The sequence below is a fragment of the Lissotriton vulgaris genome, chromosome 4_1, assembly GCF_964263255.1.
Source record: "Lissotriton vulgaris chromosome 4_1, aLisVul1.2, whole genome shotgun sequence".
Taxonomy (NCBI): Eukaryota; Metazoa; Chordata; class Amphibia; order Caudata; family Salamandridae; genus Lissotriton; species Lissotriton vulgaris.
Window position 1 is genome coordinate 793118625 of NC_141691.1, and position 144179 is coordinate 793262803.

The window sequence follows — 144179 nt, forward strand, 5'->3', positions numbered from 1 at the left end:
CTTTCACCACTGAGGTTCAGGAAGGGATAGACAATACTTTATTAACAGAGTACAATATATATAGTCAATGCATATAATGGTGATGGATACAGAAGGCGTAACAGCTGAGAGAAACGAGATAAGAACACATGTGCGTAACAGAAGGCGTGCACGAGGCCGTACACAGAGGTGTGTGCTAGAAACGTCACATGAAAGTGTCACAAGTGGGTGGATACATAGAGGAATCTTGCAGTGTCAGCAGAAATCTGTAGCAAGGATGCGCGCGCAGCAGCATGACGTGTGACTGACGTGAGGTTGGAGGGTGCAGGGGATTTGACATTTAGCACTAGAGGAAGAGACAGAAGTCTGGCATGTCAGATCGACTCGTTCCTAAATCATATCTGATATCTTGTGTTTGGGGAACTATATTATCTAGAAGGAAAGGTCTCTTGGGCAGAGGCTACTCTATACTGACTATTAATGCGTGCATATGTGACTACGTGTCTGCGTGTAATGCGAGGGGCCATGGGCCTACCATGGTAACGGGAGCAATGAATTTACTTGCATGGAGACAGAAAGGCCGGGCCCTTTGCTCTGCAGCCGGGGATTGTTTATCTACTCTGCTAGACTGGAATGTGTTTTCGAGGAGCTGAGCTCGGCTATACTGATAACTTGAAGGCAAAATACTGTCTTTGGCAGGCAAGCAGGCCGAGCCAGGCACCGCTCGCCACGCAGGGAGTAGGACAGAGGTCAGGGATGTATCCCACGTTGCAGCTTTTCAGGAGCCAGAGAGCAGAAAGGGCTCGATGGCAGAAATCAGGGCCTAGCTCTGCAGGGCTAGGAAAACGTGAAAGTGCACCATGAAAAGACGTTGGCAAGGCATACTTAGGAACTGAATTATTAATCCATTCATGGTGGATCTGAAAGAGGACATGTTAACGTTGGACGCAAATGTATTTGCGTCTTCATAGCTGGTCGAGGAGGGAAGTTACATGCACTTTAAGCTCGTACATGGAGACGGTGGGGTACACGTTAGGGGACATTTCTTGACCATAAAAATTCAAATTACCTCACAGGCGTATTAGGCACAGCTAAGCGCGTAATGAGTTGTATGTTGACATCTCCGAGAAGAAGGATGGCTGCATCGTGACAGTGAGTGCGGAGTGACAGTGAGTGCAGAGGGACAGTGAGTGCAGAGTGACAGTGAGTGCAGACTGAGTGCAGAGTGACAGTGAGTGCAGAGTGACAGTGAGTGCAGAGTGACAGTGAGTGCAGAGTGAGTGCAGAGTGACAGTGAGTGCAGAGTGAGTGCAGAGTGAGTGCAAAGTGACAGTGAGTGCAGAGTGAAAGGGAGTGCAGAGTGACAGTGAGTGCAGAGTGACAGGGAGTGCAGAGTGAGTGCAGAGTGACAGTGAGTGCAGAGTGAGTGCAGAGTGAGTGCAAAGTGACAGTGAGTGCAGAGTGACAGGGAGTGCAGAGTGACAGTGAGTGCAGAGTGACAGGGAGTGCAGAGTGACAGTGAGTGCAGAGTGACAGTGAGGGCAGAGTGACAGGGAGTGCAGAGTGACAGGGAGTGCAGAGTGACAGCGAGTGACAGTGAGCGTATAGTGACAGTGAGTGCAGAGTCACAGTGAGTGCAGAGTGACAGTGAGTGCAGAGTGACAGCAAGTGACAGTGAGTGCAGAGTGACAGTGGGCCCGATTCACAGAATGAACTTAAGACTCAATCCTAAACTTACTACTGTTTTGGTATTCACAGATTGCACTTACTACTTGTGGTATTCACAGAATGAACATACTACTTTTGGCATTCACAGAATGCACTTACTACTTTTGGTATTCACAGAATGAACGCACTCATTTCGGTATTCACAGAAGTTAGGACTCCTAACTTTAGGATTCCTAAATGCCTTCTGTGAATACCGAAAGTCTTAAAATTAGGATTTTTCTAAATTTAGTAGTAGTAACGTTAGGACTCCTAATTTTAGGGAACAGTGAAGGCAATGTAGAGATACCCATCCAGCACACATCTATGTAAACACCCCAAAATCCCTGTATTTTTGCTATTGATATCTGTGGTCTCTTCATATATGGATTTATGGAACTGTTTTTGTACTGTATGGTCTCTCGAGCACTTGTTTTTAAAAATATTTTTTTTTTAAAAAAAAGAAAAGTTCCGCCTTGTCACTATTAAAGTAACCTTATTCAAATCAAAAATCATATTGTTTCTTAGCAATAATGCATTTGTTGCTCAAACATTTTTAGCAGTTTCTTGCCCCAATAAGTTAAGCTTTAAGCTAGTTTTCAAGTTACTTCAACTGATTACCACTTTGTGCAGTGCGAAGCTTTTGTTATTTCAATGTTTTCAGGATTCCCAGAGTCAGGCATGACTAGGTCATCTAGTCCAGATTTTTTCTTTGTATTCTAGCACTTGGATTCATAATATAATGTAATATTAACCATGGATTGGATAGGTTGGGTAGGTTGGATGGGAAACTAGAGATGGCATGCAGGCCAGGTTTGCATTTTCACATTGTGTTTCTGATGGCTTTTTGATATTTAGCTTCAGCACTCATGGCAATCATGCATGTGTACTGAATGCCCACTATGACATGAATTGCAACACAGAACTCAGCTGAAGTGGCATATCAAGTGCACACCTCCTTTACTGAGTGACTACTATCAGCTCACCAGACTGTAAGGAACAGCTAGTGGTGACAACAACAGTGACACTACAGTCCTTTTTACCAGTCACCTGCCAGCAAAGTTTCCTTATTGGCCTCTCCTGTTTTAAATTAGTGTGTCATTTCCTACACAGTCTTTTTGCCACATCCCTGTGGGACCTGGATGGCTCATGTAGGGTTACCATGAATATGTGAAGTGGGATGTGCATGGTGTATGTGTTTGGCAGCACAGGAATCCATTTTAATTTCGTGTATATGTCTAGTACCTAAAATGGACGTTGGAGACAGCCTGCAAGACAGCAATGTGAATTGCAAGACCCTGAAAAGCATTCTTCAAGTCCTTTGTAGAGGCGAAAATTAGAAAGAGTGGAGGGTAGGAGATCAAGACTCTCTTTGTTGTACAAGACAGCCCTTGCCCACTTTCTGATCCATTCTGTCCCAATGAATGAATGGGAGGAATAAATGAATGAATGAACAAATGAAAATTTGAAAAGTGCTACAGTCTCCGCCAAGAAGGCATCTCATCACTTTTGTTATGTGGAGGTTGAAATTGTTTACATAAATTGTAACTTTGTAATATTATTGAAATGTGCTTTAACATTAACAAAGAAAATATTTGTCAAAATAGTGGTTATGGAAAATGTGGCTTTTAAACATGCCAAAAGAAAATGTTGATTATTTCTGCAGAAATCTCCCATTTCTATTGTTAGTTCACTGCTAGGCCTCAAAATATTCGTACTCCTTACCACCCCTTTAATAAAATAAATGCTTTTTTCGTAAATGCTAACTTATCATTATAATTGAACTGCAAAACTTGACATCTTTGTGAAATGTGCTGTTTGCTGCAAAACATATTTCTTTCACTTCAAACCATTTGATTTCATTATTTTTAGATAGTTTTCTAATGCTTATAATGAACAAGTAAAGAAAATGCTTGCTATTGTTTGAATTCCATGATCTAACCATGACATGCAAGATATTAATGCTTCATTTCATTGAGCAGACCATTGTTACACAATAGGGCACTGAACAGGTAACAGGGAAAGTTTGCAAGAGTTTCTCACTAGAATACTTTCTAGATGTTAATTTTTATAATAGGTGGTAGCTGCATTCGATAAACAGCATGTCAACATGGACGTTTACAGTGGAAATTGAGCGAAAAGAGGACGGACCATCTGAAGATCCTTCCTTATTGACTATAGATGACCTAACCACCTGTTTTTGCAACATCTTTTTTGCTTTCTATATAGGACTTGTTCCTAGCTAAAAAGTTAATGAATTCTATGCACTCCTTCCCTGCCATGCCCTTTAGCAATTGACTGTGCTATTACTTGCCCAAATTACTGTAAGCTACTGCTGATAGTAATAATTCATGTTTTCCTTACATTTGCGAGGAGACTTTCTATCTTTATGCTGATGTTAGCTCCTGCTGTGATTATTTCCTTCTATTGCATTGACAGTTGCTACTGCAGCTGTTAGTGAACTCAGCTGAGTTACCAGAACTGCTCTTTATGGGGAATTCAACCTTTTCATAGCTATTAGGTTACTGCTCCAAGCATCTCTTGCTCTTTTCCAAAATACCTCTTTATATGTCCTTGCTAGGATAGGTTAGTTATTTAGGTTTAGATTAAGATAGAAACAAATTCCTTTATGGAACATGCTGTTATTTTGTGTGCTGTCTCTAACCACAATTGTTTCGATATTTCTGTAAACAGACTTATCCTACTAATTTAAATAAAAGAAGAAAAACAATACAAACTGAGGGGCATATTATCAAGGGGGTTTATCTCCGCTTTTTTGGCTTTAAAAGCCAAGAAAGCGGAGATAAAATTATCTCCCTATTACCTAGCTGTCGCTAACACCAGTTAGCGACAGCTAGTAGGAGATAGCGACCATCTTGGGCCCCACTTTGCATGTCAGTGATATTTATCACTAATGAAATGCAAAGTGGGCGTGCCAAGATGTTAGCGACTGGAAACAGTCGCTAACATCGCTATCTCCTATTACCAACTTTTGGAGATATTCGCGCTAAGCGCGAATATCTCCAAAAGCTAACACCTGCCATGAGCAGTTCTTAGCCATGTTATCCAATGGGAGGTGGATAACATGGCTAAGAGCATTAGCTCGGTAATGCATGAATATCGCTGACTTTTCAGCGATATTCATGCATTGCGGACGATTTTTATCGCATTTGCGATAAACCTTGGTAATACCAAGGTTTATCTGCGATAAAAATTGCCGCAGCGCAGCGTTACATTTTTGTCTCTAACCAAGCAATAGCGATAATTATCGCTATTGCTTGGTAATATGCCCCTCATTTCTTAATAAGAAATACAACTTTTAAAACTTCTTCAAACCTCTCATCATTGACTGAACATTAAATCTTTTAAGTTGACTATGATGTCTAGAAATGTTTTCATGTTGTACTCTATTCTAACACGGTGGCAAAGATTCGTCGACTTGGAGAAGAACTTGGTGTAGAAAATGGAGTCTCACTTAATCGGTTTTAAGATGGAGCTGGTTATAAAAGTTTTATGAGATTTCCGTGCTCACAATTAAATACAGGCATAGCAATAGAAATAATTTCTAGATGGTGAGTTTTAACAATTTTTTAAAAGGCTTTCAGTGGGGATTTTCCTGAGTGACAGTGGAAGGGTATTCCAGCGCCAAGCTGCTAGGACCGAAAAAGAAAGTCCACCTTCTCTCACTTTGCACACTTTTACAATGTGCTATAGGAGAAGATTGGTCAAACAGAGTGTTCTATTGAGGTGATATTGAGGCATCCTCTCCCATACAACTTACCTTACTGATAGAAAGCATCATGGGAAATAGCCAAGGCCTTGAAATATATCGATTTTTACAGGAAGCCAGTGTAAGCCCTTCAGATGTGGAGAGATTGCATCTCTGAAAGGACTCTTAAAATCAGTCTGGCACAGCCTTCTCTGGACCTGCCTTGGCTGTGTACAATTGCTTAGCATTGGATTTTTCAACCTTCCTGTGGTATCCATCAGCCATCTGACCACACAATATCATGCCAAAGGGTAAATATTCTAGAGACAGCTCAGTGGTCTCCTTGTGGTCCAATTTTTTTTCGATTGAACATGTCCACCAAAAAAGACCCTTCCTCACAAACTGCTGAAGCCTCTGCGGTTGCACTGATCACTCAGGACTGTTTGGCCCAATTCCTAAATGATTAAGCAAGAAGTTGTCTCTTTAAAGACAGACTTCAAAAGCTGTATGCAAGGCCTTCGTGGGTATATCAAGGAGGTGGGCACTTGTGTTGATGATCTAGGGAGCATTATGGAATCTTGCACGGGAAAATACCAAGATATGCTAATGCACCATGTCATTGTCCAAGAAGACCAACAGATTAAATTCCAAGCTAAACAAGAAGACTTAAAAGTGCAGCCGCAGAAATTATATTCGCATTAGGGGTGTCCCAAGGGGCCTTTACGAGGGACCTGCTCCATACTGTCCAAGGCGGTGCAGGGGACCGGCCACTGATTCTAGGACAAGCTCATCGCGTCTCTCCCACGACAGACAGACCTGATGCCACCCCGGACATCTTAACAAGTGCACTTTTTCTGAGACAAAGATGCAATCTTGATAGCTGACCGGAGGAAGCCTGACTTGATCTTCCAATTGCCATAATCAACAGATCTTTCAAGACCTCTTGCCAATAACGCTTAAAAAAGAAGAGACTTCAGGCCGGAAACACAGAAACTCATGGAGATGAGAATCAAATACCAGTGGACCCACCCTTTTGGTCTGCTTTTCCAGTTGAATGGTAGACAACATCATGTACATTAATTAACTGAAGGCAAGCGCCATAGGGCCTACCGTAGGGATCTTCAGATCAGGGATCCCAAATTGCTCTCTCAGAGGACGGAGACTGATGGCGCCTTACTTGGAACATGGTGGACATAAAAGGTAGGGATTGTCTAGGTATGGTGAAGGCCCTACAAGAGGCAAAGGATTACATAATCTCCCACCTACAGAATATGAAACAGGAATCTTCTCAACATTCTAGCCCAGACAGTCAACTGTTGCCTAAGTGGGCTGTATCAGACCTGTACTTGCTAACCAGAGCCCATGTTGTTGTTTTTTTTTTTTTACTTCTTTCCGTAGCAGGGCCTTTCCTGTTCTACTTTTTGTAGTATTTTGGACTATGAAGTCGAAATATTTTAGTAGAACTATATTGTGATTTCAATTGCTCTTGTTCTCCTGCCTGGTCTTCCCCACCCCTTATTGGAGCATTTCTCCTCCTGAGGTGACCCCTCTGTGAATCTCGAGGAAACCCTCCTCAGTCCGAGGGTCAAGAGCGATACAAGGTTGGGCTCAGTTGGCCCATTTGTTCTCCCTTGGTTATTAATCTACTTTTCTCGCTGTGTCCCTAGGGTACCTGGGCGAAAGAACTCTACTTGGAGGGTGCTGCTCCCACTGATATTACTGTGAGACAACTACTGACCTGATGCGAATGCAACCCCACATCCTGACTGACTGCCCATGAGTACTGTGACTAGGACAAAGCTCTGCTCCTTAAATGTGAAGGGGCTTAACTCCCCCAATAAGCACAAAAAGGTGTGGTGCTATCTCCCCTGGTAAGACTGAGACATAATCTTCTTATAGCTTCCTAGCTCAGAGATGACTGTCACTGCATGTCTCACCCCAAATACCCATCGCAATATCAGACTAAAACATTGGGGATGGGCACCCTGTTCAGGCGGGGTTTTATAACTACACTGACAAGAGTAGTCAGAGATCCAGGGGACAACCCTGTCCTTCCTTAACTTGTATGCCCGAACCAAACCAAAGACTCTTTCCTTCATAAGATTCTTAAACACCAACTTAGTCTGACCCGGGGTGAGGTAGTACTGGGAAGCGATTTAAATTTGGTATGGGACCCTGTGCTTGATAGTAGCTCTGCCAATTTTCAACGTATGGGGGCCATGTCTGCTCAACTCAAGAGGGAAATCAAAGACTCAGGTTTACTAGATGCTTGGCACCTCCAACCTCATATACTGCATGATCTAGTAGATAGAGCCACTATCAATGACACGATGAAAGAATATGTCAAACTCAGTGCTTTACCTGCCACCCCTACTCATATGTTGTGGGACGGACTTAAAGCAACAAATATGGGTGTCATTACCTTCAAAGCAATACCACCTAGAGGGTACAGATAAGCTGACACCCTCACAGTGTACTAAGCAACAACTTGCACTGTTATGAGGACAACTACAGACACACAGTCAATAAGGAGGAACATTTGCATTTTGGCTGCCAAACAACGGTATTATGATGGGGATAAGGTTGGTACCCTACTTTCCCGGCGCTTTCGACATCAACATTCTCACTCACATTGCTAAGCTTCACACGGTGTGCTCGGGCTACACAGTAAGAGAAACTAACAAGCAGAAGGCCTTTCAAGACTATTATCGTGCCCTCTGCACCAATGGGGGGGGGAGATCCAGTGGCTATTGAGGCTTATCTACTGAAGTGCTCATGATAATCCTTGGACTCCCTGCTCACTCAAGACTTGGAAACGCCCTTCACAGCGTCTGACCTTAAAAAAGCTGTTGGGGGAAGTTCAGTAGGGAAGATGGCCTGCTGGTCTCCTTTTTCAAGATCATCTTCCCATCTTTGAAAGAACAGACACCTGCTATCACTTTTTAATTCTGTCATACACACTACGATGTCGGAAATATCTCTCATCCTAAAGCCTGGCAAGGACCCCGCTCAATGCTCCTCCTACAGGCCTTTGCCCTATTGAACACTGACACTAAGATGTATACCAAAATAGTGGCCAATTGCTTGCAATCCCTTCTGTCAGGTTTGATTTGCCCTGATCAGTTGGGCTTTATACAACACAGGCAAGACCCTGATAACACTAGGTGCCTTGCCCATCTGATAGAAAAGGCTGATATGCATAAAATTCCTATCCTTAGACACACAGAAGGCGTTTGACATGGTCAGCTGGAACTTCTTATGCGCTGTCCTCACAAAAATTGGGTTGGGACCTGTCATAATTAGCTAAATGATTGCCTCATACATCACCCTGACTGGTAGCATATGAGTGAATGGTCACTCTACTGCCTCTATCCTGATACAGCGAGGTACTCACAGTGTTGTCCCTTGTACCCTCTTCTTTTTGCCCCAGTTGCGGAACCCCTGGCAATTCACCTTCACCAGACTCCGGACATCACGGGAATTCCACTTGGCGTGCGGGACCATAAAGTTCTGCTCTATGCAAATGCTGACTCTGACTAAATCTATGCCCACCCTCTCTGCCGAATCCTCAAGCTGCAAGAGTTTGAGCTCAACTCTGTATATAAAATCCACATGTCCATTTCAGAGGACTTGTGCAGACAGAAACTGTTACACATCTCTTGGTTGGAATGGGTCAATATGGTCAATATGATAATTCTCCCTCGCATACTAAATCTGTTTCATGGCCATCCTGACCTCTATCCTAGCAGAAGACATCTGCTGGATACAGAAGGATGTTTGTGCCTTTACATTGAATGGAATGGGAAGCAGACCCGCATTTCCAATAACTTACTTATGCTACCTAGAAACTGGCCCAACTTTCTTGATTACAAGAAAGCAGTGCATTTAAGGTTTATCTCCGAATGGGTGATTGTAGAGAGAGAAAAACATTAGATACATATGGATCATGCAGTGGTATGCAGGCCACTCTGGGATATGGCTTGGCTACCAAAATCGCCCTCAAGGGCTTACATTGCGAACCATACTAGAATAGTACTGGAGATATGGGATAGAATTGGGAACACCTCATTTCTCTCTCTGAATACTCCCATTTCACGCCACCCGGAGTTCAAGCCAGGATACCCCCGGAATCCCTCCCTGCTTGGGAGAATGCCCAATGTACAACACTTCAAGATTTATTCGAGGGCCCCCAAACTAAATCATTTGAACAATGCAAATCGGAATTCAGTGTACTTGACAGACTTATATATCAATATTTCCAAATCCACCACTGGACGCTTCAAGCCCTAACGTGGAGGGAGTGACGAGTCCACTCACACCCTTTGAGAAACTGGCCCACCACCTTAAGTGCTCTAGGGGTCTAATTTCTAGGACCTAGAATGTCAACAATCTCGCCTCCTGCCAAGAAAACCCGTGCCAGATGAAGTGGGAATTGGAGGGCGACACAGATATCCCACAGAAACAGTGGGAGCTTTTATGGCAGGAGATCTCCAAGATGCATTGCAGCATCCTACACCAGGAATCTGCTTATAAGCAAATGTTCCGGTGGTATTATACCGTGGTCCGTCTGCACTCTATGTTACCCACGACTCCTACTACTAGCTGGAGATGTGGGGCACAGGATGGTACCTTTAAACACATTTGGTGGGTGTGCACACAACTCACTCTTTTCAATCTGTGCAACATAAATGCTGGCAAGACCATGTACAGGGCATCCCAAGATTGTTACCCATCAGGTTAAGTGGCCATTAAGCGAGGAAGCCTCTCTGTCTTAAGTACCTTTGTTTTGGATCTTCCTAGGCAGGGAGTTTCTAGCTGACCCATATTCCTGTTGATACCAGTGTACAAAGAATGTGGCTTGGCCAGTTTTAGGCGAATACAGAAAGGACAGGAACTACTTGAAACCAGCCCCAGAGCAGGGCTAGTGAAATACACAAATTCAGTTTGCAAACTTAGTGTAAGTATGGGGCAGACACCACCAATCTATGTGCCAAAATTTCACAGTAACCAGCAACAGAAGTCCCACATCAATAGCGAACCCTTTTGTATTCCAGGATTGGGGTTGTTAACTGCCAACTCCCCTCTGCCAGGATCAGAACCCAGAACCTGGAAGTTCTGCATCTTGCCATGAACAGCTGCTTTAGACCGGCTCAAGGAAAGGAGTCTGCTGACTGCTGGGAAGAGGTGCTAGTGGTACCTTTGTACGAGGGGAAACTTACTACGTTGCCTATAGGAAGTGGATTGCAAGGAGCTCCACCTGGGTTATTTTGTATCCTGTACTGTGTACCTGTGTGGAATCGGGGTCACTGATGGTGGAAGTGCTCCCGGAAGATAGACTTTTTACTAACAGTGCCCTGAGGGCTAAGTGCTGTGGAAACCCGACATCACAATCAGCAATTTCTCAAGCAGTCCCTGGGAAGGCTTAGTGTTACAGAATATCAATACTGTGATTGGCAGGACTTGAAAGCAGCGCCTGTGATAGCTTGCCACTGTAACAAATCAAAACCACTTTTGGTGGTTGGGCTCTTTATTTGTTTGGGTGGTAGGCCTGAACATTTTTGCCCAAAGATCATTCTACAGTGACTTCCCTCTTGCTCAACTGACAAGAGTGAGTGTGTTCCCTTGTTACCTGGTCCTGCACTGTCTCACTGTCTCTGACCTCGAGGTGGGCATTTATATACACCTGCACAGCTGAGGAGCAGCTCACAAGACTGTTAGGTCGGGCCAAAGCTCCACCCAGGAAAGTGTGTGAGCGCACATGATCATGAGCAGTGCCCTAGGTCCTTTACCAATAATATATTACAAGAATTGGCCAGACAATGATCCCATCAAGGAACTGTGCACAACCAAGCCAATTGAGCATTACTGTACCTGCTCCCTTCATCCCAGGCTACCTGAGTGACTCCAAGGGTCAGTTGGCTGACCTCCTGTTCTGAGCTACAGGGACATAACCAGCTCCAGAGGCCTCGCTGCATCTGTCCAGCTGACCTGCTGCAACTGAATCTGCCTGGACCTGCAACTGGACCTGAGTGAGCCCTGCTGTCCTCTGCTAGACTGTGTCTCTGATCTCAAGAGGTGCCTCCCCAGGTCCTGGACTCTTGCCTGCCATCAAAGTGCACTCCTCTACATGAAACAGTTAAATTCTGAAGTTCTGGACTCTTTGCATTGGTCTTTGAGAAGGTGACTGTTGGGCTAGGCCCTCTCTGCAGAGTCACCGACAAACTTTTCAATATCCCCCCTCCTGATTTCTACACTTATTTTCATTGATGTTGAGGACTTTGTGCACTTTACCACTACTAACCATCATGAAAGTGCTTGTGCTCTCTCCCTTAAATATGGTACAATTGGCGTACACCCAATTATCACCTTTAATTTACTTTTAAGTACCTAGTAAAGTGGTACTACATGTACTCAGGGCCTGTACACTAAATGCTTCTAGTGGAACTGCAGCATGTATTTTGCTACCCACTTAAGCAGCCTTTTAAAACATATCTCAGGCCTGCCATTAAAGCTTAGGCGCTGTTCTAAATTGTCATTTCGATTTGGCAAAATAAATATTTTGCCAGGCGTAAACCTTCCTTTTTAATACATATTGTTCCTCTAGGGTAGCCCTAAACAGCCAATAGGGCACAGTGCATTGTATTTAAAAATTTGGACATGTACATTCATGTGATACATGTCCTGGTAGTAAAAAACTCTTTCATTTGTTTTCCACTACTGCAAGGCCTGACTATCCCATAGGATAACACTGAGTGACTTTATTACGTTTACATTTGTTTGGTAAAAGGTAGAATTTTCATGTTTGATCTTAAAAGAATTGTAAATATATAACCCTCCTTATGGTAAAGCTAGATTTTATATCACAATTCTGAAAATGCCATTTTTAGAAAGTTGGCATTTTCTTGACCTAACCATTTGGTGCCTGAAGCCTGTGTTCGGTCACATGACCAAATTTAGTTTGCAGTTGGCATTTTTGTATTCTTCCCAGACATTATCACAAAGGGAGACTGAATGTTGACAGGATTGGCCACCCTGACCTGATTGGAGGGGGGGGGGGCTGTCACCTACCACACTTGCACATCAAAGAAGCTGCTTCAGGACACACACAAAGAACTTTATACTAGCCTTTGTGACTCCAGACATTCTATGACCAGGGCAGGGTAGAAGGAAATTCCGGAACCAAGTTTGCGGGGAGTCTAAAAGTTACTCCCACTTTAAAGCTGGCACCAGTTATAAATATTTGACCCACAGACCAAATCCTTAGTGCACTGCTGGACCTGTGAATGCTACGGAAGAAGGACTGTACTGCTGCCCGACGCCTGCCCTGCTAACTGATAAAGAAGACTGGACCTGCTCCACTCATCCTGGGCTACCTGAAATGACTCCAATGGTCTGCTGACTGACTACCTGTTCAGAGATACAGGTCATAAAAAGCTCCAGAGGCCTCCCTGAGACTGCCCAGCTGATCTGCTGCAGTTGAATCTGCCTGTTGCAACTGGACCTGCCTGATCACTTCTAGCCTCTGCTAAAGTGAGTCACTGATCTGCAAGAGGCGCCTCCCCAGGTGCTGTCCTTAGTTGACTCCTCTGAATAAAAGGGATAACTCCTAAAGTTTTGTGCCACTTGCAACCACGAATGGGCCCTTTCTCACCAATATCTTGCTGAACATGACAAGTGCCAACGCAAAGCTCCTGTGAACCCGACTCCTCGTGCTACAGTGACCACCAGTTTCAACCCGCATCACAAGATCAGCACTTCCGCGCTGGAGCATCGACAGCCTACGGTGACCGGCAACTCGAAGCTCTAGAAGTCAATGTCCATAATGCCCAACCAGTCTTTGCGCTACAGCGATGACCATCCACAACACCCAGCCTACTCTTCCTGGTACAGCAACGACTATCCGACACACTCTCTCAGCTGCTTGCAGCCTCCCCCACTAGCAACTAAACTTTTCATGCTGGACTTTGAGATGGTAACTTTTTTCAGCTGCATCGCAGTTGGCCTGAACCTGTGACTTTTCCCTGATTCGGCATGGCCAGATGACCGGGAGTGGCCCTTGGTGCTTTTAGGTGCTATATCTTATAACATCTTCAAAACTGCATATCTCTGGTTCTACTGATTCAATTTTGTCATTTTGGTGTCAAATAGTTTATCAAATTAAGCTCTGTTTTTTTTTAATTGGTGTGGGATTTTTCCTGTGTTTTGTTTTCACTTTATTACTGCTTGTCTGCTACATAAACACATTGCCTCTAAGTCAAGCCTATCTGCTTTTGTGTTAAGCCACAACAGGGTGAAGAACAGGTTAATTTAGCAATTTGTGTAGTTCATCCTCACAAAAATTATGGCTGTTGCTTGAGAAAGGCTCACACCCCCTCAACCAACAACCCAATTTACCACAGCAAATTTTTCAGGGGACTTACCTGGTCCCTGTATCCGGCCCATGCTTCATCGCAGTCAGCCTGAACTTGTGACTTTTTTAAACTGGCTTGGGATTTTTCTTATGTTGTGTTTTCACTTTATTACTGTTTGTGTACTGCATACATACTTTAACAGTACCTCCAAGTAAAGCCTGACTGCTTTTGTGCCAAGCTACCGCAGGGTTAAGCACAGATCAATTTAGTGACTCTTGTGGTTCTCTAGGACAAGAATTATTGTTGCTGCTTGAATAGGGTTTTCACCCCCCTCAACCAATAACCTGATCTCTTGCAGGGTGTATTTGGGGTGTCCCTTCCAAATTGTGATTCGAAATGTTGAGACTACAAGTTCGGGTGCATCCTACTGCTAGGTTACCGGCTCCTCAAATGAGGTGGTAACCCATTCTCAAAGGAGACCAAGTCCCCTTGGTACTCCTTTATCTTAATGAAATCACAAAATCAGAATCAATTCACAAAAAGTCAGTGATCAATATGTGCCCACTTTTTTCAAATCGATTCTATGTACATCTGATCCTTATTTAGCTGTCAAATGCATGCAAATATGTGTTTAGCTAGATAAATTGTAATGGTGGTTGGCGGTATTTGTCCCAGGTGGTACTTACTTCCAGCATTAATTTCACTTATCGCTAGTGATAATTTATTGCCCATTGCATGAGCAGGCCCAAGATGTTACATTTCATAAGCTAGAAATCGACATCTACGTGACAAGGCAGGTGGCCTGTGCACTCATTGGCGTTCTGAAGGTGACTAAACTATTACAAATGGAAAGGAAACTAGAACATCCTATCAGGAAACATAGCATGTTCTTTCCCCGAGTTCCACTGCGCAACACATTAAGAAGACATTCTTAAATGTCCAGGAGTTTCTCTTGAATCGCTAGAAATTGTTAATTACTGATAATTGAAGCCCATTTGTCTTCCGCACAGTGATTGCCCTTAGGTGTGTTTGATCTGCTGATTAAGAGAGCGATTTTGAAAACAATTACTCTCCTTCCTGTTACAGCCTCAGAAGTGTAGAGATAAGGTGCAAATGGAAGCCTCTTTCATGGAGGTATCTGAGTTGAAAATTAAACTTTTCAAAAGAGAATGGCTAAAAACTTTCCCAGATAGCGTCTGGATGACAATGAGACAGCAGATCGCCACGATCTGCTGTCTCATTGTCATTCAGACGCCATGACAACATCTCAAGAAACGTGCCTCAACTGCCAAGTTACATTTGGGAGGGAGGGGCAGGGGGAGCGGATCACAAACCATGATTGTGTATAAAAGGCCGCTTTATTGAAACAGGTTCACATAACATTATAATTCCTCTGCCAACACCTTACAAAACTAAACCTCACTAATCAAACCACTTACCTGACCCCTGACCCCTCGCCCCTAAAATGTTCTTAAACCCGCCCCACCCGTATATTGCAACTTTACAAACAATACAAAGCAATGCATCAAAGTATAACCCCCATAAATTCAACCAATCCGTTAAAACAACCTCCCCTGCCTGCCTCTTTACAACTGTCAATCACCCAACATGTGTAACCAAACTAAAAATTAACCTGCCTAGCCTTTCCCTGTCGATAACCCAACTTCAACCCTGACCAAAAAACCTCTGCCAACCCTGGCAAACTTCCAATAACCCCAGCACAGCACCTGTTCCAAGCGACAATACATAGCCAACACACATGCTCACCTGTCCCATCAATAACCGCCTAAAATCCGGGAAAAGGAAAAAAACAAAACCCAAACTTACATAAAAAAGAGGGAGGGAGGGAGGACAAAAAACTACACTACGTTAAAGCTCCCAGCCACCAGACCTAAAATGGTGGCTGGGAGCAGGAACCCAAAGAATGTATATTTGGGCTCCAATTGGGCTATAAATAAAAATAGCCCAAAACAAAATGGCTGGCTTGAAGCCTGCCCCCCGCCCATCCCAAACTACTGAACTAAAAATTAACCTGCCTACCTTTCCCCTGTCGATAAACCAACTTCAACCATGACCAAAAAACCTCTGCCAACCCTGGCAAACTTCCAGTAACCCCCGCCACCCAGAAAGAAGGGAGGGAGGAAACTACTCTCCTTTTCTGCCCACCCAAGAAGGCTAAATGTTGTCCGTCTAAGTGGAATGTGCCTGGACGTTCAAACATCTCGACAATGAGAAAAATTATAATGTGACTCACAAAAAGGAAGATGAAGCATGCTCCTCCTCTGCATTCCATCTTACATAGCGTTGAAAACAGTCTGAAGACCAGTGCCCCAGTGGCATTATGTCCCCCGTGTCCTGACCCTGTTGTGTGCCTCTGTTGCTGCCCCAATCCTGAAAGAATGCTTCCCATAACTAGCCCCATGCATCCCAATGCTGTGCAAAGCCTTCCGCAACACCATGCACAGCTGGTAATCTGTCACCCTCCTCTCATTGTAATGCTTGAAAACCACCTCTTCCCTCGAACCTCCTGACAAAGCTTACCAGCGGCGGGCACAATGAAGCAGGCATGTAGAAGTTGGTACAGCTGCTTCCAATCTAACCCCTTTTGGAACTGGCCAGCCAAATATGCATCCCCCTTCCTCGATGGACACATCTTTCCGAAGAACATACCTTTTTTACCTTGCTGCTCGGAAACTCTAAATGCACCAAAAAACATCCATACCATAAGGGTTGAGAACAAACAAGCCTCAAAACCATCCCTGCAGACTGCTGGTAAATCCTCCAATAACCAGGCCAGTGTCTGCCATGAAAGGGGGCTATGTGCCATACTCAACCCCCTCTCCCTAGCCCAACCTACTAACACCCTCCTCCCCACTTCCCCCGCTGACGGGGTGTAACCCCACAGAAGTTTCCCCATGAAAGCAATGCCCGCCACATTCCCGGCGATGGTAACTTTAGAAAGGCTCCTCTCAATGTAGTTCATAATGAACTGAATCACATCCTCAGACCACCACCAGACCTCAGATCGCTTACAGGCGCCAAATGCCAAGAAATCCCTCCCGGCCAGTATATATGCTGCCCATGTAGACGCTGACAAAGAACCTACCACCAGTTGTAGCACCCTATGTTGCCTACATACCAAATATGATCCGGCATTGGTGTCGGCGTTCTGCCCGCCTCCTTGGCCAGCCCACAGAATTTCCCCCACTGTGAACGAGACAAAGCATCAGGTATGTCATTGGCCACACCTGGTATATGCAAAGCCCTGAAAGCAATGTCATGTCTGAGGCGACCTAGCACAAAAACTCGCAGCAACTTCAGAATTTGCTCATCTCCTGCTGACTGCCTATTGATGACCTCCACCACAGCCAAGTTGTCAACTCGAAACAAAACTTTCTTGTTTGCCAACTATTCACCCCACAGTTTTAGTGCCACCAGTAATAGGAAAAGCTCTAGGAAAGCTATGCTGCTCCCACCGTCCTTCCACTGTTGTAGCCACTACTCAGTACACCACCTGCTATAGGCCAAAGCCGTCGCTGCCCGTTGCAACAGAAAGAATCTGCACATCCCACTGGACATCCTCCTCCCTGACCCAGGCACTCCATTAAAAGATTGTAGAAAAACTGACCACAAGTGCAAATCCTCCTTCACCCTTGCCAACAGGTGAACATGGTGGTGAGGTAAATGATGTCCTGCCAGTGCCAGCCCCAGCTGCCTACAAAAGGTCCTCCCTGCCCTGACCACCCTGAATGCAAAGTTGAGATGACCGAGGAGCACCTGTATGTCGATTACTGTCACTTTCTGCTTTGACAGCATTCTGTCCAACAGTTCCAACATTTTAACTTTTTTGTCTGTAGGCAAGCGAGCCCGCATTGCCACAGAATCAATTTCAATCCCCAAAAAAGACAGGGTCCCATTGTCTTCTCCAGTGCCAACGGCACCCCAAGTTCATCTATGAGCATATGAAAAGTGTCCAGAGCTGTCTGGCATTCTGTGGAGCCCGGTGAACCCACAAAGAAGAAATCATCCAAGTAGTGATCACCAATGTGTGACCTGTGTGCTGCGTGAAGTACCACTGTAAGAAGGTGCTAAAACATTCAAATAAAGCACACAACATAGAGCAACCCATCGGTAAAGCTTTGTCCATGTACCATTTACCTTCTAAACGGATACCCAGAAAATCCCAATCATCTGGATGGACTGGAAGCAACCGAAGTGCCGACTTTATGTCACATTTAGCCATTGCTGCAGTTGCGCCCGCGGTCATTACTAGTGACATGGCCTCGTCAACTGAGGAATATGAAACTGAGGCTGCCTCCTCATCAATAAAATCATTAACTGAAGACCACTCTGGCCATGAGAGATGCTGAATCAATCTGTATTGACCCTCCTCTTTTTTGGGCACAACTCCGATTGGCGAAATAATCAAATTCTCCGTTGGCCAATCATCAAAGAGGCCTACCATTCTTCCTTCATGCACCTCTTTGTTCAGTTTGTCCTGCACCACCTGTATGTGGGAAGTGTGGCTCAATGGTTAGAGCGGCAGACCCTTATGCAGGAGTCTGGCTGGGACCAGGGTTCAATATCCGCCTCGGCGTGTCTCAGGCTCAATTTCCTCGGACCTGATCATTCTCGCCTCTGTGCCTATTCTGATCATGAGCCCCACTCTGCACCTTTGGGCAATAGCTTGCTTAATCTCTAAAACGGCCCCAACAACGCTGAGGATGCCTGACTTCACCTTGGGGGTACACAGGAGTGGGCTCCTCACAGGGAAAGGCCAGGAAGGGTTCCTCCGCGGTATTTGTATAAGCGCCGAGATGCCTACGGGTAGTCGTGCGCTATATAAGTGCGTAATTATCCTTTTATTATTATTGTAACTATCCTGTGTTCTGAAGCCGATTTTGGGTTATCCACTCACTGCCTCTGACGTGGCCCTTGGTAACCCAGATGAAACCACTCTGTGAACCTCTCCGGAAGCACCCGCTTTGCCATCAGATCCCCATACCCCCGCAGTCCCTCTCCTAGCTTTGCTAACCTAACTGGGATAGGAGCCTTTGGGCCCAGCACCCTGAGGTCCTTTGCCCCCTTATTATTCTGGTATTACTGAGATTGCTGGACTCCTGTGCCTTGCAGCCCCAACAGTTAACCAGGGGATGGCGACCGCTTCATTTTGAGCACTCATGCTTAATCCTGCAGTACTCTCTCGTGCACAGGCCCCTATTAAAGTCCCAGCATGCGCCTCCTGCCCCAGTTTGTGTCGCTGCTGTGCCTCCCACCCCTCCCCGGGTGGGCTTCCCCTGAAAGGGCTGGTACACCAAAGGCAAACCGCTAGCCGTAAAGATGGTCTGACCGCATTTCGCAGCCCCCATCGTGTGCTCCCACAAATCTGTGTCCAGTTCCTCCGACTTCGCTTCTGGGTCCCAAGCCATATGGCCTGGATCTCCTCATCATATTGTGCCCAAGTGCAGTCACCCCCCGTGATCTGTGCCTTTCGAATTACATGTACTTAAAAATTGCTATGCAGCACTCGGGAAACTTCTCGCAGTAAACGTTGGCGTAAATCAAAAATGCTACCGTCTAATTCTCTGTGGTCAACGGCACCTTAGGCCTCTAAGCCAACTCATATTCCTTCTCTTTAGAGCCCTACTTAGACCTTACTTCACTGTGTAGAAGCTTCAGCATTTCGACGTATTCCCCTTCCCAAATACGCTCCTTGGTTGCCAGCATTAAGTAAGCACCCAAAGGCTTTGTCACTCCCATATATGGCACTTTCTTAATTTTCAACTCTTGCACTACTCCCCCGTCCCCTGTTCCTATCCCCGTATCCTTAGCATATTTCCCTTTGTGTAATCTCCCTTCAATCTCTTCCCCACCCACCTCCTCCCCCATCCCCACAGACACCATCTTAGGTTTGGCCTCTGGTCTACTGGTCTCACCTGGCTCTAAGGAGGGTGCCCGGACAGATGCCTACCGTCTTGCCCGAGGAGCCCTCATCGAGGGGCCATGCTCTCTCATTAATTCCGATGCCGGTGCCCTTCTGTGCAGTGCCATTGCCTGCCAAATACTAGGAAAAACATGAGAGGGCCCCCCTTCTCATTTTCCCACAATTTCCCTTCTTCAGGGCTGTCCTCCTCATAGTCCGACACAATAGACTCCTCCCCATAGAGCTCATCATTAGCAAAATCAACACCACAGGCCCTACTGGTCCCAGCATGCTCTACACTGGCCATACTGGACCCGGCATGGACTCCTTGCGGGGGAGCTGACTGTACAAGCCGATACTCCCCCATGCGTTGACCTCTCTATAATTCAGTCTTCGCTGGCGTAATAGACCACCTTGACCTGCTTGTTGTTGGGGCTAGCGAGGTCGTCCTGGACCTTTGTGCGCTGGCTGCAATGGGATCCCCCGCCCGTACAGAGTGTGCCACGCGAGGCTCCACCCCCTTTACCTTAGTGTAATTGGGCCACTCCCCGCCTTACTACGTCTGTTGCATTGCGATGCTCTGAGCCCTGTAAAGAAAAAGTTTGGGCTGATGTGCTGGGTCCCTTGACCTGCCTGCCCTGACCTACCAGTTCATACCAAAGGGGGAAATCCCCCCTTCCTTCTCCCCGCTCCACTCCAACATACCCCCTTCCTTCTCCCCGCTCCACTCCAACATAGCCTCAACCACTGCTGACGCGGGGCCCAACCTCCGGCCCCTCCATCCTTGGCCCTTTCATCCCCAAGCCCACCCTCGAAGGGCCTACCTGTGAACTTCCCCAGCCTGAACCCCCGCTGACCTGCGCACATCCAACGGCCCCCCCGGGGATAACTGAAACTCTAACTTCTCCCCGCTCCGCAGCTCCGCATTCCCTTAGACCATGACAGAAAAATGTCCAAACCTCCCAAGGTGGGCCCTCCCCTGCCAGGAGCAACCAGCATACCAAACTCTGACCCACATCCACTGCCCCCGGCCCCAGCCCCCCAAGCCATGTCCCAAGACCGAAGGCTGTGGGCCCCTGCCCCAGCCCACCTACGAGGATGAGCTATATTACCATATTCTGTTCCAAAACTAGAAGAAACTCTCTGCTGCCCCTTCTGCCCTCCCACCTGCACCCACTGCCATCCCCACTAGAGCTCCCCGTACTGAAAACGTCTCCCCCTCCCAGAGCCTTCCAATGTCCAACGCGAAGGCGATGACAAGATCTCCCCAGCACCCAAATCCGCCCCCCCAAAGAGAAACCTTCACCCCCGGTGCCTCTCTCAAGAAAAACAAAATCCCCTCCCTCCATACCGCCAGTGACAGGTCCGGCCAAAACGGGGCTCTCCCCGCCCCCACCCAGCTGCTCTGCCCTTCCAAACCCAACTCCAAAGCAGGGGCATGAAAAGGCTCCCAGCCCTCCTCCCAACTGCTCCGCCCTTCCTTCCCAGGAGAGCAGAGCACAAATGGGCTCCCTGGCTGCCCCTCTCCATCTTTCGTCACAGCAACAGGCGCAGCAGAAAGAGAGGCTGAGCGCTGCTTACTGCCCTGCCCCTGCCACGCTTCACACTTGCTGCGGGCAAGGAGCCCACTCGTTCCTTGCGCCCAGAGCCCAACAACGGCTCCCGGGGGTCCGCTTCAAGCACCCCTCACTGTCCTACGTGCTCCCCTGCCACACACCCCGTACCGCCAAACGTTCCCAGAGCCACGTGGGCGGCCCGTTCACTCACCGGAGTAAGGCGACGGCGTTTCGGAGACGTACATGCGGCCACACCCGCTGAGGCGCAGGCCACGCTGGCCCCGTCGCCTCACCCACGACCAAGTCCATCCTGTCTGCCCCGCTCAGCAGACGGAGGGCTTCAAGTAGTCCGTAATCCTCCATAAATCCGGTGAGGTGAACTATTAATAACAAAGCACAAGAAACGACTACCTATAACCTGACTAACATTGTTAACTAACTCCACAAAACCTCGCAAAAACTTCACTACACTAAAGCTCTCAGCCACCAGGTCACCAAACCTAAAATGGTGGCTGGGAGCAGGAGCCCAAAGAATTTATATTTGGGCTCCAATTGGGCTATAAATGAAAATAGCCCAAAACAAAATGGCTGGCTTAAAGCCTGCCCCCCGCCCCTCCCAAACTGCCCTGGGGGGGACCTCCCTGCGGTCAGCTACCTGCCCAAAACCCCCTTGCAGGAAAGGTTAGCACAACTTATTTTGGAAGCTGTGAGACCTTTGAATTGTTAATGATGAAAACTTTACGGCCTCATTACTTCATACCTGCCAACTTACAAATGAATGCCACCCTGTGAGGAGGGGGCTGGGGTCTCATGCAGAGTTCTATGTACGAGGCTCCATCATCCAGCCCCCGCACCTCCCAGAAAAATAAAAGCAAAGGTTCATTGAAGCTGACATTGATATCCTTTGAGTGGACACACCTTTGAATGGACAATGTCTGCTTACAACCTCCGGAAACGAGCTGAAAATCCATTGTTTACAGTGGTTTTCAGCTCGTTTTTCCTTCCACCGTGTTATTTTGGCTCATCACCGGGTGACCATGTGAACGGAGATGAGATTGTGTGACACACTGTGGCACCGTATGGGTTGCCAGGCATCTTACTTGTTAGCCTGTGCAGGTTGTCCTATTTTCACACCCCTGGAGTCACAGATACAATTTCAATTTAATTCCGGGGATGCAGCATTTACTAGCAGTGCAGGTTGAGCCATGGAATTCTGTGAGTAATGAGTAATAACCAGAGTAAAAGATAATTATGGCTCTGATTCCCTGGTCATTCCTCATTGTTCTCTTTATTTCTCCCCAGAAAAATGACAGGTCTGTGGTGTTTCCGCAGATCTTGTTGTTGTTTCCTGTGGGACTAGTATTTCTGTTATTGGCCCTATTATGCATTCCATTGTATTAGTAATGAGATCCATATTGTTTTTAGTAGGCCTTTGGCACAGTTTAGCTATTAGAAGCCTAAAAACGTAGGTTGCCCCAATGTGGGTATATGTTTTACAACCTTCAGTCTACCCCTGTTTCTATCCGCTCCCCCCACAGCAGGTCCCCCAGACCATAGTCACTGCTTCGGCCTGTGTCTTTCTGTTTTCCCTGTGCTTGTTAGTTTTGGCTTTTTGGTTCCACAGCACCGTGCAGTTAGGTGCCTCTCACTTATTTGTCACCTGCTCCTTCCTGCCTTTGGCTCTGTTGCCTCTCGCCACCCTGTGCCACGCACCCCCCTCACCCCAGGACCTACTAATGGAGGCTACAGCACAGGTGCACCAAAGACAAGCTGGCCTGAGCCCGTCTGCGCCCAGCATCAGGAACCCTGGTTTTTACACCCGAAGCAGCCATACTGCTGCAGACCTCCGAGACCTGGGTCATCGACAACAACAACTGCTGCAGCACATCCCTACACACCACCAAAGGACCATTCTCCTGCTAGTACTGCCACTTCACTTGCAACATCGGAGCAATCATCAACACTGGAGACACCACAAACTTGCCTGCGTCCACCATGCTGACTGAGACCGCCATGGCACAACCAGTGCTTAGTTTGTGCCCATGGCTTTCGGTGCTCAGAACCGGCACTTATTTCACAGGGCTAGGTCTATATGATTTTTCTCCCCTAGGCAGTAGACCCAGTAATTGTTAACAATAAATTTACCTGTCCTCATTTGGTGTCTGCCTGGTATGTCTTCACAGGTTGGCCCACCCTGGTCTAGACATGTTGAATGTGCATCATCATGTTCGGGATGTCAGCAGTGCACGCCTGTCCTTTAGGTGTAATTTCCATTAGATAATCATGGCTGAGGTTGGGCTCATGGCAAAGCTGGATTGATGTAGTCTGGGGAAGTTCAGACCAACTTTTCAAGATGTAGAGCAGATTAAAAATGTGTAGTATGCTCTCTTCAACCAGCTTGCACTGAACTGCAATCCTGCATTTGATGTGCCCGTGGTTGGGGCCCACTACCAATTGCATTCATTGTCGGACGTAGGTATGCATGTGTTGTTCTGCACATTTTAAAAAGGGCCAACACTATAATTGCTGTGCTGCATGAGTGTGGCAGCATTACAAGGAGCAGCTGGACAGCAGGCACTGCAGGTCATTCTGAACTGCAGACTCCTGCTTGGTCTACCAAAGTTAGTTGTAGCACCAATCAGATCAGCCAAACAGGACCCACTGTGATCAGCAATCAGCCCTTACAGATCGGGTAAGTGGAGCAAATCATTATTGGCGCTGGGTGGATGGTGGGTTGGGGTGGATGTGTGTGTTTTTGCTTTGGCTTTGAAAAAGAGGACTGTGTGCATTTTTTTAGTGTTTTCTTTTCTTCACACCTGTTACCAATTCACACTGTCTGCTGACCTCGGGGGGGGGGGGGGGTGAAACAGGATTGCAAGGGTACAAGACCATATTTATTAGAAACAATTGCCAAAAGCAATAGCAGGTATCTATATGAGAAGGCTGTTTCTAATGTTCCAGTTGCTTTTTACGTTATTGAAGTGAAAAGATGGGCTGATGGGGTGTTGAGAACCAAAAGCAAAGAAAAGGTTTTTAAAACGGCTACCACCATCTGGAATACATGGATTTTGATTTAAAATGGAACAATGAGTTTAGCTAATGGCAGGAAGGTATTTCTGCATATGAATTCCACATAGTTGCTGCATTGTCTCTGCAGATTCCATTTTTGTTTAAAATGGCAAAGGGGTCTGAGTACTTTTTCTGCTTAAATTGTGCATGGTTGTTTTTTTCCATTTATTCAAATCTCACTGCCCACCATGAAATATAAGTAATCCAGTTTGAATCCTTGATCTTAGCACACTGTGAATATGAGAGATGTCCATTTGCAAGAAAATAATAAAATGTAGTCTCAAGTGTGGAGAAGTGCTTGCCTGTCCTCAAACCAGGATCACACCATGTTAAACTGCCAGAAATAAAATGCGGACTCTGCTTGTCCACTCTGCTCTACTCTAATCTGATTTGAACTGAGGAAAAAGTATTAAGACTTAGGGGTTGTTTGGATGGCGGGCGGATCGCCCCACCGGCTGACTTTTTACCTCCCGCCACATTAGCATGGCCGGGGTACAGCGGCGGACGGAAACACCGTCTAATGCTTTTCCTCCGGTAGGCAATTATCCTGATTGCCTACTGGGCGGAAAAGGCCCATAACATGGTGGCGCCATATTATGATGTGGCATTTGCAATGCCTTTCTATGGCGGAGACTCCGCCATGGAAATGCATGTAGAGTTTTCTTTGGGGGCCCGTTGCGGGCTCCCAAGGCGGGTGAGGGGGTTGGTGGCAGCACTTGGGGGTACCCATGGTACCCCCCAACATTGGCATGCACAAGATTGCAGGCACCGCGCGTTGCCTGTCACATTGTGCATGCCAATGCACAACATACATATTTTGCATTGTGGCGGGTGCTGCTTACAGCACCGCCCGCCACATTGTAATATATACGGGAGGCGACCGCCACCATGGCGGTGGTATCCTAATTGGTGGTGCGGGACCGCCGCACCACTGGTGGGCGGTCCTACTCCAGTCCACCCGCCAACCCAATAGACCCCTTGATGTCAAAACGGCATACTCATCTAATCATTTGGCTTAATCACATAGTGTGACACTAGAGAATCTAAGGTCAAAGACAGCTACCCGGCTTGCCCAAATTATATGATCATAGACAAGTGATTTATTTCACCAAATAATTTTTTTTCCCAAATTGTGCTCTAAATGTACTGTTTGCTTTTTTTTTTTTTTTTTACAAAATGTAATCAGGGTGAGAACCTCTTATCAAAACACTACTTTACGAATGCTAGTTCACAACAATCCAGACCTGGTGTTCAGCCATACTAGTGGTGAATGTGGATGGATCCACTGGAGAAAATGGGTGGAACCAGGGGGAGTGTGTGGCCTCTTAAAAAAAATTGTGAGCACCTGCACCTATTATTTTATAAATTAAGCACTGTGCACAACTTCAATGCATTCTACTCAAAGCACAATCACTCTGTAAACATGCCATGGAGTTCTGGAACATGATCTCATCCCTCAGTCTAGATTTAATCTTCCTCACAGAGAGCTGCCTGAACCCTGCCTCTGCGCCAGACAGCGCCATCACCACTCATGAAGGCTACAAGATAACACACCAGGACAAAACCAACAAACATGGAGGTGAAATTGCCATAATCTATAAGAACATCATCTGCTTCACTACCTCCTCAGATGACTCAACCCCGATAATGTAGTATCTCAATTTACAACTCCACACAGATGGAAAAAGCACCATCAAAGGCACCCTCGCCTATAGACCACCAGGACCATGCCCTAACTTCAACAACCATATCGTTGAACTCATAGCCCCGATTGCCATCGACCCTGAGCACTACATATTCCTAGGGGAATTTAACTTACACTTTGACTAACCCAGTCACACCAACACAACTAACCGCCTGGAAAGCATGAGCAGCATGGGCTTCAAGCAACTTTTCACTGACCCTGCCCACATCGCAGGACACACGGTCGACCCCATTTTCACATCCACCGACAAAGTCAATAGCAACCACGTCTCACAGCTCACTTGGACTGACCACTACAGCGTCCACTTCACCATCTCAAGACTTACCAACACTAGCACCATGCCCCCCGGCTAAATGTGCAAAATCTGGGAAAAGATATCAGAAGACCAGTGAAGCAACACACTCAACTCCCACCTCGCAGACACAACGTCCAACCCGGAACATGCTGCAAAGAACTTCTATTAGTGGATCACAGAATGCGTTGACTCAATCACCCATGCCAAGCCAGCTAAATCCAAAGCACCTGCCAGATAAGGCAGCTGGTTCACCGTGGAACTAAAATCCACCAAATGCAACTGCAAAGAACTTCTCCCAGTGGATCACAGAATGCGCTGACTCAATCACCCACGACAAGCCAGCCAAATTCAAAGCACCTGCCAAATGAGCCAGCTGGGTCATCGTGGAACTAAAATCCACCAAATGCAACTGCCGGCAACTAGAAATAAAGTGGCTCACCAGCAAAGAGACAGGCGACTATACCACTCTCAAGACTGAACTTAACCAGTACCACCGCCTCTTGAAAGAAACAAAGAAGCCAGCACAAAATTAAGTAAGGAGCTCTTCGCCGTAGTGAAGGAATTCTCTAACCCCACAGCCACCAAGAACAACATCACCCACTCCCAAGAACTGTGTAACACCCTGGTTCACTTCTTTCACAACTTCAAACCCCAACTCCCTGCCTCCAAGAGCATCAGCCTGTTCACATCCATAAACACAAACCCTGAGTACCTTCTCACCCATTGGGACCCTCTCACAACTCAGTCCACAATCTCCAGCATGAACTCTGTGTACTCTGGAGCACCCACGGACCTCTGTCCGCACCCCATCTTCAATCTCAGGAGCAAGACTATTGGTGACAAGCTTAAGGAAGTCCTAAACACCTCCCTCAACTCGGCCTCCTTCCCAGAAGACTGGAAATATGCTGAAGTGAGGCCTCTTCTGAAGAAACCCTCTTTAACACTCACAGGACCCCCATGGTCAACAACGTCCAACCGCGTGGACTCAACATCATCCCCTATGCCAACAACACCCAGCTCATCCTCTCACTATCAGAAGACCCCTCCACCAACAGAGACAATGTCCACAGATGTATGATGAACATTGCCGACTGAATGAAGGACAACTGTCTCAAACTCAACACGGACATGACAGAAGTCCTTATCTTTGCTAACAACACCTTGCCATGGAATGATGCATGGTGGCCTGCAGAACTCTGCCCATCCCGTGCACCAAAAAACCACACCCATTACCTCAGCATTATCTTGGACAACAAGCTATCTATGAGGAAACCGGTAAACGCAGACTCAACCGCCTGCTTCCACACCAAACACATGCTATGCAGGATCTTCAGGTGGCTCCCAGTCAACACCAGAAGGACTATCACACACATCCTCATCACCAGCAGGCTGAACTACAGGAACACATTCTACTTAGGAGTCACCACATGCCTCCTGAAGATACTACAGACAGTACAAAACTTAGCAGCAAGACTCACACTCAACCTCCCAAGACAGACCTAAATCATACCTCACCTCAACAAGCTAACCTGGCTCCCGATCCAGAAGAGATGTCAGTTCAAGATGCTGAGCCATGCATACAAAGCAGTGCAAAACAAAGTACCAGCACACAATAACACAAACATGTCCTTCCATCAACTGACAGACACCTACGATCCGTCTCCCTCTTCCTTGCATACACCCCTTGGATCCAGTGAACAAAAAAGTGGAGTATGCTCCTTCTCACACCTGGCAATCAAAGACTGGAAAAACCTTCACCTGCACCTCAGGACCGCCCCATCGCTCTGGTAATTCAGGAAAGGACTCAAGAATATCGATTTTAGGTAAGTAATATTGATTTAAAAAATATCAAAGTGTTTAATATTGTTTGCAAAAATATAGTTGTTTTAAAATCGATTTTTTTTATTAATGGTATGTATTTTAGTATATATTTTATATTTGTGTGATGTTTGTTTTTATATAAGAATTGTTTGTATTTTTATTACATATATTAACACTTTAGTAGTTATTAAAAAAAATGATTTGAATTTTGCGTTTTTAGTTCCGTAGCGGGTTGTGGTTTTATTGGGGAATAGGGTGGGAAGTAATTTAATTATATAAAATGTATTGATTATTTTTAGCAGCTATTGATTTTTATTTTTTTTAAATTTGCGTTTTACGTTCTGTAGCGGGTTGTGTGTTTTAGGGGAATAGGGTGGGAAGTAATTTAATTACATAAAATGTATTGAATAGTTTTTATTTATTCATATTTGTTTGATTGTGATATTATAGTGTTAAATGTGTAAATTGATTTAATATTAATTATTTAATAAAGTTGTTAATTAATTTAAATTAATTAATTAGTAATTAATTATGGTAATTGTGTAATTCATTTTGGGTGTGTGTTGTGATGTTTATAGGTGTAAATGGTGGGAAGTAATTTATTTTCAATCGATTAATTATTAATTAATTGTTAATTAATTAACATTAATTAATTAGTGATTAATTATGATAATTGTGTAAATAATTTTAGGTGTGTGTTGTGGTGTTTATAGGTTTAACTGGTGGGAAGGGTGGGAAGTAATTTACTTTTTATTGATGATTTAATTTTAATTAGTTTTAATTAATTAATTAGTAATTGATTTTGGTAATTGCGTAAATAATTTTAGGTGTGTGTTGTGGGTTTACAGGTGTAAATGGTGGGAAGGGTGGGAAGTATTATTTATTTATTGCTGAATTATTAATTAGTTGTTTATTAATTTAAATTAATTAATTAGAAATTAACAATGGTAATCGTGTAATTAATTTTAGGTGTGTGTTGTGGATATTATAGTGGTAAAGAAAGTGTACACAATAAATGTTTATTATCTTTTTTTATTAATCTTCTATTTTAAATTCATTATTAATTATGGTAATTATAGAAAAAAATTAAAATGTTGAAGTCTTTTTTTTATTGGTGTGGTGTTATTGGGTAGGAAATAAAATAATACATTTATGTTTTAAATAATTTGTTTGTTAAAATTTGCTCCTTTTGAATAAATATTGTTTATAAATGTATTTATTTAATTATTTTATATAATATTCGTACCTTTTTGTTATATGTAATTAACATTATAATATGGGTTCTTTCTATATGTTTAATATATTTAATTGTATACTTTTTTCTTTTTTTTTAGATTACTTAATTGTTTTCAATTGTTTAAATGATATTAGTAAAACAATGGTCTCTGCTATCCAATACTTTCCCTACTGTTTCACTCACTGGAGTGGGAATAGTAACTTTTACCCATCCGCTATCCAGCACTTTTCCTACTGTTGTACTCATTGGAGTGGGAATAGTAATTTTTACCCCTCTGCTATCCAGCATTCTCCCTACTGTTGCACTCATTGGAGTGGGAATAGCAATTTTTACCCTTCCACTATGCAGCACTTTCCCTACTGTTGCACTCACTGGAGTGAAAATGATAATGTTTGCCCCTCTGCTACCCAATACTTTCCATACTGTTGCACTCACTGGAGTGGGAACAATAATTTTTACCCCTCAGCTATTCTGAACTTTCCCTACTGTTGCACTCACTGGAGTGGGAATAGTCATTTTTACCCCTCCACTATCCAGAACTTTCCCTACTGTTGCACTCACTGGAGTGGGAATAGTAATTTTTATCTCTCCGCTATCTAGCACTTTCCCAATGTTGCACTCACTGAAGTGGGCATAGTAATTTTACCCCTTCACTATCCAGCACTTTCTCTACTGTTGCATTCACTGGAATGGGAATAGTTAATTATACCCACTCCGGTATCTAACACTCTCTTTACTGCTGCACTCTTTGCAGGGGGAATAGTAATTTTTACCCCTCCGCTATCCAACACTTTCCATACTGTTACACTCACTGGAGTTCGAATAGTAAATTTTATTATTTCGCTATCAAGCATTTTCCCTACTGTTGTATTTATTGCATTGTGAAATGTATGTTTTAATTTATTTTTAATAGTTTAATATTTTAATTAATTATAGCATTTTTATTAAATTATTGATATATGTATATATTTTATTGTTATACAATGTAAAAGTTTAAAAATTAAATAAAGATATTAGTTTATAACTTATTTTAATGTAAATATATGTATATGTATAAAATACTATGTTTGTGTGTTTATATTTTTTAAATTATGTTTGATTTTTATATTTTGTAAAATTGTATATTAAATGTAATTTATTTTGTTACGGTGAGGAAATATAAATTTTTGGTCAAGTTATGTTCCCTATCGTGTACCCCACCGTCTCCATGTACGAGCTTAAAGTGCATGTAACTTCCCTCCTGTGCCAGCTATGAAGACGCAAATACATTTGCGTCCAACGTTAACATGTCCTCTTTCAGACCCACCCGGAATGGGTTGAATAGTACGTTCCTAAGTATGCCATGCCAACGTCTTTTTGTGGTGTACTTTACACGTTTTTCAGCTCTGGCGAAGCAGGCCCTGAAATCTGCCATCGAGCTTTTTTCTGCTTTCTGACTCTGAGAGCCTCAGCCCAGGCTGTCTCTGTACCCGTGACCTCTGCCTTACTCCCTGCGCGGCTCACCGCGTTTAGCTCAGCCTGCTGCCTGCCAAGACTGAATTCAACCTTCGAGTTATCTGTTCCACTCTCTGAAAATGCATTCCTGCCTACTAGCTTAAGTAAACATCCCCCCAGCTGCAGAGCGAAGGACCCGGCCTTACTGTCTCCGTGCAAGTAATTCATAGCCTCTGTTACCATGGTAGGCCCATGCCCCCACGCTCCTCATGCAGACACTTAGACGCTTATACATGCATTCACAGTCAGTATAGAATAGCTTCTGCCCCAGAGACCTTTCCGCCCAGATAGTATGGTTCCCAAACATCAGATATCAGATATGATAGAGGTACGAGTTGATCTGACATGCCAGACTTCTGTCTCTTTCCGTCATTGTAAATGTCAAGTCCCCCGCACCCTCCAGTTTCACGTCAACCACACGTCATGCAGCTGCGCGCGCATCTAGGCCTCAGATTTCTGCTGACATTGCAAGATTCTGCTTTTTGTTGCCACCCACTTATGACACCTACTTATGACGTTTCTAGCACACACCTTTATGTTCACGCCTAGTTCACGCCTTCTAATTACGTATCACTACCACGTGTGTGTTTTATCTTGTTTCTCTCAGCTGTTACGCCTACTGTATTGGTTTCTATAATGTAACTCAAGTATATAAGCTATGTATTGTCAATAAAATATTGCTCTATCCCTTCCTGCACCCCAGTGGTGGCAGGAACAAGATATCCGGTCATGACCATTCCTTTTTAAGGAATAAAACCCCTAAGAACTCTAACACCACGGACTCTGCCTTTTTCTTCCCGATTGAGTTATTATTGATTAAGTACTTACCTGCATAGAAATTACGACGGTAAATCAAATATTTACCACATTATTTTGGCGCCTGAACAGGGACCCCTCCCCCACCTCACGCGCCGGTTGGTGCGTTGCAAGCTCTGTCCCCTGCCATCAGTTAGACGGAAACTACGCGTACTGGCAGGATTTCCTGTATCTCCCTCTGGCCCACGGAGGCGACGAAGACTGCAATCAGCACCCAGACGAGGCGGTGAGGAGCGCGGAGGATCCCGACCAGAGCCTAGTCGAAAGAAGCAAGGTCCGAGGTGTCAAGAGGCCCACCAGTTTTCCGAAGTATCAACGTGTCGAGTCGAGTCGAGTCCGGTCCAGTCCAGTCGAGTTTTCCGAGGCCTTCTGTTTTCCGTGCTTCCCGGTGAGTACCATTGCTGGGACGTATCTAGACGGGTTTGGGTACACAAATTCGGTCTGCACTGTTTTAGACAGTGTATCTGTACTGTTTAGCAGTATAGCAGTTATCCTAGTTCTTGCACTGTTCTTAGCAGTGTATCTGTACTGTTTAGCAGTACATCCAGTATAAAGGGTAGTCATATATGTTTTCAAATGTCTTTTTTGATGTATTTAATGTCGTGGTATGAGTGACTGTTTCTAATGTGCATTATTGTGTTCTTGTGTAACTAGTTGTGTCTAGAATTAAGTAGCAAGGATTGAGCATTCAGTACTAAGTAAACAAGATGCCGTTTTTCAATAAGTTAAAACAGATAGGAACTAGAAAAGGGATACTAGAGGAAGAAATTCCTATCCCCCCTAGGGACACTCCTGGAAACTTCATGTATCAGAAACATGGCATAGACGCCATATTGTATCTAGATTTATGGGCCGATTATACTAAGCATCTAGACGAAAGACACAGATGGCCTGTTACCGGAACATGGGATGCCGAGTGCATCATGAAGGTAGAAGAAGTATTATGGAAAAAGAAAGCCAGACAATCTCAGAAAGATGCCATAGAATTCTGGCGTAAAGAATCACATAAACGTGCTGAAAAAGCACTCTGTAGAGAAGACAGACATAGAGAAGAATCAGATAAAGCCAGAGAAAACGAATTAGTTACTGAAGGGATTCGAGTAAAATCAGAACAAGTAGACCGCGCACGAAACAATCTTGTAAATGGTATGTACTTAGTAGCCGAAGGTACGCCTGAGGCCACTTCAGAAATGCCGAAAAATCTGCCACCACCATTGGTTCCAATTAAAGTAAAGCACAGGACTACTAAAGACGTCTTTCTGAATTCCTATCTAAATGATGTAGCACCCGCTTACACCAATACACGTGCCCTCGTCCCGCCTACTGACGGTGACGGAGACGGCAACACGCCTCCAGACCGCACCCCGCCATTACCGCAACAAGTTCCCCCTGACCGACAGCCAGTCGTTCCTCCACCTCCACCACTTCCCTCACCTAAGGTTAAGATACCGAATCCGCTTGCGCAAGATCATCCTAAAAGACAAGTTCAAGTACAGATACAGACTCCACAGAGAGATAATGCTCAAGCCTCCGCCTCAGGAGGTGCGACCAGGGGTTACCAGACCCCGCCAGCAACACACAGATTAAACCTTAGGGATATGCAGAAGCCTTTTACATTCCAATCACCCCGTCTCGATATACTCAAAGAACCGCTCCAAGTTTGCAGATACGATCCAGTACCCGGTAAAGACGATAGGATGTTGATGGCATCGCTACGTTTACGACAAGCTACAGATTACCTAGTGTTATTCTCAGGAATGAAACAGCACCTAGATAGGATATATCATTTTGTCCGAACTGGGGAAAATCCAGAAAGTATTAAGGAAGCCATGGCACATCAGAAAGTCGACACTCAAGCATATATACTACGTTTTTTCATAAATTGCTTAATCAGAGAACGAGACAGGCCTGAGACAGAACAGGATGAAATGGATGCCCTAACAAAGTGGGGTCAAAATATAGCCGAAGGAAAGCATGATAAACAGAATTGCATAGCTAGTATGTACAGGAAAATAAGAAGTGCAGTAATAAAAGTACACGAGAATGAGAAAGAAGAAGCTTCCTCTGAAGAGGAGGAAGGATCCGAAGAACCAGAAAGGACTACAGACACAATAGCGTATGTAGGTAAAGGAACTTATCTTAGGAAAGGCATTCGTCCAGAAAGCAAGAGAGTCTTCCTCTCTGGCATAACAAAACCGAATTCTCCCGAACATCAGTTTCAAGAGACTGATAAAATGCTTCGAGAACGAATGGGGTACCATGTACTAAATTCTATGGATGAACAAGTACTAGCCCGGTCAGCTGTATTATGGGCTGACAATCCGAACATATACAATGATGACACAGTAGCGCAGACATTCCTGAACCTTCCCCCAGACGAGCAGAAATTAACAGGTGTATACATGATTCAGCACCTTCTCACGTTATTCAGATATCAACATTCTGACCCAGGTCCCTTACACGATACATTAGAAGCGCTACTCATGGATAGATGGAGAGGCCTAAGTACCAAGTTAATTCAAATAATTCTAGAACAACGGCACAGATATAACACATTCTTAAGCTCCGAATACGTTCCCGCTCCGCCCCCAGAAAGAAAAACGTATCATATGGAGCGTCTGCATGGCATTGAAAGTCAGAACCCCTTACGAGAAGTACACCCAGTCATGGGTACTGATAACACCCTGAAACGTGTGTATGTACACACACCTCTAACTAAGTTAGAACTATTGGAAATGAAGAAACTAGTACCGTGTCATGATAAAGACCCTGCAGGTTTTCACAGAGAACTTAAAGACATGTTACTAATGGGAGATTACACATATGAAGATATTATGAAAATGTTAAAGGTACTGCTGCCCACGGGCATCTACGAGAAGCTGAAAGAAAGAGAATGGGAGGTGGGAGATAAAAAGATTGTGTGGACAGAAATAGAGGACGAGGAGAAACTTCGCACCCCTGGGCTAGGCCTTGGGGAGAAAACTAAAGCATTACCAGGTTTAATAGTACAGGTTCTGCCCAGATTACTGACAACTAGAAAGGAGGACTGGGACGCAATTTCGGCCTGTAAACAGAAACACGATGAAGATACTAGTGACTTCTATTCAAGATTCGAGAAATGTTTTATTATCAATAGTGGCCTTAAGCCGAGTAGCGAGTCGTACCCGCATCTTTTTGTATCAAAACTAGTCGAGAATTCCCTGCCACTAGTCAAGAACCGCGTGTACAAAGTTGAAAGTACTTGGCAAGCAAATACGCCATCCCAGGTGTTGCAGATGTTACAATACCATCAGAACAGAATTAGAGAAGAACAGGATCAGGAACAGAAACGTATGAAAGACACGAAAATGAAAATGTTAGTGGCCCAGTCGGTTCCAGCCGACGGTCAGAGAAAGGGTACGACCCAGACAGGTCACGCCGCAGCTCCCGTTAAAGGGACATGCAATTATTGCAAGCAGCCAGGTCACTACGTACACGAATGCCCAGTTCTGAAACATAATATATCCACCGGTAAAACTAAAGAAAGACGACATCCACCTAGACAAAATCAGGGTCAGCAACAGACTTCACAGAATACACAGCCTATGCATGTTTCACCACATGCAGCACAGACAGTAGCGGTACCACAGAGACAGTCACAGTCACAGCGACAGCCCATTGCCGCGACTCAGCAAGTCTCGCAGCAGATGTACCAGTATGCCCAATCTGATTACCCCGATTATCCACGTTACACATGAAACAGCCTAGAGAGGGAGGGTGGCTTGCCTCTTATTGAAATTCCTGTAGATCAAGAGGGTCCTTATGTACACAGTCAAGTATTGGGAAAAGACAGAAAGTTTTTAATTGACACAGGGGCAAGTCGCACCACAATCAGCCATGATGAAGTCCCAGGGGCACCCCTCTCAGGCTCACAGAATGTTTCCCTTGGTTTTTCAGGACAGCCTATTGTAAATGAGGTATCGAAACCAGTCCCCCTGGCTGTGGGTCCATTATCACGTGTTACAGACTTGTTACTTACGAAATCTTGTCCAGAAAATCTGTTAGGAATAAAAACATTGAAGGCTCTAGGAGCTGTGATCTGTTGTTCCCCGGAAGGAGTTAGACTTTTCTTGAGAGACTTTAAGGGTCATTATGTATTACGAGAGTTTGATATCAGATTGAGAAACGTACCAGATCACTTATGGGCAAAAGGCCCAACTGACGTAGGCTGTATGCACATTACACCATACCGTGTTACACTCAAACCAGGTGTTGTTCTACCCAGAATCAGACAATACAAGTTACCACCCGATGCTGTAGTGGCTTTACTGGAAATCATTGAAGAGCTCATTGCCCAAGGAGTGGTCGTAGAGACCGACTCCAATATCTGTAATTCCCCTATCATTCCGATTCTTAAACGTACTGATCCCAATGCACCGCCAGTATATCGGCTGGTGATTGATTTAAGAGAACTGAATAAATGTATTGTTCCACAGTACCCTGTGGTTCCCGACATCTCTTCCCTATTGACTGCTATTGATTCAGAAGCAGCGTTCTTTACTGTAATTGACCTCAAGAACGCCTTCTTCAGTGTACCTATTGACCCGGAGAGCCAATATCTCTTCGGATTCAGTTTAAATGGACGAAGTTTCAAATTTTCACGCGCACCTCAAGGATTCACAGAAAGCCCCAGCATCTATAGCCAAGCACTGAAAAGACAGCTTGATTGTATCATAATGCCAGTTAACACTGCCTTACTGCAATACGTCGATGATCTGCTGATCACCGCACGAAGTGAGCCCGAATGTGAACAAGCATCACTGACAGTTTTACATTTTCTGGCCGACAAGGGACACAAGGTGTCTCCTTCGAAGCTACAATTCTGTGTTCAGCAAGTTGTGTACTTGGGTCACTTGCTGTCCAAAGTGGGGAGACAGCTCACTCCCGATCGCAATCAGTTAATTGTAAATATGCCACAACCCCAGACACAAAAGGAAGTGCGGGCCTTTGTAGGCCTCACCTCGTACTGCAGACAATGGATTCCCCAGTATGCATTTCTAGCTAAACCACTGATTCAGTTAACAACACAGGAGGCAGCGACTTCGACTGTCCTCCCTTGGACTCAGGAACATACCCAGGCTTTTCAGGCATTAAAGAAAGCTTTATGCCAAGCACCAGTTCTAGCGACACCATGTTACAGCAAACCGTTTACACTTTTTGTTACAGAACGTGATGGTACAGCACTGTCTGTCCTCACTCAAGACCAAGCAGGTTCACATAAGCCTTGCGCTTATTTTTCAAGTACATTGGATTCAGTAGCCCAGGCACTCCCTGCGTGCTTAAAGTCAGTGGCAGCAACAGCACTAGCAATCAGACAGAGCGACTCAATTGTTTTAGGACATCAATTAACGGTACAAGTTCCACATTCTGTAGAGGTTCTTTTAAACAGAACTCAGACTCAGCACTTGACTATAGCACGACTGACAGGTTATGAATTGACACTATTCCAGCCACACATAGAAATCAGACGCTGCAGCATTCTGAATCCTGCAACATTGTTACCTACAATTATGACAGATCCAGCCCCGCATGATTGTATAGAGATCATTAATGCAGTAACAAAGCCTTGACGAGACTTAACAGATGTCCCACTGACAAATCCAGACCTGACACTTTACGTGGATGGTTCATGCATGAGAACAAGTACAGGAGAATTAGTGGCCGCGTATGCAGTGACCACTGAAACTGAAGTTAAAGAAACACATCGTATTGACACACTGTCTGCTCAAGCGGCGGAGCTCATCGCTCTGACCCGAGCTTGTATACTAGCCAAGAACAGAAATGTTAACATATACACTGATTCCCGTTATGCGTTCGGAGTCGTACACGACTTCGGAATGTTATGGCAAGAACGAGGTTTCTTGACCTCTCATGGTGCCAAGATACAACACGGTCCCCTCATTCAAGCACTATTAGAAGCAATACATCTGCCCTCAGGCATATCCGTCATGAAATGTAAAGCACATACTAAAGTTACGGATTCTGTTTCCCAGGGTAATGACCTGGCAGACCAGACAGCGAAACATACAGCATTGACTCACACCCAGACTACCGATGTGACAAAGACAATAGTACCAACAGAGTGTATGTCAGTCAGGGATCCCACCCTAGATGTAATCGATATCCAGACACATGCTACTTCAGATGAAATAAAGAAATGGACTGAACTAGGAGGGATCCAGACAGATCAAGGATGGGTCACGAAGGGAAAATCTATATGGTTTCTCCCTGACTCAATGGTTCAAATCATGATAAATACAGCACATAGTCCGGCACATCTAGGAGAGAAAGCTATGTTAGACAGTTTACAGAATCTCTGGTACAACAAACACTTACGAGCAGCAGCAAAACAGAAAGTGCGTACTTGCATGATCTGTTGTCAGTTCAACCCCGGTAAAAGCGTTCCTGTAGAGCAAGGTGGATTCCATCCTCCCGATCACCCTTTTGAAGTCCTCCAGATGGATTATATCCAGATGGACCGTTGTCGAGGATTCAAATATGTCCTCGTAGTTGTTTGTGCACTTTCCCGTTGGACCAAAGCATATCCAGTCCCAGATTACACTGCCCCGACCACTGCCAAGCAGCTGGTTCGAGAATTCTTCCCACGATACGGCTTGCCTCGTGTCGTGTACTCAGATAACGGACAGCCGTTCTCATCCGAACTTATGAGGCATGTTTCCCTTCTGTTAGGATATCAGTGGAGATTCCATTGTGTCCGACATCCCGAAGCCGCAGGCCTTGTAGAAAGGCATAATCAGACACTAAAGACCGGCCTTGCCAAAGTTTGTAAAGAGAAAGGGGTCGACTGGATAGTCGCCCTGCCAGTTGCATTATTCTACATGAGAATGGTTGCCCATTCGAGATCAGGACTATCCCCGTACGAAGTGGTCTTTGGCAGACCACCGAATATGTGGGGGACGCCCATGCCTAAGAAAATTACTGATGTCGATTGTAATATGCTGACAGATTACCTTGCCTCCTTGATGTCTGCACTCCAATCATGTCGTTCACAGGTTGCTGCAGCCTTCCCTGACAACACTAATGTAAAGCCACACGATGTCCGACCAGGAGACATTGTCCTGATTAGGAACTTCGACAGGAAAAGTCCGCTGGAGCCCAGCTGGAAAGAGCCGAAGACCGTCCTTCTTACTACGAAGACCGCGATCAAGATGGAAGGCAGAAAGGGGTGGATCCATACGAGTCATATAAAAAAGTGCAACGAACTGAAACCAGACCCAGACTCGTCCACCCCCACCAAAGACTGTATCGAACCTAGTGACTTTAAGGTTCCCGAACGAGAGAAAACTCCCCAAGAGGAGTACAAACTGAAACTTCGATCTAGCAAGTCAGACAGTTTAATTGTTTAAGTCCTCCCCTAGGTGAATCGGTTAAATAGTTTCTGACATGTATCCCCTAGATCGAGATAGAGAGAGAGAGAGACAATTCAAGAAACGTGCATATTGTAAATCACTACGTAGTCACTGCATAGTGACTTTATTGATTATGTTCTTTTTAAGTCTCCTGATTATTGTTGCTAGCATATTGCTTCCCATATACTACCCTATCTTCAAACGTGAACAATCTGCTTTCAATGTTTCTGCTGAACATTCTTTTAGCGAATTACCTCCCCACGAACTTTCCTACAGACTCGCGCTGCGCAACAACACATTCATTAGTATGTTACACCATTCCCATCAGACTAACAATGCTACAAACTGTTGGATATGTGGCCGACTCCCTCCCTACCAGAAATACAAGGGAGTTCTGCCCCTTTTTCCGTACCCGTTCACTCATAATGGTTCCTGTGGTGCATGGTTTAGAATAATTAATTCCTTAGATCCTTATGTTGCTGTTTTTAAAGGGAACTGGGTTTGGGGAAACTTGAACTTAGTTCTGCTTAATGCCTGTTACCCTGACAAGAAGGGACTCCCCACTAGAGTAGGAACTGATCTAGAAAATGAAGTATATGGATAAGTTAATTATACAATTAACCTTATGATTCTCACTGTTGAATCCGAAGCCGCACCAGTTCTCCCTGCTATGTCAGTACTACCAGTCACAGGTGATTTATGTGTCAGAAAGAAGGGTTCAGTACACTTAGGTCATAGTAAATGTACTACCGTGGTCGACTTCAATGATCATGGCAAGTCCTCCTTTAAAGCTACTCGTCATTCCTATTTTGTTTGTGGCCATACCGCATACATACGTTTGCCTCCAGATTGGGATGGTACCTGTTACATTGCCTTCCTTCTGCCACCTGTTTTCCTAGCCCCTCCTGATTATCACAGAAATACAAATCTAGTAAAGAGTAGACTCAGAAGAGATCTCCCGATTGTCGACTATACCGAAACGGCATGGGAGCAATACACAGATTTCAATAAGGGATTCTTTTTCTTCACAGGCCCAGTCCAAAACAGTAAATTAATACGTAGATTAACCAGAACACTCGAAGCAGTAGTAAATGAAACTGCCTCCGCTCTAGGTAACTTAACAGAAGAACAGTCTGCTATACGGATTGTTGTTCTTCAGAATCGTCTTGTTATTGACGTCATCTTGGCAGATAGAGGTGGAGCCTGTAAGGTCATCGGGTCAAGTTGCTGTGTTTTCATTCCAGAAAACGCGCCAACTGTCTACAAAGCTATTACACGTCTTCATAAGATTGCAAGTTCGATACATCAGAATCCAGGCACCTGGACTTGGTCCGGTTGGTTCTGGACAACGTTAACTGCTTGGGGATGGAAGATCCTATCCTTCCTAGGCATTGCCCTTGTCATAGTATTCAGTTGTTGCCTGTGCCTACAGTGTGGGCCAGCGATTTGTGGACTGTGCGCCACATCGTGCATTGAACATTCCAGTTTTCTCTCAAACCGACAACGGAAGAGAGACGAGCAAATGATGTTACAAGAACAGACTGATCGATTCATGAGGATCGAGATATCATGAAGGGTCCGTAGGGAACAAGGAGGGAATGAGGAAATATAAATTTTTGGTCAAGTTATGTTCCCTATCGTGTACCCCACCGTCTCCATGTACGAGCTTAAAGTGCATGTAACTTCCCTCCTGTGCCAGCTATGAAGACGCAAATACATTTGCGTCCAACGTTAACATGTCCTCTTTCAGACCCACCCGGAATGGGTTGAATAGTACGTTCCTAAGTATGCCATGCCAACGTCTTTTTGTGGTGTACTTTACACGTTTTTCAGCTCTGGCGAAGCAGGCCCTGAAATCTGCCATCGAGCTTTTTTCTGCTTTCTGACTCTGAGAGCCTCAGCCCAGGCTGTCTCTGTACCCGTGACCTCTGCCTTACTCCCTGCGCGGCTCACCGCGTTTAGCTCAGCCTGCTGCCTGCCAAGACTGAATTCAACCTTCGAGTTATCTGTTCCACTCTCCGAAAATGCATTCCTGCCTACTAGCTTAAGTAAACATCCCCCCAGCTGCAGAGCGAAGGACCCGGCCTTACTGTCTCCGTGCAAGTAATTCATAGCCTCTGTTACCATGGTAGGCCCATGCCCCCACGCTCCTCATGCAGACACTTAGACGCTTATACATGCATTCACAGTCAGTATAGAATAGCTTCTGCCCCAGAGACCTTTCCGCCCAGATAGTATGGTTCCCAAACATCAGATATCAGATATGATAGAGGTACGAGTTGATCTGACATTCCTGACTTCTGTCTCTTTCCGTCATTGTAAATGTCAAGTCCCCCGCACCCTCCAGTTTCACGTCAACCACACGTCATGCAGCTGCGCGCGCATCTAGGCCTCAGATTTCTGCTGACATTGCAAGATTCTGCTTTTTGTTGCCACCCACTTATGACACCTACTTATGACGTTTCTAGCACACACCTTTATGTTCACGCCTAGTTCACACCTTCTAATTACGTATCACTACCACGTGTGTGTTTTATCTTGTTTCTCTCAGCTGTTACGCCTACTGTATTGGTTTCTATAATGTAACTCAAGTATATAAGCTATGTATTGTCAATAAAATATTGCTCTATCCCTTCCTGCACCCCAGTGGTGGCAGGAACAAGATATCCGGTCATGACCATTCCTTTTTAAGGAATAAAACCCCTAAGAACTCTAACACCACGGACTCTGCCTTTTTCTTTCCGATTGAGTTATTATTGATTAAGTACTTACCTGCATAGAAATTACGACGGTAAATCAAATATTTACCACAACGGATAACATTAATATTTTATATATTTAATATATATTCAATATTTTTGATTCAATATTTTTGTACTTACCTGTTTAGGTATAGAGAGTCGATATTTTTGCATTCTATTTTTGTGTTCCATATTTTTTACATCGATGTTTATAGCATCGATATTCTATCAGTGAACCCAACAACACTACATAACAGTCAGTATTATATCACAATTTTGTAACATTGAAATTACAGAATAGGTATCATATCACTGTCATTGTACAGGGGTAAACCTGCCACTGGGAGTAAGGGGCCATTAAGAAGAGACAGAGGGGTTCATAAAGTGCAAGATTAAACAAGCAGTCACTGGCGATGAATCCAGTGCTTGGGAGCCAGCAGTGAGAAGCACTAGAAATGGGAAGGTACAGGACCAACAGGATTTAGAAGAAGGAAAAGCCAGATCAGGATTGAATTATTTTATAGTTATATCATGTAAGACATGAAGGCAGGTGCCAGACCACAAATACTTTTGCGCCCAAGGTTTAGTCATTGAAATTGGAATTCAAGGCAAAAACTAGTAGGAGCCTTGAGAATGAGGTCAAGTAAGAGGAGATGTGAGAAGAGAAAGGGAGCTTGAAAAGCAGATTGATCCAAGAATTTAAAGTTGGGTGAAGAGGAGGATGGGAACTGCTTGGCATGAGCATGATGAAGAGTGACAGATCCCAGAGAAATTTGCTGATATGCAGACAAATAGGGGGCAAAAATAATGAAAAGATTTCAAGTACCAAGTGACTGAGTGAGGTAAGAAGGTTTAAAAGGTACGAAATTATTAGTTTTTAGTCTAAACCTAGAACTGTGAAAAATCATGAAATACATTTGGTTCACAGGGGAAAGAAAATATCTTAAAGGAAGAGGAAAAGCAGGAACATCAAAATGGAACTGAGAATTATCAGTGTTGTGTGGTAAAGTCATCTGAAAGAGGAAGTGCTTAAGTCAGAGGCCTGGGAAAGTAGCCTATGGAAACCTCATTCTTTGGTGGGAAAAAAGAGAAAATAATTAGATGGGTAAAAAAGTACCTGAGCTGAGGAAGGAGATACACCAAGACAGGGCAGAATCAGAGAGGCCAAAGGCGAACACTGCTAGAGCGGTCAGGAGATCCACTGTGTTGTGTCATTGCTGCACTTAGGCCAAAAAAAATCACATAGGATGCTGATTTGGCCAGAAAGGAAGATGTGACAGGATCTGTGACCCTGCCACAAGGTAGTTTTACTAAGTTTAGCAGAGTTTTAACTTGACTGAGGTTGATGAAGAAGGGTTTGAAAAATATTGAAATTAGAAAGTGAACCATGTTCTCCAATAATTGGAAAATGATTTATGACAGGAGTAAACCACTTTGAACAGGTTTTGCTTCATGCTTTAATTTTGATGCGTTGTCCCCCTAATCCATTTTATGTCAGGTCTTGCTTTTGGCATCAATGCTTTAAACAAAGACTGAGCCACCTGGTGCTTTAGTCTTCAGGCATCATGGTTGTTCATTTGCAGAAACTGACTCTAGAATTGTGTGATTTGTTGTGCTATATCTCTAAAAAAAAACATTTCAGGGAGTTTGCTGGTCCCTTGCTCTGCCTATTGCATCTGTAGACATGATTCCTCTCTTGGATATTTAGAGCGCTATATCCTGTCATGAGAACACTCACAGGGGCATATTCTCAAGCCCCTATCGCCACAGGAACATCACTTTTTCTGATGTTCCTGTGGCGATAGGGTCAGAGCCTTATTCTCAAAGTCCACGTCAGGGGAGGTAGCGTAATGGTGACAAGGTATTGCTCTTGGGAATGAATTAAAGTCCGACGGGAATTCGACTGCAGACGATCAAGGGAACTGGTGTGAATCCGGGCGGGTCAGGGACGAATGAAGCGTTGACGTGGACTTTAAACCTTACTAATCGATCGTCCGCAGCCATTTACTGCTGCCTCCCCCCAGTGGACGCCCCCCTGCGGCGCCCACACTAGTGGCATTCATCCCTTGTACACTCGCCTTCGCCCTCTTGAGTGCCTTCAGAGAACACTTCCAATCGTGTAACTATCGTCCTGATGATGACCTAAAGCTAACAGCGGTCGAAACGCCTTTGACTCGACAACGCTATTCACTGCATCCTAAGGGTCATTCGCTAATAACAAAATCATGTTTGGGATTGTGTATACTTTTGTTTGATCCACTATTTTGTTATTGCCACCTCACCTTTTTCTTCTTATCACTTGTGTCACTGCGCTGTTTTCACTGTAACACTTCCAGTGAACATTTGGTTGTTATGGTTACTGCAATTTAGTTGTCCATTGTTCTCCTATATGCAAAGAACAACCCTTCCACTCTTACCTGGTCTCTCGTGTACCCTTTCTGTGCTTGGTGATTGATACACACATTACTCTGTCCCCTCGTATGATATACCGGTTGAGACATTGTTCTATTGTTACAATATTTGCCCGGTCTCAGCTGGGAATACAGGTTTAATTCTGTTCCTGTTTACTTATTCTCAAGGCAGTGTCAATCCTCTTAATGTGGCTTTAAGCCACATTAAGTGGCTTAACGCTACCTTGAGAATAAGGCCCTTTTCATGCTAAATTTAGCGTGAAAAGGGCATGCACTGGGTGTTGCGGTGGACATTCCACTGCAACACCCATGTTATCGGCGCTGCCACCTATTATAAAGGGTGGCAATAATAGGTGGCAGTGCCAAACTTAAGACCAGAAAAATACTGGCGAAACGAGGAGAAATGCTTTATTTCTCCTTGTTTTTGCTTTTTCCATGTGTGCTGCCTTGTGCAGCACACATGGAAAAAGCAAAATGCCATGGTTTGTTCATGTACAGGAAGGTGTCCCTTCCTGTACATGAACAAACCTTTTAAAAAATGCCATTTTGTGACTTTGCGGTACAAAAGGGGGTGGTATTGTAGTGTTCTATGACGTCCCAGCAATGATCGCACGCCGCACAGGTCTGTTTGTAGCTATTCTTTATTATCAGTTGTTCTTCTCGTCCATGCATGCACGTCCTCACCCTGTCCCGGCTCCCTGTGTTCTGCTTCCCGCTCCCCTGACCGGATGTGGTGTCCGGTGTCCAGTCCCCGGTATCCCTCGACCCCTTGGGTCCTAGTGCCCAGTTGTCTGGTCACTACAGTGATGGACGGAGCATCTGAACCAATCAAATACTCACACCCAGTCAATAGATCTTGGTTTAATCCATCACTGTTCTTTAGCCCACTTTGCCACCCCTGTTTTGTAACTTTGAAGCAGCACACATGAAAGTTACAACATGGTATTTTAGGATTGTTCATGTGCAGGAAGGGGCTCCTTCCTGTACATAAACAACCCTCCCTTGCACACAGACACCCTTGCACTGTGGTGCAAGGATGTCTGCGTTGGTGCTAAGTTGTGAAACTTAGCGCTATCGCAGGGGGGAGAAGCCAGGCTGCACCACATTCTTGAGAATAGTGTGCAGCCTCGAGTTTCCGAAGTGGCGGTGAGAGGCATTAAGCTAAGGAGGCTAACGTCTCTCACAGCCACTTCCTTGAGATTATCCCCCCCAGTCTCTTCAAAGTCTTCCTCTTAGGTTCAGGGAATGCTTTGATGTCTCCATGACTGTGAGCTTTCAGGGTTTGACCAACACTCTGACAATTTGTTGTACTATCTTGCTCTCTGGAAAGTGTGCATAGCCTGACTGCAGATTCAGAACTGGCTGTTGCATCTCAAAGCCTGTAAGTTCTCCAAGTCTGACCCATACCTGCAGGACTTGATACAATATCAATATAGTTGTGTGACCAGGTGGACAGTAAGTCCTACATACCTACACTCAAGATCACATCTTTTTACATAAAAGATCACTGCCAAAGAGCCATCTCACAGGGCCCGTGAGGTTTTGCTGCCCTGACCCCACAAGGAGCAAACGCCCGATGATGAAGCACGACACCCTTACAGGTGTGTGAGGGCACCACTTCCCAAAAAGGAAGATCCTCTCCCTACTACTCACTGTCCACCTGTTCACGCACTCTTTTAGGAACAGTTACCCTATTGTTTTTTACATACTTGTTTTCAGGAGCAAGGGTACTGGACCTCTCTGCGGCTCCCTGTCCTTCTCTTAATGTATATTTGCTATCGAAATAGTTCTCAGGATGTAGATCTCAGACTCGAATGTGCTCACTTCTCACTGGGAACTTTCAAACCTGTCTATACTTATCAACAGGTATGGGAAAATGGTCACCTAAATTAGACTGTGTTATAAGCAAACAAATGTAGAATTACAGGACAGGAATTAAAGGAGAACATGTGTGAGAGAGGTCTACAAACAATCCATTACTGACATGGAGAGACACATACAAGTGCGTAAGTGGCAGTTCTTGATGTATTTAAGGTGTCAGGACTAGGTGGAGATTGCCCGGCACAGGGGAAACTCCAATGGGGTTATATGCTTTTACCGGGTAATGCTTCTCCGGCACAGGTCCGACTTGAGTTTGGTCTACAATTTCAAGAACTACAAATAAAAAACGAGACCATTAAGTTCTGGTACAACATCTGGATGCACAGGGAAACAGAAATCAACTCTGCCACGTGGGAGGCCATGCATAATAGTCCAAATTCTCAGTACACCAAGTTTCTAAAATTTTCTCTCATCACAACCGAACTTGCTTCATTATGGCAAACCAAACTCCTGGTATCTTCATTCAAGCAAGTAGTCAAAAAGGCGGCAAACAGGCACTCGTTGATCAACGACAAGGCAATCCTCAGTCACCGTTCGCATGCCTGGATGATAATTCAATCGTATGACACGTTCAAACCTGCAGCCTATCTCGGATTCCCCTTTTCATCATATCTCAAACTGAAATACCTCAGCTTAAGGATGGGTAACTTGCCAACAAATGCTGATCAACCGGATTGGAGGCGATCGGACTCCAAGGAGTGTGAATTATGCGGGGCCGCAAAACAAGACCTCATCCACTTATTTTGCATCTGTCCTGCACTGGACCAGGAACGTCGGCACTGGTTAAAGGCGAAGTTTAATGAACATGGAATACGCACTTGCCGCTCAGCTATTATACAAGTCCTGTGCACAACAGACCCACAATTAATCTGCAGATCAGTTAAGTTTGTTTTGAAGTTCGAAAACAAAAGAGGTGTCACGGCAAAGAGCCGTTAGAAATCCTGAACACGTGTTACATAAAGAACCCAGAAGAACTCTGTATTTGCAACCAAGCAAGAAGTTCACGTTTAACATAAAGAACTAATAAGAACTCTGTAACCGCAATCATCCAAGAAGCCGTATTGCCATTCTCTCCCTGTCGAAAGTCTCAGATAAACACGCAGTAGATTGAACTAAACTTTCCACAATCTTGAGATAAGTAGAGTTGCATCTGCCGTTTTTCACAAGTTAAGGGATTTACCCAAATTGACACTAAGTTTGTGAAAAAAGGGCATTCTCCGAATAGAACTAACACAATATCGGATAATGTAGTTCAGTATAAATTTCCCTAACCTGTAACATATATTTTATCAATGTTTTTAAATTTGAATCTCGCACGCATATTGACCAATTTTATATGATGTACTTTTTACTTTTGTAATGGTTTTAATTAACTACACAATTCAACTTTTGACCTATTGCTAAAAAAAAAAAATAGCTTAATAGTTACCTTTAGTTTGCATTTTTATATCCACATAGAAGGGCAAACAACATAACATGACAACAAAATTAGTGGCCAACAATTCACGGATTGCACCCAACATATATATCCTGGATATATATCTATGACATGCATGCCAACTGCTCTGAAGCTTACTTTCCTATTTCTAATTTTTCTGCTTATAGACCTGTAGTGATCTCAATTATTTTACACTTACATTTCTCTATGGACCCCTTTTAACACCCACCTTCTCTGCCCCGGTAACCAATATTATTTGTGTTGTTTACTTGTTTCCTTCCTTACCATTTCCTTTTATGTTTTCTAAGAATGTCCTTCCTACATTTGATTCACACAAGTGTGGTAAAACTCATGTCTTCCTTAAACCAATCTGCTTTGTATAAGCTATTGTTGATGAAAGAAGTCAATAAAATTATGATAAAAGTTTATGAATCCTACGATCCTTTGCATCTGTTTAGTTGATGTGGGTACAGGTCACTCACAAGTAGCTTTTGTGTCTAATCTCCATCGAGGTATTAAATGTGTTTTACTTTACCATCATATCATTCTTTTTGTTGTCACAAAGGAATTTAACAAAGAGGGCTCTCCACAACTTTCCCATGTGTGCTATTGAAGATGGCACCACCTGTGGATTTAAGGTAGGAAGTGGGGTATTCTGGATGCATGGGGAGGCTTTGATAGGGCCACTGATGCTTAATCTGCCAACATGAGGGTAGTGTGTTTGTCACACTATGTCCCACCCTCTTCCAATTACGTTACCCTGCATTGTTGTGTAATATTACATGTGAGCATACCTGCCTAAGTAGGGCTGGTTGTCAGTACTGCAGGGCATGGCTATTTACATGATTAAGTGAATACACTTTCAGCAGCGTCTGGACGTTGTCTGCTTTCCATCTGCAACAAGCGATAACGCGCAGGCTGGGACTTGCTTTCTTATTTAAGACTCCTTCTGGGCCCATAAAGGCTGACTTTGAGGGGTCCTTTTGCTCGAGTCTCTTGGCTGGGAGCAGTCAGGAGCCTCACACTTGATGCAAAGGAGGCAGAGGAGAAACAAAGGGTCACACCTTGTTAGCACTTCACACATACTTAACCCTTTAAGTGCGCCCGTCGGCCAACCGCTGTCACGAGCACTACCTCGGTAGTGCTGCGCATGTCCGTTGACCGACGCGGCCCCGCCCACATAATGGAACGCCCCGCACTACAGCAAAATTATCGCCACGGTAAACGGGTTAAGAGATGCAGCTTTTTTGCTTTGTTCAGCCTCTGTTTAGGAGCTATGCAAGCACTGTAAGAATATCAGATGTGTTGGTCTTTCCCAGTATTTACACAAAGCAAATTGCATTTATATAGAGCTTTACTTCCCCTAAGGAGGTGTTGAAATAATTTAAGTACCCCTATTTTTTCTTGTATAGCCTTACTCATTCCAACGCAGTGTGTCAGAGCGCTTTACATCAGCACGTGCATATCACATGTACAATTAATTATGTAAGTTTGTAAATTAATGAACTGAATGTGTTACATAAAACTGGGGGATTGCAAGATGTAGAAGTCATATATCATCTTCCATAGCTCACAGTGCTATTATCCTCACAAAGCGCTCAAATGTACACTTGATAGACCTGCTAAACGTATATGTGAGGGCTTTAGATCTGATGTCACTTCTTGTGATGCCACTTCCTATAAAGTCGTGGCTTGTGATGCCACTTTACATGATGTCAATTCCTATGATGCCATGTGTGACGTCATGCGCCGTGATGTCATGCGCCGTGAGGCTGTGCACTGTGATGCCATGCACCGTGATGTTGTGCTCTGTGATGTCACTTGCATACTGCCTAACTAGGTTAGTCCCCCCACTTCTTTTTTTAGGACTTGTGCCCGGAACATGTTGTTCAAGAGTGATGCAGTCACTCGGGCTCTTAGCCCACCCCGAAAGCGCAATGACCAATCTACACTGAGGCAGTAGAAGTCAGCCAGTTCCTCTCCTCCCTGCATGAGTTTCACCTGTTTAGTATGGTAGGTAGGGGGCCCAGCTGGTCTGGCCTTGGCATGCTCATATTTAATTTTAGAGCCACGTAAAAACAAGGAAGGAGTCCCAAGTTGTGCCATGGCAATCAAGTAACCTATCCAGTTGTATTTTTTTTTTAATTCTTTGATTTTCCACTATAATTGCAATACTACAAATATGGCAACCAACAAAAATTAACACTGGATAATCTAATCATGCCAAAAACATGCTAAACATTGAATAACTTGAAATAAAGCCATCTCTGCATAAATGTGGAGTCGTACTTTTTGAAATAAATGGCAACATAAATTTTCCGACAGCATCACACACACGAAACACTGGAGCATTTGAGTATTGTACAAAGCAATAGGAGAAGAAATGTCACGGAAATGACGTCAGAATAAGTGTCTGGCTGAACAGGTCGGCCCAGAGGTAGCAACCGCCATCCCCATCAGGAGGTGGCAACGGTGCAGGTATCCTAAGAAACGGTTTGGGTTTAGGAATATATATTTTTGCAACTTAAACTCGGCCTTTAGTTAAGTTAAAGAAGACCTCAAAAAATTAAAAAAACGAAAACTTTTGACTTTGCCGCTGATTGTTGTTTCAGCAGCTCACGAAATTAGAACAGCCCGTGCTGACTGCAGATAATTTAATCTCACTATTCCCTGAAAGTGCCACAACATGTTCTAGTATAGCAGATGTCTTCTGTCGATTTCACCGGCAGTTACCCTGAATGCCCCCGCTGATATATAAATACTAGTTCAATATGGGCACTGGAGCAGATCTAGAAGAAATAGCTACCTGGTTGTGACTATAACATTTTGTCTTACTTTAATCCAGGGCGTGGCTACTAGTGGTACAGCAGCTGCAGCAGCACCCGGTCGCAGAGCCCTTAGGTGCCCAGTTAACCCTAATAATTAGTAGGCCCTCATTTATGAAGGCCTTGCGCCACTGGTACGTCACTTTTTCCCATTTTAAAAGTGACGCACCGGCGGCGCAAGACCTTCATAAATAAGGCCAAGTGTATTTTCCTACCGCAACAGCGGTCAAAGGGCAATTTCCTTTACTTGGCCCATGGCATCCTTGCTGCTCTACTGATTTGCATGTAAAAATGGCGGTTCCCTATATGAAAGTTTGCATCACTGGACCGCACTTCGTAATTCAGCCGCTGACGAAATGACACCCACGCCCAATGAAAATATGGCAGAGCCGCACAACAGAAGAAATACTTAAATACATGTTAGCAGAAGGCGGCACATCGTTAGCAGTGTACACACAAATTGCAAATGTGAAATTTCCTTTCCGAGGGGGCTACCGTGTGGACCCCTGAAAAATTAACGCTGTTTCAGTAGAACAAAAAAGAAGACACATTAGAAGCTGAGATGCAAGCAAAGCTGACAGGAGGCGCCCACAATGCCGCCCCGAGCAAAAGCTGATATTTAGGGTGTAAGGTTAACCCAGGGAAAGACAAGCTCAAAACCGAGTCTCGAGTTAGTGCCGAACACCTCGGGCCTATGAAAACCTTTCAGATATGAAACCAAGCTCAGGCGGCGGCAGAGATGTGATCGCACTTGCGCTGTCATCATGAACGTGTTCATTTCCTCCTTAAAAGGAAGATAAACAATTATGGAAAAATGTAGGTCTCTTTCTTTTTTTCAGTTCAAAAAGAGATTTATTAGAATAAAAGAATACAATAGTGTACAAAATATAAGAACAATAAAAAAGAATAAGATTATACATAATGTATCAGTTGGATTGGAAAGCATTCAAGATATAACAAGCATTAGAAATTCAATAGGTCTCGGATTTATTTGAGTTAGAGGTAATGGCATTGTAAATGGCAATGTCTTTTATCCATGTTTTATGGAGTGTATGCATGTGGTGGGTAGTAGGAATATGTGGGTTGGATTGGAATTGTATCAATGGTGGCATGCTGCCCTTTAGATGAATATGTTTAAAAGTGAAGTGCACCATACTGCGATTGCTACAATAGTTTATTGTGGATGCGTTAACAATTGATGTGTGCACTGATGGCTGTTGGTGTGTGTGCCTGTAGAAATTGTTCACTGATGGCTGGTGGTGTGTGTGCTTGGTGGAAGTGTGCACTGCTTGTCTGAGGTGTGTGTGTGCCTGGTGGAAGCGTGCACTGACGGCTGGTGGTGTGTGTGCCTGGTAAAAGCGTGCACTGACGGCTGGTGGTGAGTGTGCCTGGTAAAAGCGTGCACTGACAGCTGGTGGTGAGTGCGCCTGGTAAAAGTGTGCACTGACGGCTGGTGTTTGTTTGCCTGGTGAAAGTGTGCACTGATGGCTGGTGGTGTGTGTGTGATTGGTGAAAGCGTGCGCTGATGGCTGGTGGTGTTTGTGTCTGGTGAAAGCGTGCACTGATGGCTGGTGGTGAGTAGTTGTGTGTGTGGTTGTGTGTGTGGTGGTGAGTGTGTGGTGGTGAGTGTGTTGTGGTGAGTGTGTGGTGGTGAGTGTGTAGTGGTGAGTGTGTGGTGGTGAGTGGTGGTGAGTGTGTGGTGTGTGTGTGTGTGTGTCGTGTGTGTGTGTGTGTGGTGTGTGTGTGTGTGGTGTGTGTGTGGTCTTGTGTGTGTGGGTATTTATGTATGTGTGTGTGGTGGACTTAGTTTGAGTGTTCGTATCCTGCACACTCACACACTGCTCACCCTGCACACTCACACACTGTTCACCCTGAACACTCACCCACTCTTCACCCTGCACACTCACACACTGTTCACCCTGCACACTCAAACACTGTTCACCCTGCACACTCACACACTGTTCACCCTGCACACTCACACACTGTTCACTCTGCAGTCACACTCACTCTGCAGTCACTCTGCAGTCACTGTCACTCTGCAGTCACACTCACTCTGCAGTCACTCTGCAGTCACACTCACTCTGCAGTCACTCTCCAGTCACACTCACTCTGCAGTCACTCTGCAGTCACACTCACTCTGCAGTCACTCTGCAGTCACACTCACTCTGCATTCACTCTGCAGTCACACTCACTCTGCAGTCACTCTGCACTTGCACTCACTCTGCAGTCACTCTGCACTCGCACTCACTCTGCAGTCACTCTGCACTCGCACTCACTCTGCAGTCACTCTGCACTTGCACTCACTCTGCAGTCACTCTGCACTCGCACTCACTCTGCACTCACTCTGCACCTGCACTCACTCTGCACTCACACTCACTCTGCACTCACCCTGCACTCACTCTGCACCTGCACTCGCTCTCTCTGCACTCACTCTGCACTCACTCTGCACCTGCACTCACTCTGCACTCACTATGTACTCTCCACTCACTCTCTCTGCACTCACTCTGCAATCACTCTGCACTCACTCTGTACTCTGCACTCACTCTCTCTGCACTCACTCTGTACTCTGCACTCACTCTCTCTGCACTCACTCTGTACTCTGCACTCACTCTCTCTGCACTCTGCACCTGCACTCACTCTGCACTCACTCACTGTGCACCTGCACTCACTCTGCACTCACTCTGCACTCACTCACTGTGCACCTGCACTCAACAGCACTCTGCACTGTGCCCTCAATAGTACACAGCACTCTGCCCTCAACAGCACACAGCACTCTGCCCTCAACAGCACACATCACTCTGCACTCAACAGCACACAGCACTCTGCACTCAACAGCACTCTGCACGCAACAGCACTCTGCCCTCAACAGCACTCTGCCCTCAATAGCACTCTGCACTCTGCCCTCAACAGCACTCTGCCCTCAACAGCACTCTGCACTCTGCCCTCAACACCACTCTGTCCTCAACAGCACACAGCACTCTGCCCTCAACAGCACACAGCACTCTGCCCTCACCAGCACACAGCACTCTGCACTCAACAGCACACAGCATTCTGCACTCAACAGCACACAGCACTCTGCACTCAACAGCACACAGCACTCTGTCCGCAACAGCACTCTGCACTCTGCCCTCAACAGCACTCTGCACTCTGCCCTCAACAATGCTCTGCCCTCAACAGCACTCTGCCCTCAACAGCACACAGCACTCAACAGCACACAACACTCTGCACTCAACAGCACACAGCACTCTGCACTCAACAGCACACAGCACTCTGCACTCAACAGCACTCTGCCCTCAACAGCACTCTGCCCTCAACAGCACTCTGCCCTCAACAGCACTCTGCACTCAACAGCACACAGCACACAGCACTCTGCACTCAACAGCACACAGCACTCTGCACTCAACAGCACACAGCACTCTGCCCTCAACAGCACTCTGCACTCAACAGCACTCTGCACTCAACAGCACTCTGCCCTCAACAGCACTCTGCCCTCAACAGCACACAGCACTCTGCACTCAACAGCACACAGCACACATCACTCTACACTCAACAGCACACAGCACTCTGCACTCAACAGCACACAGCACTCTGCACTCAACAGCACACAGCACACAGCACTCTACACTCAACAGCACACAGCACACAGCACTCTGCACTCAACAGCACACAGCACTCTGCACTCAACAGCACACAGCACACAGCACTCTGCACTCAACAGCACACAGCACTCTGCACTCAACAGCACACAACACACTGCACTCAACAGCACTCTGCACTCCACAGCACACAGCACCCAACAGCACACAGCACTCAACAGCACACAGCACTCTGCACTCAACATCATACAGCACTCTGCACTCAACAGCACACAGCACTCTGCACTCAACAGCACACAGCATTCTGCACTCAACAGCCCATTGCACTCAACAGCACTCTGCACTCAACAGCACACAGCACTCAACAGTACACAGCACTCAACAGCACACAGCACTCTGCACTCAACATCACACAGCACTCTGCACTCAACATCACACAGCACTCTGCACTCAACAGCACACAGCACACTGCACTCAACAGCACTCTGCACTCCACAGCACACAGCACCCAACAGCACACAGCACTCAACAGCACGCAGCACTCTGCACTCAACATCATACAGCACTCTGCACTCAACAGCACACAGCACTCTGCACTCAACAGCACACAGCATTCTGCACTCAACAGCCCATTGCACTCAACAGCACTCTGCACTCAACAGCACACAGCACTCAACAGTACACAGCACTCAACAGCACACAGCACTCTGCACTCAACATCACACAGCACTCTGCACTCAACATCACACAGCACTCTGCACTCAACAGCACACAGCACTCTGCACTCAACAGCACACAGCACTCTGCACTCAACAGCACACAGCAATCTGCACTCAACAGCACACAGCACTCTGAACTCAACAGCACACAGCACTCTGCACTCAACAGCACTCTGCACTCAACAGCACTCTGCACTCAACAGCACACATCACTCTGCACTCAACAGCACACAGCACTCTGCACTCAACAGCACACATCACTCTGCTCTCAACAGCACTCTGCACTCTGCTCTCAACAGCACTCTGCACTCTCTCTGCATGCACTCTGCACGCACTCACTCACACTCTGCAGTGTAAATCTTCCGGGCTTTTGAGGGTTGGCAAAGTGAGTGCCATAACACTGGATAATAAATACAATAACTGTGGTTAGAAGCAGCATGTGTGTGGAACGAGGCGCTACACCAAAATAAACTATTTATTGCAAGTATATAAACAATAACATTTTGACTGTCCGTGTAAGTCTCTTGCTGGAACTACAGTCCCAACAAAAAATAAACCTTTCGGCGGTTAAAAGTCTCATCTGCGTCTAGCTTGCTTTCTTTGACCAGACACACGTTTTTCAGACACACGTTATTTGGATCTTATTGAGTTTATCCCCTCTGCTCGTGAACATTGTAAATTGTACCCTCTCTTCTCTGGGTGCTACTATGTCCTGTATTTTTCTTCTTCATAAATGTCTTTATTGTTATCACTGTGCTGCTCTCCGCAAATTTATAAAGCGCTCTGATACCCGTCAAGTTTGCGCTATAAAAAAAGATCAAATAAATAAATACTTGCATGAAGCCGTGTTTTAAATCTAGTGTCCGAGATATATTTTGTTAAGTTCATTTCGGAAAAAACATTACGAGTCATTGCCTGTGGGAGTTCTTTTAATCTTGCAGAAGCAAAGCTGCACCACGCCACATCTTGAGAGACGGGAGTGACATGCAGCATACAAACGATATACTGTGGTTTAACTAAGCAAGGGACGGGTGCCGGGGGTGAAACCTGCTGAGAGATTTTTATTATGTCGAAAAGAAAGGACAAGACATTAGGAAACATCTGGACAATTTATCTTGCAAATCTAGGCCGATACACTAATGGTCTGTAACGTTACTCAAGGCTTTAGTACAAACAAGAATGTTCCACTCATAAGCCAGCTTTTCAAAGGCCAACACTTACACATGAAAGGATGCAGACGAACGCGCGCCCACCAAACTCACTGCAGACTGGTGAACGCGCCCCGACCATCTAGATTCTATTACCGCGGCACCCTGACAGGTCGTAATTGAAAATTTATTATACTCCCCTGCGCATAACCGCACAGAATATGCAGGAAGTGCCGAAATCCATATGGCCTATTGCGTGAAGGCTACTACAAACACAGCACCGCGAGGACCAATTACCATGCAGATGGCAAAAAAAACTACTGAAAAACCTCGCGCACTGAGCAATTTTTACTACACTATTCTGAGCCCCATGACAAAACGGCTCGGAGCTCCGCCCCACTTCTGACGAAGTGGTGACGTAGGCCGAGCCCTAAAAAAGCAGTCTAATAGTACCTAAAGAATGAAAACAACTATATCATATACCACAGTAAGATGAAAAAATAAAAAATTGCAAAGTTCATAAAACATTATAACACATATGAAATATAAATAGAGCTATGTAATAGCATAGAGGAAGTCATGGAGGTTTAGCTACTTCTTGCTGCAGAGGTGTTTAAATGGGAAGGCGCCTAGCACTAGTATCAATGAATAGTATAACCGGTTCCCACAAATCTAAACGTTTGGATGCTAAATGCTGCGGATATACAAATGTAGTGTCTAGTCTATGATTATAACAAACAGCATACCACCATGCTTGATTTGAATGTTTGGTGAAATCTTTCCAATTCTTGGTTATTTGTTGGGAAGCTACTGCTAATAATAAATCAGTTATTCTAACATTCATGTGAGCATGTTCCCAAATAGGGTATAAGCTACCCAAAAAGATATGTAAAATAGAGGAGTGATTAGATTGAAAAATCGAATTGAGTTGTGACCACACCCTTTCCCAAAAATCTCGAACAAGTAGGTCTCTTTCTACATGGAAAAAAATTAGCCCAAGAAAGACGGCACAAAATTCTGGAACTTGGTGCTCTGCATAATGTTTTTCTGACGTATAATATGTATTTGTTTAATGGCTTCAGGTATACTTAAATGCATTTCAATCAAACAGACTTCCTCAGTCTGCGTCACTGCTATTTATGCACCAAGACCTTCACCTTCTTCCAACATTCTAGTGTTCTAACCGAGGGAGGTAAAGTTACCTGGCACCGGAACCGCCATTCGGAAAATTACACTGTCCGTATTTTACCCAAAGATTGCTTTAATATTTTCGACTATGATGAAAATTACAGTAGGCTGGTTCCAACCGGTTCTACCTATATTTATTTGTGCATAAGGGTTTTTGAACATTCTACTGTATGGTCGTGATAAAGAGAGGCTCAGCAACTATCGCCCCTTGCGGGAACAGGTGTTGTGCAAGTTGATTGCTGTTTCCAACTAGAAATTGGGTTGTTGGTTGACTGGGGTGTGAGCCCTGGTCACGCCGCAACCATAATCCTTATTAGGATGAAGCACAAGCCAACCCTAAATTAACCTGCACTTAACCATCTGGGCACAGAGAAGTCAGGCTTAAATTAGAGGCAATGTGTAAAGTATTTGTGCATCACTTCAAACTGTAATTACGTGAAAATACTACACAAAAGGGATCCCACACCAAGCTAGAACAAAAGTGATTTATTTAATAAATAGAACGAGACCAAAACGACAAAGATCAAATCAGTAGAACCAGAGATATGCAATTTTAAATATTTCAAGGAAAATAGCGCCAAAAAGCACAAATCGCACACTGCAGATGTCTGGATGCGCCGGTCTGGGACAAAGTCACAAGTTCAGGCTGATCGCGATGAAATGCAGACTGGCTAAAGAAACCCAGTCAGGCCCACTGAAAAACAGTACCTTAAATCCTAGTTTCCGGACAGTTGAGAGGATTTGTGACGAGGATGCATCACATAGTCAAGGCGATGTGAACTGCAGCGAGGCTGCAATGTGGAGTCCGGTGTCATCATCGAGTCTGCCATCAACAACGTATGAGAGGGCCAGTGACGAGGATGCGTCGCACAGCGGCGGTTCCAATGGGCTGCAATGTGATGTGGGTCTTTGTGATGGGTCCACTCACGCAGCATCAACAAGGCTACATCGGTTACACCAACATGATGATATGAATCGTCTATGAAATACTTGTGGCATGTGAATTTGATGACAACCTGAAAATAAAGAAGAACACTGTTTTTGGACTAATACTCCTTATGAACTTATTCTCTGATTAATTGAATTCACTCCTTGCTCGGGAGCGGGTTTTAGTTTTGCAATTTGTTTTCTGTGAACCTTGTCTACGAAGATCACTTGGAAACGTGAGTGGCCATTTCCCTCTTGTTCCCTCGAGCAGTTATTGTACATTACTTATGAGTTTACTACAGTGATGGTAATGCGCAAACTCCAACCCAGCCACATTTCGAAGTTGTATCAACAATGTAATGGTTCTGCTCAGGTTTGCTCTGTGCAGCAGAGGAGATGTGTTGGTTCCACTAGATCCACAGAGGCTGGTAGAGCACCTTAAGCTCACTACCTGGCAGGGTAGACTCACAGATGAGAGAGTCTAGGTTCAGGTGCAAAATTGTTGGAACACACAAAAGGTGATGGAAGAAATGCTAGCAATTTAATAACCACTGGCGATTGCTCAGGGTAGCATTCCAACTAATTGTTCTTTTGCTCACCATACCACCTCAGTTTGGATCCGCACATATGCAAATCAGCCTTGATCCTGCTCCTCATGGCAACAGTCCAGCCTGAATGGTCAAGCCAGCTCCTCCCTAAACCAGAACATATGCAACCCAGAACTGGTTTCGCCCTAGTAATGGGCTCATTAGCCAGGTACAGCTGGTTCCAGTGATACATTGAGCATGAGCACCACTTATGGGCATACCCATGCCACTTAGGGCAGCACATGAAACACACAAATGGTAATGGGAGAAATGCTTGCAATTTGTGTAACCATTTGTGTAACCATTCACAATCACTCGGGTAGCATTCCAACCCATTGTTCTTTTGCTCACCATTCTACCTAAGTATAGACCCAGCCATCTGCAAATCAGCCTTGACCCTGCTTACCATGGGAACAGTCCAGCCTGAACTGTCAAGCCAGGTCCTCCCTGAAGAGGAACACTGGCAACCCAAGACCATTTTTGCCCTAGTTATGGGCTCATCAGCGGGGCACAGCTCGATTTGAGTGACATAGTGAGCATGGGACCCATGCAGCAGCGTAGTGTGGGTTGGCAGTGCCCGGGGAAAGGCAAGTATTACACCCCCTAACCCGTGGACCTTTAATATTAACCACAAGCACATGCTTTCAACCATCCTTCAAAGCAAATACCCAACATCAATCATCCTTTTCCAGCATCAAGTACCTGCTATCAATCCCTTCACTGTCAAACACTCTCCCCAAGAAGCATTCATGTACCAAAACGAAGTAAAAAGCCTTTTTTTGTCCCCTACCTTTGATGCAGGTCAGATGAGAGGAGAGGTGGCATGTTAGGCCAGAGGGTAGTTTGAGCTGCTGCGTTTTTACTTAACCGGAGTGTTTTTCACACATCTAAGCTTCCCCACTGCATGCAGGACCTCCTTTAGTCCTGGTTGCAGAATCTTTACAGGTGGATGGACAACCGGAACTCAGGGGTCGAGACTGGTAACAACTCTGTTGTAAAGCATAGGCAAAATATCCCAGTGTAACTACAGTCATGAATCAATGGACTGTGCTTCTGCTTTCAATAACAGATCTGAAGGTTCAGGGTGGGAGCGGTTCCCAAGTAGGAGAAAACTCAGAGCAACTGTGCAGTAAATAACAAATTAGTTATCTACAAAACCAGGAAGAATCTCAATTATCACGGTCTGGCATGATTAGTAGAGGTGGGCTTCAAGGCGGGACGTTTTCCATTTTGCTTTCCAGACTCAGAAGCCAACACACTTGCCATCAGTCAGGTTACACTCTCAGCACTGGTTCGAAGATGTTGAGTTTATTTCAGGTCCGCTCCACTCCAGTCATGTGTGTGCACTGCGATGCGAGGAAGTTGTCAGTGACCGCACCTCCCTGGCCAAGCCCCATACCCACGACTCCAGTTGTATAAGGTTTGGCTGGGCCAGGGGCTGGAAACGCTAATTCGAACCCTTGAGGGCGGTGGCAACAATCCCTTGTCCGCCTACATTGCAGAACTTGGCCAGGGTTCAAGTGCGCAGGTCGGGCTGGTCAGAACAAGGCACCAGTCAAAACCGACATGCACACTTCAACCCAAGGTGGCCCGGCACCTGGCCATGCTAATAAACATACAAAGAAAGCTACAGTGGTTCTATTGGGGAAGAATAATCACTTTAAATGAGAAGAATAAATCAAAAATTTAACAAATTATACATTATTCAAAATAAAAGAATGATATCAAATTGCTTTTAAACAATAGCATATATGCTGAATGAGTTCACCATAAGTGCGGCCATTGCGAGGCCTGTTCACAGACTGTGGAGGGCACATCATTCACACACCAAAACAGAACATATAATCTTCCCTAGCACATGAATTGCAATAGTGCCAATGTTATATATGCAATCAAATGTCCTTGTGACATGCTACACGTAGACCAAACAACACAAAAGGTCAAGGTTAGGGTCTTACAACACATGAGCAGGGTCAGATGGAGAGTACAAGGGGCTCCCCTAGTTAAACCTTTCAACACCCTGAATCATGCACCTGAAAGCCTGAAAGCCTGAAAGCCTAAGATGGTGGGTGGTGGAAAAAAAGTGTGCAACCATCGCTTAGTTTCAAACATTATACGTGGATTCACTCTCACAACACTGTTGGCAATGGGTTAAACGAACTGGAGAAGACCTTGAAACAAATGGGCCAGCTGTGATAGAACAGGTTTGCCTCCTTGTAACATGCATTACCCTAGTAGGCCTTGTTTCGTTCTGTAACTATTGGTAACAACATCCTCCATTTATGTTTCCAATGTGACCTACTTGTTGACCTGTACACACTGAAGAACAGTACAAATGAGTGTATTTTCCACTGGAGTGTTTATTTTCTTTTTTTTTATGTGCAAACCACATTGATGTACTAATAGATTACTATATGCTCACTCTACTTGTAAAATTCAAATCTATGTATTGTCTTCCAGTGGTGCTAATCAATCGTATGTAATTCGCATGTACCAGAATTTACACGTATGTTGTATACACATGTCAGCACTAAAACTGTCCTGCACATGTAATCATTCTTTGGACTTATTTTTATTTTTATTTGGTGCAACCATTTTATCTGATATGTAACATCATTTTGGTGGACATGATCCCCACTAAATCTAACTCTTTATTGCACGGACTTGTGTGATGTAACTCCCAAATGAATAATCACGGTTAAATCCAGTGATGACTGGCGAATGTAGCCCCGTGCAGCTAGTGAATACAAATAGTTTATTGGCTAACCAACTATGACACTACAGACAGATTCCAGCTGCTGCCACTGGCTACGCACGCCTACTACGTGCACGTTTACCCATATGCGTGTCTTCGTCACGTAGTGAACTGCGAGCTTGACAGTCGATTTCTAGACTGCAGTGATACTTGTGCACCGTGCCAGGTTAGCGCGTGAATGCCATCCACTTTCATATTTGCCTGCTTTTATTCCTTACGAGTCTCAGCGCTAACTCCACTCAAGTTCCTCTCGCATATTTGTGAACTGGCAAATCCTTGGGACTAGATATTTTGCCTCCCACACTGGCCGATAACCAGGGCCGAACTGGAAACTGAAAGCAGCCCTGGCAAATTTTGCCAGACCAGCCCCCTTCCGGCGTGCAGCGAGCGAGCGCAGCGAGCGAGCCCGACCTCCACTAGGGGGGTTTGGGTGGGGGTACCCCCCCCCCCAGGAAAATTATGGAAAATGACAGACCAAAATGGTGAATTTTACAGCACATTTTTGATTACATATTCAAATTGTATCAACTTTAAAAGCACAGAAAATAGCAGATGAATACCTTAAAGAACATCAGATTACCCACCCAGTAACTTCGGACCAGCCAAGAGGTCTGAACACTCATGAAAACAAATAAAGACGTCTGCATAATACATTCATTGACAAAACATATTGTATAGAAACGCTGGGAGCATGAACAAGTACTGACTGCGGGAATAGGTCTGGCTATGTTTTTATGTGGGGAGGAGAGAGAGGGGGAAGGAAGGAGGGGAGAAACAGAGGGAGACAGAGGAAGAGAAAGGGAGAAGTAGAGGAAGAAAAAGAGGAAGAGAATGAGAGAGAAGAAGGAGAGGAATGAGAAAGATGGGGACAGGGATGAAAAGAGAGAGAGGGGCGAGAGAAAGAAAGTGGGAGGGAGGGAGAGAGAAAGAGAGAGAAGAGAATAGAGATAGAGATAGAGACAGGGGAGAAAGGGAGGGGAGAGAGAGGAAGAGAGAGGGGGTGAGAAATACAGGGATAGAAAAGAGAGAGAGGGAGGGATAGAGAGAGAGGGAGAGAGAGAAAAGGATAGAGAGAAAGGGATAGGGAGTGAGAGAGGAACCAAGAGAGATATGGGGATAGAGAGGGAGAGAGGGGGGATAGAGGGAGGGAGAGAGAGGGGGAGAGAGAGAGGGTGAGAAAGGGATAGGTATAGAGAGAGTGAGAGGGATAAATAGAGCGCGTGAGGGAGCGAGAGAGAGGGATAGAGAAATAGAGAGAGAGGGAGGGAGCAAGAAAGGGTCAAGAGAAAGAAAGTGGGAGGGAGAGAGAGAGAGAGGAGAGAATAGAGATAGAGAGGGAAGGGAGGGGAGAGAGAGGTAGAGGAAGAGAGAGGGGGAGAAAATACAGGAATAGAAAAGAGAGAGGGAGAGATAGAGAGCTGAAAGGATAGAGAGAAAGGGATGAAGAGTGAGAGAGGAACTGAGAGAGATATGGGGACAGAGGGAGAGAGGGGAATAGAGGGAGGGAGAGAGAGGGGAGAGAGAGAGAGAGGGGGATAGGTATAGAGGGATTGAGAGAGATAAAAAGAGCGCTTGAGGGAGTGAGAGCGAAGGATAGAGGAATAGAGCGAGATAGAGAGAGAGAGATAAAGAAAGAGAGGCATACAGAGAGATAGGGATAAAGAAAGAGAGGCATACAGAGAGAGAGTGGGAAAGATGAAAAGAGAGAGAGAGAGAGAGAGAGAGAGAGATAGAGAGAGAGCGATAAAGAAAGAGAGGCATACAGAGAGAGAGGGATATAGAAAGAGAGGCATACAGAGAGAGAGGGGGAAAGATGGAAAGAGAGAGAGAGAGAGAGACAGAGAGAGAGAGATCACACTGTTCCCTTTTCTGTCCGCATTTGTCTTTTCTTCTACCTTTCATCTCTACACCCCAGACTGGCTCCGCTTCAGCCACCTATGGGGCAACATGCATGCCAGACAGAGCACGACTGTGCTACCTGTATGTCCCAATATTGACAGCAGGCAACACTTAAACCAAAAGATCCATAGTCATATCGACATTTTAAGGTTATGGACATGAGATAAATGCACAACAACAGGAGGTCCTGAGCATACTTAGGTGACAAAAATTAATAATATAGATCACAATGGAATTCTATACAGTTTAAGATTCCTTGACCAGCCGGCCAGGGAATATTTATTAGTTCAATTGTTTAGGATCTTAGAGATACAGAAATTAACCCAAATAGTGAGGGTTAAATTGGGGCACAGTCCTGTGCCATATAGAGAAGAGCAAGACAGGAGGGTAAAGGTAAGTGAAAGAAAGTTATCAGGCAAAAACAAGTGAGCTAGCAGGTCACTGACATTAAATATACATTAGCAGTGTATCCTGGAGTCATTCATACAAACAGTGGTATCATATAAGTACATGTATGAACTACTCTGAGGTCGACGTTTCGATCCCAAGCTCGAGTATCACGGGATCATCATCAGGACAAGAGATTAATATTGCCTGAAAGTGATTATTTTTAACACCTTGATTCAGATTAATATTCCATCTGAGATTCTAGTGAAGTGGTTCGGCGTAGGTACCACTTAATTCAGATTGCACTTTCATCTGAGGGTCAGCGGGTGCGCAGGTCTGGGTTGAATGGCAGAGCTCAATCTTGTGGGTTGGGATGGGTTAATTATTTACGAAGTCACATTCCTGTGGTGTGTACAATTTATGAAGCGTCTGCACCTCCGCGATTATGTACCTCGTTTGGTGGGGAGTAGCATAGAGATCACTTAGGTCCGGGGCAATTGCTAAAGAGTATTGTCTGCTGAATAGCGGTGAGGCGCGACACGTTGGTCGATCAGATGGCTCCCGGGCGGGAGCGCAGTCCTACCGCGTCTTGCAATGGAGCCGGGTGGAGGATTGCGGCCAGGTAAATAACTCGTCCGCTGTGGGAGACAGCAGTTCTCCTCAGATGCCGGCCACGGAGCTGCTCTCGGTCAGACCCTTTGGGTCACCCTTTGGAGAGCAGCTCCGTGGCCGGCATCTGAGGAGAACTGCTGTCTCCCACAGCGGACCAGTTATTTACCTGGCCGCAATCCTCCACCCGGCTCCATTGCAAGACGCGGTAGGACTGCGCTCCCGCCCGGGAGCCATCTGATCGACCAACGTGTCGCGCCTCACCGCTATTCAGCAGACAATACTCTTTAGCAATTGCCCGGACCTAAGTGATCTCTATGCTACTCCCCACCAAACGAGGTACATAATCGCGGAGGTGCAGACGCTTCATAAATTGTACACACCACAGGAATGTGACTTCGTAAATAATTAACCCATCCCAACCCACAAGATTGAGCTCTGCCATTCAACCCAGACCTGCGCACCCGCTGACCCTCAGATGAAAGTGCAATCTGAATTAAGTGGTACCTACGCCGAACCACTTCACTAGAATCTCAGATGGAATATTAATCTGAATCAAGGTGTTAAAAATAATCACTTTCAGGCAATATTAATCTCTTGTCCTGATGATGATCCCGTGATACTCGAGCTTGGGATCGAAACGTCGACCTCAGAGTAGTTCATACATGTACTTATATGATACCACTGTTTGTATGAATGACTCCAGGATACACTGCTAATGTATATTTAATGTCAGTGACCTGCTAGCTCACTTGTTTTTGCCTGATAACTTTCTTTCACTTACCTTTACCCTCCTGTCTTGCTCTTCTCTATATGGCACAGGACTGTGCCCCAATTTAACCCTCACTATTTGGGTTAATTTCTGTATCTCTAAGATCCTAAACAATTGAACTAATAAATATTCCCTGGCCGGCTGGTCAAGGAATCTTAAACTGTATAGAATTCCATTGTGATCTATATTATTAATTTTTGTCACCTAAGTATGCTCAGGACCTCCTGTTGTTTTGATAAATACTTGCTACCCAAGGTCCCGAGTGATTTAATGGGTTCCCCTTGTCCTCTTCAATGAGATAAATGCACATCCACCGAGTCTGAAAGTGAAATGGAACACATTACACAGTCTGTTCTTATCCCAACACCAGCCAAGGATCCAGCCTTCCTGGACCAAACTTGGACGCCTCTGAGTCAGCATTTCAAAACTTGTTGTAAACTGTAGCAGATCCAAAGGAAGAGAAATTATTTTTGACATTACGTTTGTCAGCCTCACTTTCCTTTGCTCCTCAAAGTACAAACAAATGCGTGATCATACAATTACCTCCAATGTTTAAACACAACCGGATTTGTAGTCAAAAATATGTAGATTTCACTGTTAGGAGTTATCACTAAGGCACGTCATAGGGCAATTTCAATTGACACCATGGGGTTAGGTTTGCAGGATGCACTGCTGTTTACAGTTGTACTACAATGATGGCCTTTCTGGCTCTGCCAGTGATTTACAACAATAAAGTGTGTCTGCATCTCACTGAATAGTTTCTCAAACTAAGAGAAAAAATAGCTTGGTGCAGCCTACAGATTCCATGCCCAATCCCTCAAAGTTACAGCAATAGCTGATCACTAATATTAATCCAACCCATGCCTAGGCCGTGATTAAAATAGGAGAACAAAGCAGCCAGCCAGTCTGCTGCATTAGCTTAGTTCAGTTCTCCTACGTTAATCGCGGCCTGCCGGCCTGGGCGCCCGCACCATGCGCACAGCGCACCAAATCAAAAATTGTAATCATGATGATGATTGATTCATCATAATAATTACACATTTCTGATGTATTGCCTGCACCTGCGACGGTCCTGCCATCAGCATGTACACACAGAGCTGTGCATATACGGAGGGGGCCCGAGCCCCTCAGCCTGAGTTGTGCACTCAGCTCAGACTCTCACAGAGGGCTGGCTTGCAAGACAAGGAGTGCTGTGTGCTACTAAACAGATCACTTTGTAGCAGTTACTGGATGGTCGATCGAAGAACATACCTCTAGCAGAAATAGATAAAGTGCGCAAAAAATGGGAACATTTAGTGCATGTTGGCGCTTTCTCTAGTTAAACATACGGTGTACTTATATGTGGTTGCTCTAGTTTCGCTGCAGATGAGAGAGGGTAAGGAAAACACAAAGGGTAGATATCTACTGGGACGCTAGGCGGTCAGGAAATATGTCTCATTACGTTGTATGTGCGAATGTAGATGCTAGCCTTTTTGGGAATCAATTCTAGATTATACTGTTTTATATGGAAACAAAACTGGTGTAGTTGGGAAATACAAGTTTTGTTCTGGACAAACATGAGGTTGGATTCCACCAAGAGACAGCGCTAAGCCAGGGGTGGTGAGTTCTTCGTAGCAGAATATGGATAAAATAAGCGTGATACACTTATGGAGGGTACAACAACTTGTTAATATTTGTGAATAGATGTCACTCCTAATTACCTGGAATACATCATTATTACGAAGGACTTTCTATTTAAATATGAAGAGTCGGCATATTAGGCCAAATTCCTGCTGTCCCATTCCAGACCAGCGGAATGGTAAAATCGGGCACAAGGCAGAACTAAGATCCCAACATGGAGATTCCCTGTTCGGGCCTTATTGAGAAGGTTGAAGGAGAATGCTAAATAATACAGCGCAAATAAATAGGAGCTATTCAAAGTGATGATCTGAGGAGAGTGCATGGCCAAAAAGTATAGTAACAAACAATAACTGGGGCTGAAGAAATAGAAACAAAAATTGCAGTAAAGAGAAGCAGCATCTACAATACAACCGAAAAATGCTAGACTTGTTATATGTATGGGAAACAGATGGGATACCCTTGACACATTCACTATTGCTACATATAGACAACCCAGCACAGTGACCATAAAAATAGATCATGAACATATGAAATACCACAAAAGACCTGCACATTTGCTCAAAGTTGCGTGAAAAACTTTGAAATCCACAATTGTCTCAACCTTATACAAACATATTTTGACTTGAACTTATGTAGGTTGTCTTTTTACTTCTATATTATTGCGGGACCTCCTTTGATGTGCATGTAAAACGTACCTTTTGCCCCAAAGATTTGTACTGAATTTTGACATTCTGTCCTGAATTTTTGTCCTGAATTTTGACCCTTTGTCCTGAATTTTTACACTCACCGTCCTGAATTTGCACCCATGCCAGTTGGTCACCCTAATCATGCTGGTTACGAGGATCATCATGAAGAAGGCTGCTTAGCGCGGTGAGTGCAGGGGATGGGACAGGTGTAAATACTGATGGCGACGGTTTGGCACAGATGTATTAAGGGGTTGTATTGTGCGAGTGGGCGATATCTGAGGGTTACTGTATTGTGTTTGTCCGTGTTTTGCCTACGTTCAGGGTCCCTTTGAACTGTGATGCTGCTGTGGGATTGATGCTCCAAAGCTGAGGCCCAGAGCCGCAGTTGCAGCATTGTCGCTTGTTTCATACGGTTGGTTGCCCATCCTTGAATCCATCCCTGCCCTGCTGCCAGCCCACACTCCGCCCTTTACGGGGTACAATATCAAGCGGAAGCGCTCATCATAAAAATGTCTTCTTTATCCCTAGTTAAGTTTTTCACAGCAGCACTTTCATAATAATAACAGAATTGGGGCGATGTGTCTTGTGGGCACCCTTGACCCGGTTAATCTTTCCAGAGTGGAGAAGAGAACCATACCACTACATCACCAGGCTAGGTAAGACCAGGGTGGCCAGGCGAAGAAGACAATGGGAGCATTGCCTGATCCAAAGGAAGTGCGCTCGCCGCTAAGCTCAGGAATAGGTAGGGTTAGGGTAAGTAAGCTAATTGAAGCAAGCAAGGCTGAACAAGGCTCTAGCACAAGGCTCTCGCCGACGCCTGCTAGAGCCTTGTGTCCCTAAACATACAGAGCTGTGCTGAGAGAGTGCTGTGCAACGCATATACGGTCAGTCAGTAGTAACGGTCGGGAATGGAATCTCCAGACCACCACCACCACTGTGTTCGCGACGCCAGCCAACTATTAAATTGTGTGAAGACAAATAATAGACAAAGACATCAATCCTCAATCACTAACTGATGGTGCTTGGGGCACAAGAGACTCCTTTCTTCTTCCTACCATCAATAAATTTAGTCTACCTTAGTTACCTTTGAGCCTCTGGTGTGTGCCATTTTTTCTGCTTCCTCTTCCATTACATTATTAAACTTCCCCTCTTATCACACTTCCTTCTAAACCTGATATCACCTTTTGTAACTGAGCTCATCCCTTGTGATTGTTTCTCGTCTGTATCTAGATCTAGTTTTTCTTCAGCAACCACACAAAAATTGCTGGTTCCCGGTTAGCAAACTTCATAGTAATTCTCGAAACGCGTTTCAAATTACCATTTCGCAGGAAGCAAAGTTCAGTTGCCGCTTCCCAACAATCACAATATATGTCATTTCTCGTTCAGCACACATCATTGCCACAACTAAGTTATCTCACAATTGCCACTTTCAATTATGCGCGGTTCCAGGTATCACGCGTCCTTGCCATTTCCCAGTAAGCACATCATCATATGACGTTCCCAGTTAGCAGAATTCTTTATTTCATTTTATATGTACAAATGACAAGCAAATTACGTGACTATGATTTCTCAATATTTCTCACAGGATTAAGGCCCTTGATTAGTTACACTGCTAGCTTCTGTTAAGTCTCATCAGCTGCAGAGGACTCAACCCTGCTCCTAGAAAGGAAAAAGAACTGATGTTTGTGCAAACTCCATAGCTCCTTTTTCAAAAACTTAATCTTGCGAGCATCGGTGGTTTTTACATTGCACTGCACAGTTGTTCATGCTCGTCGATTTGAAACCCGTAGCTGCTGGCCTGCTGCCTTCGCTTGCCCCTGCTTCGCAGAGTACAGAAAATGACTGCAGTGCTAGCTATACTCAAAGCGCTAACGTCCATACATACTCGAAGCGCTAGCATCTATGCGTTTCGGATAGTTTGTAGACAACCACTGGCCCACCCACGTAGACTTAGTTTTTGATTGTTCTCATCTCTGGCTCTAGATTGTGCACAGATGTCTGCAGCAGCTACCTGATAACTTCTCGGGCGGAAATAAAAGCGGACAGGAATCACCGCAGGCCTGCTAACTGATGTTGGTGGCAGACACACAGGGGGGTCGGGCTAGGCGGCGCAAGCCATCAGAATAAAATGATGGCCGCTTCAAGTACCGTGCGCACCTCTGCTCCTCTCGTCACTCCTGTAGGCAGCAGTCACGCGCAGTTAATTGGCCAATGCGCATGCAGGAATTACACCAGCCGCACCCTAGAGAGGCGCGCAGACTCGGCAGAGGAGAAGACAGAGCATAATTCTGCGCGCTACGCACAGGCACCTCCTCCTCCTCCTCCTGAAATGTTTGTTTAGGTTAGGTTGCATCACCGGTCAATCGGGCTTGCTGGCACTAGCACTGGTATAGCATTCGAGGCAGGCCTGCTTCGAACTACTTGGAAGTCTGAGAGTGAGAGTCTCAGACATGATGAGTGACCATCATCATGACGAGTACACATACACAACACCTGGACCTGGTGACTTCTTCTCCCTGGCCTGAACTAATCAACTAATCATACTGCTACGCTTTATTCTATATCTTGACTTTGGTCATTCTGACCACACACCTTGTGACACTTATCTCTTTGATTTTTAATAAGCACTATGCATGGCACAATTGCATGAATCTTTTTGGGTGCCCTTTTCCCCAATTGGCACATTTCGATGATTCTATTTTTTGTTAAGCCATATAGCTTGAATTCGCTTTGTGGTAGCAATGTAACGGTGAGGGTGTACTTGCATCCACAAGAAACTAGCAAACTTGCCATTGGCAGGTAATTTTTAATATGACTAGATCTATTGGTATATCTTCTAGACATTTCTTAAACTAATTTTGTAAGTCACTTGGACGAATGTCATTTTTATGTATATTTAAGCACAAGGCAAACCAAATGCTTACGCATGTCAATATCTTTTTACAGCCCTGATAAAATTCCCTAGGCACTAAAGGGAATGAAACGCGTTGGCTGTGCCGTTGTATTTTAAAAGGAAAATAAAGAATACATTAAAGAAAAGAACTGAAGATTCACATAATCAATGAACTTTTTGTGCTGTTGACTTCATCGAGTGCACCTCTCTATTCTTTTTGTAATAATGATGAGTGACCATCATCATGACGAGTACACATACACAACACCTGGACCTGGTGACTTCTTCTCCCTGGCCTGAACTAAGTGAGTGACACTGGCGCTGTTGTGGCTGGGGGCCGATTTTCAGTCCGACCGTCACAGGTTGTGACGGTGGGACGAAAATCGGCCCCCAGCCACAAAACCGGCCCCCTTTTCGAAAGCCGGCCCCCAGCCCCTCCAGCCTACCGGGGATTGCCCGGTGCCCGGACTCACCAGTCCAGCCCTGCCGATTACTCTCACAACTGCCCGCCAACGACAATTGTCTAGGTAAGCCCTACTTTGCTACTCTCACTATGCCCCCATGTTGGTATGTTTGGCCATCCAGTATCCTTCAAACCCTGGCCACATCCAGGGTTTGAAGGATACTGGATACTAGATCATTAAAGACTACATGACACGAGGAACTCCAATGACTAAGGAATTTCCTGACACTTGCTGGTGAGACGCTCAAACTGTACGCCTCTGTTCACACTTTGCTATTCATAGGGGTGTCTTCTCTAGCTCAAATATCTGATCTGACCTTTGCAGATCCTTTTGCGGCCTTCAACTCATGAGGGACCTTCTGGGGGCACCTTTCTACCCTCACGCTGGGTGAGCAACCTGTTCAGCACCACCAGCGCTCCCTCACATTAGTTGGAACTGTTTAGCATAATCAGCGCTTCCTCAGGTTAGTTGGAACCCATTTTGATTACTTCCTTTAATACTTTCAGGCTGTCACCCACCATCCATGTCCTGAAGATGACCCGCTATGACATTTAAATAGTGCCCTGTAAGGGTCAAAACGTTGCAAAAAACATATACTACTTCGCCCGCCATGTCATGTGAAGCACTGCTGTGGCACAAAAAATGTGAGCAAAAATGTCTTTAATGGGTGTTCATGGCAAGCAAACAGGGGCTATTCTCCGACCTCCCATAAAGAAACTGCAGCTATCCACAGCCAAAGCAAGATCAATAGTTTCTTTTAAAATGTTGTGCCCCTACGAATTCTGCATCAAGGGAGACTGCCTCTATGGCCCTGTCCAAAATTCACCACTGGACTCATAATTGTGCATATACCCATGCCACCCAGGACAGTACACGAAACACAAAAGGTTATTGGAGGCATTCTTGCAATATGTCTATCCACTGGCAATGGCTCAGGATAGCATCCCAACCCAAAGGTTTTTTTCTCACCATGCCACATCTATCTGGCCCCAGTCATATGCAAATCAGACTTCACCATTCTCATCATGGGAACACCCAAACTGTCAAGTCAAGTCCTCCCTGAACTAGAACACAAGCAAACAGGACCAGTTTTGCCCTAGTTATGGGCGTATCAGCTGGTCAGAGTTCCGTCCTGTGACACAGTAAGCATGGGACCCACATCTGGGCATACCTATGCCACGTAGGGCAATACAGGAAACACACAAAATTTGATTGAAGGATTGCTGGTAAGTGCTGAGGGTAGCATTCCAACCCATCATTCTTTCGCACACAATTCCACCTCAATTTTTGACCCAGCCATATGCAAATTAGCATGGACCCTGCTCCTCATGGATCAGTCCAGCCTGAAGTGTCATGCCAGGTCCTTCCCGAACTAGACCACAAGCAACCAAAGACCAGTTTTGCCCTAGTTATGGGCTCATTAACCGGGTACCGGTTGTTTCCAGTGACACAGTGAGCATGGTACCCACGTCTGGGCATACACATCACTTAGGGCAGTAGATTAAACAAAGAAAATGAGATGGTAGGAATTCTTGAAATTTGTCTGACCAGAGGCCATCACTCGGGGTAGCATTCCAACTCATTGTTCTTTTGCACAAAATTCCACCTCAGTTTTGACCCAGCCATATGCAAATCAGCATTGACCCTGCTCTTCATGGGAACAGTCCAGCCTGCAGTGTCAAGTCAGGTCCTCCCTGAACCGGAGCACAAGCAAACCATGACCAGTTTTGCCCTAGGTTTGTGCTCATCAGCCATGTATAGCCTGGTTCCAGTGACACAGTGAGCTGGGGACCCACATCTGGGTATGCCCATCCCACTTAAGGCAGTGCATGAAACATACAAAAATGTTAGGAGGAATGCTTTCAATTTGTCTAACCACTGACAAGCACACAAGGTAGCATCCCAACCCATTGTTCTTTTGTTAACCATTCCACCTCAGTTTGGACCCAGTCATATGTAAATGAGGTTGTGAAAGCCTGTTGTGTCCCTCAGGCTTCAGATCAGGAGGCCAGACAGCTAGCCCTTAGAGTCACTCAGGGGTTCTGGATTCAAGAATTACAGGTCCAGTATTTCTCACCCAGACAAGAGCAGCAGGCGGCAAGTCAGTACAGCTGGGTAGCAGTCTTAAGAGCAGCAGTGTAGTAGAGTGGCAATCCTTTCAGCAGCACAGCAGTTCTTTTTCCTGGTAGAATATCCATGGGTCCAGAAGTGTACTGAAGAGGTGGTGTCTGAGGTCCAGACTTTATAACCAGTTGTACCTTTGAAGGGGGAGAAGCTTCTAGATGCAGACCTTTGAAGTGCACAGGTGCCCTACCTTCCTGGCCCGACTCCAGACTAACTACATGGGGTATGCAGCTCTTCTTTTGGAGGCAGGATACAGCTTATTCACGTGTAAATTTGGCTGGGCCCAGCTCCTCCCTCCCATCCTACCAGTGATGGCCCATCCAGGCACATCTAAGCTCCGTATTATGTGGGGCTGTTTAGGAGCAAACAAAAAGCCCAAGTGCCAACTACACCCTGTCATATGTCCAAGAGACAGGCTGAAGGCACAAATTGGCTAAGGCAGAAAAACGTGTGGTGTGGAATTTTTAAAAATTGTAATATAAATTCCGACTTCACCACAAGTTAGGATTTTTCATTTCAATTCCAAAGACACCTAACATAAATTGTTTCCTATTCCCACGTAGAAATTGCAGGTTATTAAATGTTATAAGGTAACTCCAATATTAGTCTATGGAAGAGGTAGGCCTTGAAGTAGTGAAAATAAAATGTAAGAGTTTCTCACTACCTGGACATATAAATCTTAAAATTACATTCCAATGTTTTACATACACAGCACCCTGCCTTTGGATAGTGTAAGGCCTACTCTAAGGGTGGCTAATATGTATTAAAAAGTAAGGTTTGTGCCTGGCAAATCGTTTATTTTAACTGGGTGAAATGGCAGTTTAAAACTACACACACACACACACAGATTGCAACGGCAGGAGTGAGACATGTGCTACTTAAGTGGGTGGCACAACCAGTGCTGCAGGCTCACTAGCAATCATACGAACAATGGTCCCTTACAGAATAAGTCGGAAACAATAATAAGTACAGAGATGCAATGATATCTATGTTATATAAATCACAATGGGAAGTTGTAATTTTATTTACATAAAAAATAAAGAAACCATATGAAGTGGGAGGGTAATCAAAATAAGAAGAAGGGTGTCTCAAAACTCAGGCATAATGTAGTGTGGCCAACAAACAAACAACAATTCAGGCACAAACATATAAATAGTATCATTGCCCATGGTTACAATCAATGAATACACAAATCAGTGTCAAGGTACTACGGTCTGTGGCATTTTGCTGTAGTAATAGGATCATCATCAGGGCACATCAAATAATACCTGAGATGAATGCCTGCTGGAAAAAGAAAGAACTGAGAAATGAAAAAAAGAAAAGGTAGTTATTTATATATAGAATTGCCTAAAAAATGTATTACGTGAGTTACGAACCATGCAAAGGATCAACATAGTGCAGGCACGCTAAAAGATGCCTATGGTGAACGAAAAACCAAATGAAGAGGGAAAGGGAAGGACTGCTAAACCGGAGGATTAACCAGGTAGTGGTAGACAGTTTAATTACCACATGGCTGCTGGACCAGGGGTATGATCAAGGCTGAACCTAGACTATGATAATATAGGAAAAAGCCTGAACAACAACCAGTAGCGTGATGGATGAATAAGGAATAACATTAAGGCTAGCTCTAGAGTGAAAGTATTGCAATTGGAATGCACAGAAACTAACCTCAGAGAAGGGAGATAGAGACAAGCATACATCAATGGACTATGTGGGGTGATGGGCAGAGAACCTAACAAACAATGTTGACAGACAAAATTTAAGGGGGCCATCATGACATGCCAGTGTTGGAACTGGGGGAAGCATGAAGAATCATATGTGTGAGTTACCTTTTGTCACGTCACAATAGTGATCGCAAATTGAAACGGAGAGTAAGTCCAATGAACGGACCTGAAAATTGACATAAAAATTAGGAAAATCACTGAACCACCAGTTGAAGGCAAAGGGTAAACATACATGTGAGATACCTTGCTATCGGGAAGACGGCTTATATCTAATTGTGCAAATGCAATCTGTAAGTGAGCGGAAAAAATGCTCGATCACCTACGCCGTAAATATAATTAATGACATCCAAAAACTTCTCATTGGGATCTATATAACATAGATATCATTGCATCTCTGTGTTTATTCTTGTTTCTGACTTATGGTGTAAGGGATCATTGTTCCTGTATAATTACTATTTCCCACAGTCTCTTCCAGATTACTTGGGTTCCTTTGTCTTTTGTAAACTTAGTAGGCACACTAGTGGCATTTAATTAACAGGCCCTGGGTACAGGGTGTGCCACTTTAATAGGTATTTATAAGTAAATTAAATATAGCAATTTTGTATAAGCCAAACATAACCATATTTTAAGTAGGCCAGAGGAGAAATATAATTTTGCTTTTGGAGCTGGCGTAATTCGGGAACTCCATGCTACACATGTAACGTGGAGTTCCAGTTAAATTCCACCATTAGGCACATTGTGAATTATTTTTCCCATTGGCGCATGCTAGCCATGTTTTAGCAGTTGTGGTGCTTCACAGCGTTTGTTTATTATCTAGTGTATGTGTGCACAGGACCTTTTGCAACTCTCTTTGTCTGCTGCACATATACCATTGGATTTAATGACTTTGTTTTTGTGATATCACAAGTAAGTTCAAAACATTTGTAGAAGGGTGTTGTTTTGTTGATAGAGGGAATGCATCAGTATTTATTTGTAATTTTATTAGATTTTTACATTTGATTGTGGTAGGCGGCCTGCGGTTTAGTAGGGGGCAAGGTATTTTTTGCATTTACATTTTTATCTTTTGTATGCAAAAAGGTTGCACAGTTGAGTAAATTTTCTCTATGTTTGTTTAAGTTGCAAAATTCATAAATTTGACTATGTGCCCAAGTCTGCCCGCGGGTCATCCAGTAAGTACTAGTACTAGCCCAGTACTAGTTATGGGTACACAAAACAACTGTGTCTGTGGCATATGTTGTTTTAAAACATCATTTAGGACGGTGATGGCATTAATCAAAATGTGCCTTTTTCTTGTATTTCATGTTTTTGCTGAAAAACGTGAATTTGTGGGATATGTGTCTTGCTGTAAAATTTTTATAGCTCACTTAATTTTCTTTTTTGGCATCGCTGGCTTAACAGTTATGTTTTTTCAGTGTTACCATGCCTCCTTGTGCTTGCCAGTGTGTGTGGGACATAGGCGCCCATTTGTCATTGTTCTCCATGGCATTCACTGAAAGTTCACTGAAGACCTCCAGGCCTCCAAGCAAACCTGCCGAAAGCTGGAGAAGATCTGGTTCCGTGAAAGAACACCGGACATCCACGCAGCCCACAATAACTCCACTCGCAGACACCATCGCCTCATCAGATCCGCCAAAAGGGCCTCCTTCAAAGACCGCATAGACAACAACACCTACAACAGCAATGAGCTCTTCAACATCGTGAAGGAACTCTCCAACCCCAGCTCCAACACCAATGACGTCCAACCCTCACAAGACCTGTGCAACTCGCTGGCCACCTTCTTCCATCGCAAGATCGCAGACATCCACAACAGCTTCAATGCCGCAACCGCCTGACAACCACTGAGACCTACGCCGCCATGACCATTATCCACACCACCCACCTGCTCTCCGGGACCAACATCAACAACGACGACACCATCAAGATCATGAACACCATCCACTCTGGATCACCGTCAGACCCATGCCCACACCACATCTTCAACAAAGCCAGCACAGCCAGCACCCCATCTCCAGAAAGGCTTCAACACCTCCTTCGAGACAGCAACCTTCCCGGAGAGATGGAAGCACGCCGAGATCAATGCCTTACTCAAGAAACCCAAGGACCTCAAGAACTTCTGGCCCATCTCCCTGCTCCCGTTCCCGGCACATGCCATCGAGAAGACCGCCAACGGACAACTGACCTGCTACCTCGAGGAGAACATCCTGGACTCTACCCAAGCAGGGTTCGGCAGCAAGCACAGCACCGAGACTGTCCTCATCGCCGCCACCGATTACATCAAGTCCCTGTTGGACAACGGAGAAACAGTGGCCCTCATCCTCCTGGACCTGTCAGCCGCCTTCAACACGGTTTGCCACCACACACTACAAACACACCTCCACAACGCCAGAATCCAAGAGAAGGCCCTGGACTGGACCACCTCCTTCCTCTCCGGCAGAACACAGAGCGTCCGCCTTCTCCCCTTCTGCTCCGAAGCCAACTAGATCATCTGTAGCGTACCCCAGGGTTCATCCCTCAGCCCAACTCTGTTTAATATCTATATGGCACCGCTTGCCCATGTGGCCCATCGGCATGACCGCAACATCATCTCCCACGCCGATGACACCCAGCTGATCCTCTCCCTCACCAAGGACTGGCCAAAGACAACCTTCACAAAGGAATGAAGGCCATCGCTGAATGGACGAGGAACAGCCGACTGAAGCTGAATGCGGACAAGACGGAGGTCCTCACCCTCTGATCCACCTCTTCGGCCTGGGACGACTCCTGGTGGCCGACCACACTGGGAACCGCCCCAACACCCACCGACCACGCACGCAACCTGGGGGTCATCCTCATCTTCACCCTCTCGATGACTAAGCAGGTCAACGCCGTCTCCTCCTCCAGCTTCAACACCCTCCGCATTCTCTGCAGGATCTACAAGTGGATCCCCACTGAAACGAGAAGACCGGTCACCCAGGACCTCGTAAGCGGTAGGTTGGACTACGGAACCACCCTCTACGCAGAAGCCTCAGCCAAACTCCTGAGATGGCTCCAACGCATCTAGAAGGCCTCTTCACGCCTGTTCCTCAACATCCCTTGCCGCAGCCACATCACACCCCACCTGAGAGACCTGCACTGGCTCCCGGTCAACAAGAGGATAACCTTCAAGCTCCTCACCCACGCACACAAGGCACTCCACAACACCGGACCAACGTACCTCAACAGACAACTCAGCTTTTACACCCCCACCCGCCAGCTCTGCCCTGCCGACCTCGCCCTCGCTACAGTCCTCCACTATCGAAGAGTGACCTCCGGCAGCAGATCGCTCTCCCACCTCGCCGCCAAAACCTGGAACACTCTCCCCATCCACCTACGGCAGACCTAAGATCTGCTGACCTTCAGAAAACTCAAGACCTGGCTTTTCGAGCAGTAGCAACATTCCCCACCCCAGCGCCTTGAGACCCTCATGGGTGAGTAGTGCGCTTTACAAATGATATGATTGACTGATTGGCATGTGGCTTGTGGCCTTTATTTGGTTGCCAGTGTCCATAGGCCTGCCTCTCTTCATTGTTTTCCATGTGTCTTTGTTTGTTATTTGACCATATGGCAGTAGACCAGTTTGTGTAGCCAGCCAGTGTGCATCTGCCATAGGCCTCCATATTTACTTTGTTGTGGCCATGCCTCCTTGCTTACTGTTGTTGTTTGACCATGTGGCCAATGACCATTTTGTGTAGCCAGCCACTGTGCTTTTGTCATAGGCCAGCATGTGTTCTCTGGAGGGGCATGCCTCCATGCATGCTGTTGTTTGACCATAAGGCCGGCGATCATTTTGTGTAGCTATTCAGTGTGCTTTTGCCACAGGCCTGCATGTGTTGTTTGCTGTGGTCATGCCGCCTTGCTTGTTGTTGTTGGTTGACCATGAGGCCAGAGGCCAGTTTATGCTGCCTCCCACTGTCTAAATCCTTTTTTCCAGTCTTCAAAGCCATTTCTTGGGAGATAATTAGGAGAGGGCTGTGCCTTTTTGTTTTTGTACATTTTGTTTTTACTTTTCCATAATATCAGTTTAATATGCTTGAGGATCATTGTAGTATATGCATATATGAACAGTGTTTAATATAATATGGAGTTTTTTAAACATATTTCCCCTGCACCTCCTTGCCTCCCAATTGTTTTCTCATAGTCCCCTAGTTCACCAACAATTATTATTTGTATTTGTTTATTCATTTTTACTTATTTATTGATTTATTTATACATTTGCACCTCCCTGACTACCACAGGTGTCTCCGTAAGATGCCCATAAAGCAAACAGTTACATCTGCATGTTGTTATCTTGACTGAAAATTAAATGTTATGGTGGTGGCGGTTTGACTTTGAAATGAACATGCCATTGTTGTTAATTATTTAGGATAATGGGTAAGCCCACTACATTATATTGTCAGTGCTATAAATAGTTCAAACTACAAAAAGGCCATGTTTCACTAATTGTTTTTCCTGCTTGTTTGCTTTTATGCCAAGAGACATTCACCCTCAGTACTGCCAAACAGAAGTGTATTCCACTCACTTCCTCTGTGCAGCTAAGTGTCACTGCCAACTGACAGCTTCAAGATGGCACCAAAGAAAGGTGCTGCCAAGAAAGTGGCCAGTGAGAAAGGGAAAAAGAAGCAGATTGCCAGCACTGACTTGCAGCCCTTCTCCTTTGGTGTTGGTGAGGCTTTGAGTTTTTTTCCGAAGTACCATAATATCGAGTTTTGAATATTAAGGTGAAAGAATATCGACTGCAAAACTATTGTGATACAGAATATCTAAAGTAATTTAAGAAATATAGTTTTTTTTAATATCTAAGAGTGTAATATTTATATTAGTGTTCTGTATTTTAGTTTGTGTGTATGTGTGTTAAAAGTATGTGATGTAATTTTTAAGTATAAGTATAGCGTATTTTTCATGTATATGTTACATTTTTTGCAGTAATCAATGTTATGTTATTTAATTTTTGCGTATTTTTGTTCTGTAGCGGGTTGTGGATTTATAGGGGAATAGAGTGGGAGGTGATTTATTTATAAAAAGTAAATATTATTTTTTATTTATTAGCATTTGTAATTAATGTATTATTAATTAATTATTAATTGATTACTAATTTTTTATTAATAACTCAATTGATCATTATATTGATTGTGTTCTTTTTTCAGGAGCTGGTTGTGGGTTTATAGGAGAATAGGGTTGGAAGTAGTTCAATTAAATTATGGTAATTAGAATTTTTTATTTACTAGTATTTATTTACATTTCTATTTTATAGTGTTTTGTGGTAATTTATTCATTAATAATTAATTAATAATTGTTTTTAAATTATAAATAAATAATTGGTAATTGTGTCAAATCTGTAGAAAGTTGTTTGTGCGGTTATAGGGGAATATGGTGTGAAGTAATTTATTTAAAAATCATTAATAAATATTGTTTTGAATACAATACATTTATTTTAAAGAGTTATTTGATTGTAAAATGTTGTTTTTAAACTTTTATAAATTTATGTTTGTAGTTAATTTTTAGTATTTTTTTACGTTAAATTATATTTCTATCTTTTGGAATTTAATGATATTTCTCTATAGTTTTTAATTTTTTCTAATTAACAATTTTTGTATTGCAGTTGCTATTTTGTTTCTTTTTTATTTTTATTTTTTGGAAAAATTAATTTTAACCCTCTGCTGTCCAACACTTTCTCTACTGTTGCACTCTCTGGAGTAAGAATGGTAATTTTTACACCTCTGCTATCCAACGCTTTCCCTACTGTTGCAGTCACAGGAGTGGGAATAGTAATTTTTACCCTTACATTATCCAACACTTTCCCTACTGGTGCACTCACTGGAGTGGGAGTAGTAATTTCTACCCCTCCGCTATCATGGGCAGCAACCTTCTGTCTATCAGAAGGGAGCTCCCTGAAGTTTTCAAATACAATCTGATAGATGGACCTCTACAAAAATTGGCCCGATATTTCAGCAGTTATTTTGTTAAAATTGCTCTTGCACTGTTCTTAGTTTGGATATCAGAAGATTTTCATTAAAATAGTTTCTCTTTTGGTATTCAATTTTAAATTGCACATATCACTCCCTTCAATTTCTTGCACTGCGCCCATCACTCCGAAACTCTTACTACTCCTAAACTGAGAAAATCCTAACTTTAAGACTTTTGGTATTCACAGAAGGCATTTAGGAGCCCTAAAGCTAGGACTCCTAACTTCTGTGAATACCGAAAATGAGTAAGTGCTTTCTGTGAATACCAAAATGGTAGTAAGTTTAAGATTTTGACTTAAGTTAGTTCTGTGAATCATGCCCATAGAGGGTAACTTATAACCCTCGCTTGTGGGTCTTCATCAGGACAATAAGATACATAAGAGACAACCGGTAGCTGGCGCCCAATATGTCTGACCAGGTCACAGCTCCTAAAATGTAGTGGTCCACACAATTATGCAGAGTACATAGAATATTCAGTTGGGGACCAGGAAGATGTGGTGCCAATAGAGGTGGCCAAATGGCCAAAGGTTTCCACTGCAGTTATGCAGGGTGAATGGGAGGCTCCATGTGGAAAGGAGAGGATTAAAAGTTCAGTAGGGCATCCAACAAAATTGGGATGCTGACTCACGCGAACTAACAAATCGGCAAGATTATCTCGCTTATTTGGCTCAATCGCAAAAATCACGATCTTCTCCTAGCAGCAGCTGACATGACTGAAAGCATTACGCAAACAAATGATGGACGGAATGCTGAATAAAGCATACATTCACCCCCAGTCAAGAGATCTGGGTTAAATCCATTGTTCTTTTGCTCACCATGCCACCCCAGTTTAGACCCCAGTTTAGACCCAGCCATATGTAAATCAGTCTTGACCCTGTGCCTCATGGGAACAGTCCAGACCAAACTGCCAAGCCAGGTCCTCCCTGGACCGGAAACAAACATCCCAGGGCTTGTTTCTGGGTGTTACCCTTTATCAGGCTAGCTGGAATGCAGTGGCACAGTGAGCAAGGGACCCACGTCTGGCAATACCCATCCCACATAGGGTGAAAAGTGCTATGCAAACAAATGATGGACAGAATGCTGAATAAATCATACATTCACCCCCAGTCAAGAGATCTGGGTTAAATCCATCGTTCTTTTTCTCAACACACCACCCCAGAGGTGGGTCCCGTGCTCTCCATGCCACTGGAGTCAAACTATCCTGGCTGATGAGAGCGGAAAGCCCGAAACCAGTCCTAGGATGCTTGTTTCCAGTCCAGGGAGGACCTGACCTGGCAGTTTGGGCTGGACTGTTCCCATTGGGCGCAGAGTCAAGACTGATTTGCATATGGCTGGGTCCAACCTGGAATGGCATGGTGAACAAAAAAACAAAGGATTTAGGCCCAGATCTTTGTACTTGGGGAATGTATGACATTGTTATGCATTCTGCCCATTAACTGTTCTTTTTGCCATGGACTCAAAGCAGGCTTGCAATAGAGTATCTGGCTTGTCAGGTAGCCAGTGTATCTGAGGTGCGTGCATTGAGCGTAGCTGGTGTAGAAATCACAGTGAGAAAGACCAGTTTCTTGCCTCAAAACATTGAGAGATTGACCCTATCAAAAAATGACTATCACTTCATTCCACAAAATTACACTTTTCCTGAAATACCACAGATGGAAGAGGAGGATGAGGGCGACTGGTATGAATCATGTGTGTTAGCTGACCAACTTCTGGGTGAACCTCCTGAGTATGAGGATGAACTTTAATTCCCAGGCTGAGCAGGCCACCATATAACTTTTTCATTATTTATCATCAAACTGCCTAGTGTTTTGCACCCAAAAAATGGAGATGGCTAGAGGAACACTTTATACATTTTTTTGTGTCAGACTTATGCAACCTCACCATTTTTAGGCACATGTATGGCCAGATTGGAGTTAGACTAATGTGCAGTTAAGAAACCTCCCAATTACCTCTAAGGGCATTAGAGATAATGCCTTCCTCCGTCCCATGCCTATCCTTCTTTTGCCATCCCTATCACAGCTGCCCCAGTAAATAATTTTTTTGATTTACAAGACTGCCAATGTGTTGCTTGCATCAAAGAGGCTATACAATTGCTTACCACTGTGCTTGATTTGGAACAGGTAACTATTGCACCAATGAGTTACATATTATTGAGAGATTGTGAGTGATAACTGATGATTCATGTAGTAGCAGGCAGTGAGAGAGGGTATTCAACTAATACGTAAACTTGATTTAGATGACTTGCAATGTTTGGGGCCTGATGGGTGATACATTTTCCTAAAGTTGATTGGCCCTTTCACATTTAGCGAGTTTTACTTGCAGTGTCCGCTCCTTTTTCTGGTTTACAGAGACCAGTCACTTTAGTCAACAAACACAAATCTATACAAAATACTCAAATTCTGTTTCTCTTCTTGTTCTTCAACAGCAATGCACAATATGTCTATCTCGCTCAGGGCGAAACTGAGCTGAACTGATTTGTTACTCAAGTCAAGAAAAGAACGGAAGGACTCAGGGTGAGACTGCCTCACTAATAAGATGTAAGTTATGAACTTCAAAGGAAAACCAACATGATGATGACTCTGAGGCCTTCTCAAATCTGGAGAGTGGTGTACTGATTCAGGAAACGTTGTGGAGTGTGTGTGTGCCAATTCAAATGTGAAACTCCTCTTATGTGGTTGTGGTTGTGGTTGTGGGGGCTGTTGCTTATAACTGGAGACAGACTTGTGATGGCACATCGTCATCACATGATGTATGCACTCTGCTAAATGTTATGATGACAGTCGTGAGACTGATAAGTCCGGTACATGCAGCAATTTGTACATAATTGGAGTAAATCACTCTCACTTTTAAGTTAATTGAGCAAAAATGGTAAGAGAACTATGGAGTGAAGTGAACTAGCTTAATTCCTAAGAAACTAACTTCTACTGCAGTTAAGTAAGGTCTTGTTTATCTAGGTCGTTTTAGGAAATATAGGCAATGGCAGCATACCCCCTTAATGGTGTATATTAGTGTCTTAACCATTCTTTGGATCATCATTTATACCTTTGAATAACCCTGTACAATGGGGCCTATGCAGTGCTAAGGGGGACGAACCCTCACAGGGGACGCTACATGTGAAATATCTAAAATATGCATCCCTTTTATTAAAAGGTCTAAAAATCAAGAGCACCTACATGGCCCCTGTTAGCCACAAAAGTTTGGACACCTTCGAGAGTTTAGTGAAACACAACATCCAAAATTGAACTTTCATAAGAAATCAAAACATTGAAATTTAACCAATAAAGAATTTTGAGTTTTGAGAAAAGTAGGCAATAATCCTGCAATCACCTGTCAAAACGTAGAATAGGGAGGATCACTGGTAGTAATGGACACAAGTTTCTACAAAGAACAGGTGAACAATCATGTGGCAGACATTGAAACCAATGCTATATTGGATTACAATCCCACTGAGCAATTTTCAAGCATATTAAGGAGCTTATTGGAAAGAGCCGTCAACAATGGTGTCCTCATTGAAAAAGTGAGCAGATACCCCACTCAAAACAACCCCAAGAATCTGGTCATGTACATGTTACCGAAAGTGCATAAATGCTTACACAATCCACCACTTAGACCAATAGTGTTCCCCAGAGGAAGCCTCCACGAACCTGTGGGCAAGTTTTTGAATAAACAGCTCCAATCATTTGTTCTCAGGATGAGTACCTACATCAGAGACACCACAGAGTTTCTCACCCAAATCAATTAAATCTCATTTATGGAGAATGAAGAGATGTGACTCTGCACGATAGACGTCAAATCATTGTATAATTCAATTCCCCATAATTTGAGTATAGAAGCCATTGAAGAAACACTGGTTTACTGCAACCTTGACCAAAGCTCCCAATTATTTCTCATTGAACTGTTACATTTTACTTTGAATCAGAGTTACTTCAAATAGAAGATCAATGGTTTTTACAGCCTACAGGAACCTCTATGGGCAATTGCACCACTGTAGCCTATGCTAATATTTTAATGAGTACGTTTGAGGAGGATTTTTGGGGAATGCCATTTGGAAAAGACATGCTATGCTGTTCTTGGGATATATTGATGCCATTTTCATCCTATGGAAGGGACCACACACAAGTCTCATCACAGCGTTATCCATATTGAATAAGATTAACAACAGAATACAATTTACCTATGGCATCCATGACCACACAATCACCTTTTTAGATGTACAGATCATCAAAGTCCACAACAGATTGGAACCCCACATTTTAGGAAAGCAACTGACAGAAACAACATGTTGAACTACAACAGTTTTCATCAGAAATCTTTAAAAAACCATCTACCATACTCTCAACTATTAAGAGTAAAAAGAATAGTGTCTAACCCCGACATTCCCAAAGAACAAATGGATATCATACTTACTATATTATACGTAAGGCACGTTTTGCAGGTTATGTTGATTTCTTCCATTTTAGTCGTATATTGCTTACTTACACGCTTCTTTGTTTTTCACGCTTTCTTTCACACCGGATTCATTTTCGAGGATCACCTTATGTTGATGCCGTTGTCACACACTTGAGAATAACAGCACTGCCGTTTGGGTTCTTTATTGTTCACATGCGGACTCTCTCACTATTTGGGCAATGTCTTGAATATCCTTTAACTCACCATACGTGCTGGAAGTATTTGATATTCATGCAGCCAGTACCATGACTTTGGCGTGATGACGATCACTTCACACATTTTTCACCTAGAAGTGTTATTCTCAGTCGAGTCCTAGCATGTCACTCTGGTAACCTTGAACAGTCACTACACCCACGGTGGGATGACAGTGGACATGATAATAGGATGGTTTCCTCATATGACTTTATGTATTTTTGTAGAAATTTCCCCGATGAAGGGCCCGTTAGCCTGAAATTCATCGAGAGGGATGGAGGAAATGATTGATGGCCATACTGAACAGTGAAACCAGTGTCACATCACTGTTAACACTTTCACGATATGATGAATTAAATATTGAAGATAGCTAATTAAATACCTGTATTTGTAAAGTGCACAGCTACCTCCGAAGTGGTGTCCTGGTGCTAGGGGCCTCGGGAAGATTAAGCAAGCTAATGCCCAGAGTCACATGGTGTTGGGCTAACCTACTGCCAGCACCGAGGATCCAACCTTGATCCCCGTAATCCAGAGTCAGGCACCCCGGCTGCTGCGCCACACCTCTTCCACAATTATGAACATTAATAAAGACTACATAATCCAAAGAGAGAAATATTATGCCCACATGCATCAAGGGTTTTTGCATTCGCAAACGGTGCGAATCGCAAAAATTGGCCGTTTGCGAATGCAAAACCCTTTTTTGGGATGCATTAAGGTTTAGGCTATTTTCGCAATTTAAGAAATCGCAATTTATTTGCGATTTTTTAAATTGCGATAGCATTTAAGAAATCATAATTTTGCGATTTCTTAAATGCAATGCATGATTGTTTTGAAATTGTGAATTCGCAATTTGGAAGGGGTAAATTATCATGAAGTTTAACTTCATGCTAATTTACCGAAAACTTTCAAACATGCACTAGTTGCATATTTGAAAGTGTTAATGTACACACACACATGTCCTTGGGTCATGTGTGTGTGTAATTTGCATTTCAAGTTACATTTCAGGGGTGCAGGGAGGGGTTCTTTGCACCCCCCCTGCACCCTTGAAATTGCATTCACATTTTGCGAATCGCAATTTGAAATTCGCAAAATGTGAATGCCTTCCCCTTCATTCCTATGGGCCTTTTGGCCAATAGGAATCAATGGGAAGGGTTTTCCTTAATTGCGATTCGGAAATTGTGAATGGTAATTAAGGAAAAATACTGAATCGCAAAAAATATTGCGAATTTTTAATGCATAGGTATTTGCAATTTCTAAATTGCGATTCCTTAATTTTCGCAATTTAGGAATCGCAAATACCAACAATGATGCATGTGGGCATAGGTGTCTTAACCATTCTTTGGATCATCATATATAACTTTGAATAACCAGGACCCTAACAGGGGACGCTACATGTGATTTGGAAGAATACACTCATTGATCGGAGAGTGAAACCCCTGGAGCATGTGACAAATAGATTACCACATTTATATTTGTGGAAAAATAGTAGTGCGTGTTCTACCACTTTTACCTATTTGAGATATGTAACATAATAATCAAAATTATCATTCTGGCCTTGTGTTGCATACATGCTTAACCTTGACTTTTCCTGACTCTTGAGTCCACTTTTCCTGACTCTAGAATTTCATCAGCTTAGTTTTAAATAAATACTAGCTTCCCATTGCTCAGATGAAGTTACTATTGCAAGTTTTTATTTTAATAACAAATCTTCTTTGTTGTGTCATGGTGGTAGTCTGGTCTCAGTCTTAGTAAAGTTATGACATAAATATAACACACTAAAGGGTTGATTACGGTGGCAGGCGGACTGTAACAGAGCTCGGGACCCCCCGCCGCAGTCCTGCCATGCACATTAGGTTGCACCAGCCACATAGGCGAGCGCATCCTGTGACTTTTCCATAGCGGGTGGATCTGCTGGCTGCAGACCCACCCTCAATGGTAAAGCACTATGCATAGCATTGCCATAAACTACATGGCAGGCACCTCGTGGTGCCTGCCATGTAGTGCATGGCAATGAGGGGGGTACCATAGGTACCCCCCCATGTGCACCCCCCACCCCACCTTCACCCTGGGGGCCCACAATAGGCCCCCAAAGCAAAGAGTAAGAGAACTATGGGGTGAAGTGATCTAGCGTAATTCCTAATTAACTAACTTCTACTGCAGAGAAGTAAGTTCTTGGTCATCTAGGTTGCTCTAGGCAATATAGGCAATGGCAGCATCCCCCCTAATGGTGTATATCATTACAGAGGATAATAAGACAAGGTCATAACTAACTATAACAAACTGGTAAGCACTTTGATCAGCAGATAAAAAAACATGCTGTGCACAAAGACATCATGCAGAGTAAAAGTAAATCATCCAAAAAATATTTCAGGCAAAAGTATAAGAAAATGTTTTCCCTTTTACTTCTTCTTATTTTTCAAGTTCAATTATTTAAATAAAACCCACACTCTCCACCCACAACAGGCCCATTTTCTCCTCAAACAAATCACCTGATACCAACCAATGTCCAAAATGTTCAGAGAAAACTAGTCCAAACTCTAAAGTCCCGGTCCCTTCCCACCCTCTCAACCCACAACATAAGTCCCTGCACCAAAAAAGGGCTTCTGAAGAGGGCATCATTGATGCAGTTCTGGACTCTTCCCACTTTCTGTTTGATACTTGCCACCTTCTGGCCAAGCTGCTCCAGCTTGCACAGCATGCGGCATCGGGTAGCTCCCAGCTGCTGGTGGCACTGGTGATATTGTGGCTGGGATGGAGGTGTGATGACTGGCTCCAGGAACTCCTTCAGAGTTACCACCTGGAGGTATTCTGCCTGGATGGCTTCCAACCACTACCGCTGCAGCCGGGCTGTTATCTCCTGCTGAATAGGTGGTTGTGGTGGACCTTGCAGGAGCAGCTATTACAACAAAGAAAACATTAAGAAAAAAGACAAATTGTAAATAATGCTCTGTGCAAACCCTTCTCTAAAACGATATGATGGCACAATGGCTGTACATTCCTGGTCCCCTAAGGCCAGTATAATTTGATGTGATTAGGGGTCACAGGGCCATTTTTTATCCACAGATGCTTCACATAAAAGCACTGACTGGCTGTAGGGAATTAAGCCAGCATACCACCAGATAAAAACAATAAAGTGATTGTTTTTCTTTTAAATGGTTTCCTAGTGAAAAACAACAAAAAAACTTTGTGTGTAAAAAGAAAAATAAATGACCTCTAATTAATGATTAAGGAATTATGCACTATGCAGTACAAGTATTCTTGTTGTGCTAAATTAATGTAGGAGTGCTAGTGCTTCGGGTACTTTGCCACTCTCTGCAGTCTGCAGCAGGGGTAGCGGACAATTATCTAACCTTAATTCCAATGGCCCTGCTCCTTTCCAAATGCCTTTAAATTCTACTCTGACTCCAAAGAGGCAGATAAATATTAAGGATACTATGTCACACACGTTACATTTAAAATATGGATATCTTCTCTGCCCTAAGTAGACAGTGGGAAAAATGTTGCACTGGAGTACAGGAAAAGGAATAAGATACAGATTTTATTTGGAATATACAGCAGAGAGTATCCCATCTGCAAAACTCAAAATAAGGCACTTAGTCCCACTTTACTCCTTGGCTTCACACTCTACGACAAATACATTCTCTTGGCAGTAAGGAAAGGAAAACTTAACTTACTCTACTGCAGCGTAAGTTAGAGTGATTACAACGCGTAGGTAGAGATTTTGCTATAGAATATTGGTAAGTTACTGATCATCATGTGCTAAGTTTTAGCTTAGTCAACCACTGCCGTTGACCAATGTCAAAAGGGAAAAATCTTAATAAGCGTAAATCAATTATGGAAGTTGCCTGGCCAAAAAATGTGGCACACACATGGCAAGAATGGATATGTAAAATGTTTTTGACAGACTGGGACAGAACTTAGGAAAGAATAAAGGAGTGTAGTCTAAGGAGAGGACTATGTGGCCTTTGGAGGGAATCCCATCTTGTATTAGGTTTGCAATGGATTGAAAACGTTATAAATGCTGACACTGCAGTGCCGAATCTAACCAAGCTGCAGTTAGGTCATTGTTGGTGAAATGCCATGGACAGGGAGGTGATGAATGATGATGGATGGGATACATATCTGTCTCACTCAACAAATATAGTGAGTATATTAATGATTTGTCAATAAGCAGACACTGTGACTTACCATCACCTGTCTCTGCCACTGATGGTACTCCCCATACATCCACTTCAGTTGCTGCATCTAGCACACAGGTGCTGCCGCAGGCACTGGCACTGGTGGTCTATGCTGGTACACATTTTATGGTTTAAATCTTTTATTAGCATTTTCAGAAATACTAAGTGGCTTTACACATTTTAGATGCCAGATACAGCTTCCCTTATTATTATTTTTTTAACAAAACCCAACAGTAATACATCACAACTGTTCAGTTAGCAGCATCTTCTATCGAGAATATCACTTTGGGCATTTTGTTGGTTGGCAATGTTAGAAAAGTCAGGTAGTCAGGCCAACCAAAAACGTTTCACAATGCAGGGGCAGAGCTATATGACTCTGATGTGTTTTATCTAGGAACCCGATCAATATTGTGACCTTATGCCCCTATACGGCTATAATCAATAAATATCCGTATAATGGCATAATAATCAGAGCCATATTTTAGTAACTCGCCTCTGCAGTCCATGACACAGCAGAAGCTACTTCCTTAGATTCCTAGAGAGCACACCAAGTTCTTTCGACACACCAAAGCCCTGCTTGCTTTGCTTTGATTAGTAATAGAACTCCTGCGAGCACTGTAAGAACGACCAGTTCTTAGTGACATCTTTATTGACGTCTTATGTCCAAAACTTACGTCAAACTCGGCACCTTTCAGGTATAAATATACCAACGTTGCCTTAAGCAAACTCACGGTGGTGAATACTGGAGCAGAACAGCTGTCCCCTTGCAGAGAGCCCAGCAGATGCGAGAAGCCCACGGACGCTGCCCCTCCTCTTTGACGTGCTGAGAAAGACGCTGTCTTTTCTCCTGCCGAGAAAATCCAGCTCCGACGTTTCCAGCCTACCCTTGCGGGTGACTGGGATATCGGGTCCTGAGAGGGAGATACTAGACCTCCTACATTCTATTCCAAAGGTACTGTGCTGACTAAACCCTTAGAGAGAATTTTTGAATCAAACTCTTGGCAAAACCAACTTAACTTAAACTGCTACTTACTTACTACCTCCCACGTATTAGGCTTAGGTCAGGTACACCGGGGTAGGCGTAGTTAGAAGCACCAGTTGAGGTTGTTAGCCAATGTATATATGAATGTATATATTGTATATATTTTATTCATTTTAACCATCTTATGGCTAAGAAACCATATCAATGCTTTTACAGTATTATTTCATAATACTCTTTTTACTGTACGTACTTTACTTTATATTAAGTATTGCAATTGTGGCAATCCATTTCTCTTGCATGAGAAGAAAGACTGTTCAATAAAGCATACCCTTTATTGAAAACGCCCGTCTCTCTCTTCTCTGCACTCTGGTGAAACTAAGACCGCACGTCTGACTGAGTGAAATAATTGTCAATTGTTTTCACACAACTCTAGAGATTGACTCTTATTCTGGGGAGCAAAGTTGTCATGTTTATGCGGTTGTCGGAAGCTGAATCCCTTCTTGTCTGAGCCAGGGAAGATTATCACTTCCTATTCAGTCAAGAAAGTTTCCAGTGACCTCTGAGCTAGCTGGCGCAAACCTAAATTAAGTCTAACATAGTCAGTAGAGACCTAGATGACCTCAGTCCTACGTCTACACTGCTGTTTATGTTATTCCAAATAGGAACTACACTACAACTCTGAGTCATTGAAGAGGAATAAAGGGGTGGAAAAAAGTGGTCAGTGAAGGACATATGGTATTGGTTGGCAAGTGCAATGGCCCCTCATATTACTTTCCTGCCATGCTGCACTGTCATGGAAATTGCTAGAGTTCTATATAAATGAATGATAACTCAACACAACATTGGAGGGGCTCCACCATGACCATGTTCACTCTCTTGTTTTACTGGTTCAGAATGAACAATCAAAAGAAAGCCTTCTCAACAAACACTCATAGAGAAAAATAGCTTACTTGGGCCTGACGTCTTCACAGTAAAGTACCTAAAATCTATTCTCTTAGTCTTACAGTACCAATCCACCAATATAAGGGGAGGGGAAAGATTACTAACAAAGCAGTAGAAAGCTACAAACTAGACTAGTACAGACAGGAGGAAGTCAGCTACTGAAACATGAAATATAGAAAAAAGGGAGAAAGCACGGGTAGCAAGAATTTTACAAACAAGAAATAGAAGAGGTGTTAAAAAAAGGAGATAGCATACAATTACAACCAAGGCAACTTTATTCTAAATGGGGAGAGGTAAAGGTTAGGGAAATAATAGCAGGACTTACTGGGGCCAGCTGATCCATCGGCTGTGGGGCTGGTAGATGTGGTGGTACCTCTATCCTCTGGAGAACTGGTAGTGGCAGTCCCTTCACCATCACCTGCCTTCAGTGGTGCCATCTTCTTGTCCTTGGGCACTGATGTAAGAAATATAGAAGCTAAAAAATGGATTAGTGGTATAGTTAATCTCCCGAGAAATATTTTGACAGGCGATGGCAAACGCAGTATCATTGTAACTTTTTAAATCAGATTTCCTAAAGTACTATTATTGAGTTGACCTATTCCTAATTTCCTAAACCTACGGCATTTTTCCTAATTTCCTAAACTACATTTGGGACTACTAATGCATTGCAACAAATGATCTTTGCTCCTCTAACCCCTTTGATTGTCCATCTTTGTCTAGTCTCCCTTCTCAATGGATAGATGCATACTACATATCACTGGAAGATTGGGACTATATGAGCTGCAAAAAGAAAGGCACAGCGAATGCTAACTCACTGATATTACTACTACCACTATCTTAGTGACAGGAGAGAGGAGTCTTCATGACTTCTTAAATAATCAGCCCAAGCAAGCATCAACGAGCATGATTAGGTAGCGCGGAGCACCTGGCTAGTTCAAACTGGATCACATAATTTTCATAGCAAAAAACATAACTTATCTGTGAGTGTGAGCATCATGCTATTTAAAAAAAATATTACCATTGAAAAACACAACAAATAAATAATTACTCAACTAGCCCCCGCAACCTTGATGCCCAGCAGGTCGAGCAGGTCCTGTTGCTGATTGTATACATCGACCCAGCGGTGTGTCAGCTTCTGCATGGTGTGCTGAAACCCAGTGATCCGTGCACACACTGTTGCAGTCTCTCCCACCGCAACTGATTCTCTTGGAGCACATACACCACAGGTCTGCCATCGGCTGCCAACATGAAGGGGAAATGGCATTGCATTTCAAAAAGAAGGGCGGTAACTTCCGCCAACTGATAAAATGGGGCCAGCTGCACCCCTTAACAGTGCCAGGGATCGCAAGGTGTGTGGCTAGCAGCAGAACTGCGGGCATCTCTTCTGCTCTGGTGCTGCTCCTCTGATGTGGCACTGGGTAGGAAAAGAAAGGATTAGGAAAAGTAGGAAGAAAGTATGAGAAGAGAGAGTAGCAGAAAGGAAGAACTAAGGAAGGAGACAAGGAAAACAAAAAAGGAACAAATGTCACGGATAAAGAAAAAAAGGAAAACAAATGTAAAATAGACATACACAAAGACACACACTGATAAAATAAAGATAAATGAGGGGTGAATTATACTCTGGGTGCTCAAGGAGTTTCAAAAAGCGCTCAAGAAATAATACACACCTATATTTAGCCGCTACAATTACTATTCCCTATGGGTGCTTACAATGTTCAGGGGAGGAAAACACCCAACTCCTCCCTGCGTAATCAAAACGATTAGGCACACCTCAAAAGTCCACACAGGTTGAAGCACTCCACTTATAATAGCTCAAAATAGCTCAAGTTTGTTGAATAATACAAATTCACCCAAGATGGTTTCTTGCGGATTCTCTTCTTTTATTCTTTATCCACATCCCAGCCCAAACCAACGCGTTTTGCCGAGGTGTGGGTGAGTGGGATAGCGGAGGGTTAGAATAGATTTAAATAGCTAAAAAATTCAGGCCGAACACCATGTATAGAACAGAAAACAGAAAATAAAATGGCTACACCCATTTTGACTGCAAGGTTCAGTTTGTGCTGATTTTTCAGTGTGGAACAAGCTACTGCCACGAAAAAGCAGAGTGAACCGGCGACTGAGCATTCTTCCACATGGGTGCGGAGTTCCATGGAATCTCATGAACATTTTTGGAACCCTGAAGAATTCAGTAGAGAAAAATTCCATGAGTTCCACTCAGGCCTAGTTTTAAGGAGCGAGCTCAAGCACTTTAGCACTGTTTAGCTGTGGTAAAGTGTGCAGAGCCCTAAGGCTAGCAAAAACAATGTCAGTAGAACAGGTCTGAAGGCAACAAGTTAGGGGGAAACCTCACCAAGGATGCAGATCTAAAAACCACACTTGGTAATTACCGGTTACAATATAAAATGCTCCCCAGATACATTTTGTCGGACATTTACCAGGGGAACCAGACCCAGTGATGCGGATATTGGTGTGGAGGGAATGAACATCTGCATTAAACACAAATCAGAGACCTCAAGATGCAAATGCAAATGTACAAAAATGTACATGCAAGCTACTCATTCCACTAAAAAATATTTGAAGCTAGTGAGTTGGAATTTCTATGAGAGAAAACACCCTCTTAATTTTATGTCTTGCTATTTGCACCACGCTTCTACCAACTTTTACAAGCATAAAAACAAACAATGGATGTAAATGCAGTCTTACGTTTGGAAATCAAGGCTGAATGCACAGCATGTGCTGCCTCAACTGTCGTAGAAATATGGATGTACATTACACATCACTGCACTCTGTCAACAGAGCACCAACAAGGTATTGTACTGTCAGCCACAATGTTCAATTGATTAAACGCAGTGAGGCTTTAGATCAGATAAGCTGTGTGTCATTGACCTCAGCATTGTGTCTGCTGGTGGATTTACCCAATCATAGGTATTGACAGGCTACACAAGCATTCGTAAGCTTGGAGTAATTCGACAACCATCAATTAGATAGATGAGTCCATTTCTCGAGGCAAATTGGCTTGGCATATGCTATTCTTACCAAGAAGACTCCAGTGGCGTGCCATACTTTAATAATGCAGATGACTGCAGGTAGTGGGCACCAGTACACATTTTTGGGAACAACATCTTATTTTTCAGCATCAGACTCTGACCAAGAGAGAAAAAGGCGAAAAGGTAGAAAGAAGGAGAACAGAAATTATAGGAAAAAAGTAAGAAATGTAAGAAGCAGGGATTAAAATTTGAGTATTGTTCTAAATATATGATTAAAGCATAGTGTGAGAAAGTTGTGTATTTACATAGATACAGTGCTTAATTTGCAAAATAATATGTGCAGGTACTCACAATTTTTCTTAAGAGGCTCCACCCATGTCTCCCTGGCTCCACCCATTTCCTCTAGTGGCTCCACCCACATTCACCACTAGTGCGGCTGGATTGTTGTGAGCGAGCATTCCTAAAGCAGTGTTTGATAGGAAGTTCTGACCCTGATTACATTTTGGAAAAAAAATCCAAAAAGTACATTTATAGCACAATTTTGGCAAAAAAGGTAGTTTGGTGAAATAAAGCATTTGTCTATGATCACATGATTTGGGCAAGCAGGGTAGCTGTGTTTGACCTTAGGTTTTCAAGTGTCACACTGTGCCATTAATCCAAAATGTTTAGATGAGTATCTCTTTTGACTCAAGTCTTAATACGTTTTCCTTAGTTCATATCAGATTAGAGTAGAGCAGAAGAGTCGAGCAGAATCCGCATTTTATTTCTGTTAGTTTTACATGGTGTAATCTCGGACTGAGGACAGACAAGAACACTTCAGACTATATTATACTTGTTTTCATGCAAAGGTAGATTTCTCCGATTCACAATGTGCTGAGCCCAGGGATTCAAACTGGGTTCCCTATGTTTCATGGTGGGCAGCGAGATTTGAAAAAATGGATAAAAACAACCAGAAAAAGTACTCAGACCTTTTTGCCATTTTGAACACAAATTGAATCTGCAGAGACAATGCAGCAACTATGTGGAATTCATATGCAGAAATATTTTCCTGCCATTAGCTAACCTCATTGAACCGCTTTAAATCAAAACCCATTTAATTCTGGATGGTGGGTGCCCTTTTAAAAAGGATTTCTTTGCTTCTGGTTCTCATCACCACATCAGCCCATCTTTTCACTTCAATAAAATAAAAAGCAACTGGAACATTAGAAACAGTCTTCTCATATAGATATCTGCTATTGCTTTCGGCATTGTTTTCTAATAAATGCGGTCTTGTACCCTTGTAACCCTGTTTCCCACACCTGAGGTCGGCAGTGTGAATTGGAAACGGGCGCAATAGAAAAGAAAACACTACAAAAATGCACAAAGTCCTCTTTTTCGAGGCCAAAGCAAAAACGCACACATTTACCCCACCCCACCCTCTTCCAAGCACCAATAATGATTTGCTCCACTTACCCGATCCCTCAGGGGTGATTGCTGGTCACAGTGGGTTACGGTTGTGCTGATCGGATTAGTGCTACAACTAACTTGCGTAGACAAGGCAGGGATCTACAGTTCAGAATGACCTGCAGTGCCTGCTGCCCAGCTGCTCCTAGTAATGCTGCCACACTCGTGCAGCACAGCAGTTAGAGTGCTGGCAGTTTTTAACCCCTCCCCTGCTGGTGACGGAACCACTCCGTCATCAGCCGTGGTGGCGCTGTGCTGATGACGGAGCGGTTCCGTCACGGCCCGCTCGGCACGCCTGCGCGGCGCGGATTCCACGACTGCACTGAGCGTTCCATTGAGCGGGCGGGGCCGTGACGGAACCGCTCCGTCATGAGCACAGCGTGACCGCGGCTGGTGACGGAGCGGTTCCGTCAACAGCATGGCGGCGCCGCGCAGCCCCCCCGCCCCCTTAGCGCTGCGGCGGAATAGCCACCGCAGCGAAGGGGTTAAAGTGTGCAGAACAACATGTGCACACCTGAGTCCGACAATGAATGTCATTGGTAGTGGGCCTCAACCACGGGCCCATCAAATGCAGGATTTCAGTTCTGTGCGATTTGATTAAAGAAATCATGGTACACACTTTTAATCTGCTCTATGACATCTTGGAAAGTTTGGTCTGAACTACCCCAGCCAACCTCAACCCAGCTTATCCATGAGCCCGCCCTCTGTCATGATTATCCAATGAAAATTACACCAGAAAGGCAGGCATGCACTTCTGATATCCCGAACGTGATGATGCACAATCAACATGCCTGGACCAGGGTGGGCCAGCTTGTGAAGACATACCAGGCAGACACCAAATGATGACTGGCAAATTTTTTGATAAACATTACCGGGCCTACCACCCAGGGGAGATACATCTTATAGGCCTGGTCCTGTTAAATAAGTGCCGGTGCTGAGGACCATAAACCACTGGCACACATTAAGCACTGCAAAGATCCCACTTCTCATTGAATTGGCCTTTTGAATTAATCACTAATTGTGCATCAGAAATTCAGTTTTACTGCTGTGCATATCTGGCACACACACAGTACCACACAAATAGTGTGTAAATATCAGTTTTTAACATACATTTATAATGTCTCAATAAAAAAGAGCAAATTAAGAGGAAAGCTTCAGAAGGGCTCATCCTGGTATTGACATGTGCCAAAAACAAAAGAGCCTGTCTATGTTAGATGAACTAACAATCTGCATGATGAAGAAAACACTTTGTTTTTCTTATATAACCCTCACCCACCAGGTTTACCCATTGGTGGCAGGCTTCATCATTAAGTTCAACCCATTTCATTGCAGAATGGGGCATGCTATGACCCACGAATTACGTGCGAGCAGTTAAAGATAAATTCTAACTCATGAAAATAAGAGCAGGTGGGGTCTTATGTGATTAGTTTAAAATACCTGCCTGGTAGGTAAGTGCTATTTCAATCTGACCTACGGGAGATATGTTTAAATAATGGGGAAAAAGTTAGAAAGTTTAGGTGATAATGTAACTGTCTTTGTAATGGTTTACATATTTCAAGTCAAACCCCATGGCTTTCCTTCATGACCAACAATCATACTCTATAATACCACTCCGTTTATAGTGCTGAATACTCTGCAGGCTAATAATATAAAACTATGACACCTACTTGGTGTTAAATCTTATTAATCTGCAATATATAATAGAAGAGTTAGCCTGCCAAAATCTTGGCAATATACATAATTAAACACACTGCTTGTACTTATAATATTGAGCACATTGTCTATGCTTATTAATCAAAACACCTAGTTGTGAAAGATCTGGTGAAATATAGTGTATCATTAGTTGAGGTGAGCACTACCAGTTAAACCATTGATCCTTGTGACACACAATACAGAGCACAAAACACATTTGAAAACACAAAACAAATAATGCAAAACACTTGCATCATGGTCCTCCGGTGGAGAGGGGTGCATGTAGTCACACTCTATATAGTAAAAAAGAGAGAGATATATCAGTGTATCAAGATTGTGAATGTTTGCTCCATGTGAGAAAACATCAATGCAGTAGTTGTATCAGCTATGCCACACTTACTATGCCAAAACATCACCTCGGTGCAATGACCTAGGTATACCAACTCTGGGCCATAATCTTACTGTCTTCTGCCCTGTGGGGATCAAATACTGAATGCTGGTAAGTGGAGCATGTGGACGCAATGCTCTTGCTGCTCCATGTGAGAAACTAGACTGTTAGTCTATATTTGAGATTATGGCTACAAATGGAAGTTCCTCAATCCATTTGTGTGGAGAGTGTGAAGACATGACCTGGGTTATGTGATTGTTCCCCAATGTAGAGTTGAATGATACACGAATGCAGCATAATTCCTTGTAGTAGTAAGGTTTATTCAGCAACAGGTGAGCGCCAGGGAAATAGGTATAAAATGATCTCCAGTCAGTACAAGAATGCTCACATCTAGAATCTTACTCATGACATAACCCCCGCACTCCCCCATACCGTGGGAAGTGTCTACCCCAAGACCAATACCCCAGTCATCCCAATAACTTAGCCAACCAGGTCGTAATTGTTGTGGTGGTTGTTGGCCGCAGTTTTATTGGGATCATAAATCATATCTGGGTCATATACATGTCAACACAATATCCCATAAATTATATCTGGGTCATAAACATGTCATACCACATATATGGGTTATAAATCATACATCATACATGCCATCGCCGTGGTCATAAATCATATCTGGGTCATAAATCATACATGTCATCATTTTCATAAATCATATCTGGGTCATAAATCATAGATGTCATCATCATTGTCATATGTCATATCTAGGTCATAAATCATACATGTCGTTTCCCTTGTCATAATTCATATATGGGTCATAAACATGTCAATCATCATATTGTGCAGATCAATATCGTGGTACATTCAGTTCGTAGATGGCACGCCTACCAAACCAGTTCTTTTGTTGATCCTTGGTATTTCTCATTGTCGTGTTACCTCTGGGACCACCATTTGGCTGGTCACCCACGCCCTTTGCGTGTAGGGAGGGGTAGCTTCTCCAAGGAGTTAGGCCCAACTCGCTACCTTTTTGTGCCCTGCCGTCCGGCCGGGTCTGGGCCGCGAGCGCCGTCTCCGTTCGCTACTCCCCTCCTTGGCCCGGCCAACTCACCCTGCCGTGCGGCATCCCAAAATGAGTGGCCTACTTCTACACACCGCCCTGTTGGTGTGTCTCCTTAGCCATCCGTTGTAACAATTCCCGCCACGCCGCAGGGAGGCGCACGTCTTCCTGCGGCTCCCCCCAGCTCCCGTGATTATTGTGGCTTGCGTGCGCAATTGCGCCACCGGACGGCACCTCACTGACTCTCCTCCTTCCTTCGCCAGCTACACTCGGTCGTGGCCGAATGGTTCTGGGCGACCAGGGCAAAACCACGGAAAAAACCGCCATACATATTCTGAGCCGGCCTTGTGTACTTGTGCGCGGCCATGCTTTTTCCTTTATTTGTGAGGCCGGCCCCCTCTTCCACGCCGAGGTGGGCGCCGGATCTGCGCTCGGGCCACTCGCACCCGGCGCTACAATCATTCCCCTCGGCCCAGGAGACTAGTGATTTGCCGAGAATCACAGGATGCTTGGGCCCCCTTGTCGAGGCCGGCCTGTGGTTTCGGGTATGCTCAACCTGCCCACCGTCTGGACTCCTTCCTGTGGCCTTATTAGGCCGCGCCATACATATTCTGAGCCGGCCTTGTGTACTTGTGCTTTTTCCCTTTATTCGTGAGGGCCGGCCCCCTTTGCCACGCCGAGGTGGGCGCCGGATCTGCGCTCGGGGCCACTCGCACCCGGCACTACAATCACCATGTGGGGACAAAGTAACCGCCCAGGTGGGGATGGGCACCCTGTTGCTGGCAGGCTTCTGTGCCTGGATCTAGTGGCCACTCGTATTCCTGTGGCCATTGCTGTGCTTTGAGTTTGGCTCCACAGTCGCCCTATCCAGGCCGAGTAGGCTAGCCCAGCCTTTTATCTTGGAGAGGTCGGTGACCCACATGCCGTAGAACTGGCAGCAAGCATCTGAAATTTAACGCCGGAAAGCGGAATCGGCACGCCAACCATTGGCCTGAACATCCCCATAAATACTTGCCAGAAAATTGCCCAAGCTTAGCACAACCTCACTGGGCACATGATCTACGCCCCAACAAGCCAAGTATATGGTTGCATGAAATGACTTCGCTTCATATTCCATACAATGGGAATTTACGTTTTTTAGCACGCTGCTGCAATTAATACGATTAAAGCACGTGTATCTTCACTAGCGTGAGCACCACTGGAGTCACGTTCCAGCTGTCGCTTAGGGGTTTTGCCAGTGGTGTCATTTAATTTTTCGTGTTGCCCGTGTCTTGTGGGTGCCTATGAGGAGGTCCACTTATTTCTGGTTTCGTCAAATAGGCAGGTTCAGTGCTATACAATAATGCCCCCGAACATGCACTGCCGAATGATAAGGTTTACCCTCTGTAAAGCTCACGCCCCCTTTCCATTCCCCAAGGCGGGTGCCGTAGTACCTTTAAATTACGCCAGGTCACTTCTATCGCCAATGCTTAGAAATGACAGGAGTGTGGCGTCAAGCCATATATCGAAAAAACAAGCTATCTGCTCCAGATCGCTAGGGAATGTGTGACCTCTCTGTTCACAGTTATCACTACAGCCCTTTCTCCGACCGGTTATGGCTCTGCCAACGTTTATGCACGTTATATATCGGGATCAACAGCTGTTTGACCAACTCTAGTGGGCTGTTCTGACGTGCCGGCACGGCGCTCCGCCTTTTGCCTCCATCTTGCTACACGAGCGGACACCCCCCTTTCAATGGATCTGTCCCCATATCTGGCGCCCATCCCCGCATTTAAAAACCGCCATTCCTATATTGCACTTCTGAGGCGTTTGCTCGCTATTATCGTTCTCCGGAGCGAACATACCCAGCCGGCTGAGGGCTGTGGGGAAGGAATTAGTGGGGTGGTCTGGAAAGTTCTCTCTTTCTCTCTACCAGTGGATTTATCTGCCTACACTTTCATACAGGGGGGAAGCTGGAATGTAATATTGCAAATTTCCCCCATTTCCGCGCGCTCTGAATCAGCGTGCTTGGGTGATCCTGTGCGTGTCAGACTCTGTCCGATGGATCGCGATTGGATTTACCAACGTATTTACATATTAGCAGCAAGTAGGAGTCGGAATAGGTCGGATTCTTTACTAAACCAATAACCTAGTCTCCAGCCTTATATTTGCGCTCACACTCGTTAGTTACTCCCCCAGTCTGTCCGAGAACCTTATCATCAGATATGCAATTTCTGTATCAACTACCCCTTTTAAAACGACAAGTCCAAAACGCTGCTGCCAGCATTAGTGACGGCAGGCCACCCTGGTGCCACTTCTGAGCCTCAGTAGTTGAACTCAGTTGCTAAACCGTTTTCCGTCGCGTTGCCTCGTCTGTTTCTGAGCCACAGAGAGGAGGGGGGTGGGGGTTGTGCCAGCGCGATACGGGGTTTCCCTTCACACTCTCCTAGTGGCGCAGGCGCTCCTGGAAGGCAGAGCACATGGCGCTGCTTCTTTGTACCCCCCCATCGGCCCCTTTGCGCTCGGGCCACTAGTTGGGACTGTTGATACCCCGCCAAGTGGATTTCAACCCGCCGCATTATTGCAACCTGTACATATGCGGCGAGCCCCGGCAAAAACGTGTATTAAGAGAAAGAGGGGAGGGTGTGTTTCTTGAAGTTACTTGCTTACTTTAGTGTCTGTGAATGCTCAGATACCGGCTGCTAGACCATTATTCTTCAACTTTGTACTGCCCCATCATCGCTATGGATGATTCAGGTTGGTTTAATCTCCAACCCCAGTCCCTGACATATTGTGCTACTTCTATTTTTTAAAGGTCCCCAATTTACCGGCCTGTGTTAACTGGCACGGCAAGTCGGTCTTACCGCCCCTCGGTCACTGCCTGTTTCTGTAGCGATTGCTGACTGTGCTGTGCCATCTTGTTGGCCTCGTGAAGTCGACGGGTTTATCTAGCACGGTCGGACCGCCAAAGAAGCCTGTCCTGAACAGCCTGCCTGTAGCCCGGGCCTCTTCAGTCACGAATGCGGGGAATGTAACTTAGCCATTTTTTTAAATTTTTTTTTTTGGTTTTATATGTAGGTGTTATGGCCCGAATGAGCGGAAAGCTTTACACGGGCCCCAGTTGCAGTGTAATGGGCCGGGACTCACTGCCTTTCTTTGATGATGGGATGTGTATTCGACCCTGATACTCGAGCCCGGGTCCCCAAGCTTCAATGTCTATAGTTTTGCCCGTAAGGCCATCCCAACGCTAGGCTGTTGCATGATGAGAGTATTTTATGTTGAGCACAGGGAGATAAAGCTAATTGCCTAGCCTCTGAGGATGTTAATGGGTGAGGTTTTTATTTAGCTGCGCATAGACCTCCGCACAGCTCCGTTACCCAACTCCAGCGCCTGCAATCCTGCTTGCATCAACTGCTGCTCTTTCATACCACGCGGCTTTGCCCTTGAGCCCGTACACTACAGTTGACCCCCGGGCTATTCCAAGCCCCAAAACGGACAATGCGCAGAGGTTGTATAATATAGATGGAGGCTCGCCTAAGCAGCCGCTCAGCTCGATTCACTGTACTTGTTTGGATTCAAACCCCCACCTGCGAACATCTCCCTCTTAACAGCAGCTAGCGCAAAGAATACCCACCTTGCCACCACTGGTGTCACGCTCAGTCAGGTTCGCCGCTGGAGCTGAGCGCCTCCTCCCTTGATGTCTGGAGAAGCTGGGTGACGTGTGTTGGGCCTCCGGACCCGTCTTGGTGGCTGAGCATACGGCTTGCTGCGAGGTTCAAAGACCCGGACGGACCGCCGAGCCGCACAAAGGCTGAGCCTCGAGGGACCTGCGCCGATATGCAATATGCGGGCTCCTCCCTGGGCCGCAGTTGGTTCTTTCTCCTTCTCCCCCCCGTCCGCCGCAGCACTTCCAGCTCTCTCTTCTCGCCCGGTGGTGCCCCCCCTCCTACCTCCGCCTGCTCTTCTGAGGGGGGGGCACGAAGCGGCCACGGGATGCTTGCTGCCCCGGTGGTGTGAAAGGCGGGCCTTCCTCATGAACATCCCGCCAGCATCTTGAGGGTTCCGGCCGAAGAATTATCGCGCAGGGGTAGTGAGCGGGCGCACCTCCCTTGCTTCCTTGTGTTCCCGAACCCCCACAAGCCATGCAGGGGGTTCGCTTCCTCAGTTTGAATTCGGGTTTTTCTTCCAGACGTAGTAAGGACTGCATCTTCCCCCTTCCAAAATTCAGGTGCGCCGCTTCCCCCGCTCCACGAAAATTAGGAGCTATCTGGGGGAAGCGGTGGCCTATATCCCCCCCATCTGCTCGTCCGTTCCGTGCAGCTGGTCCCCCATTGGAGGGTTTGTACTATGCTGTCCCCCCTATTGGCTGGGGGTTCCGTGGTGCCAACAGGATGCTCCCCTGTGAGGTGTTAAGCCTTCGTGCCGCTTCTGGGCGCCCAGAACCGGTTCCTCCACTGGGGCTCGGCGTGGGTTAAGGCGCCGGCCCTTGAGCCCCCCCCCCCTTCGGGGGGGGTGCGGCGGCCTCTGCAATACATACATTCTACAAGCTCGAGCTACTTACAGATATACAGCTCGAGCTACTTAACGGTAAACAGCATAAGCAACACTACACATCTCCCCTGTTATAATAAGGAAAAGAAGGAAAATAAATGATAATTAAAAAACAAAAAACTATGTACAAACAAGCTCTAAGGAAGGATAAAACAACAAAAATAGATCACAGTAACCCTAAATCACATTACAAATCCCTTTAACCAACCAGGTAAAACTCTTGTTCTTTTGTCAGGCAATTAGTTGGCATTACCAATATGGATGTCACTATCATTACCAACATGGATGTCACTATTAACGTCATTACATAGAAACCTTCCTCCCTCATCACATAAAGAAGAACTAGCTTCCAAATGAGAAGGAACAATCTTCTTAGCCCTTGAAACATCACCGCAGTCACCAGCCAACTCCGACTGTAACTGACTATTCTCAAAATGGTCTTCAATCCACCCATAATTATCTGAGGACGTAGAAGGTAGCTCACAAAAGACATCCTGAATAGGATTCATCGCCACACTTTTGAGATTCCACACCTTACCATCCTCAAGTCTAACTGCATTCCTCAAGACCTCTATCACCTTGATTGGTGGTCCAAAAACAACTTTCACACTTTGCCACTTTGACTGGCTTACTCATTCTAACCAAATCTCCAACCTTAACTTGTACATCTTTAGTATTATGATGCTTATCATAATAATCCTTGCTTTTAGCATGAGTAACTTCAAAATTCCTCTTCACTTCAACAGGAGACCAACTGATTACCTTGCCACTGCTCAACCAACCAGGATTGAACTTAGTTCTCGGTGACCTACCTCTCATCATAATGAATGGAGGCAAAGCAGTATTAACCTGAGCAGTAATTCTGTAAGACCACACAGCCTTTTGTACTTGTATCTTCCATTCCAAACCCTTGGTAATCGATGCCTGAATAACACCTTTAATCACTCTATTAAATCTCTCAACAGTGCCGTTGCCACTTGGGTTGTACAACGCTGTGGTCCTATGCTTGATCCCACATTTGTCAAAATAATCCATTGCCATCTTAGACATGAACTGAACACCATTGTCTGATAAAACACAAACCGGTAAACCTTCCATGATGAAAATCTTGTCCAAAAATGCAATCACCATTTGCGAATCTATCTTCTCTACAAATTTAACAACAGGCCACTTAGAGAAAAGATCAATGACCACTAAACCAAACTCCTTTTCTGCTCCAACAGGTCCCATTATGTCTACAGCAATTGTATTCCAAGATGAATCCGGAATTAAGCCATCACACATCTTTGGCTTCAAAGTTTTAAGTGTTTTGTCTGCAGAACTGCAAATTAAACACTTCTTTACAAAATCCTCGACCATACCATCTACACCTAGCCACCAAACATGCCCTTCACAATTAATTTAGTTCTCACAATCCCAAAGTGACCTTCATTACACAACTGTAAAATCTTTATCCTCAGGGACACTGGAGGAACAATCTTTTCACCCCTAAATAACAAGTCATGCTCATAAGACAACACCATACGAATTTCCCAAAAAGCATTCATATTATCCTTGATATAACACTTTCTAGGCCATCCTTTACACATGTAATCAACAACATCCTTTACTACTGTATCCTTTCTTTGTTCCTACATCCATTCTTCCTTACTAATTGCAGGAATTCCAGAATCATGAACTAGCGCCACACAAAATTCACTCCAAGGATCGTCTGTACACTCCTCAAGAGGAGTTGGTAACCTAGACAGGCAATCAGCTATCAAATTCTCTTTCCCCAGCAAATAAACCATCTCATAGATGTATTCTTTCATATGCATAGACAATCTTGCCATTCTAGCAGAAGCACTAGATATACCATCACTAGATAGGATCCTAACAAGAGGCCTATGATCTGTACGAATCACCACAGGTTTGCCCCACACAAAGGTACGAAAATGCTCTAATGTCCAAGCACATGCTAATGCCTCTCTCTCAAAAATTGGATACCTACTCTCCGCAGGGGAAAGAGCTCTTGATGCAAATAAAATTATACTCTCTTTACCTTTCACATCACTATGAGACAAAACAGCTCCAAGGCCTTTATCGCTCGCATCAGTAGTCAATACACAATCCAAATTAGGATCAAAACTCGCAAGAGGATTCACCTTTTGCAATTCTGTCTTAATCACAGTAAACTCCTCATCACACATCTTGCTCCACACAAATGTTGTGTTCTTTCTTAACAAGTTGCGAATATTATAGACCTTTGACGCAAAATTCTTAATAAACTTGGCACAATACTCAGCCATACCAGGAAACGCCCTAACTTCTTCTTTAGTTACAGGCGCTGGAAATTTAACAATGTTTTCCACTAAAGCAGGTTTAGGTTTGACCCCCTCCCCGCTAATGACATGTCCCAAGTACGACACACTTCTTTCACCAAATTTACATTTTGACCTTTCAATCGTTAGCCCTGCAGATTGTAAAGTACCTAGCACACCTTTTAACTTTGAGTCATGATCACACTTGTCCATACCAGCAACAAGGATATCATCTTGGAAAAATGACACCATGTGCATGTTCCCAAATAACTTATGCATCAACCCCTGAATGACAGCCGCAGCTGACGCTAGCCCAAAGGGCATCCTCCTGAACTGGAAACAACCAAAGGGTGTTATAAATGCCATAATTTTTTTTTACTCTGGCTCTAACTCTACCTGATGGTATGCGGCAGAGAGGTCAATTGTGGAAAACACTGTTGCACCCTTTAGTGAAGAAACCATCTCATTTATTCTAGGCAACATAAACTTGTCCACTACGATGTTACGGTTCAGGTGGCGTAAGTCATAGCATAAACATTAACACACACCCCCAAAAGAAACCTCACACATAGGTTTCCCTTCCAAGGACTTCTCAGAGATGTTTATCACAACATTCCCCCTAACATTCTTCACACAATCATCTTCATCTTCATCCTCCACCTCGACATCAACATCCTCATCACACACAAATATTACATTGCTACGTCTCCTGCAAAACTTTGAAAAATTATCAATTAGCCCACAATTCCCACACTTTTTCTTTAAAGCTGGACATGACTGACTAAAGGCTAAATGTTCTTTGCTGTTACATCTGTAACATTTTATTTCTTCCACATTTCTGTTTTGAAATTGTGTCGGCTGACCTGTCCATCTTCCTTGCTGTTGCATACGAAAATTCTTAATAGGTGTCTGGATCTTACAAACTATTCCAGTAGATGTTTTACTCACATCAGCTTCTTCAACAACATTCGCACATCTGCCAGACATTTCTGATTTCCTCATGATCGCAACAACATCATGTAATGACGCATCCCCATTAACCCACAAGCGATCCTGAAGTGACAAGTTATTTTTAAACATGACGCTCTGATCTCATTTTAATTCATCATGTAATCCTCCAAACCGACAGTCAAGTGCCAATTTCTTAAGATCATCCACCCATACATCCACTGTTTCTCTCTTTCGTCGGTTTCCGCTGAAAGAATTTGTGTCTAATGACACCCATGCACACTTTAGGTGCAAAATATTTGTCCATATCTTTAATAGCATTTTCAAAAACATCTGCTTCAGTATCTTCGCTCTTACTCATTCTAGAATATGTCTTTAGACCAACAGGTCCAAGTGAATGCAATAAAATCCTTTTCTTTTGTTCTGGCTTCATCTTTTTAGCCTCATCTACTGCCTCAATATAATTTATAACGTATTCTTTCCATTCAATCCAATTTATGTTGGGTTGTGCGCCTTTAACCCAAATTGGCTCTGGTGGGCTTATTGTAAAATTTTGTTGTGCCATTCTCTTTCTATTCTTTGAGTAGACCCACCTTCACCCATGTAATTGTATTAAAATTGAGTTAAAATTCTTCCTTCTAGATTATTTAAATATATATATTTATATATATATATATTTTTTTTTAAACACAACAATTTAAATACTGTATGATCTCCCCGACTGCCTCACCTGTTGCTCTGTATAACCGCTATGTTTACGTTGTAAATTTTAATTGTTTTCCAGAATAACGATCGATTTTAAGCTCCAACCCCTTTGTATCTCCGTAAATACCCACAAAATGGCCGCCGCGTAAGGTCACAGGACGTGACCCCACGTCCTGACGTCAGTGCTTTGAGTTCAGCTTCTCCTGCGCATGCCTGATGACACACTAGACGCGTCACCCGCTCCGCTCTCTCCGAACTCTGACTGTACTTGAATGATGCTCCGAAGCCAGCAACTGAACGGCATATTAAGAAAGGGTAATTACTGCTATACTTGCTTTTGTTTTCTTTTTCCCGAAAGTTACTTCTCTCAGTAGCTGTCAATGATGAACGTCAGAATCTCCCCTCCAACACCTCCAGAATAATGATCAAAATCCCGTAATCTGTATTTTTCCGCAAATGATATTCCTTTTCAGTTTCAATAGTCCATTAATTGAAATATTCTATTTTCCCTCGTCGCCAATTGTAGAGTTGAATGATACACGAATGCGGCATAATTCCTTGTAGGTATAAAACGATCTCCAGTCAGTACAAGAATGCTCACATCTAGAATCTTATTCATGACATACATACATTCTACAAGCTCTAGCTACTTACAGATATACAGCTCGAGCTACTTAAAGGTAAACAGCATAAGCAACACTACACCCACTCATGAAAAATAGAAAAATAAAGATAACTAATAAAAAGTAAAAACAAATGAAGGCAAGAAAAATTAGTTAACAGGAAAAAAAATAATTAACAGCAAAAGGGGTAAGCAGACTTTTTTATCACTGCTTTCTGGTTGGTGAATATAAATTCAACCCTTCAAATGGGATATGCGTGGGAAGACAGGCCTTTCAAAAGATATTTTATGTTTATTTTTCGTCATTGTTGGTGGTGGACCATATTGCTGGGGAGGTAACTTCTGCAAGTGTGCAACTGAGTCTATTATGGTGGTCCAAAGTATACTCAGAGGTCAATAAAAACCAGTTAGTGGTAGGGGTTACCTATAAATTGTCCCCATGGAATATTATTATTAAGTCCTTCAGTGTGGTTATAAGCTTGAACACTCAATGCTGTTCTTTTTCACACAGTGTGGACACACAATTAGTAGTGTCAGTCAGATGGTCTTGGACCACCCATAGGTAGTCTTGTACTGTGTGTATTTTCTTGATGTAGTGGGTCGACATTTTTGCTGTCGCTTGTCCACATCAGAGATTAATGCAGTGTTCCCAGATTATTGTTTTTATCTTGCTGGTGGTCATACCTACATAATGTAGGTTAAAGGGGCAGGTGATTAAATATACTACTCTGTGTGTTGCAATTTGTGAATTGCCTGAGTTCCAATGTTATGTTGTTGTTAAAGGAAACTGATTTTATTCCTTTTGTTAGTTGACATACAGCCTCACACAACTGGGAATATTGGGGCATATTATCAAGGGGGTTTATCTCCGCTTTTTTGGCTTTAAAAGCCAAGAAAGCGGAGATAAAAGTATCTCCCTATTACCTAGCTGTCGCTAACACCAGCTAGCGACAGCTAGTAGGAGATAGCGACCATCTTGGGCCCCGCTTTGCATGTCAGTGATATTTATCACTAAGGACATGCAAAGTGGGCGTGCCAAGATGTTAGCGACCGGAAACAGTCGCTAACATCGCTATCTCCTATTACCAACTTTTGGAGATAGTCGCGCTAAGCGCGAATATCTCCAAAAGCTAACACCTGCCTGTTAGACCTGTCTGATTTTTTGCGTAGTCCCTCCAATTTATTATTTATTTTGTCCCCTTTTTGCCCCTCATGCCTTTATTTATTTTTGTGTCCACTAGATTTTTCAAGGTGTTGGTCTAGGGGATAGGTGCTTTTTCGCCCTCATGATTTTTCACCTCAGGCCTGGAGGCCTTTCCTGACAGGAATTTCTATGGAGCCACAAAATGGTGGCTACAACTGTCACAACTGACAAACCTAGAACCTGTCCCATAGGATAGAGTAGGGCATTCCAGAACCTTCTGGTCCCTTCTGGACCTCAGAGGGTCAGCCTATAAAAGGCGGAATGCTGGTCAGCCATTTTGTCTTACCAGAGAGAGTCAGCTGGAGGACAGGCTGTATCAGAAGGTGGGGGTAGGTTAGTCAAAGGGTTGACCTCCTAGACTAGGACGCTGCCTTATTGATCCACCACTCTACCTCCCTTGAGTTTCTTGTCTTGTCCCCGCTGTTTAGGATTACTGGAGACCCTGGGCGCCTGACCAACCCCTAGTCTGGAAGTATGGGGATGTGAAAAGGAGAAGGAGACTGCAGCACTGTGGAGTGCAGTCCTCTGCCCAGTGGAAAGACTTTAGAGAGACTATTGCTGAGAGTTGCTCAGACGGAGAGGGGTTAATCTTTGTGGCCTCCCCCTTGTTCAGCTCTTCAATTGAATTCTGCCCCCGGCTGCCGGAATCCCCCCCTGTTGACAAACCCCACAGCGTCCCTCCTCCTACCTGTCGTGGCCGATTGCTGGCTGAGGAGAGTAGCGAGTACTGAGGGAGCGGAAGCAGAGAGAAAACAAACTGGTCTGCTCCTGAGTTAGCACGTGGTGAGCAGCGCAGGTTCGGAGCCGTGGCCGCCGGTCCTGAGGTGAGGAGCGGTCCTGGTGGTGTCTCCATTGTTTCCGGAGTGGGCGGAGTGACAGGGAAAGCGCCGGGGGAGGAGTGCGGGCTCCAGCGGGGAGACACTTCCCCTCCGCGCATGCCCAGTTGAGCCGCCCGGCTCTGTGAGGCGGAGCCGGCTAGTGAAGAGAAGCGGAAGCGGCGCTCGTTAGCGTCCGTCAGCCTTGCTAGCGCCAGCCCTGGGGTTGTGTGGCCAGTAGCGGAGGAAACCAGCGGCGATTCCGAATTAAATGCAAGACATTCCCCGGTCCTCCCCGCGCCTGCCTTGAGATCAGCTGGCTGGCTGGGCGGGTGGAAACCGCTTCAGCAGTTGCCGATTGGGACCTCGGCAGAACCGCTTGACAGTGCAGACCCTATGGCACAGTAAGGAGAGTGTGGGGAGAAGGGGGAGGACTGAGCCCCTGAGGACTAATCGCTCTGTGAGACAGAGGAGTGGGGTTCTGAAAGAGGACTCCCTGTGTAGAGGAGAGTTAGTACTAGTGCATGACAAAGAGGTCTAGATTCACTAATCGTTTTTCCCTCTACTGTGTCCTAGAAGGTGGGGGTGTAACTTGATGATACAAACCACATTGCTTACAGGTCTGAGAAAAGACAGCTACTAAACCAGAATCTGGGGATAGCGCCACTGCCAATGTAGTGCTGAGAGTACCTGCTGATTAAGTAGGAGTATAAGTTCCTCATAGAGGCTGCTGGCGCATATGTAAAAGTCTTGTATATCTGAAACCTCTCATTGGATGTGTACCTTTTTGGTGGTTAGAGGTGCTGAGGGGGAAAAGTATAGAGTTTCACAGAAGTCAAGTCTAACCAATTTTGGAGTCTAATGTAATGTACTGTTGATGCTGATTAATGATATAAGTTAGCACTTCTAAAAGTATTATTATTATTTTCATGACAAACTGTATGTACTAAGCTGTGATTTCTAAAGACAAGAGAGCATAGAATATTTTTATAAACAAGCTCGTATTTTTCCAAACATTGGTGTAGCGTCATTTTTGAGTTTTTTTGCGTTGGATTACTGCTGGGTGGCTTGCAACCTTTACACATGTGCCTCTAGTGATTGTGTCTTACCCTAGGCCAGGCTACCCTAGGTGACCTGACATATTTAGGTTCCAACAAGTTGGTGTCTAGCGGTGCGATCCTGACTGTGGTTGCAACTACTCAGTAGTAATTGAGCGTAATTCACTAGACTACACCAGGAGTTTTCTCCTAGCGGCCCTCCTAATTTTTACTTTTGTTTTTCCAAATTTGTTCCTGGTGGTGGGGTGGAGGTAGCTTCAGGTTGCCCTTGCAACTCAAATTTCCTTGTGTGTACAACTTGGTATTGCTTGTTGAAAAATGGAGTTTGCACTAGAGAAACTAGACACCTATTCTGTGGCTCAGCTGCAAGATTTCTGCCAACAAATGGGGGTATTTTTTAAGCATGGTGCCAGGAAGGGGGAACTCCAAACCAGTCTAAGGGCTTGGGTGGAAGCACACAAAGAAGGGAAGGAAGAGGATGAAGGGACAGACCGGGACACCGTTGTGGAGATAGAAGGCTTATTCCACTCAGAGGGGGAAAACCTACTCCCAGGACCAGTGTTCTACTCCCGGAGGGGCAGTAGTGTCTCCGGGGGAAGCCTGACCAAAGCCGAGCTCACTGACAGGAGGGAAATGAGACAATTAAAGTGGGAGTTGGCTAAGCTGGAGCAGGAGAAGGAGGAGCGGAGGATGGCTAATGAGTTCAGGTTGAAAGAGTTAGAACTCAAGACCCTGCAACGGGGGTCCTCTCCTGTAATGAATGGTGGCAGCGAATCCAATGAAACAGCCAGGGAGTCCAGACCCTATTTGCCAAAAGACCTTATTGCTAGATTTAGTCAGGGGGATGACATAGCCAAGTGGTTGGCTGCCTATGAGGTCTCCCTAAGAGCCCATGGGGTGCAGGAGAAGCACTGGGGGGGTGGTTTGTATAAGTACATGCCTCCTGCTGGTCGGGACACCTTGCTGGCCCTGGAACCAGAGGAGCAAACCCACTACCCCACCATGAAGCTAGCATTGGTAAGGAAGTTTGGGCTTACCCCTGAGAAATATCGCCAGAAGTTCAGGGGGAGCCACAAGTTAAGCACCCAGAACTGGGTGGACTTCCTTGATTACGCAAGAAAGGCCTTGGAGGGCTGGGTCAAGGGCTGTGAGGTGAAGGATTATGAGGGGTTGTATGATCTATTTTTGAAAGAGCACCTCCTCGAGAAATGTTTTCCCGAGCTGCGCCAACACCTGGTGGACAGCAAGCTGACCAATCCCCGGAAGCTTGCAGAGGAGGTGGACATCTGGGTAAGTACCCGGGTGTCCTCAAAAGGGACTGGAGGGGATTCCCAAAAGGCCAGACAGGGCGCCCCCCAGAAGAAGGAGGGGGGAGATAAAAAGAGGGAGTTCTCTAAAGGTCCCCAAAACAATTTCCAAGGAAAGGGAACAGGTTTCACCCCTAAGGCAAACCCGCCCAGAAACCCTAATCCTGGCCAAAGCCAGCAGCCAAGGGTTCTCCACTGTTTTGAGTGTGGTGGTGTTGGACATTATAAGGGAGATGTCAGATGCCCAAAGAGACCACCCCCTCCCACCGGAGGAAAACCACCGGGAGTAGCTAGTGTAGCGCTCGGGGAGGAGTTGCCCTTAGATAAGGGGGGTGAGTGGGCGGGTGTCACCTTAGTGTCCCTGGGAGAACGGGAGATGGTTCCTAAGATCCAGGTGCCCCCAAATACTGCTAAGTATGGGCAATGGGTCACCATCAATGGCCAGAGAGGGGAGGCTCTGAGAGATACAGGAGCCAGTATGACTATGGTGAGAAGTCAACTGGTGTCTCCAGAGCAGGTGGTTCCCCATGTACTCCACCCCGCCGCGATGGCTGACGGCAGAATCGGCCACTATCCAGTGGCTGAGGTTCCCTTTGAGTGGGAAGGGGTTGCAGGTTCACTTCGAGTTGCCGTAAGCCCTGCCGTGCCAGTTGATTGTCTGCTGGGGAATGATATGGAGCACAATGCTTGGAGAGAGGTGCAATACCGGACGCACACTGCGATGCTGGGTACACCTGACTGGGCCTGTGCGAGCACACGGTCTGTGACTGCCCGGAGAGGGAGATCGCCTGGGTTGGAGCCTGGAACAATGGCCCAACCTGCTGCCAAAAAGGGACAGACCCGAAGACAGGAAGAGCCTGCTTCGGCTTCCACACCCCATGTGACAGATCGGCCACCTGCGGTGGTGGACCAGGAGTCCGTGGAGGGGGAAGTAGACTCTCTGGAGGATTTACCCATCCCTGCTGAGTGGCATGTGGAGGGAGGACCTACCAGAGAGGAATTCTGTAAGGGGCAGAGGGAGTGCCCTACCCTTGAGGGACTGAGGCGGAAGGCTGAAGCCCAGGCAGCAGGTGATGTTACGGGACACTACCATATTTACTGGGAGGATGGACTCCTCTACAGTGAACCCAAGGTACCCTTACCTGGCTCATCAAGGGCCTTGTTAGTCCCGCAACAATACCGAGCCTTTCTGCTGGAATTGGCTCATGCTATACCCTTGGCAGGACACTTAGGTCAGGACAAGACCTTTGCTCGGCTTGCCCTCCACTTTTACTGGCCTCAGATGAAAGTGGCGTCCAACACTTACTGTCGGACATGTATATCCTGCCAGGCCAGTGGGAAAACAGGGGTGAAGCTGAAGGCTCCCCTGGAACCACTTCCAGTCGTTAGCACCCCCTTTGAAAGGGTGGGCATCGACATTGTAGGGCCTTTAGATCCACCAACAACAGCTGGTCACAGGTTCATCCTGGTTCTGGTGGATCATGCCACACGGTACCCAGAGGCAATTCCTCTGAGAACAGTCACTGCACCTGTGGTAGCTAGGGCCCTAATGAGGATCTTTACCCGAGTGGGTTTGCCCAAAGAAGTTGTGTTTGACAGGGGGACCAACTTTATGTCAGCTTACATGCGGGCAATGTGGAAGGAGTGTGGAGTGACCTACCGGTTCACCACTCCTTATCACCCCCAGTCGAATGGACTGGTTGAGAGGTTCAACAAAACCTTGAAGGGCATGATCAGAAGTCTGCCCGAAAGCCTGCGGAGGAAATGGGACGTCCTCCTACCCTGTTTGCTATTCTCTTACAGGGAAGTGCCACAGAAGGGAGTGGGCTTCAGCCCCTTTGAACTTCTGTATGGGCACCCTGTACGCGGTCCTCTCAGCCTGGTGAAGGATGGTTGGGAAAAGTCTCCCAGGAAACCCCCCCAGGATGTGGTGAGCTACATGCTGGCCTTCAGGAGCCAAATGGCGAAGTTGTGTAAGCAAGCTTCTGACAACTTGGAGGCCAGCCAGGCAGTCATGAAAGAGTGGTATGACCACAATGCTCACCAGGTGGAATTGTAGCCTGGCCAGAAAGTGTGGGTGATGGAGCCTGGAGAGCTTAGTGCCCTCCAGGATCGCTGGACAGGCCCATTTGAAGTGTTGGAAAAGAAGGGTAAGGCCACATACCTGGTGGACCTTAAGACCCCTCGACAGCCCCTACGGGTGCTGCATGCCAACCGACTCAAACCCCACCATGAGAGGCCCGAGGTCATTTTAATGATGGTGACTGATGGGGAAGAGGAAGCGGAAAGCGAACCTCTCCCAGACTTGTTCTCGTCTCAAGAGAAGGATGGATCAGTGGAGGGAGTGATTCTCTCTCCCACTCTAACTCCTGAACAGCGGGAGGACTGCCGCCGGATACTGGAACAGTACTCTACGTTGTTCTCCCTTGTCCCGGGAAGGACTCACCTGTAAATCCATGATGTGGACACAGGGGACAGCCCACCAGTGAAGTCGAAGACCTACCGGCTGTCCGACAAGGTGAAGGCTAGCATCCATGGAGAGGTTGCCAAGATGCTAGAGCTGGGAGTTACAGAGCCTTCCAACAGCCCTTGGTCCAGTCCGGTGGTGCTAGTGCCAAAAGCCGCTCCACCAGGCACCACACCAGAATTGAGGTTCTGTGTGGATTACCGGGGACTGAATTCAGTTACAAAGACTGATGCTCATCCGATCCCTAGGGCGGATGAATTAATTGACCGGCTAGGAGCTGCCCAATACCTAAGTACCTTTGACCTCACTTCAGGGTACTGGCAGATCTCCTTGACAGATGGAGCAAAGGAAAGGTCAGCCTTCTCCACGCCTGAGGGACACTTCCAATTTTGTGTGATGCCCTTTGGGCTCAAAAATGCCCCTGCCACATTTCAGCGGCTGGTGAATCAGGTCCTCTCTGGAATGGAGAGTTTCTCCGCTGCTTACCTGGATGACATTGCTGTCTTCAGTAGCAGTTGGGAGGACCATTTGCAACATTTGCAAGCAGTTCTCCAGGCCCTGAAACAAGCTGGATTGACAATTAAGGCCAGCAAATGCCAGATTGGGCAGGGGTCGGTTGTGTACCTTGGACACTTGGTGGGTAGGGGGACAGTGCAGCCCCTGCAGGCAAAGATTGAGGCAATCATGGCCTGGGAACCCCCCAAGACACAGACTGAGGTCCAAGCTTTCCTGGGCCTCACAGGCTACTACCGTCGCTTTGTGAAGGGGTATGGCACTATTGTAGCGCCCCTCACAGAGCTCACCTCCAAGAAACAACCTCGACGGGTAGTTTGGACGAATGCTTGTCAGCAAGCTTTTGAGAAACTGAAGCAGGCAATGTATGCGGCACCGGTCCTGAGGGCCCCAGACTTCTCCAAGGAGTTCATTGTCCAGACAGATGCATCAGAACATGGCATTGGGGCAGTGTTATCGCAACTAAATGAAGAGGGCCTGGATCAGCCTGTAGTCTTCTTATCCAGGAGACTGCTTCCCCAGGAACAGAAGTGGAGTGCAATTGAGAGGTAAGCTTTCACGGTGGTGTTGGCTCTGAAGAAGCTGCGGCCATACCTGTTTGGCTCGCACTTCCTGGTTCAGACTGACCACCGCCCCCTTCGTTGGCTAATCCAGATGAAGGGGGAGAATCCCAAGCTGTTGAGGTGGTCCATCTCCCTACAGGGAATGGACTTCCGGGTGGAACATCGACCTGGAGTTGACCACGCCAATGCAGACGGTCTCTCTAGGTATTTCCGCCTTAGTGATGAGGACTCCCAAGGGGTTGGGTAGTTCTCCCCACTTTCAGCTGGGGGGGACGCGTGTTAGACCTGTCTGATTTTTTGCGTAGTCCCTCCAATTTATTATTTATTTTGTCCCCTTTTTGCCCCTCATGCCTTTATTTATTTTTGTGTCCACTAGATTTTTCAAGGTGTTGGTCTAGGGGATAGGTGCTTTTTCGCCCTCATGATTTTTCACCTCAGGCCTGGAGGCCTTTCCTGACAGAAATTTCTATGGAGCCACAAAATGGTGGCTATCAACTGTCACAACTGACAAACCTAGAACCTGTCCCATAGGATAGAGTAGGGCATTCCAGAACCTTCTGGTCCCTTCTGGACCTCTGAGGGTCAGCCTATAAAAGGCGGAATGCTGGTCAACCATTTTGTCTTACCAGAGAGAGTCAGCTGGAGGACAGGCTGTATCAGAAGGTGGGGGTAGGTTAGTCAAAGGGTTGACCTCCTAGACTAGGACGCTGCCTTATTGATCCACCACTCTACCTCCCTTGGGTTACTTGTCTTGTCCCTGCTGTTTAGGATTACTGGAGACCCTGGGCTCCTGACCAACCCCTAGTCTGGAAGCATGGGGATGTGAAAAGGAGAAGGAGACTGCAGCACTGTGGAGTGCAGTCCTCTGCCCAGTGGAAAGACTTTAGAGAGACTATTGCTGAGAGTTGCTCAGACGGAGAGGGGTTAATCTTTGTGGCCTCCCCCTTGTTCAGCTCTTCAATTGAATTCTGCCCCCGGCTGCCGGAATCCCCCCCCTGGTGACAAAACCCCACAGCGTCCCTCCTCCTACCTGTCGTGGCCGATTGCTGGCTGAGGAGAGTAGCGAGTACTGAGGGAGCGGAAGCAGACAGAAAACGAACTGGTCTGCTCCTGAGTTAGCGCGTGGTGAGCAGCGCAGGTTCGGAGCCGTGGCCGCCGGTCCTGAGGTGAGGAGCGGTCCTGATGGTGTCTCCATTGTTTCCGGAGTGGGCGGAGTGACAGGGAAAGCGCTGGCGGAGGAGCGCGGGCTCCAGCTGGGAGACACTTCCCCTCCGCGCATGCCCAGTTGAGCTGCCCGGCTCTGTGAGGCGGAGCCGGCTAGTGAAGAGAAGCGGAAGCGGCGCTCGTTAGCGTCCGTCAGCCTTGCTAGCGCCAGCCCTGGGGTTGTGTGGCCAGTAGCGGAGGAAACCAGCGGCGATTCCGAATTAAATGCGAGACATTCCCCGGTCCTCCCCGCTCCTGCCTTGAGATCAGCTGGCTGGCTGGGCGGGTGGAAACCGCTTCAGCAGTTGCCGATTGGGACCTCGGCAGAACCGCTTGACAGTGCAGACCCTATGGCACAGTAAGGAGAGTGTGGGGAGAAGGGAGAGGACTGAGCCCCTGAGGACTAATCGCCCTGTGAGACAGAGGAGTGGGGTTCTGAAAGAGGACTCCCTGTGTAGAGGAGAGTTAGTACTAGTGCATGACAAAGAGGTCTAGATTCACTAATCGTTTTTCCCTCTACTGTGTCCTAGAAGGTGGGGGTGTAACTTGATGATACAAACCACATTGCTTACAGGTCTGAGAAAAGACAGCTACTAAACCAGAATCTGGGGATAGCGCCACTACCAATGTAGTGCTGAGAGTACCTGCTGATTAAGTAGGAGTATAAGTTCCTCATAGAGACTGCTGGCGCATATGTAAAAGTCTTGTATATCTGAAACCTCTCATTGGATGTGTACCTTTTTGGTGGTTAGAGGTGCTGAGGGGGAAAAGTATAGAGTTTCACAGAAGTCAAGTCTAACCAATTTTGGAGTCTAATGTAATGTACTGTTGATGCTGATTAATGATATAAGTTAGCACTTCTAAAAGTATTATTATTATTTTCATGACAAACTGTATGTACTAAGCTGTGATTTCTAAAGACAAGAGAGCATAGAATATTTTTATAAACAAGCTCGTATTTTTCCAAACATTGGTGTAGCGTCCTTTTTGAGTGTTTTTGCGTTGGATTACTGCTGGGTGGCTTGCAACTTTTACACATGTGCCTCTAGTGATTGTGTCTTACCCTAGGCCAGGCTACCCTAGGTGACCTGACATATTTAGGTTCCAACACTGCCCCAGAGCAGTTCTTAGCCATGTTATCAAATGGTAGGTGGATAACATGACTAAGAGCATTAGCTCGGTAATGCATGAATATCGCGGACTTTTCAGCGATATTCATGCATTTCGGCTGATTTTTATCGCTTAGGGGATAAACCTTGATAATAGTGAGGTTCCTAAGCGATAAAAATCGCCGCAGCTCGGAAATAAAAATATCCCCGCTAAACCAACATAGCGATAATTATCGCTAGTTGTTGGTAATATGCCCCATTGTGCCCTGAGTCTGTGTTCTCTCTGTTTTTGGCTTATGGGGGAGTGTGTGTACTAACATGTCTCAAAGACTTTGCCTTCATCTATGAGAGAACACAGGTTTCTGGAAATTCGGGGAGCCATTCTTTAAAATTAGAAAATGTTTCTTTATGATCTTACTCACTCGATTTGAGGCTATGTTAAATATGGTAATACAGATGGTCTCTCCTCTTTATCATTCTGGGGAACATGGTCCAGAAAAGGCTCTCTGTTGTTAATTTGCACCAGTTGTGTGGCTTGTGCCACTTTTCAGGGTGGATAGTTTCTAGCCTTGTTGCCAAACGTCCGTCTTGTAATTTGTAGTCCCTTATTTTGGAGCAGTTCTTTCAACAACAATATGGTCAATCACCAACAATGATGAAACGTCAGCAAAAAATATTTTATGCGGGTCTGTACTTCCCATGCAGGTCCCACTTAAAGGGGTGGGGCAAACATTCATGATTTTGAGACACCAATATTTATCTTTCTTTTTTGCTATATAGAGTGTGAATACAAGCACCGCTCTCAACCAGAGGACCCATAATGCGAGAATTTTGCAATATTTATGTATGTTTTGTGCTTTTAAATGCTGTGTGTTGTGTGTCACAAGGATCAATGGTTTCACTAGATGTGCTCACCTCGATCAACGATACACTGTATTTCACCAGATCTTTCACAATTAGGTTTTTTGATTGATCAGCATATACAATGCACTCAATATTATAAGTATAAGCAGTGTGTTTACTTCTGTATACTGCCAAGAATTTGGTAGGTTAACTCTTCCATTATATATTACAGATTACCAAGCAGTAACACCAAGTAGGTGCTGTAGTTTTATATTATTAGTATGCAGAGTGGGCACAGATATTCTGCACTATAAATGAGTGGTATCAGGGATTTAGATCCTTGATCCTGAAGAAAGGCCATGGGGTTTGGCTTGAAACATGTAGACCATTAGAAAGACAGGGACATTATCCCCTATGCTTTCTACCTTTTTCCAAGCTCTTTAACCATACTGCCCAGAGGTCAGCTTATAATTGCCCTTACCCCACCTCCACTCCTATTTTCATAATTTAGAATTATTCTATAAGGGTTCCCACTTAATTCGTAGGTGGTAGCATTCTTTGTTCCACAGCAGAATGGGATGAACCCAATGATGAAGCATGCATTCATCATTGGGTGAGGGTTATATAAGAAAATCAATGCATTTTCTTTATCGTGTGGAGGGTTAGTTCATCTAACACAGACATATTTAGTTTTGATACAAGGATTTTGTTATTTCCATCACACTAAATAATTGTAAAAAAACTTCCTCATGTCAAATACCTTTCACGTTGCTAATTTGTTTTGAAATATTCATGAAGTACATTTACAACTATTTAAATGTTGTGGGATGGTAAACATTTAACATTCTTTACTTTTAACACTCCCTGTATCCAAGCAAGATTGTCCCTTAGAGTGTATTTAAGACATTGACACACAGTACACCAAGCCACCTTGCTGCTCTGCATGACAGGACAAGGGCAGGGATGTGCTGTATTTAAAAGAATACATCATACTCCTGCTGTTTTCCTTGCGCTGGTGCCATTTTGGCAGCCTAGCGCCAACTCAGACACCCTTGCACCATGGGCAAGGGTGCCAGTGTTGTATGCAGGGTTTCCTTTGTGTAGGAAAACAATTCTGTGACATATCTTCCTCTATCTTTGTGTGCTGCAGAAGATACTTCTCCTTGTTATGCCTCTCCGGGGAAGGCATACCTTTTGGGCGATTTTCCCAGGTTTACCAGTTCTGGTAAATCTGGGAATACATCACAAACTATGGGAGTTGCATGCAATGCCCATGGAATGCCTCCCTAGCACCGAGTAGGGCAACACAGCGATTTGCGCTGTGCTCCTTTACTCGAGATTTATAAAGCTACTCAAGGCCAGGCATGCTCAGATGGCCTAACGTGGCTTCATGAATCTCATTTTTGAGTTGCGTCGTGCATGTACCATGTTCCTTGGTTCAAGCATGAAGCAACTGGGATCATAAATATGGTCCTTACTTCACATTAGAAATTAGCATGATCATCCAGTTACAGAAAGGAAAAGTAAAGACATATCTCCATGTACATTAACCCCTTCGAGGCTAATGACGAGCTGGCCTCGTCATGGCGCTTACCTGCCGTGCGCGGATGACAAGGCCAGCTCGTCATAAAACAATGAAAATCAATCATCTGCAGCGCAGGACGGGAAAACGCCTAGCAGCCATGGGGTTAAGAAGTAATTTGCCAGATTGCATTGTCTGACATTTGACCCCTGTCTTTGATCGCACAGCAAATACAACAATATACATATACGAAATTTGAAGGGCATCTTCTTGACTTCTTGAGCTACGGCAAAGTTAGTTTGAGAGTGCTGCAGCACCTACCGTTCTTCTACTTCCAGCGCCCTGCCGAAATAACCGAGAGTACTGAATGACTCATGTTTCAAGCGTTAACACCTTAGCAGCTATGGAACGTCCAGCTCCAGTGCTGAACGTTCCATTGCGCAGGTGCAATTGGAACGTCCAACGGCAGAACTCCCGAGGTAGTGGTGCCGTCGGCCGTTGGCAAAAGAAGGGGGTTCCCCAATGGGTTTCTTGTTGGATGTAGGCGGGTCGAGGGGGGAGAAAGACTAAACAAAGAACAAAGAACGTACCCCGCCAGTTGATAACGTGGTCCCAAATCTGGGATCCCAATATATGTGGGGTGATAAACCTAGAAGTTGGCACTGCACATTACAAGATTAACATGATTCAAACATTTGCACGACAGAGTTTTTTAGCAAAATATAAGTATTTTTATTTTAGTGTAGAAAACATTTATACACACCTATAACACATGATTGTTTTATAAATATTGCACAAAACACATAGTCCATTTGAAAAGAGATAAAAGTGACAAAATTGCATTCTTTTTCTGACCTACCCAGTAACATTTCATGCTTCAATCATACTATCATTCTTTCAGTTTTTCACGGCCTAATCTTACCTAAAGTTCAGACATTCCACTCTCATACTTCAATCCATACAAATTGTTCTGTTGTATGCCACATAAAGATGGTAAATATGTGGCATAGAGCAGAATAACGTTCCAGACAATTGATCTTATTTCGGCACCTAATTGGTACTACATAGTGTGCCGTGTTCCTGGAGCCACGAGCCGACGCGCGTTTCGGTGAATGGCCAGTTAGGCCACACCTTCGTCAGGGCTGGGAGATGTTGACTGGGAGGAAACGGGGTAGTAATCTAAAAATAAAGACACAATGCCTTAGTATTTATCTATACAACAGTTGAGTTAATAAAGGCATATATTATTCTAATGCATTTTTCTTTACCAAAACATCGATAAAAAATTGCTTTTGAGAACATGATCATCATCTTCAATCTCATACTTCTGTAGTAGCCATTACGGCGGTGTGCAGTGCCAAGCAAACCTAGGACCACTCCCTAAGTCAGACTCCCAAACGGTGAGATCTGTATTTCCAGGGCCTTAGATATAGAATAAATTAAAGTAGGTGCCAGTGAACAACAACAATATTAGATCGTATCAGGTTATTTTTGACTGAATATTAGTGCACAAGGTGGACATGATTTACCTTTTAATAGTTTCTTGTCTAAGAGACGATATAAGGGCTCACAACACAGTTTATGTGTTTTAATTTTAAACTGTGTTGTTGTTGCTCACTGGCACCTACTTTAATTTATTCTATATCTAAGGCCCTGGAAATACCAAAAGGTTGGCTTCTAAATGTTTTCCTGTCTTTGGTCAACATGTATTCGAGAATGAGTATTCTGTATAATGCGAGTTAATGCGGGATATGAAAGATGCTAAAAATGCTTTAGTTGTTCTCTCTTGGTTACTTAGCCTAGGTTATCTAAATTGCCTCTTACAGATCTCACCGTTTGGGAGTCTGACTTAGGGAGTGGTCCTAGGTTTGCTTGGCACTGCACACCGCCGTAATGGCTACTACAGAAGTATGAGATTGAAGATGATGATCATGTTCTCAAAAGCGATGTTTTGGTAAAGAAAAATGTATTAGAATAATATATGCCTTTATTAACTCAACTGTTGTATAGATAAATACTAAGGCATTGTGTCTTTATTTTTAGATTACTACCCCGTTTCCTCCCAGTCAACATCTCCCAGCCCTGACGAAGGTGTGGCCTAACTGGCCATTCACCGAAACGCGCGTCGGCTCGTGGCTCCAGGAACACGGCACACTATGTAGTACCAATTAGGTGCCGAAATAGGATCAATTGTCTGGAACGTTATTCTGCTCTATGCCACATATTTACCATCTTTATGTGGCATACAACAGAACAATTTGTATGGATTGAAGTATGAGAGTGGAATGTCTGAACTTTAGGTAAGATTAGGCCGTGAAAAACTGAAAGAATGATAGTATGATTGAAGCATGAAATGTTACTGGGTAGGTCAGAAAAAGAATGCAATTTTGTCACTTTTATCTCTTTTCAAATGGACTATGTGTTTTGTGCAATATTTATAAAACAATCATGTGTTATAGGTGTGTATAAATGTTTTCTACACTAAAATAAAAATACTTATATTTTGCTAAAAAACTCTGTCGTGCAAATGTTTGAATCATGTTAATCTTGTAATGTGCAGTGCCAACTTCTAGGTTTATCACCCCACATATATTGGGATCCCAGATTTGGGACCACGTTATCAACTGGCGGGGTACGTTCTTTGTTCTTTGTTTAGCCGTCGGCCGTTGGACCTGGGGCAGCACTTATGAGGCTAAAGAATTTAGGGGCAGATTTACAAGGCGCTTTCGCCTCTTTTACGCCACTGTTGCGTCAATTTTGTGAAGCAACGGCAGCGCAAAAGATGCGCCATGGAGCGGGGTATTTCCAACGTGATGCATCTGGCGTTTGCTCAGACGTGAGTCCCAGGCTCTCCACACCACTGGAGTCAAGCTATCCAGGCTGAAGAAGGCTGATAGCCAGAAACCGGTCCTTGGATGCTTGATTCCGGTCTAGGAAAGACATGGCTTGGTAGTTCGGGCTGGACTGTTCCCATGAGGCACAGGGTCAAGGCTGATTTGCATATAGCCAGTGTCTGACCTAGGGTGGTGTGGAGTGCAAAAAAAACATGGATTTAGGCCCAGATCTTTGTACTGGGGTGAATGTAAGACATTGTTCTGCATTCTGTCCATCAACTGTTTTTTGCAATTTTCACCCCGAGTGGGCTGGGTATGCTCAGACGTGAGTCCCAGGCTCTCCACATCACTGGTCAAGCTATCCAGGCTGAAGAAGGCTGATAGCCAGAAACTGGTCCTTGGATGCTTGATTCCAGTCTAGGAAGACATGGCTTGGTAGTTCAGGCTGGACTGTTCCCATGAGGCACAGGGTCAAGGCTGATATGCATATAGCCAGTGTCTGACCTAGGGTGGTGTGGAGTGCAAAAAAACGATGGATTTAGAACCAGATCCTTGTACTGGGGTGAATGTAAGACATTGGTCTGCATTCTGTCCATCAACTGTGTTTTTTGCAATTTTCACCCCGAGTGGGCTGGGTATGCTCAGACGTGAGTCCCAGGCTCTCCACATCACTGGAGTCAAGCTATCCTGCCTAACGAAGGCTGATAGCCAGAAACCGGTCCTTGGATGCTTGATTCCGGTCTAGGAAAGACATGGCTTGGTAGTTCGGGCTGGACTGTTCCCATGAGGCACAGAGTCAAGGCTGATTTGCATATAGCCAGTGCCTGATCTAGGGTGGTGTGGAGTGCAAAAAAACGATGGATTTAGGCCCAGATCCTTGTACTGGGGTGAATGTAAGACATTGTTCTGCATTCTGTCCATCAACTGTGTTTTTTGCAATTTTCACCCCGAGTCGGCTGGGTATGCTCAGACGTGAGTCCCAGGCTCTCCACATCACTGGAGTCAAGCTATCCAGGCTGAAGAAGGCTGATAGCCAGAAATCGGTCCTTGGATGCTTGATTCCGGTCTAGGAAAGACATGGCATTGGTAGTTCAGGCTGGACTGTTCCCATGAGGCACAGGGTCAAGGCTGATTTGCATATAGCCAGTGTCTGACCTAGGGTGGTGTGGAGTGCAAAAAAACGATGCATTTAGGCCCAGATCCTTGTACTGGGGTGAATGTAAGACATTATTCTGCATTCTGTCCATCAACTGTGTTTTTTGCAATTTTCACCCCGAGTGGGCTGGGTATGCTCAGACGTGAGTCCTAGGCTCTCCTCATCACTGGAGTCAAGCTATCCAGGCTGACGAAGGCTGATAGCCAGAAACCGGTCCTTGGATGCTTGATTCCGGTCTAGGAAAGACATGGCTTGGTAGTTCGGGCTGGACTGTTCCCATGAGGCACAGGTTCAAGGCTGATTTGCATATAGCCCGTGTCTGACCTAGGGTGGTGTGGAGTGCAAAAAAACGATGGATTTAGGCCCAAATCCTTGTACTGGGGTGAATGTAAGACATTGTTCTGCATTCTGTCCATCAACTGTGTTTTTTGCAATTTGGGAGATGCGTCACGTTGTAAAGCCCTGCGCCATAAGGAGGCGTTCCGGCACAGGGGGGGAGGGGGGGGGGGGACGCCTCCTAAAAGTGGCTGAGTGAAATCTACAAGATTTCATTCAGTCACTTTTAGGCCAATGCTGTGTCAAAACCCTGCACCTGCTTGAAGCAGGCGTAAGGCTTGACGCAGCATTGGACAGATAGGGCCCCCCAGAGCATTGCTGGAGCTGCATCGCGCTTGCGACGCACCTCCAGCAATGCACGCCTTTACGGCACAGATGCGTCACGCATCTGTGCCGTTTTTGCCCCATGGTGCGCCGCATTGTAAATGCGGTGCACCATGGGTGGCGGAGCTGCGGCGCACAATAACTGGCGCATCCCTAGGGATGCGCCAGTTATTGTAAATCTGCCCCACAGAGTCCTTGTGATTTGAACAATTCAGCTCATGATGGCATCACAGAAACCCTTACTGCAACTATGACCTGAGATGGAAGAAAATAGCCCTTTGGCACAAGATTGGCAATAATGTTTATTTTGACACTCGGAATTGGCCTCAGACTGGACTTCTGCGTGCAATGCTGCTGCATTTAATGGTCTTCCAAATTTCTATTTTATTCTCTCATGTAAACGCTTGGGTCATTAAGACAACAAACACGTAACTTATACAAACTAAAAATATCCTATTTTTTTAATAGTATAGATACTCGTGTTATAAAATAAATATCCCTGAAACATTATTAACGTTATTATAGGAGAGATTGCACCCTCTCATGCAAGATGTTACAAGTTACTGGAGAGTTCTTTGTAGGGGCAGCTCCTCCACTAGGACGGAGGAGTGTCGCCCCACTGCTTTCTCACAGCGCGAGAAGCAGAAACATAAAATGGTAATAACTTTCACGTATTACCATTTTATGTTTGGTTACGGGCGAGCAGATGGGCAGGGTGGCTATGCGAGCAGGGCAGGGGAGCAGTGGTGTGCCTGCCCACTCCCCAGTGCACAGAGACTGTTCGGTCGGCCCCCTGGGGCCACCCAAACCAGTCATGCGCACTCTGCCTTTCTCCATGCTGGCGGCTGCAACGCAGCCTTGCATGCGCCTGGCTGGGCAGCATCCTGACCAATCACAACCCTGCAAGCAGCATTGTGATTGGCTTAGGGGAGGGAGTTTGGCTGCCTAATTCTGCTTCCAGTTCCTCCTCGCGCCCCTCCCACTGATCCTCCACCCGCAAGCCATGCCGGCCGCGACCGGTCCTTTGGCCATGTAGAATGAGAGTACTAGAGCCCAATTTCAAGTTCCAGTATGAGGAAACTGAACTCATAGAAATATCCTGTTTTGATGGGAGTACTTTCTGTCTTATAATACATGGTCACCTCTTCACCTTTAATCTGGGTTGTTTTTTTCAAAATGTGGTTTTATGCTGCCTCTGATGCACAAGTTCTTTAGAATGGCAAATGAACATGGAATCTTCGCTGTGCAAATAAACACATCAATACACTGTAAGCATTATCTTGCAAATGTATTATACGCAGCTTGAGGGGATTCAATTTTAAAACCAGCTTTGTGTTTTAAAATGTGTAGTTCCATGCACACTCCTGCCCTCCTGTAATGAATTCCATAGTGAAATAAATAAATACTTTACTATAAATATCCCACAATCAACTAATAAAAAGCTATTTTTAAGAAAAGAGCAGTCTGAGTAAAAAGGTCTAAAAAAGGGATTCAACCCTTCAATTGGGGTGTTGGAAACTGTTTTTCTATCAACTTGCTGGCACAGGAAGGAACCTTTATGACATTCCAAAGTGTTGTTACCGTCTAGATGATGTAGGGTCATCTCCAGGGTGCTCTCTTTGCTCTTCCTAGATGCACCCACTTAGTACAAAACTTTCTGACATTCTCGCCATGACCCTTATGAATCTCCTGTCTTCAGTTTCCCAAACCCTTCATTCCCTGGCCCCTTCCCCTGCAGATCACTCCCCTTCCAACCCAGGCTCATCCTGCAACAGAAGCAAGCAATATAGATTCCAGTAGCCTCCATCACAGCCGGAAGGAAATTAACAAATGCATGTAAGCAGCAATCTCATCCTTCATCTCTTCCCTGTTCTAGTTCTGATGGTCTATGCAAGCCTCTAGACTGAAGGAGGACATTGAAAAAACCAAGAGCAGATCTGGAAGAGGTGAACCACCATGAATCCAGATTAGCCAGAAACATGTGTCAGCAAGAGTAGAAATAACCTGGGCAGCCTGAGAAGGTAGAACTCAAGGAGAACGACCAACATGGTGAGCAGTCTCCCCATGAGTGAAACCTGAAACTTAAGCACAACCTAATCAACTGCCAAGGACAAACCAGGAAACTGATGTGATAAGCACAGAAGAGAACTGCATCCATCTCTCAGACCAGAGGGACCACATAGTGGGAACAAATGAGGAACCATCCAGGAAACATCTGCAATAAAGACAACTGGCACAGGGCACATAAACCATTGGCACAGTCACAGGAAGAGAGAATTCCAAAGCAAAGTTATACCGGGAAAGGAACAACCCAGAATTTATTTTGCAAAGTCCTGCCATGCGTTTGTTTTTTTGGGGTTGCTACTTATATGATGTCAATATTAACCTTGCTCAGTTCTTCCACTATCCCAACTACAGAAAGCAAGCGCAATTCAGAAAGTGTTTTTATCTGTTAGAAAGTGGTAAATGCTCCTGGAAATTCAGCAGTAATCCACATCTCAGCCTTGAGATGTTTCTGTCTCTGGTCACAGAATGTGCGACTGGTACAATCAATGTGCAGTTTGCAGTGGCGTAATGCAAAATGATGCCCCTCCTGAAAAATATGATTAGAGACCCCTGAGTGTTCCATTTCCCCACAGATATGCTTTGCAATGAATCGGACCCCATTGAACGCCTGTTGCCCCCTTTTGGGGTTGCAGGCCTCCTTGTACCACAGGGGCAGCAGGAATCTGAGTTATGCACCGAGCTGTTTGGATAATAGCAACAATATTTGTTGACAGACTTTAATCTGAGTTGTTAGCATGACATGTTCTCCAAAACACTTTGTTAATGGTTGGCGTAGTTTACATGTTTACCACATAAGATATCACAAAGAAGTGATTTTATATATCTAGCACCCGATCAGTAACTTCTAAAGAAATACAGTTTTTCTGTCTCCTGAAACAAAATGATTTCACTTGTTCAGAGAGCCTAGGCTCAATCAGAAATTGTACAATAACAGACTTGGCATGATGGTTTACATATTGTGGATGGAGAGGCCTTCAAGAAGAATGTTGAGTAGCAGAAAGCAAGCACAAATTGACAGTGTTGCATGGTTAGCTGTTTTAAAAGATAAATGTCTACAACATTTAGAAAGGCATCCAGCTCAACTTCAATAGGACTTAGCTTATTCAAGATCTAACATTGGTAGCCATTAGCACTTGCTGAAACTCAAGAATACAAGTGGTCGATCAACTTCTCACAACACAGAATGGGAAGCCTGTTTTGGACTTAAGGATTTAATATCCAATTGGTATCAAACACAGAAAACGTGCAAAGAGGAGATAGGGAAGAGGAGTGAACATGAACACAAAGTACAAGATCAGAAAGATTGGATATTTAGACGAAGGAAACACATTTGTGGCTTAAAGTTCATCAGTACGTAAAAGCCCACTTCAGTTTAACTAGCATCCATGGAAGGGCTTCTGAAGATAATCAATCAATCAGGGGGTTTGTAAAGTGCGCTACTGGGGGGGAGGGGGGCAGTCAAAGAGCCAGGTCTTGAGGCTCTTCCTGAAGGTGTGCAGCATGGGGGAGCGTCTGATGATGACAGGAGGTTTGTTCCAGGTCTTTACTGCGATGAAGGAGAAATCTCTTCCGTCTGCTCTGGTTCTGCGGATGCATGGGGTCTCTGCCAGGGTGAGATCGGCGGAGCGAAGGTTCCTTTTGGGTACGTGGAAGGAGACTCTTTCGTTGAAGAATGTGGGTCTGATGTTGTGGAGGGATTTGTAAGCGTAGGTGAGTAGCTTGAAGGTTACTCTCTTCTCAATGGGGAGCCAGTGGAGGTCTTGTAGGTGTTGGGGCATGTGCTCGTGTCGAGGGGTTCCGATCAAAATATAAAATAGATGCCATCCTGTCAACCACCAATAGAAATACTGGAGATCCTGGGAAACATATTGCTAAGGGGAAACCATGCTTTATTCATGTCCTTGTTGGGCAAGTGTTCAAAAACAGGCACATTTCTATTAAACATACTTAGCAAATACAAGGTGTGAATATTCTTGATCACACAGTAATTTGCACCCTTTCAAACATGTTTTAAATGTCCCCAGAATACATAATACTATACCTTCAAATGAAAAGGCGCTGTGAGCCAGTCACACACATGCAAACCAGAAATACATTAACTTTTACAAGCATATGTGAAAATGTTTATTGAAGATCTGCCTAGCTAAAAAAAACATATTGATGCCTGCTCACAAAAAAATAAAAATGTTTAAATTGAGCGGGTTCCTAGCTTCCTGATCCACCTGAACATGTATGGCCTGGTAACCCTATATATATGACCTGCAATCATTTTCCTTTTAAAAAGGTATCATCATCAAATCTTTATTTCGGTAAAGATTACCATAAAAGATACAGATTTAGAGGATAAATTACATCAAAAGATGTACTTCAATGATAAAAGTTGTACAATTTTAAAAGGTAGCATTAAATGTAAAAACTCGCAAGAATAAAAATAGACATGGAATTAAACTACGGGAGGTATATAGATCTCATTAACCTCATAGATACAAACCATACCGATGTTAAAATATAGGCAAACTTGCAGATACATTTCCTACATGAGCCAAGTTCTGGTGTAGATGTTTGAAGTGCTCTATGTTACATTAGTTACTGTATTAAGACCGCATTTCCTACATGGATTCATGGCAGTGATGGATATATCGAGGAGATGGTTCAGTCATCTGTCTATTTGTCTATACAATACAAAACATTAAAAATATTTTAAACATTTTTTACAAAAGGAAAAAAACTTAAAAGAATGCTAAACAATATTGCATGGTCTTTCTAATTTACTGTCAAATATAGCAGCATTTTTTTAATATTAATTTAGACACGAATGCTGATCATAGGGTTAGGCCGGGAAGGATTCAACGGCCTTCTTCTGATTGCCCATGCAATTCCCAGGTATTTTGCAATTGCACACACAAATAGAGGTCTTGTATAAGATTTTAGTATACGCAGAGCCACTCTGTGATCTGGAGTGCCAAGTTCTCTACAAACAGGAGAGAGCCATCTACTCCTGGGTTTAGTGTATGCTTTGCATGCAAAAAGGAAGTGAGCAATTTATTCTTGTGGAGAGGGACAGCAGGGACAGCCCTTTGGTAATGCTTTGTTAGACAGTCATGAATTTGTAAATGAATTAATAGGCAGGCTGCCAAATCTGAACTGAATATATAATTTTCTATCAGCCAGCACTTTAATAATATCGAAGTCACTTTCAATGGTGCAATTGCACATAATATCGTTAATTACCTCGATCAGTCTCCCTCGATTGCCGGCTAAAACAACAGAGTGCTCAATCCCTTCCCAATAGAGGATTTAAATCTGACCTTTGTATTGTATTGTATTGATGTCTTGTAAAGCGCATGAATCACCCCACATGGGGTATCTCCGCGCTGTACACCGCTGGGGAACCCGTCCTGGCTTTCCCTGTGAGATGGTCCCTACTGGGTATCTCCAAGGTGAAACCAGGCATCGCCGGCATATGTGTGGGGACGTTGTGGAGATGAGGCAAGCTAATGCCCAGAGTTGCCGAGTGTGATCCCTGGTTAGAGTAGGCACCGAGGCGAGAATTATCGAGTCCGCTGACCCTGGTCCACGACCCTGCCGCATCGAGAATCTAACCCTTGTCCCGGGCCAACCTCTGCTTCCTTGTCTGCCGCCTCTAACCAGTGAGCCACACCACTTTAGTGAGGGGTGGTGGAGAACCAATATCATGTCCCACTAAACCTTTGTGTGACAGGAGGCTTTTGACGTGCTTTGTCCAACCAATTTTATGCATGGAATCCAGGGCACAAGTCTCTTGGAAAGCGGCAGCATACACTGATAATTCCGGGGTGGATATCAGCCGATACCGGAACAATAGGGGGCGGAGCTTCACTAAGTCACTTATGGGTTTGATGCCCATATCTAGCAATAATGGGTGAGTGGGGGTACTCTGTGAGAGAGAAACCAAGGGGCATATTACCAGGGGCCGGCGATACAATAATCGCTGCTTTAGAGTCCGATTTTCAGGCGCAAAGCGGCGATAATTATATTGCATTATTTACAAGGACATACTAGCGCGTGTTTCCTTCACTTAGCTCCCGTTTTCACACGTCTCGCATAGATAATGAGATGCAAAGTAGGCGTGGCTGTGAAAACAACATGGGAAAATATCGCGAAGGCAGCATCGCGATATTAGCAATGAGGCGTAGTGATAATTTAAATTGCGCTTACTCTGCCTTAACTCAGGAATTTAACGTCTGTTAAATTCCTGCCTTAGGCATACCTAACATGGGAGGTGGATTGTGGGGCAAAGGCCACAGAGCCTATCATCGAGCCTATCGCCATTTTCTATGGAACATCGCTGAAAAACCAGCGATGTTCCATGGAAAACCCCGCTATCACTGGAATATTTATTGCCATAGCGCTAAGGGTTGATAATACAGCGCTAGCTTGGCGATATATTCCAGCGATAGCCGGCGAAAATTTAAAGCGCGATAAGCGCACTCAGTGATGATTATCGCTGGGGCTTGATAATATGCCCCCAAATTTTAAGGAACCTATTCTCCAGGGATACCAGATTGTTGGCTTTTACCATCCCCCAAATCTCAGCACCATAGAGGGCACTGCTCACGGCCTAACAACTATACAATTTTAATGCCAGAGCAACAGGCTTAGTTTGGGAGAGGCAACGTTTTTTACGCAGGACCCTGGTTACCTGGGAAAATTTGAGGAAGACCTTATTAAGAAGGTGGTTCCAGGCCATGTCCTCAGAAAGTTTTACTCCCAGGTAGTCGATGAGCTGACTCTCTCCAGTGGGACATCATTTAGAAACAGATTACCCTTAAAGGATTTATGAGGATTTAGGAGCATGAGCTTGGTTTTTGCTGTATTGATTTCAAGCCCCCTCCCATTGCAGATGAGCTTGAAGTGATCTAATAGGTCCTGCAAGCCCCTTTGGGGTCTTGGAGATGAGAAGTGTGTCGTCTGAGAATAGAAGGCTAGGTATTCTTTGCTTTGCTAGGGTCGGGGCATCCGCTGGGATGGCTGATAAGGCCTCTGCTATATGATTGACATACAATGAGAAAAGAGTTGTGGCCAGAACACATCCTTGGCGCACTCCCCGCTGCACCATGATGGGATTAATGACCTGTCCCTGGCTTCCCCACCTGACCCTGGCAAAATTCTCATTGTGGAGCCTAATTAAGAGTGAAAGAATACATGCGGGCATGCCCATCTCCCTAAGCACTCGCCATAAATTCTCCCTGGGAACAAGGTCAAATGCAGTTTTTAAGTCAATAATGCAATATACAGATGCCCTTTACCCAACAAGACCACCTTCCAGTAGAGCATATAGAGTAGAAAACCTGATCGGCTGCCTGCTTTTCGTCTGAAGTCCGCTTGGAGGGAGTATAGAATGTCATTCTCCTCCATCCAGTCCGTGATTTTTGCTAGAAGTGAGAGACAGACGACTTTCTGTACACAGTTGATCAGGCTGATCGGCCAGTAGTTTGTAGGCATTAACCTATCACTCTTCTTAAAGATAGGAATGACTTCCGCTCCTTTCCAAGATCCAGAGATGCTCCCTCCTCCCACAATGTCATTAGCAAGAGTCAATATGCATGTGGCCCAGTTTTCCCTATCTGACTTAAAAAGATCTCCTGGGATGCAGTCAGGGCCTGAAGCCTTGGCGGGAACGATTGCATGCTGTGAGGCCGATATTTCCTCTCTAGTGAATATTAGGTCATATGAAGGTTGCACTGGATCGGGAGCTAATGCTTCCATGGATTGTGCTAAGGAAAATGAGTATAGAGAACCAAAGTGTTCCTGCTACTGATGAAGGGGGATATTATTTACTAGAGGTGGGGACCATTCGTGAATGCCCTTGCCCGCAATTAACCAAAACATGCGGGCATCAGGGCTCAGGAGAGACTCTACTAGTTCTACCCACCTTTGTTCATCCCAATCCCTATTGGCCTTTGTTTGGGCTAGTTTGTACTGCTTCCTCAGTTCCCAAATTGACGGAATGTCCCTGTGCCGTAGGACAAGGGTCAGCCGTCTTTTTAGGGTTCTACACTCTTATGAGAACCAGGAGGTTACGTTTTTAGTCTTTGCTTTTTTGGACCTAGGATTATGTTGGTAAATGATAAAGTTCTTGGCAAATTATTAAAAAAACTTGGAGTGTAATGTACTACAGCTAGCTCTGGTAGAACTGTCTCTAGCCTTAAAGGACAAAAGTTCCAGGTGGTTCTCAAGATCTTGAATTAATTTACTGAGCTTAAATTCGTCCACTGATATTGTAGACCATCGTTAGAAGGGGTCACCTCCCTTGTAGAGAGGTGATCTTGGGCTGCCCTAGTATTCACAACCCACGGTTGCTCAATTGCGAGACTCAAGAGATTAAGGTCACTTTCACTTGTTTCAATTATAGACATATCAATCACAAGTGGCCATAAGCAGAGGCCCACAAAAATGTAATTGATCCGACTCGAGCCTCTAGGCCTGACAAAGGTAATTCCCCCATCTTTATCAGACTTGGTCCTTCCATTAGCAGCCCGTATCCTATGTGTGAGGCTAAGGGAGTTTAACTGAAGTGCTGCTTGGGACCATTTCTTTATTGGAGGCAAATCTAATGAAGGGACTGACCACATATTATCTTCCTCTTTAATCTCGAGGATATTTTCCAGATCAAGAGGCTCAAATGTTACATTAAAATCTCCTGCCCCTGCTCAGTCGGTCTTGCATTCAGTAGCTCATCTAGTGCCTGTATAGGAGATGGCCTGCCTGATCTTGGGCTTCTTGCATAGACATTTACAATATCTAGCAACTTTCTTTGGGGGCCTTTTAGTCTGACCCAAAGGAGTTCATTGCTATTGGTCTGATGCTCCTTTACCTCAAGTTTTAATGCAATTTGGTTCAGGATAAGTAGCCCTCCAGAAGGACGGCCATATTTAGAAGGGATTGCCGGCTTGTGGAACGTGACAAACCCTGGGATATAAACAGGTGTCAAGCTCCAAGTTTCTTGTATGATACAAATGTTGTGATGATTGATTATCTCGTGCCAATGGGGGAGAGCTAGTTTCCCCCTTATTCCTGCAACATTCCAAGAGGCTATTTTGAGTTTCAATGTATCTTCCAGATATATCAATCTGGAGGGCAGAATTACTGGGGCTTCATTGACCATGAGAGAAGTCAGATGGCTTTGTGGGCTTTCTTGCCCATCCTGGTCATTATCTCCTAGTTGGAAATGGGTTACACCAGATGATATAAGATGGGGCCTTGGTATCTCTGTCTCATGTTCCGAGGGACCCCCTTGCAGGCCCTTATCCATAGGTGAAAAAGTGAGGACATAATCAATACTAAAATTGCCCGCTTGTTTCTGACAAGGGCCTATGAGTAGTCAAATGATTTGTGATAAGATAGAGGCAGGTAAGTCCCTTTGGGGCATCAGTGGATTCTTATGATTGGCTGCCAGTAAAGGAATGTTATACTTCAATTGGATGTTAGTTCTAGGTCGAGGGCAGGATCTTACTTCTAGGGTAACTAAATCATGGGCTAGGTTTTCACTCGTTAGGGTCAGTTCTACTGCGTCGACTGGGCTGTTATTCAGGACACATTTCCTGGCCCTCAAGATGTCGCCCCTTATAACAGAATGGCATCCCCTTACCTGCATTATCCAGTAAATGGCTTTGTTTCTTAAAACTTTGCCATTTTCAAGTACATTGTTCCAATCAAACTTTGGTACATTGGTCATAAAAATAGTAGATTGAAGAGCAACTTTGGGGATAGGGTGTAGCTGTGATCATGGAGGGACCTCACTATGGCATTTATGAGGAATAAATTGGTCATTCCCCGTAGATGTATAAAGCGCGCTCTGGCCCCCGGAATGTACTATATGACCTTCTCGAGAGGAGTCATGACTGGGTAATTTGCAATGGCGGCCCACCCTTGCGGCCGGCTTGATTAGTAACTATAGATGTAGAAATTATAGATGGAAAGTTGCTGATTGCTTGTGTGTTGTGAGGGACAGAGTGGTTTGCATTAATCATCATACATACACTCTCAGAATTAGTTAGTGACAGCAGCTTGTGTGTAATCTTCTAAACTAAGAAGTTATCTTTAAATAAGTGTAGTCAGCGCCCCTACTGTTTCTTTGAGAGCAAAGATTTCCCTCTGTAGGTCTGCATTAGACTTAAAAGCATGCTCTCGGTTTTCCTCTGCGGGTCCACAATAGTTGGCATTAAAACAGCGTCCTGGGTCACGCATCTCCCATGACTAGAAGTGTTGAGCCTTCCGCTCAGTTCTTTGATGCTGGGGCCGATGCCCTCCTTGTTTGTGTCAATGTCAAGCATGTCTGGGTTGGCCGCTAGTGGTGAAAACCTATTGCTCAAGGGTAAGTCAGACTGGGTCCTGCTCTGAGCTTCCCTGAAAGAAGGGTCTTCAGTTTCATCAGGGGTTTTTGTAATTCGTTTCTTGTTGGCTGCCCTTTTGAATAGACTAGGGATACTGCCAGAACACTTGTTGTCCATTACAGGGGCGGGGGGAAGATGGTTGGGGGCCTTTTTGTGAGTGGGCAGATGTTTTTCTCGAAGATGTAGGTGACATGAGGAGACCCTCACAACCAGAGATTAAAGACCCAATTCGGTCAATCACACTCTCCCTGCTCTCACCCCCCTCTCAACCCCCAAGCTAGATTTCTGCCGTAGTTTTTTTGTCTTTTTCCTCAGAGCGCCTCCCCAGCCCTCCTCAGTGTTCTTGCTTTTGCCCATGTTTACCTGCAATGTGTCTGGGGAGAGGAGCAATGGGCCTGGTTACCAACAGCTGGACCGGTCGTTACTTTAAAGGGCAGAAGGAATTGTCACAGTACCTCAAATGGAACCAGTCCAAGCTCCTTGTACTTTTGATAAAGGTGCTTTTCAGGGGGGTGGTTCAGCCCGGCCTCCTCTGGTCTTTGATGGGGAAGGACTGCCAGCCCTTGGCCCGGGCTTCGCTCATGAGTGGCCCGGGCACGTCCGCGCGCGTCCAGCTATGCGAGAGCCCGCTCCTGTTTTTAAAGCGTGTCCTGGCGCTGGATTGGCTGTGAGGCATTAGCGGCTCCAGCCTCAAAAGGAACCAGCAGGAAAGGAGCTGATGGCAGGACCCGCGCTGCGGGAGCCTGCTCCTGTTTTTAAAGTGTGTCCTGGCGCTGGATTGACTGCGAGGGTTAGCGGCTCTGGCCGCAAAAGGAACCAGCAGGAAAGGAGCTAATGACCCTTGACCTTCTGGTAGGTCGCTCCCCCCTCCGCTGCAGCGCACCATCTCCTGTGCCAGCCTTGCCTGCTCCTCACTGCCTGCTGCTGTCTGTGTCCCTGATCGACGCCTCCACAGCTACCTTTCCCCCCCTGAGTGCCTGCGCCTTAACCCTTCTTTCCTGTACCCCGGCTGCCTGTGCCCCTGTCTCCCCGTGTGCCAGCCTCCCTGCTGCCCCTCGGAGTGGGCCTTCCTGCTTCTGACCTGGCTCTCCCCTCGCCATTTCCTCCCGTTTTCCCACGCCGTTTTTCTCCCTTCCCACCGCTGTTCTCCAGGCGGCCCGACCCCCGTGCCCATTCGATGCCACCTTCCCGCCTCCCAGCTGACCCGCCCTCCCCACCTCCCCTTTATATGGCGACCGCTGCGCGGCCGCGCCACTGGCGCACCGAAGGCGCGCCTAAGGCAAGCCCGTCTGCGCCCGTCCGCGCCTGGACCGTGCCCAGCGCCAGAACCCCTGGTCCCCGCACCAGAGACGGAGCAAGACTCCACTACGACGCCAACACTCTCATCGCACTCAACCAAGGACGGCCCTCCAACTGCTACAAAGCCACCCCAAGCGCAACCACGGCCCATTTACCTCCCATAACTGCACCTTCACCTGCACCAACGACGCCAAAGCCTCGACAGTAACAGGAGCCGATCGACTGCGATGCATCCTGCTCAACACTCGCTCCGCAAGCAAGCACGCCGTCGAGCTCTGGGACCTACTCACCACCACAGCACCAGACGTCGCCTTCCTGACCGAGACCTGGCTGAACGAAACCTCCGCCCCTGACATTGCAATGGCCATTCCCGACGGGTACAAGATCTCCCGAAGAGACCTCGCCAACGGAGTCGGAGGAGGAATCGCCATCATACACAAGAACACCATCAAGGTCTCCACGAACACCGACAACACCCTCACCACCGCCAAACACATGCTCTTCAAGATCCACACAGACCCCAAGACCACCCTCAGATACACCCTCGTCTACAGACCGCCGGGCCCATGCCCCCAATTCGGCAACTCCATCGCTGGCTTCATCAGCACGCACGCACGCACTGACCTCCACCAACTACATCCTGCTCGGCGACCTGAACTTCCATCTGGAAAACATCAATGACAGCAACTCCTCCACCCTGGCCGACAACCTCGCTACCATCGGACTGAAACAGATCGTCACAACCCCGACCCACATCGCCGGCCACACGCTCGATGCCATCTTCTCCTCCAGGCCCCATGTCACCTTCGGCCACAACTCTGAGTTCACCTGGACCAACCACCACTGAATCCACTTCACCTTCCGGAAACCCGTCACCACCCCCGCACCCCACAGATCCCCCGCCGTCGCTGGGGCAAAGTAACCAAGGAACTGCTGGAAGCTCACCTCAGAATCGATCCTCCGACCAGCCCCACCGACCCAGAGGAGGGGGCCCGCACCCTCAGACTCTGGATGGAAAAATGTGCCAACACTGCAGCACCTTTACGACTACCCGCCGACAGAGACACCAACCAGAGAGCCAGCTGGTTCACCCCGGAGCTCCTGGCCTCCCTGCGCGCCTGCTGGAAACTCGAAAACATCTGGCTCAGCGACAGAACACCCGCCAACTACGCAGCCCACAAAGACGCCATCCGCAACCATCACCACCTCATCAGAACAACCAAAAGAGCCTCATTCACAGACCCCCTTGACAACAACGCGCACAACAGCAAAGAGCTCTTCAACATCGTGAAAGAATTCTCCAATCCCAGCTCCTGCACCAACGTCATCCCGCCGTCGCAAGCTCTGTGCGACACCCTCGCCGCCTCCTTCTACCACAAGATCACCGACATCCACAACAGCTTCCACAACAGCTTCAACACTCAGATCATCCCAACGCACCCCACCACGTCAAGCACACCCAACACCACCGACCACGACCTTCTGACCACATGGACCAACGTGAGCATCGAAGACATAATCAAGACCATGAGCACCATCCACTCAGGTGCCCCTTCAGACCCTCTCCCCCACCACATCGCCAATGAAGCCAACAGTCTCATCACACCCCACCTGCACAACATCATCAACCTCTCCTTCGAAACCTCCCCTTTCCCTGAGAGCTGGAAGCACGCCGAGATCAACGCCCTCCTGAAGAAGCCCAAGACGGACCCGAGCAGCCTCAAGAACTTCCGGCCCATCTCCCTGCTTCCGTTCTCAGAAGTCATTGAAAAGACCATCAACACCCAGCTCACCCGCTACCTAGAAGACAACAACATCTTGGACCCGTCCCAGTCTGGCTTTCACAGCAACCACAGCACCGAAACCTCCCTCATCGCCACCACAGACGACATCAGAATCCTCCTCGACAACGGCGAGAGAGCAGCCCTCATTCTCCTGGACCTCTCCGCCGCTTTCGACACCGTCTGCCACCACACTCTCCGCACACGCCTCTACGACGCAGGGATCCAAGACAAGGCCCTGGACTGGACCACCTCCTTCCTCACCGACAGAACCCAGAGAGTCCTCCTCCTCCCATTCCAATCCGGAACCACCAAAACCATCTGCGGCGTCCCTCAGGGATCTTCCCTCAGCCCGACGCTGTTCAACGTCTACATGGACCCCTCGCCCGCATCGCCAGACTACACGACCTCAACATAATCTCCTACGCCGACGAGACCCAGCTGATCCTCTCCATCACCAAGGACACCCTCATCGCCAAATCCAACCTGCACCAGGTGATGAAGGCCGTCGCCGACCGGATGGAGGCAAGCCGGCTCAAGCTGAACTCGGACAAGACGGAGATCCTCATCCTTGGGCCCAACCCATCGGCGTGGGATGATTCCTGGTGGCCGCCTGTCCTTCCCTGCGAAACCCCCCAACACCGACCAACCACGCATGCAACCTAGGGTCATCCTCGATTCCACTCTCAGCATGACCAACCAACTCAACGCAGTCTCCTCCGCATGCTTCCGCACCCTACGTATGCTCCGCAAAATCTACAGATGGATCCCAACGAACACTCGGAAAACAGTCACCCACGCCCTCATCAGCAGCCGACTCGATTACGGAAACGCCCTCTACGCCGGAGCTCCCGGCCAAATTCATCAGCAGACTCCAAAGAATCCAGAAAGCCTCCGCACGCCTGGTCCTAGACATCCCTCACAGAGACCACATCACCCCCCACCTGAGAGACCTGCATTGGCTCCCTGTCGACAAAAGAATCACCTCAAACTCATGATCCACGCACACAAAGCACTCCAAAAGACCGGCCCAGCCTACCTCAACAGCAGACTCTCCTTCCACGCACCCAACAGGAATCTCCGCTCCGCCGACCTCTCCCTGGCCGCCGTCCCGTGCATCCACAGAACCACCTCCGGGGGCAGATCCTTCTCCCACTGCACCGCCAAGATCTGGAACGCCCTCCCCCTCCACCTACGACAGATTACTGACCTCCCGGCATTCAGAAGACTGCTCAAGACCTGGCTCTTCAACCACTGACTGCAGCTCCCTCCCCCCAGCTCCTTGAGACCCTAGCAGGTAGGTAGCGCGCTTTACAAATTACTTGATTGATTGGCGGGACACACGCTGCGGGAGCCCGCTCCTGATTTTAAAGCGCATCCTGGTGCTGGATTGGCTGTGAGGCGTTAGCGGCTTCGGCCACAAACGGAACTAGCAGGAAAGGAGCTGATAGCGGGACCCGCGCTGCGAGAGCCCGCTCCTGATTTTAAAGTGCCTCCTGGCGCTGGATTGACTCCAAGGAGTTAGCTGCTTCCGCCGCAAAAGGAACCAGCAGGAAAGGAGCTTATTGCAGGACCAATATGGATAGGATGGGATGAATATTTATAAAGTGCACTAAAACCAAGCAGTAACAAGGCACTGGGCGAGACTGGCACCAGCCAACTAGGAGGCAAACAGCCAGGTCTTTAAAATCTTCTTAAAGGACTCGAGTGAATCCGCTGTGGTGTTAGAGGCGGGCAAAAATTCCAGAGTTTAGCGCCCACCACAGAAAATGAACGGCCACCCCATTTGGACCTACGATATTTGGGAGAGACACATTTTTCTCAAGGTTCTGCCTGGAGTGTACCAATGGAACAAGGTTTTAAGATGTGATGAGCCTATGCCATCCATAATATTGTACACGAAGTTCAGGGCCTTGAAGGTGATGCGCTTTCTGATCGGAAGCCAGTGCAAGGCACGGGTTCCTTCCCTGATGGACTGGTGTTTAGGGATGTTAAGATTGGCCTTGCTGCAGCATTTTGCACCACCTGAAGCTCATTCAGAGACCCTATGCTGGCATTGCGGTATAATGCATTCCAGTAGTCTAACCGAGTGGTAACTAGTTCAATGATGGTGGGCCGATGTAGCTCCGAGGGAATGTACAGCAGCACTTTCTTCAGAGTTTTGAGAACACAGAAGCAGGTACTAACTGTGCGGTTCACCTGGGCATCAAAAGACCGGCCCTTGTCAAAAAGGACACCCAGATTTTTGGCCATAGGCCTATAGTTCTTCAACTCTGAAGGGTTGGCATTGGGCTTCTTAAGGAGAGGTGAGACAGTGGCTTCCTTCCAGATGTTCGGGTATTGTTATTATTATTAATTATTATTATTATTATTATTAAATTACACTTGTATAGCGCTATCTACCCGGAGGCCTCGTAGCGCTCATGACTTACTCTTTATTAACGCATACGCAGGGCAGATCAGTAAGCTTTTGCATACAGGTGTGTTTTAAGAATTTTCCTAAAAGCAAGATGGTTAGTGATTTCCCGAAGAGCTGGGGGGAGGGCGTTCCAGAGCCTGGCCGCGTTATGTGAAAAAGAGCGACCACCCCATCGAGCCTTCTTGACTCTGACGGAGGTGGCCAGCTGAAGGGAGCCAGAACGGAGAGAACGCCCAGGCACGTAGGGGGTGGCCACAGACTGCAAGATTGCGGGACCAGTGTGATGAAAGGCCTTGTGTAAAATACACATAGATTTAAATTGCACTCTAGCCGCAATAGGGAGCCAATGCAGTTCTCTTAAGGCGTTCCTGGCTGACTGTCGGCGAGGCAAATTGTAAAGGAGGCGGGCCGCACTGTTTTGGGTGACTTGGAGCTTTTGGATGACAAAGGAGGGGGCTCCCAAAAAAAGAGAGTTCCCATAATCCAGGCGCGACAATATAAGGGCCTGGACAAGAATCCTCCTGGCCTGAAAAGGAAGCAAGGGGAGCACCTTCCGCAGCATCCTCATCAACCCAAAACAGGTGGCTGCGATCTTAGTGGCTTGAACTGAAAAATTCAAGGCTGGGTCAAGCCAGATCCCCAGGCTCTTTATCTGGGGCTTGGGAGTCGGGGGCTCACCCAGACATGTTGGCCAGATGGATGTGAAGACAGAGGGGGAAGAATTCCCCAACAGAATGACATCTGTTTTCTCTCCATTGAGTTTTAAACAGGAGGAATGCATCCAGCTGGCGACCGCCTCTAGACAGGGACCTAAGGTGTGGGACGAACCCTCCGGGTGGTCTAAAGAGACCACCAGTTGGGTATCGTCCGCGTAGGTGACAATACGCACACCGAAGGGTTGGACTATCCTGTCTAGTGGCTCCATATAAACATTAAACAGGGTGGGGCTCAGGGAGGAGCCCTGAGGAACCCCACACCTGAGAGAATGTTTAGATGACACTGCCTCACCCTCAAAGACCTGGAAGAACCGGTCAGTCAAGAAAGACGTCAGCCATTCCAGGGCCGCGCCCGACACGCCCATGTCCGCTAGTCGCTGCAACAGCGTGACATGGTTCACCGTGTCGAACGCGGCACTCAGATCCAATAAAATGATGGCGACCTTCCCACCCCGGTCCAGCACAGCTCTCGCTTCTTCCGTAACCGCTAGGAGCGCAGTTTCCGTCCCGTGTCGCGGACGGAACCCTGTCTGGGAGGCACGCAGGAGATTGTTTGATTCCAGATAGTTGGTTAGGATGTTGTTTACGTGTCTTTCAAGCAGTTTGCTCAACCATGGGAGCAAAGAGATGGGACGGTAATTTGCTAAATTACTTTGGTCGAGATTAGGCTTTTTTAGCAACGCTCTAACCATTGCGCACTTCCATGGCGGGGGAACGGAGTTGGAGGAGATGGAGGTGTTAAGGACATCCAGTATAATAGGGCGGATCGTATCCATCGCCAGTTTGAGAGTATTTGGAGGTGCTGGATCATTGGGGGAGCCGGAGGTGACTTTAACGATCAATTTCTCCAGTGCTGGGGCGTCCAAGGGAGGAATAGTATCTAGCCTACAAGAAGCCAAGGCATCAGGGGTTGGGGGAGTGGAGGGTTCCAGCTCGTTATTAGGGTCCTCAAATGAGGAGTAGATTGTGAGAATCTTTTTGCCCAGATAAAAGAATGTTATTAAAGTCTTTGCACAGGAAATCGGGTGTAAGTTCTAGAGCAAGTCTGAGTGTGGACACCATACAAGGATACATGGGAGCACCAGATTTGAGGCCAAGTAAAAGTTACTTTATGCAAGAGAAGGTTGCCAAAGCAGGCATAGGAGGTAAGGATGTCAAAGACAACTCTGTGGCAAGGTCAGTTTCCTCGGAAGGGGAGAGCTTGTGAAAGATTTTCAAGACTTTCTCCTGGAAGTGGAGTGCTTAATCATCACAGAAATCTCGGGTAGGATTCAGGAGCGGTGCCCCGGGAGGTTCAGCAATTTCTTTGATGACTTTAAAGTAAGCATGGGCAAATTTAGCGAATCTGGCGTTCGCGAATTTTGCGAATTTGCAAACTCGCAATCCGCAAAATCCGCGAATTCTCGCGAATTTGCGGATTTTTTTTGTGTTTGCAAGGATTTCTGCCAGTTCGCAAGGATTTCTGACAGTTCGCGAGGGTTTTGTACCAGTTCGCAATTGCGAACTTACATGTCGGCTCGCAACGGTCACGATTATGTTGTTTCTACGTCTGGTTCATCATCACAGGTTCCCAGCACCCTCTGTTTCACCCCTGCCACCCTCTGTTTCACCCATGCCACCCTCTGGTACATCAATGCCACCCTCTGGTTCATCATCACTGTAGATTATGGGGGGAAAAAGCAAGCACACCTGCCTGCTTCAACTGACATGAATTAACTTGGGGTTGATTTATTAATGTGTCACTGTTTTAAAATTCCAGTCTGGCACCTGCTTCCTTATCTGTAATTTGCTTTCTGTTGCAGTGCAATTTTTTTTCCAGGACCTTTGTGGCCTACTTGTAGCTATTCTATGAGTCTGCTGTGAGGGTCAGAGCAGGGTCATATAATTGTTGCAACTAGCAACTGAACTCTGGAGGGGCCCTTGTCAGGAAGCACTACAGGGAATGGTTACTAATGATGAGTTTGAACTTTTGAACCTGCTTTCACTTTTGCAAAACTCGTTTTTCTGCAGAACAGCATTACAGCAACTGTAATGCCCCAAACAAGCTTATATGAGAAAGTTGATTTCTAATCCAAAAGTTATCCAAAGAAAATCAAAAGGCCTCAAATTCAAAAAAGTGCAGGCAAATGTCACCCTGAGGAGTTATTCTGATAAAAATCATCATTTTCAGAAGGTCTATGCTGCTTGCTAGTAGATTTCTTGTGCAGAATTGCAATTTTTGTAATTTCGCGAGTGCGAGATTGTTGCTGCCCGCCGCACCTACATGTTCGCAATTGCGAACTTACACCGCACGCCGCAAAATTGTATCACCAAGAAAAAAAATCCGCTGCATGTGAATTTGCGGATTTTCGGTAAATTCGCGAGCGTTCGCGGATTGCGATTTTACCGAAAATCCGCAAAATCCGCGAGCGGA